This window comes from Pongo abelii, chromosome 18 (assembly GCF_028885655.2).
Source record: "Pongo abelii isolate AG06213 chromosome 18, NHGRI_mPonAbe1-v2.0_pri, whole genome shotgun sequence".
Classification (NCBI taxonomy): Eukaryota; Metazoa; Chordata; class Mammalia; order Primates; family Hominidae; genus Pongo; species Pongo abelii.
In genome coordinates, this window is record NC_072003.2 from 2955215 (window position 1) to 3057924 (window position 102710).

Consider the following 102710-nt stretch of genomic DNA (forward strand, 5'->3'; position numbering starts at 1 on the left):
GGCTCAGAGGTTAGGGTTTTTATGGACAATTTGGTGGGCAGTGGGCTAGGGAATGGGTGCTGCTGATTCGTTGGGGATGCAATCATAGGGGTCCTTGGGTGCTGATCCACCTTTGGGTAGGGCCACAGGATTAGCTGAGCCATGAGTCATGAGTCATGAGTCTGGGTGAGGTCAGTCCAAAAAAAAATCTCAAAAAAACAATCTTAGGTTGTACAATAGTGATGTTATCTATAGAAGCAATTGGGGAAGTCACAAATCTTGTAACCTCTGGCCACATGACTCCCGAGCAGTAAGGCATTACTGAAACTATGCCTACCTCTGAGCAGAGTTCAGGCCCCTCCCATCATCCTATTCTTTTGGCTTTTTATTAGTCTTACAGAGGTGGTTTTTGGTCCCTGGGCAAAAAGGCAGTTAATTTTAGTGGGGACTATTATCATCTTTGCTTTTAAGTTAAACTATAAAGTAAATTCCTCCCAAAGTTTGTTTGGCCTATGCCTAGGAATGACCGAGGACAGCTTGAAGGTCAGAAGAAGACAGAGTTGGCCGTGCGTTGGTGGCTCAAGTCTATAATCCCAGCACTTCGGGACGCCAAGGCGGGTGAACCACCTGAGGTCAGGAGTTTGAGACCAGCCTGACCAACATGGCGCAACCCCGTCTCTACTAAAAAATACAAAAATTAGCTAGGCGCGGTGGCAGGTGCCTGTCATCCCAGCTACTCGGGAGGCTGAGGCAGGAGAATTGCTTGAACCCAGGAGGCGGAGGTTGCAGTGAGTCGAGATTGCACCACTGCACTCCAGCCTGGGAGACAGAGCAAGATTCTGTCTCAAAAAAAAAAAAAAAAAAAAAAAGGAAGACAGAGTCAGCTATGCTATATTTCTCTATCGTAATTTTGCAACAGTGGTTTCAGAATAAAGATAGGCCCTTATCTTATACCATATGCAAAAATCAACTCAAAATGGCTTAAAGACCTAAACGTGAGACCTGAAGCCATAAAATTCCTAGAAGAAAAATTCCTAGAAATTCCCAGGGTGTGAATAAAATTCCTGAAAGAAAACCTAGGGGAAAAGTTCCAAGACATTGGATTGGGCAATGATTTCTTGGATATGACATGAAAAGCACAGGCAACAAAAGCAGAAATAGACAAGTGGGAATACATCAAACAAAAACTTCTGTGCAGCAAAGGAAATGATCCACAGAGTGAAAAGGCAACATATGGAATAGGAAAAAAAAATTGCAAACCATATGTCAGATAAAGGGCTGATAACCAGAATACATAAAGAACTACAGCCCAATAACAAATAAATAGCCCAATTTAGAAGTGGGGAAAGGACTTTACAGACATTTCTCCAAAGAAGATATACAAATGTGCTAACAGGCACATGAAAAGACGCTCAGCATCACTAATTGTCAAAGAATTGCAAATTCAAACGACAACAAAATATTCCCTCACACCCATTAGGATGATCACTATCAAAAAACAGAAAATTGAGAGGCTGAGGCAGGAGAATTGCTTGAACCCGGGTGGGGGGCAGAGGTTGCAGTGAGCTGAGATTGTGCCATTGCACCCCAGCCTGAGCGACAGAGTGCGACTCCATCTCAAAACAACAACAAAAACAAAACAAAACAAAAAATAGAAAATTACAGGTGTCGGTGAGGCTGTGGAAAATTTGGAACACTTGTGTGCTGTTGATGGGATTGTAAATGGCATCAGTATGGCAAACAGTATGGAGGTTCCTCGAAAAATTAAAAATAGAATTACCATATGATCCAGCAGTCCACTTCTGGGTATATATCCTCAGGAACTGAAAACAGGATCTCAGAAAAATATTTGCACACTCATGTTCATTGCAGCATTATTCACAATAGCCAAGATACGAAAACAACCAAAATGTCCATCAACGGATAAATGGATAAAGAAAATGTCGTATACAACAGAATATTATTATTATTGTTATTTTCAGACAGAATCTTGCTCTGTTGCCCAGGCTGGATTGCAGTGGCACAGTCTTAGCTCACTGCAACCTCTGCCTCTCGGGTTCAAGCAATTCTCCTGCCTTAGCCTCCTGAGTAGCTGAGACTACAGGCACATGCCACTACACCTGGCTAAATTTTTGTATTTTTTTTTTTAGTAGAGACAGGGTTTCACCGTGTTAGCCAGAATGGCCTCAGTCTCCTGACCTTGAGATCCACCTGCCTCAGCCTCCCAAAGTGCTGAGATTACAGGCGTGAGCCACCGTGCCCAGCCTATTATTATCATTATTATTATTATGATTTGAGATGGAGTTTCGCTCTTGTCGCCTAGGCTGGACTGCAATGTTACGATCTCGGCTCACTGCAAACTGCACCTCCAGGTTCAAGCGATTCTCCTGCCTCAGCCTCCTGAGTAGCTGGGACTGATGGGCGCCACCATGCCAAGCTAATTTTTGTATTTTTAGTAGAGATGGGGTTTCACCATATTGGCCAGGCTGGTCAGGAACTCCTGACAGAATATTATTTACCCTTAAAAAAGAATGAAATTCTTTCACATGCTACAATGTGGATGGATCTTGAGGACCTTATGCTAAGTGAAATAAGCTAGTTACAGAACGAAAAATACTGCAAAATTCCACTTATATGAGGTATTTAAAGTAACAAACTCATCAAAGCAGCAAGTAAAATGGTGGTCGCCAGGAGCTGGGGGAGAGGGACACACAGAGCTGTTGTTCAAGGAAGAGAGTTTCAGTCAAGCAAGATGAAAATGCTCTAGAGATCTGTTTACAGCAATATGCATATAGTTAACAATACTATACCATCCACTTAAAAATTAAGAAGGTATATTTGTTTATTTTGTGTGTGTGTGTGTGTGTGTGTTTTGAGACGGAGTCTCCCTTTGTTGCCCTGGCTGAAGTGCACTGGCGCGATCTCGGCTCACTGCAACCTCTGCCTCCCGGGTTCAAGCGATTCTCCTGCCTCAGCCTCCCAAGTAGCTGGGATTACAGGCACGTGCCACCACACCTGGCTAATTTTTTGTATTTTTAGTAGAGACAGGGTTTTGCCATGTTGGCCAGGCTGATCTTGAACTCCCGACCTCAGGTGATCCACCTTCCTCAGCCTCCCAAAGTGCTGGGATTACAGGTGTGAGCCACCGCGCCCGGCCAAAATGGTATATTTGTGTTGTGTGTTTTTAACCACTAAAAAAAAAAAAAGAGTGGGGCTGAAGGGGAGGTGAGTCTAGCTGAGGGTCCGTGTCTCAGTTTCTCAACATAGGAGCTGAGACAGGGGTTGGGTCTGGGGGCTCTTTCTCTCCTCTCCCAAAGATCCAATGTCCAATATTTAACCAGTTGCAGACACTCCCCTGAAAAAAGCCCATTTCGCCGTGAGAATCCATTTCTTTAACCCAAGCCCTCAGCTGTCCTCAGATCTCCAACCTCCCCTTCACCCCAAATTGCAACAGGCAGAGACCCAGCTCCCGCTGAACAGGGAGAGACCCAGCTCCTGCTGAACAGGGAGTCCATCCTCCTAGCTGGCTTCCCTCCCAATGCTTGGCCAAGTCCCCCGGGATGGCTGCATATTCTGAGGGACCATTGTCACTCTCATACTGGTCCAGGTCTCCAGCTGCACCCAACCCTGACAGAGAGGGTCACTGCCCACCTGGCCTTGTCCCCACTATGCCCTCTAAGGGCAGCCGACCTGGTGTAACAGAAGATTCTGGAGGCTCAGGGAGGGTGGGAGCGTACCTCTTTTATTCTTGCAGGACTGTCCTAGCATTTGGCATGTGCTGGGCACTGTGCCAAGCTCTGCATGGTTAACCCCGTTAATCTTTACCACAACCTACCAGGTGGATTTTGCAGATAAGGAAAGCAGGGTAGGTGAGGCTTCAACAGCTTTCCCAAGGACTCAAAGCTGGAGACAGGGGTGCCAAAGCCCAGTTGCAGAGAGCTGGTCTTGAGTGTGGTCCTAAAATGCGGACAGCAGAGGTCAGGCCTGAAGGCCACCCTCTGTCCACGTTGCATCCAGATGCTGGGTCTGTGTCCCCACCAGCCCCCTCCTCTGTGTCCCTCAGCCTCATCCCCAGTCTGCTGCCCTGCTCAGCCTTGGCCACTTATTCCCAAATCCTTAGTGCCAGCTCTGTGCTGGGCACTGTCCTGCCCACTGGAGAATGTTATGCACTGAAATGTTTGTGTCGCCTCCAAAATTCATATATCAAAGCCTTACTCACTGGTGTGACTGTATTTGCCCTTATGGAAGTAATTAAGGTTAAATGAGGTCACAAGAGTAGGACCCTGCCGGGCATGGTGGCTCACGCCTGTAATCCCGGCACTTTGGGAGGCCAAGGCGGGTGGATCACCTGAGGTTGGGAGTTCGAGATCAGTCTGACCAACATGGAGAAACCCTGTCTCTACTAAAAGTACAAAATTAGCCGGGCGTGGTGGCGCATGCCTGTAATCCTAGCTACTCGGGAGGCTGAGGCAGAAGAATCACTTGAAACCGGGAGGCGGAGGTTGTGGTGAGCCGAGATTGTGCCACTGCACTCCAGCCTGGGCAACAAGGGCAAAACCCTGTCTTAAAAAAAAAAAAAAAAAAGAGTAGGACCCTAATCCAATAGAATTCGTGTCCTTATGAGACAGGATTTGTTCCCTTGACTGTGAGCCCCTTCGTGGGCAGGAAGTTGAGTGGCTCGTTTCACTCAGCTGTCGTTCGTGGATGGCTAAATATTAACAGTTCAGTGAAGGATCAGGGTGACAGCCTCCTGCACCTGCCCTTTTTGACACCTGAGTTCTTGTCCAGTGGCCAGAAAGAATCAGGTCACACGAGCTATTTGGAGGGTAGTGTATACGGAGGATGTCAATGGGTGATAAAAGTGGCTGTCAGCAGGATGGGGAATTGGAAAGGGCATGGTGTGGAAGGAAGGTGATCTTTCCATGAAGCCGCACCATCTGAAGTTAGCCGCATCTATCCGTAACTGAAGCTCAGCCGCATGTATCCCCAAGGCTCAGCAGCTTGTATCCCTGCTGGTCAGCTGCTTGTGTTGCTGTTTTCTTCCTTTTTTTCTGCCAGCTGGTCTGGTTTTTACCGGTACAGGTTAGGAGGAGGGGTGGACCAAGAAGGCAATCATTTGGGCAGAAAAACAGGGTCAGCTGTTTTCACTTAGGGCTGGGGCTCCAGGCTTGAAGGTGGGGTTCAACTGGGAGCCCAGCCGTTCTGTCACTCATAAGAAGTGACGAGAGTGCAATCTGTCTCTCTCCCTCCCCTCATGCACACAGAGGCCACGGAAGCACACAGCAAGATGCAGGCCACCCAACAAGCCAAGAAAAGTGGCCTTAGAATGAAAACTGTTACCGGCACCTTGATCTTGGAATTCCCAGGCTCTAGAGTCATGAGCAATAAATTTATGTTGTTTAAGCCCCCACGGCCGGGCGCAGTGGCTCACGCCTGTAATCCCAGGACTTTGGGAGGCCGAGGCGGGCGGATCATGAGGTCAGGAGATCAAGACCATCCTGGCCAACACAGTGAAACCCCATCTCCACTAAAAATAAATAAATAAATAAATAAAATTAGCCGGGCGTGGTGGTGCGCACCTGTAATCCCCGGCTCAGGAGGCTGAGGCAGGAGAATTGCTTGAACCCGGGAGGTGGAGGTTGCAGTGAGCCGAGATCATGCCACTGCACTCCAGCCTGGAGACAAAGCAAGACTCTGTCTCAGAAAAGAAAAAAAAAAAAAAAAAAAGCCCCCTTGGCTGTGGTTTTTGTTTATGGCAGCCCAAGCGGACTCCTACAGGGACACAGACCCAGATCCTGATGCTGGAGGAGAGACAAGAGATGTAAATCAAACCTCCTCAAGTCCCTGTCAAAGGACAACTATGGGCCGGCCTCGGTGGCACACGGCTATAACCCCAGCACTTTGGGAGGCTACGGCAAGAGGATCTCTTGAGCCCAGGAGTTCGAGAACAAGCTGGGCATCATTGCAAGACCCCATCCCTAGAAGAAAAAGTTGCTAGGTGCTGTGGCATGCACCTGTGGTTCCGACTGCTTGAGAAGCTGAGGTGGCAGGATCACTTGAGCCCAGAGGTCAAGGATGCAGGGAGTTGTGATTGTACCACTGCACTCTAGCCTGGGTGACAGAGCAAGACCCTGTCTTTCTCTCTCTCTTTTTTTTTTGAGACAGAATCTCACTGTGTCACCCAGGCTGGAGTGCAGTGGCACAATCTCAGCTCACTGCAACTTCCATCTCCCGGGTTCAAGCAATTCCTGTGCCTCAGCCTTCCGAATAGCTGAGATTACAGGCACCTGCCATCAGGCCTGGCTAATTTTTGTATTTTTAGTAGAGACGAGGTTTCACCATGTTGGCCAGGCTGGTCTCAAATCCCTGACCTCAAATGATCCATCCATCTCGGCTTCCCAAAATGCAGGGATTACAGGTGTGAGCCACCATGCTTGGCCAAGACCCTCTCTCTTTAAAAAAAGAAAGAAAGAAAAACAAAAAAAGAGAAAAAAGTACAACTACGGCAGGGCTACAAAGGAGGCAGGAGGAGGTGGCAGAGCAGAAGGCTGAGGGACAAGAGGAGTTGACTATGCAGAGAGGGACTTGAGAGACTTCTAGGCAGCGAGCACTGTGTATGAGCCCAAGAGGGAACTACAAGGCCCTGGACCATCCAGGCCCTGGTCCTCCACGGGCCTTGAGAGAAGGGGAGTTCCTGTCCCCTGACCCCAGCATCTTGCTCTGTCCAGGCCACCCCAAACCAAAGAGTGCACTGGTCCCCAAGGTCAAGTCTCCCCCTGCCTCTGGTCAAGTAAGGAGTGCCACCAACTTTGAACCAGTCCCTTTCCACCTCCAGCTGCTCCAGACCCCAGATCTGGAAGGGGGCTGGCCATGCTGGGGTCTCTAGGTGGAGCTGTCTGGCCAGGCCTGGGGTCTGAGATGGGATTTCTGGACAGAACAATGGAGCGCAGAAGCTCCAGCAAGTTGTGCTCTGCAGGGAGCCCAGGTCAGGTTTGGAGAGAAGTTGCCCGGGATCCTGCAGAGCTTCCCCACCTGATCACAACCCCTCCCAGCACCGGCCCATGCCACTGCTCTCCTCCAGCCCCCAGTTCTAGCACCTTGGCCCAAGGCAGGCTTCCTTTGAGAAACCCATCGGCCCTTTCCTGCCACCTCTAAAGCTCTGCTCAAAGCATCTTTGTTTGAGGCTGGTCCGGTAAAGCCGCAGCCCCGCCTTGGCCCTGCTAATTACTCCTTGGCTGAGCCTCGCTCTCTCCTGGCCTTTTAAGCCCCTAGGCCCTCCCCCAACCCCAGTCAGCAAAGGGCACCAGGCTGTGAGGGTGAGAGCAAGCCAGGGGCTGCGGGGGCTGCAGGGGCAGCCAGTGGGTGAGGATGAGGGAGGGGGGGTGAGGACGAGGAGGGGTGAAGGATGGGGGAGGGGGTGAGGATGAGGGAGGGGGTGAAGATGAGGGAGGGGAGTGAGGAGGAAGTGCGTGAGGATGGAGGAGGAGGTGAGGATAGAGGAAGGGGTGAGGATGAGGGAGGGTGTGAGGATGGGGGGGTGAAGGATGGGGGAGGGGGTGATGAGAGAGGAGTGAGGATGAGGGAGGGGGTGAAGAATGGGGGAGGGGTGAGGATGAGGGAGGGGAGTGAGGAGGAGGGGGGTGAGGATGGAGGAGAGGGTGAGGATAGAGGAGGGGGTGAGGATGAGGGAGGGGTTGAGGATGAGGTAGGGGGTGAGGATGAGGTAGGGGGTGAGGACGAGGAGGGGGTGGAGGATGGGGGAGGGGGTGAGGATGAGAGAGGGGTGAGGATGAGGGAGGGGGTGAAGGATGGGGGAGGGGATGAGGATGAGAGAGGGGTGGGGATGAGGGAGGGGGTGAGGATGAGGGAGGGGAGTGAGGAGGAGGGGGATGAGGATGGAGGAGGGGGTGAGGATGAGAGGGAGTGAGGATGAGAGAGGGGTTAAGATGAGGGAGGGGGTGAAGATGAGGGAGGGGAGTGAGGAGGAAGGGGGGTGAGGATGGAGGAGGGGATGAGGATAGAGGAGGGGGTGAGGATGAGGGAGGGGGTGAGGATGGGAGAGGGGTGAGGATGAGGGAGGGGGTGAAGGATGGGGGAGGGGATGAGGATGAGAGAGGGGTGGGGATGAGGGAGGGGGTGAGGATGAGGGAGGGGGTGAGGATGAGGGATGGGGTGAGGATGAGGGACGGGGTGAGGATGAGGGGGAGGATAAGGGAGGGGGATGAGGATGGTGGAGGGGGATGAGGGAGGGAGTAAGGATGACCGAGGGGGGTTAGGCTCCAGGGCTTCTGTTGAGACCAAGGATGCCCAAATATCTGGGGGGTGGGTGCTGCATACTTGGGGCCTGGGCAGAAGGAAGGGTATACAGCCTGGGCCACCAGGATAAGCCCAGGACCCACTAGGAGCTGAGGACAGACAGAAGGACCACGGAGGCGTGAGGGGCTGGGGTGAGGATTGGTGCCCCTGGGCCAGGACACTCCTGTCTTCTCCCTGCTGGCTCCAGACCAGAGTCCAAGCCCTAGGCAGTGCCACCCTCACCCAGCCCAGCCCTAGGCAGTGCCATCCTCACCCAGCCCAGCACCCTTACCCAGCCCAGCCCTAGGCAGTGCCACCCTTACCCAGCCCGGCCCCCCTTACCCAGCCCGGCCCCCTTACCCAGCCCGGCCCCCTTACCCAGCCCGGCCTTGAAGACAGAATGAGAGGGGTTTCCTGTCTCCAGGTCCTTCTGGTGCTGGGTGAGTGGGGACAGGGACTGGGGGTGAGGGCCGCAGACTCCTTGGCTCCCAGTTCTCCCATCTCACTGCTCCCTGGGCCGGGCTCCCTGGAGCACTCTTGGGCTTTCTAATCTTGATTCCAAGGGCTCAATCCTCTCTGCCACTAACCTTGACCTCACCACACCTCGATGTGCTTGTCGGTGTCATGCTCATACGCCCTTCCCCCTTGCATCTTCACAGTGCTCTGGGGAGGGTTAAATAAGATAACAGACGGCATGAAAGCCTGGCACAAGGTCAGGGCAACATTATGTGTCACCCTCCTTCCTCATCTCTGGCCTCCCCTCCAACCCCGTTATTTGACACCAAATCTATAATCTGGTCCCTTCCCTGCTTCCTCCTCCAGGAGCTGCTGGGACTCAGGGAAGGAAGTCTGCAGGTGAGGAAGCCTCGGAGTCCACCCGAGTCAGCCATTCCTGGACCTCGGCCCCGTGTCTCCCCCCCCAACACCTGCCTCCCAGGCCCCAGGTCCTCGGCCAACCCTCACCGCCCCTGGTCCTTTTGTAGCCTGCGGGCAGCCCCGCGTGTCCAGTCGGATCGTTGGGGGCCGGGATGCCCGGGACGGAGAGTGGCCGTGGCAGGCGAGCATCCAGCATCGTGGGGCACACGTGTGCGGGGGGTCGCTCATCGCCCCCCAGTGGGTGCTGACAGCGGCGCACTGCTTCCCCAGGTCAGCGCTCACCGAGGGCCCAGGCGGGGTGTGCAAGGAAGGCAAGGCCCGCAGAGGACGGGGCGTGGCCTGGCAGAGGCGTTGGGGTCGAGGCGGGCTGGAGGCGGTCGAGGACCCGGTGCTGGAAGTAGCCCCCCGCTCCTGTCCTGCAGGAGGGCACTGCCAGCCGAGTACCGCGTGCGCCTGGGGGCGCTGCGTCTGGGCCCCACCTCGCCCCGCACACTCTCGGTGCCCGTGCTACGGGTGCTGCTGCCCCCAGACTACTCCGAGGACGGGGCCCGCGGCGACCTGGCACTGCTGCAGCTGCGTCGCCCGGTGCCCCTGAGCGCTCGCGTCCAACCCGTCTGCCTGCCCGTGCCCGGCGCCCGCCCGCCGCCCAGCACACCATGCTGGGTCACCGGCTGGGGCAGCCTCCGTCCAGGAGGTAAGACAGGAGGGCGGGGCTCCGAGGCATCGGGGAGCCCCCACCTCCTCCTCCGTCTGACTGGAAATCCCAGCCCCTCACTGCCCCAATCCAGGACCCAGCGCGGCTTCTAGGGAACCAAACCTCCTCTCACTCAGAGCTCAGCTTCTCCCACTGACCCCCGCTCCACGCCTTCCTCTCAGAGGTTCCTCCTCTTCCCCCAGTGCCCCTCCCAGAGTGGCGACCCCTACAAGGAGTAAGGGTGCCGCTGCTGGACTCGCGCACCTGCGACGGCCTCTACCACGAGGGCGCGGACGTGCCCCCGGCTGAGCGCATTGTGCTGCCTGGGAGCCTGTGTGCCGGCTACCCCCAGGGCCACAAGGACGCCTGCCAGGTGTGCACCCCGCCTTCCCAGCCTCTGGAGTCCCATCCCTGTGCCCAGCACTCTCCCTCCCTGAACTCCAGGACCCAGGACATACCAACTCAGGCTCAGGGTCCTGGCCCCCAACCCAGAGGCACCACCCCAGGGGTCTGGAGCCCTGAGAACTGAAGTCCTGGGAGGGCTGGGACCTAGGCTCCTCTTTCTCCTGCAGGGTGATTCTGGGGGACCCCTGACCTGCCTGCAGTCTGGGAGCTGGGTCCTGGTGGGCGTGGTGAGCTGGGGAAAGGGTTGTGCCCTGCCCAACCGTCCAGGTGTCTACACCAATGTGGCCACATATAGCCCCTGGATTCAGGCTCACGTCAGCTTCTAATGCTAGCCGGTGAGGCTGACCTGGAGCCAGCTGCTGGGGTCCCTCAGCCTCCTGGTTCATCCGGGGACCTGCCCATGCCCCATATCCCTTCTGCCTTGAGGCCAAGATGCCTAAAAAAGCTAAAGGCCACCCCACCCCCCACCCACCACCTCCTGCCTCCTCTCCTCTTTGGGGCTCACCAGATCTGACTCCACCAACCCTCATCCAGGGATCTGCCATGAGTCCCAGGGGGTCACACTCCCCACTCCCTTCCTGGCTTGTATTTACTTTTCTCGGCCCTGGCCAGGGCTGGGCACAAGGCATGCAGCGACGGGCAAACCAGTTGCTGCCCATCTGGCCTGTGTGCGCATCTTTTTCTGGAGAAAGTCAGATTCACAGCATGACAGAGATTTGACACCAGGGAGATCCTCCATAGCTGGCTTTGAGAACGAGGGACCACAGCCCATGAGCAGCCTCTAGGAGCTGAGAGCAGCCCCTGCCAACAGCCAGCAGGGAATCGGAACCCTCAGACCCACAGCTGCAAGGCACTGGATTCTGGCAGCACCCTGAAGGAGCTGGGAAGTAAGTTCTTCCCCAGCCTCCAGATAAGAGCCCCGCCAGCCAATCCCTTCATTTCAACCTAAAGAGACCCTAAGCAGAGAACCTAGCTGAGCCACTCCTGACCTACAAAGTTGTGACTTAATAAATGTGTGTTTTAAACTGCTCCATTTGTGCTGACTTGTTATACAGCAATAAAAACTAATATAGATTTTGCCCCACTGTGATGGAGGTGTCCCAGTGGGAAAGGTGGGCTGGCCAGCGTGGCCACCTCCCCACGTACTCCAAGAGGCTGGGCACTTGGCATCAGGCCCTCGGCCCAGGAGGGGTCAGGAGCCCCGGGGCAGGCCCAGATTCTGTTCTCATTGTGTCTGGCCACCATTCACTCCCAGGGTGAGCCTGGGGCCCAGGCCACCCTACTGACACCTGCAACCGGACGCCAACAGCTAGCCCACGTGCAGGTCCTTGCCCGCCCTTGGGGTCCCCTTCCGGCCTGGTGCCTGGCATCCTGTCCCCTCTCTGCCATGTCCTTGTCTCCAGAGCCAGGACCACCCGTTCCAATAGATAGAGGTCAGTTTCCACAGCTGCAGAAGGAAAAGAAACAAAACCTGGAAAATTCAAAACCTACTCTGGAGCTGACAGGGGCTATCGGTAGAAGGGAAGGGAAGACAAGGGAAGGTAAACTTCAAAGGCGCAGCCCCTTTAGGTCCAGGCACAGGCCTGAGCATCACCTCCCTCCCCTTTCCTCCTGGGGAGCCAGGCCAGTGGGCTGTACTAGATGGTCACGGCTGGGCCAGGCCAAGTGGGCAGGGAGGGTGCTCAAGGCTTCTCTGTCCCCCAGGTGGAGAACAGACCACGCTGCAGTACAGCTTGGCCACCGTTGGTGTGGTCATCAGGGACCAGGTGCCCAGGATGACAGGGCATGGCTATGGCAGGCGAGCCTGCAAAAGGCTGCAGGCCCAGCTAAGGAGGCAGAAGGGAGTGGAGCTGGGCAGGGAAGGGAGGATCATTAATGAGAAGAAATCACGCCCTCGTCAAGCCCTCACCAGACACCGTGCAGAGGGAGGGCTTTATTTCATCAGCTCATTGAATTCCCACAAGAGGCTCTGTGAGGTGGCTTGTCCCCACTTGTCAGATGAGAAAAACAAGTCCCAAAAGTCACACCGCCGGCAAGGTTGGTAGACTGGGACTCCAGCCCAGGTGGTCTGATTCTGGGAAAAGCAGAGGTCCTCCACTCTCTCCACTCCCTCCCACCCCAACAGGGCAGCCTCCCCGCACCCGTCCTCTTGGCCCACTCCCGGCATGATGGCCTGTGGGGCCAGACGAGTGGCAGCTCTTGTCAGCCCCGTGCAACTGACCTCCACAGGATGGGGCCTACTTCCGTCTCCGTTACCTGAACCGATAACACCTGCTCTCCCGTGGCTGTTGGGGGTCCACATGTCGGCCAAGGTGGTCGTTATGCCCGCTGAGTATGTGCACTGTGCCAGGCATGTACATGCTCTCAGCAGACCTCAGAGCCCTCGAAGGAGATACTCTTCTCATCTCACAGAAGGGGAAACAGGCCCAGAGAGGTTAGGTAACTTGGCCACAGGCCCACAGCTGGTAAGTAGTAGAGCCAGATTTGAACTCAAATCCCATACTGCTAACAGTTATGTCACATCCCTTATGGGGACAAAAGTAGCTATAAAACACTCTACAAATAAGGCACATTACTAACGTGTGGTCGTGAATAACTAGTACGTATTAACACAAAACCAAAAAAGCAGGCCAGGCACAGTGGTTCGTGCTTGTAATCCCAGTGTTCTGGTAGACCAAGGCAGGGTGATTGCTTGAGGCCAGAAAATCAAGACCAGCCTGGGCAACATAGTGAAACCCCCATCTCTACAAAAAATTCAATTACCCAGTCATGGTGGCCCGTGCCTGTAGTCTCAGTTACTCGGGAGGGTGAGGTGGGATCGCCTGAACCCAGGATTTCAAGACTGCCGTAAAGATCACGCCACTGCACTCCAGCCTGGGCTACAGAGCAAGATCTGTGTGTAGGGAAAATCTCTCTCAAATTGTGTTTTTCCTTTACTCTTGTTGCCAGAAAAGAGGGTACCGATCCAGACCCCAAGAGAGGGTTCCAAGAGAGGGTTCTTGGATCTCACACAGGAAGGAATTCAAGGTGAGACACAGAGCACAGTGAGAGAAGCAAGTTGATTAGAAAGGACTCCGTCACAGAGCAGGCGTGCTCAGAGAGCAGGAGGAAGAACTCACTGTCTTTGGTTAGTGTCTCTGCTTATAACAAATCACAGGCCGGGCTCAGTGGCTCATGCCTGTAATCCCAGCAGTTTGGGAAGCCGAGGTGGGTGGATCACCTGAGGTCAGGAGTTCGAGATCAGCCTGGCCAACATGGTAAAATCCCATTTCTACTAAAAATACAAAAATTAGCCAGGTGTGGTGGCATGCACCTGTAATCCCAGCTACTCAGGAGGCTGAGACAGGAGAATCACTTGAACTCGGGAGGCGGAGGTTGCAGTGAGCCGAGATCACGCCATTGTACTCCAGCCTGGGCAACAGAGTGAGACTTTGTCCCCCCCTCCCCCCAAAAAAAGAGAGAGAAACTACAAGGAGCAGTAAATAAACGTGGAACGTGCAGAGATGTGCTCACTAAAGGTCGGGGCTATTGGTGCCATCGGTGACTGTGCATCCTCTGCTTAGCCTGCTTACTGACACTATCTTAGTAAAGTGGGCTGCATTCTCAGGACGTGTGGACATTCTATGGGCCTTCTGGGAGACGTCCTGTATGGCCATAAACATTTCGTAATCATAATTGGTGGCCAGCTTAAGATGTGGCTATTTTAGGCTGGGTGTGGTGGCTCATGCCTGTAGTCCCAGCACTCTGGGAGGATGAGGCAGGAGGATTGCTTGAGCTGTTTGAGACCAGCCTGGGCAACATGGTGAAACCCCGTCTCTACAAAAACTACAAAAATTAGCCGGATGTGGTGGTGCATGCCTGTAGTCCCAGCTACTCCAGGGGCTGAGGCGGGAGGATTATTTGAGCCAGTATCAGGCTACTGCACTCCGGTCTGGGTGACAGAAGGAGACCCTGTCTCAAAAACAAAAAGAATGTGGCTATTTTCAGACAGCATGAACCTTATAGATGCCTTGTGAGTGCTTAGCTACACATTTTAAGATAGAGTCACTCTGGTTGTTTTATTAAACCAGAGGCCTGGTAAGCAGAGGTCCCTAACACTCTCACACCAAAACCACAATCAACACAGAAGACTCCTGTGACCAACAGTTGTGGGGGTTTCTCCCCCACACACTAAGCACTGGACACCAGCAGGGTGTCCTCAACTCAATTCCAGCACTATCTGCCCAGCGCCAGCCTCAGGTCCCACAGGTGGGGGCTCACAGGACTGCCTCCCCATTCCCCATTCCCCAGTCGCAAGTTTGGGCTCCGGAACTTCTGACTGGCTTCAGGTTGGCGTTCCCGTGACTCTCCTCTTTGGGGTCAATTAACTTGTTAGAGCGACGCACAGAACTCAAGGAAACACCTTCACTGGTTTATTATAAAGGATGTTACAAGGGATCCAGATGAAACGATGTGCAGGTTGAGGTTCTGGGGAGGGGCCTGGAGCTCCCATTCATCCCTGTGGTGTCACCCTCTGGGGACACACACAACTTGAACTAATTCTGTCTCCAAACCCTGTCCTGTACGGTTTTGTCAGCATTCCTTTCCCAGGCAACAGGGCGGGGTCTTCTCTGGGGAGGGTCTTAAGACTCCCAATCAGAAAGGCCCGGGGAAGATTCAAGTCCTGCTTTAGGGCACGAGAAAGGAGGAGACAGATTGTTTCCCAGGTCTAACACACCCAAAAGATACAAGGGCCTTCCCCATCATAACACCACACCCTGTCTGGGGTGGGGAGTGATGGGAATAAAAGGTAGACAGACGCTGGGCATAGTGGCTCACGCCTGTAATCTCAGCATTTTGGGAGGCTGAGGCAGGAGGATCACAAGGTCAGGGGTTCGAGACTAGCCTAGCCAACATGGTGAAACCCCGTCTCTACAAAACATACAAAAAATTAGCCGGGCATGGTGGTGCACGCCTGTAATCCCAGACACTCGGGAGGCTGAGGCAGGAGAATCCGGGAGGGAGAGGCTGCAGTGAGCCAAGATCACGCCATTGCACTCCAGCCTGGGAGACAGGGCAAGACTTCGTCTCAAAAAAAACAAAAGGTAGACGGGAGGGAGCAGAAGACAGGCTGCAAAGCGGATTCTCCGAGTGAAATCTGTGAGGCGGAGAGGTGAAGGCCAGTTGAAGAAAGGAGCCCAGGAGGACATTCCCGTGTGGAGTAGCAGGCGCAGCCAGCCAGCTCCTTTCCACCACTGGACGCTCCCATTCCTTGTAAAGGCCCTTAAGGAGAACCTGGACCCCACAAGACCACACTTCCAAAAGTGGAGACCCCAGGCTAGGCCAGCGAGTGGCCCTGCTCCGGGAAAATCCCTCCTGACCCCATTCCCACCGCAGGAGGTATCGCTGCACTGAATGACATGACGGCCTACCATTTCCTCGTGTAGTTATCCCACAGGGAGGACAGCGTCGTGGGGTGTGTGGAGACCCCCTCTGGGGGCAAGGACTCGTGCTGGATCCAGGTGACCCCTGACAGCAGACAGGCACCATTCACTGCGCCAGCCGGGGAACTGTGCCACTGCTCACTGAGCATCAGCACATGAATGCAATTGTTGTATTTATGAGCTGATGCGCGGTGAGGGCAGGCACACTCCCCAACCTCCCAAGGGCTCCACACTGTGTATCCCCGCTTCACGGACGGGAACACCCAGGTGGAGGCCCCGGGCTTTGCCGGTAGGAGCTGGGGTTTGAACCCAGTGATATGCTCTCTGGAGGACAGGCACCATCCTTAAGAGGATGGTGACTCCTGGTTTCTGGTGGACATCCTGAGCTGGGGCATCAGCTGTGACGGCCCCCACAGGCGAGGTGTCCACCCCTGGTCTCTGCAGATGAAGCCTGGACGGAGTATGGATCCAGGCGTCTCCCTGTGGAGACGGCCGCTCCTCTACCTACACCCCTTGACTTCTGCGTGGGCTGCTGGGCTACCTGAGAACTTCCTGGCCCCCACTGTCCACACTCTTCCTTCCCTCTCCCTCCACAGAAGCACAGGATTTAAAGTTGCCAGTTCTATGTACGTAAAGACACTGGGATTAATTAATTGGAGACAGAGTCTCACTCCGTCGCCAGGCAGTGTGCAGTTGCGCAATCTCGGCTCACTGCAACCTGCGCCTCCGGGTTCAAGCAATCCTCCTGCCTCAGCCTCTCGAGTAGCTGCGACCACAGGCGTGCGCCACCGTGCCCACCTAATTTTGTTTGTATTTTTAGTACAGACAGGGTTTCACCTTGCTGGCCAAGCTGGTCTTGAACTTCTGGGCTCAAGTGATCCACCCCCCTCAGCCTCCCAAAGTGCTGGGATTACAGGCGTGAGCCACCGCGCCCAGCCAGACACTGGGACTGAGAAAGAAATTTTAGCCTGGCCAAGAGCTCTTCCCAGCAATTACCTGTCCAATGCCTCATGACTCAAGTCATTGAGAAGAGACAGGTTCTGCAGGGACTGGGATGCTGAGGACCCTGGGAGCGGGGGTAGGGGCTGCAGTGAACCGCACTGAGGGATGTCACACGAGGGAGGGGACTTTGGAGGACTCCCCAGGGAGGAACCAGATGCCACAAGTCAAAAGTAGCAATAACTAGAATTACAGCTTAGAAAACACAAATGTAGCGCTAAGACTTGCCGAGGTTCTAGGCAGTTCAAAAACTGTTCCTCCCCCATCTAGAACAGGAGGAAACTGGGCTTTGATGAGGTTAACGGCCCATGGCCGCAGTCAGCAGCGGAGCCCAGGGCTGCTCCTTAGCCACTCTAGATGCCGAGGCAGCAATGGCACCTCCACGTTCCACCCACTCTCAACAGCCCTCAAAGCGCAGCTCGGAGGACTGCAGGGCGGTTTGCCGTCCAGGGACACCCTCTGGCTCATCTCTCGAAAGCCGCCTCCGACACCCGCCCAGCACGACCCAGCCTGGGGTGTCTCTCTGCAGGGGAGAGGTCAAGTGGGGGGCCCTCACTCTCGTGTAAATGCAACTTGGGGCGATGCAGGATAGTGTCCAGCATTCAGGAAAGAGGGCCTTGGTGGAAAGAGCGGCCACCCAGGAGAATGAAGTCTCTAGGCCTTTTCAGAGCCGAAATGCTGCCAAGCGGGAAGGCGAACAGGCGCCCAGGGATCCTGGGGCAAGGAGCTGCCCCTTCCCTCCTCCTGCGGAGAGCGGTCGCCAACCGCTCCCATGCCTCCTCTTCTAGCCCAAGGAGTTCGCCCGGGCCATCCCTAAGCCCACCAGCAGCCCCCAGGGCTCCTCACAGGTCATAAAACCCTCTGAGCCGCGACAGTCCTCGCATCCAGCCCGGGCAGGGAGCGGGGGTGACTGTACCCAACACGGCGGCCATAAGGCCCCAAATGCGGAGCCTGCCCAAGATGGCGGCCACGACTACGCCGTGACAAGGCGGCCCCGAGCTCGCTGCGCCCGAGCTTGAAGCCCGCCGGACCGCACCAACACGGGGACCTCCCCTCTGCCACTCCCGAGACAGCGCCACCGCCTCCAACGGCCATCCCCGCCGTCGAGATGGCGGCCGCACGCCCCTCGGTACCGCCCGCTTCCAGATCACTTAAAATGGCGGCGGCTGCGGGGCGGGGCTGCGCTGGGGGAGGCGGGGCGGCGCGGGGCATGCTGGGCCACGCGCGGGCTGCCGGGAACGGGGCGGAGCGCGGCTGCGCCGGCGCGTCGAGGGGAGAGGCAGCCGCCGCGATGGTGAGCGGGCGTGGGGGAGGGGCGGCCGGGCCGAGCCGGGGGCGGCGGGGGGCGGCTGGGCCGCGCGGGGGGCCCGGGCTTCGTGCTCACGCCGGCCCGCCGCCCCCAGGACGTGTTCCTCATGATCCGGCGCCACAAGACCACCATCTTCACGGACGCCAAGGAGTCTAGCACGGTGTTCGAACTGAAGCGCATCGTCGAGGGCATCCTCAAGCGGCCTCCTGACGAGCAGCGGCTGTACAAGGTGGGTCCCGCGGGCGGGCCGAGGGGAGCGGGTACCCGGCGCCGGGCACGGGGCTGACGCCTACGCTGTCCGCGACGTAAACAGTAGCGGCCGGCGACGCCTGCGGGCGCCCGAGCCGCGGGACTGGGACATCCGTTGTGCGGGTGAAGCGCGAGCTGCGCTCGCCGCGGGGATCTCCGGTCCGGGGGCGATGTTTAGACCTCGTGCCGGGCCCCGGGCGCCGAGGGCACCGTGGCATCCAACCCCTGCAACGGTATCGCCCGCGCCGTGCACTTGACGAAATTGAGGTTCGGCTTGGTCGCTTAACTAGCCGAAGGTCATTGGCAGCGCCAGGGTTCGAACCACGACCCCTTAATCCCCACCCTTCTTCGCAGGCCCATCGGAATCACGCTGTCCCCCCGGACACTCCTTGGGGTGGAGGGTGGGGGACTCAGTTAATGCAAAGAAAGTCAGGTCCCACTCGTTCTTCACCAAGCAACCGTTTGTTATTACCTCCCGACCTCCTGCTGATGTACTAGAAGCCCCCCTTAACTCTTGCAAACGAGCTGAGATTATTCAGTCAGAATGGCTTGGAGTTTGGGGTCTGCATTGGGGAATCAGATGCATCAGCCTCTGATTTACGTCTCCCAACATTGTGAGGTTGTCGCCTAAGTGCATTGATCAGATTCTAGAGCTGGAAACTGGGAAACTGACTTTTAGCTCCAGGCTCAGAGCCTCAGCTCTCATGGTCTCTAAAGGCCTTTCCTCACTGATAACTACTGGGACTTAGCGAATACTAAATGACCGTGCCTGTGCCTGTCCCGTGTGCCACATGTCTGCTTAGTGCTTTATGTTTCTTCCTAGCTCATTGAAACCCTCTGGTGGCCCTACGAATTGAGAATTCTGGTAATTCCTAGTTTACAGATAAGGAAACTTTGCATCTAAAGGCTCAACTACCAGCCAGCCGTGGTGGCATGGTCCTGTAGTCCCAGCTACTCTGAAGGCTGAGGCAAGAGAATTGCTTGAGCCCAGGAGTTCCAAGCTGGAGGGGGCTATGATAGTGCTTATGTTGGGTCTGTGCCACTGCATGCCTGGGCAACATAGCGAGACCCTGTCTCTAAAATAAAAAAAATGTTCAGATGCCTAGTCCAGGGTGACAGAGCTGGGATTGAAACCCAGGTCTGCCTATCTCCAGATTAGCTCAGTGGCTCCTCAAATTAGATTTGCCTGGAGAATTTGGATAAAGCCGGATTATAAAGCCCCACCCTGGGAGGTTTTGATTTAGAAGTTCTTGGATATAACCCTGGGATCTGTATTTGACAAGCAGCGTGGTGGTCCTGGGCCACACTGAGGGAACTCTCTCTTCCCTCCTCTGACTTCCCGTGTAGTTGCTGGTCAGAGGTCTTTGGGACTTGCCCCACATGGGGCCTCTCCCAAGATCCTGCTTCTCTCCTCAGGATGACCAACTCTTGGATGATGGCAAGACACTGGGCGAGTGTGGCTTCACCAGTCAAACAGCACGGCCACAGGCCCCAGCCACAGTGGGGCTGGCCTTCCGGGCAGGTGAGAGGCCCACCACCCACTGGGCTGGGTGGTAGCTAAGCAGGTTGGGAACACTGTTCCAAAGAAGGTCTTCAGGGAGCCTGGAGTTGAAGCCTTCAGGGCAGTGTCTTCCTCGAGGCCTAAAGGGCTGGCAATATCCTTTCACAATGTGTTTGTTTCCTCTTTTTTTAAAAAAAAAAAAAAAAAAGGCAACCAAATGAGATGGTTACAGAAACCAAAGCTTATTTCCCAAAGCCAGCTCACATTTACAGGAGGCTGACTGAGTGCCTGGCTCCGTGCTCTGCATGTTACTCTGTGTGTGGCTTCCACTGCCCTGTCTCATCCTCTCAGTAGCCCTGGGAGGTCCACATACCATCATCCATGTTCCGCAGATGAGGACACAGGCTTACTGGCAGTCACGTAGGGAGCCACGGTTAGGATGCTGGCTGCCAGGCCCTTGCTGGAGTCAGACATCATGTCAGGCTCTATGCTGTGTATCACCGAATCCCTCTGCATCTCTGGATTTTGCCAAAACTGGATTTTGCCAGTTTTCAGGTTCAGTAAAGTGAGCCTGGGGAGGTTAGGTCATCTGCTGGGACTGCCACATCTAGGATTCAGATCCAGAGCCTACCCCACCCCTGCCCAAGCTTTAGAAACCTGGGGATTAGGGAGTGGTTTACTACTCGCCAAGATATCTTTTTCCACCCAAGAAAAAGGGAGGGGAAATTTAAAATATTTTGTCTCTGGGAACTTGAAGAGAGGTTATAGAGCTGTGTTTTCACAGCTGTGGACCCAGCAGCTGTGTGGATGGCTGAGAAAACATTGGATAAAGTTGTAAGGAATTATTATTTTTCTGCCTGTAAGGGAACATAGCAAAGGCTGAAGAGGAAGAGTAGAGTCCTAGCTCCATGTTTCTGTTCCATAAGTTCAAGCTAGGCCTCAGTCTCAGCAGCTATATCCTCTGGCAAGCTACCTTGCCCTCCTGGCCCGTGTTCCCTTCTCCTTAAAGGGGTGTGATGAGACTGGCTTCACAGCAAGGTGGTGTGAGTCCTCATGCACCCCAGGTCTGGCCTGCTGCCAGTGCCCAACAGATGGGAAGCTTCAGAGCCTTTCTGTGGGCTCTTTCTGCCCAGATGGTGATGTTAAGAGTAAGGTGCAGGGCTGGCACAGACATACAGGTCGTGCCCTGTACATGGGTGCATTTTTGTTGTTGTTTCTGAGACAGAGTCGCACTCCGTTGCCTAGGCTGGAGTGCAGTGGCGCCATCTCAGCCCACTGCAGCCGCCGCCTCTCGGGTTCAAGCGATTCTCCTGCTTCAGTGGCCTGAGTAGCTGGAATTACAGGCACGTGCCACCACGCCCAGCTAATCTTTGTATTTTTAGTAGAGACGGGGTTTCACCATGTTAGTCAGGCTGGTCTCAAACTCCTGACCTCAGGCGATCCGTCCATCCCAGCCTCCCAAAGTGCTGGGATTACAGGCCTGAGCCTCGGCACCTGGCCCAGGGGTGTCTGTCTGAAGAGAGCAAGTGAGTGCCAAGAGCATATCTGGTCTGCTTCGTGAACCGAAGCTGGGCTGTATTCCCCCAGAAGTGTCCCTTTCTCTAATTTCAACAGTGGTACCCCTAGAGGTTTGCTGTGACTTGGAAGATACTGATAGACCCATTTTGCAGATGAGAAAATCAAGGCTAAGGAAGGTGACTTGTTTTTCTCCCACAACCCCTAGTATGGCGTGGAATGTGGTGGTGACTCTGGAGCCCAGGTCACATCATCCCTCTTGCAGGTGATGGCTGTCTTGATAGGGGGCACAGCGTGGGCTGTCAGCTCTTTGCTTCCCCATGGACTGCTTGCAGAAACACACTTCTGGGTGCAGCTCAACCCGTCATCATGTTGTTCCCAGGCCTTGAATGGGTGCCCCACCCTCCGCCTCTCCCCTCCCCCAAGCTTACCACTCAAGGAGATAAGGTGACAGTGTTTCAAATCAAATGTTAAAGGGCATTGTCCGGGCTCATCACGAATGAGGGAGGTAGTGAAGGCACGAATTGTCACAGGTTTGTGGCTTGGAAGATGCATTAGATTAAGCTGCGTCAGTTTCTGAACCTCAGCACAGTGGGCACATTGGGCTGGATTGCTGTGTGGGTTGCCTTGTGCACCCATAGCACGTGGAGCCGTATCCCAGGCCTCTACCCACTAGATAGTGCTGGAGCACCCCACCTCCCCAGTTGTGACCGCCACAACTGTGATTAGGCATTCCAGCTTTCCCTGGGATGCCTGATCAGTTGAGAACCCTGAGCCAAGCAGAGATGGGTCTCCTAGCTGGAAGAAAGCACAGGAGAAAAGCTGTGGGTTTGTTTGCTGTGTGTTGGGGTGACAGTAGGGACACTGTCTTCCTGGAGCCAGTCAAAAGAGCAGTTTGTCCAGTGGTAAGTGCCCCTACGCCCAGAGTGTCAGGATGTCTTGACTTTTGGGGGTGTGTGGACTGGAGGTTCATCTGAGGAGGTGACCTGAGTTGGACCCTGAAAGTCCAGAAGCAGCCAGCCATTCCGAGTGCTGGGAACAGCAAGTGCGAAGGTCTGAGTTAGGAAAGAACTTACAGAACATAGAGAGCCAGAGCCTGAGAGCGTGGGAGGCAGAGGGAGAGACAGACGGCAAGGACTTGATGGTATTCAGGGTATGATGGGAAGCCACTGGATGGTTTTAAGCAGGTGAGGAATAGTCTAGATAGTCTAGTTTGATTTTTTTTTTTTTTTGAGATGGAGTCTCGCTGTGTCACCCATGTTGGAGTGCAGTGGCGCGATCTCAGTTTACTGCAAGCTCCGCCTCCCGGGTTCACGTCATTCTCCTGCCTCAGCCTCCCGAGAAGCTGGGACTATAGGCGCCCACCACCATGCCCAGCCAATTTTTTTTTTTTTTTTTTTGTATTTTTAGTAGACATGGGGTTTCACTGTGCTAGCCAGGATGGTCTTGATCTCCTGACCTTGTGATCTGCCTCCCAAAGTGTGAAGGGAACAAGGAGATATATTCTGGGTGAAGGGTGATGCTGGCTGCAGATCGTCAGCCCTCAGACTCACTAGTGGACATGGAAGGTGAGGAAAGGGGCCCCAGCATGGTCAGTGGGAAGGTCTGGGGACCTTCAGGTGGGGCCCACAGGAGTAGGAGACATTACTGTGGGGCCACGGGGGTAGCTGGAACAGAGAGGTCTGTGCTGTGGAGACCGGCCGTGTGGATGAGCGTTCGCATGGAGATCCCCAAAGCTGCAGATGATCACACGTGAACATCAAGGCCCCAGCTGGGGCAAGAGTTGGGATACCCCCCTGCAGCTCTGCTCCTTCCCTCACAGATGACACCTTTGAGGCCCTGTGCATCGAGCCGTTTTCCAGCCCACCCGAGCTGCCCGATGTGATGAAGCCCCAGGACTCGGGAAGCAGTGCCAATGAACAAGCCGTGCAGTGATGACCCCCAAGAAGCCCATTTCCCCCAATAAAAGAGATTTGGGAGTCTGCCTGGTTGCTGCCTCTTTTTCCCGCCCCTCCCTGGGATGGGTCCCACTCCCTGTGGGCTCCTTTTGGGGCTTGTGCTTGGCAGTTCCTGTGCTGTCCTGTCTCCCAGACCCTGAGACCCTGGCTGAGAACTTGGCACAGCCTGCTGCTTAAAGGCACCATGGGGACCTGGGTTGCCCTGAGACCCAAGCCATTGTTAGCAGCTAGCCAGCCACACCAACCACACCAGGGGGAGGGGAGGACTGGGAGGGACACAAAGACCTGAGCCAGCCTCAGGAACAAGAGATTCCAGTTTTAGGCCTTTTTCCTTCTAAGTGCCCCCCACCCCCATAGCCTGCATGTCCACTCCCAGGGACCTCTTGTCCTGAGGACGATGGCCAAGAGCAAGAAACACAAGCTGGAGCCAGTGTCCTGGTACAGCATGTTCAATGACGGAACCCCAAGGTGGACCCACACAGGTCCACCCACACTGGGGGCTGTAGTCAGGGAGGGAAGTGGCTGCCCCCTTACCACACCTTCAATAAACAGTCTACAGACCCAGTTCCTGCATTTCTCATTTTTATTTGACAGAAAAAGTTGCTCTTGCTGTACAGATTTTAAAAAACCAAAATGCCTTTAAGAAACGTGAGAAGTTGGGGGGAGGGGTACACAACCTCATGGGGGACAGTAGGGACCAACTAATTCCAACTCCTGCCCCTTCCTTCCAAGAACACCTTACACAACCTCCAGTCCCAACCACCATCACAATCACCCCTGGGAACTTTTGGATACAAGTGGGGCCATGCCTCCCTGGCCCTGACTCCAGGCTGGGGTGTCCTGAACTGTATCCTCCCCTCCCCCAACTCCCATCTGCATTCCCTCCCACCCCAAACCCCCCAGAACACATGAACCAGGAAGAACTCACGGAGATTAACATTTCACAGGAACAAAGAAAAAAAAGGGGAGGGAAAGGGAGCCCTCCATCCAAGGGCTGCCAAGGTTCAAAGGAGAGCAGACAAAGACCCTCCCACGGCTCTGCTGGGGAAGAAGGGACACTCCTGTGGCTCCAAAGCATTGGGTGTGGTGGAATCCCCCAAAGACAATTTATGGAGACCTGCAACAGAAGATACGGGTCAACAGAGTTCCCACCCCAGCCCTCAAGGCCAGTTTCTGGGCCACTCCCAAAATGGGGCCGCCACCCACCACCACCACAACTGGCTCCCGGAAGGGGACCTCAGCCTTCCAGGACACGCACCTGGAGGAGCGGTGTCTCATGGGCCGAGGGCTAGGTGTCTCCCTCCTGCGCTTGTGGCTGGGGGAGCGGCTGTCCCCACGCTGGCCTCTCCGGGAACCCCGCTCACTGCTGCTGCTGCAACACAGGACAGACATCAGGCCACAGGGTGGCACCACCTCAGGCACCACAGAGCCACAAAGCTTTCTTCTTTGCAGAAAGCAGTGGCGGCCAGACAGGGCTGGGTGCTGACACCTGCAGGTGGCCTTACCTCTGCTGGTCCCGTGGCGAGGGCTGAGGCGAGGGACGGCGACGCTCCACAGGCGAGTAGCTGAGGGACCGAGAGTCCCTAAGGGAGTCTATTGGCTTCCGGGGGCTGCGGGACCTGGGGAACACAGTAGGACCCAATAGCACCACACCCTTTCAAGCGCACCGGCCAGCACTCAGGACCACCCGCCCAGGTCCTGACCACCAAACCTCACACCACACAGGGCCAGCCTCAGACCCACCTTTGTCCGCTCACTCACCCATCCGCCCGCACACCATCCACCGAGTGCCCAGTGGGCAGGCACAGGGTGCAGCGGGGGATGCAAAGATAAAGACAGTCCCTGCCCTTGAAGGAGCTCAGTGGTGAAGAAAGGCACGCACGGCCCCGTGTGTGGGAAGCAGGGCTGGATGTGCGTGGCTCTGGGGACCCAAGGGAGGGGGACATGGGGCAGGGCAGGGAAGGGGCAGGGCAGTCTTCTCGAAGGTGCTGTTTTGAGCGGAGTCTTGCAGAACGAGGAGTTCACCAGGCGGACAAGGAAATTCCAGGCAGAAGGAACAGCATGTCCAAAGGCATGGGCTCTCCTTAGACTGCAAGGCGCTGGGTGTGGCTGGAGCACAGGGCATGTGTGGGGGCGGGCAGGAGGAGAACACAGGGCGGGCAAGGCCCGTTGGTGAAGAGCCTCACACGCCACTCCCGCAGAGGTGGGGCTTTGTCCTGCAGGCCACAGGGCGTCCCGAAGGATTTGTGGAGTGGAGGGAAGTAGCCAGATGTGCGTTTTAGAAAGGTCCCTCTGGCTACATGTGGAAGAGAATGGCGTGGAGACGGGGAGACAGGGAGGAGGCTGTGGACAGAGTCGGGAGAAGATGATGGTGGCCAGACCAGAGCCCTGGCAGTAGCAACAGGGAGACAAAGCTAGAACCCTGGGAACAGGCTATGTGTTGAGGGAGGGAGATGAAGAAACCAAGGACCCCCGGTCCTGGCCTGAACGCCGCTGTGGATGGCGCAGCCCTTCGCCAGAACAGGGTGCAACGAGCATGGGGAGAGGAGAGCAAGTGCCTCCTCCCCCACAACCAGATGCCCAAGGCCACGTGAGACACCCAGCGGGGAGCTCACACCCCAGGGCCCCTTCTCTGGACAAGTCACTCCCCCACCCTCCTTCCATCTCAGGCAAGGCAGCACTCACCTCCGCTCGCCAGGGGGTGGCTTCTTGGGGCTTGCAGGTTTGGGCAAGGCCTGAGGGCCAGGCTTAGCAGGGGAAGGGGAGGAAGACGAGGAGGAGGAGGAAGATGAGGAGGAAGAGGAAGAAGAGGAAGAGGAGGAGGAAGAAGAGGAGGAGGAAGAGGAAGAGGAAGATGAAGAGGAGGAGCTGGAACTGGAACTGCTAGAGCGCCTCTTCCGTTTGGCTGGGGTTGGCTCCGGAGGACGTCCCTCTCGAACAGCCTCCTTTGGGGCTGGGGTGGGGCTGGGGACCCTGTGGGAGGAGAGGAGTGTCACAAGGAGACAAGCTGCCCCAGCCCCAACCCTACCTTCCTTGGCCTGGAGGAACGGCAGTGGGGGGAGGGGTGCCTGAGAAAGGCGCTGGGAGCTCTCCAAGCCATGTGAGCCAGCAATTCTCTGGAGAGCAGTGGTTCGAGCTGACCCAACCTCTGCTAACAGAAGCAACAGGCTGGGGCCCGCAGCATAAGGGATCAAGGTTAAACCTCAAGAATGTCCCTGATGGAGGAATAAGGCCTCTGGGCTCAGGTGTGGAAGCTGAAGCTGGGTAGTCTCCTTCCTCGGAGAGCCGCAGCTTGGGGAGGCCCCTGTGAGTGCAGGTTGGCTGGGGAAGGGGCCGTCCTGCCTGGAGGCAGGGAGAGGGATGGGATGACCTCTGAAGATCCTTCCAGCCCAGGGAGTTCCTCTTGAGGTCTAACTGCCATCCCTCCTGCTGTAAAATTAAGTCCATTTCCTCTAGTTCTGTCCTCTGTAGAGACGGAAAACTTATCATTATCCTCTAGAGAATGAACCTTCGGAGACTTTCATCTGTCCCATTCCTCCTCCCTCCGCCCCCTGCCCCAGCATTCTCTTCTACCCCCAGCTTGAGGGTCAAGGTCCCCATTACCTCCTCCAAGAGCCAAGCACCTGTGACATGGTTTCTCCCTCCCCACTCCCCAAACCCATCCCCAATACCTCCCCCACTGAAGATTTCTAGAAGTCAAGCTCCCTCACCTCTTCAGTGCCACCTCAGGTTGCACAGGAAGGCTAGAGCCCTCTGAGTCACTAGAACTGGAGCCAGAGGAGGAGGAGGAGGACGACGACGATGATGATGAAGAGGAGGAGCTAGAGGACGACGATGACGAGGAGGAACTCCGCCGCTCCTTTGCTGGCTGCAGGGCGGCTAATGCAGAAGGCTGCTGGGCCCCAGTAGAGGCAGGTGGCTCCCCCACATCAGAGTGGGGCACCCCAGGGGCAGGGACAGAGAGCATGCCATTGTGATCACCAGCAGAGGACGTGGTCGTTGCCACTACCCCAGAGGAAAGGGACTGAGACCCTGCTACAGGGGTGGTCTGGGCAATCAAACAACGGGATTGGTCTGAAAAAGCAGAAGGCACAGGAGACCTCGGCTGATCCTGTGCTGGAGGGAGAAGAGACTGTGAAGGAGCCTGGCCCATTCTAGAGGAAGGGGAGGGAGCCCGTTCAGAGGTCATCCTAGACTGGCTTGGGGCAGACGGTGGTGTTCTGGACCTAGCTCGGTCAAGGAGCGGCGGTGAGGTTCTGCCACTGACACGCTCGTAGGCAGAAAGGGGCACCCTGGGGCTGGTGAGGTTTGCACCAGACAATGCTGGAGCCATCCTAGCACTGGTGAGGCTCGCGGGGGCCAAGGCTGCAGCGGTTCTGGAGCCAGCAATATTCACAGGAGCTGTGGCATGTGCAGACCGAGGACCCACCAAGTTTGCAGAGGCTGGAGCCTGTGGTGTTCTGGAGCTGGAGGGATAGTTTGCAGCAGTTGGTGGTGTGCCAGAGCCTGTGAGACTCAGAGCTGCCAAGGCAGCTGGGGTCCTGGCCCCTGCTAGGTTCACAGCTGGGGCCGTGGGAGTGCGAGGGTCAGCCAGGTTCACAGCCGAAGGTGCCACCGCTGTTCTGGGGCTGGCCAAGTTCATGGCCGCTGCTGCAGCTGGTGTTCGAGAGTCAGCCAGGTTCACTGCTGTTGGGATGGCAGGTGTCCTGGCGCTGGCTAGGTTCATGGCTGCCGCAGAGGCTGCAGGAATCCTGCTGGCAAGGTTGGCTGCTGGGGCGGTTCTGAGACTCATGAGAGGCACCGGGGCTGGAACCTGGGACATTCTTGCAGCAAGGCCAGCAGCAGACATGGACGGAGGCGGCCGAGCAGTGCCAAGACTGATAGCTGTCAGGGCAAGTGCAATCCTGGACTGAGCATGATTTTCTGGCACAGATGTTCTCTGGTGGTCAGGTATTCGGGGACCTGGACCATCCATCATGGAGCCACCGGCTTGCTGCAGGACAGACATGGGTGTTCTAGAGCTCCCAAGGGGTTCAAGCATTCCAGGTGATCTGCAGCGGTCAAGAGGTGTTGGGGACATGCTAGGACGACTGAAGCAGCTCATTCTGGAGCTGTTGAGTGCTACTGGAGGTGTCCGTGAACCAGAATGATTTCTTGTTGCTGGAGGAGTAGCAGATCGTGAACGATCAGAACTACTTCCAGATGCAGAACGCCTGCGGATGGCTGGAGGAGATCTTGTTAAGGACCGTTTACCCCGAGCTGTTCGTGGAGTACGGGATCTGGAGCGGCGGCGGATAGCAAGTGGTGAGCGACTTCGAGAACGTTTGCGTGGCAACAGTGGCGATCGAGATCTAGAGCGGCGCCGAATAGCTGGAGGTGTCCGGGACCTAGAGCGGCGGCGTGTCACTGGTGAGGTTCGAGAGCGGGACCTTCTTCGAGTTACTGGAGATGTGCGAGATCGAGATCTCCTTCGGGTAACCGGAGATGTTCTGGATCTTGATCTTCTGCGAGTGATAGGCGAAGTTCTGCTTCGAGATCGCCTCCTGGTTACTGGTGGAGTCCTGGATCTGGACCTTCTGCGAGTCACTGGTGGAGTTCTAGAACGGGAGCGGCGGCGTGTTGTTGGCGTTCTGGACCTTGAACGACGGCGGGTTACTGGCGGTGTTCTGGATCTGGATCGCCTTCTGCTCACTGGGGATGCTCTTGACCGGGACCTTCGTCGAGTCACTGAAGTCCTGGACCTTGACCGTCTCCGGCTGACTGGTGAAGTTCGAGACCTGGACCTACGTCGGCTTATCAGGGGGGTTCTGGACCTGGATCGCCGGTGAGTGGCTGGAGAGGCTCGAGATCTAGAGCGTTTCCACGGGGCTGGTGATGTGCGTGAGCGAGAACGCTTCCGACTGGTTGGGGGTGTCCGAGAGCGGCCTCTTCGGCGTCGAGAGGAGGTCCGGGAACTTTCCTGCCGGGCAGGGGACCTTGAGTGATAACCAGAGCCTCCCCTCCGCCGCCGTGTAACCCGTGACCTTGACCGGCTCCGCTGTCTTCGCCGAGAGGTTGACTGAGAAGATCCAGACCTATCTCGACGTCGGGTTGTTCTTGTTTTCTCTCTCCTTGAGCGGGAACGGGACCTCTGGAGTCCACGAGGCTTTGGTGAAGGAGAGCGGCCTCTCCTTGAGGTTGTCTTAGTGCGTGGAGATGAAGCTGAGCGCCGTCGGCGTGAAGACCTCGACTTTTCGGCTGGCTCCGGGGAAGACACTGAGGGACTTCTCCGGTGCCTTGGGGGAGTTCTAGAGCGAGTTTCTGGTGAGGATGAGGCAGAGCGGCTTCTACGGGACAGTCTGGCCTTCCTTGTTAGCTCAGGAGATGATCGAGAGCTGCGACGTCGAGGTGGTGTACGAGACTTGGTCTTGGGCTCTGGTGATGACCTGGAACCTCTGCGAGCAGTTCTGGATTTGGGCAGATGTTCAGGAGAGGACTCGGTACTGCTGCTTCCTTCAGGAGAAGGGCCTCTGCCTTTGCTTGATGAACCTGATCTGCTTCGTCTGGGAAGGGCCCGAGGGGCTGGAGCTTTAGGTTCAGGAGAGGAATCAGAACCACTCTGTGCCCTGGGTGCTGCTCTTGGCTTATCTTTCACTTCAGGGGAGGAACCAGACCTACTGCGCCGAGGGGATGGTCGAGATTTGCTGTCAACCTCTGGAGATGATCCAGAGCGACTCCTCTGCCGAAGTGGGGTTCGTGTCTTGGCTTTAGAATCTGGAGAAGAGTCTGACTCACTTCTTTCCTGAGGGGATGCACTGGGTTTCACATCAAGTTCTTGAGAGGATCCCGAACGACTTCTCTGCCCCAGGGGAGTCCGAGCCACAGTTTTCTGATCAACTGATGATTCTGACCCGCTTCTTTCTCTCTGGGGGGTAAGACACTTGTTGTTGAGCTCTGGGGATGATGGAGAACGACTCCTCGGCCTGGGAGTCTGAGGCAAAGCTTTCGGTTCTGGGGAAGAATCACATTCACTTCTCCCTCTAGATGGTGTTCTAGGTATATCTTTCATTCCAGGAGAGGACCCAGACAGGCTGTGCCTCGAGGGAGTCCCAGACCCATCTCTAAGTCCTGGAGAAGACCCAGACCTGCTTCTCCTCGATGGAGTTCTGGGTAAACCATCTTTCATTTCAGGAGAAGATGCAGAACTACTTCTTTCTCTCGAGGGTGTTCTGGGTACAGCATCAAGCACAGGTGAAGAGACACTCTGATTTGAAGACATCCCTGCCTTTTCCACTGCATCTGGGGATAGCTCAGAACTGCTGCGTCTAGAGGATCTTGTCGATTGTTCTTTCATGTCTAGAGATGGATCTGTTTCCAGCTGATTAAGAAAAGGTCCATTCAAATCTTCTTTAACCTCAGAAGAAAATCCAGTATTCATTTCTGTACCAAGTGGGCCTGAGTTTCTAAATTCTAAAGGTGATCCAAAGCTGTTCTCCCTGAGTGGGGAGTTAGACAGTTCTTTATGTTCTGGAGAAAAATGTGGCCCACCCCAAGATGAGGCCATTGAAGGGACTTCTACTGCTTCCAAAGAAGCCTGTGACTGGCTCTGATCAAGAGTCAAAGACACAGCAGGCCTTTCTTCTACTTCAGGAGATGATTCAAAATTACTTGCGGACATTTCTTTAAGTTCTGAAGACAAATGAGACAAGATTTGGCTTGCGGGTTCTTCAGACTTCTCTACCACCTCCATTAACTCTTCATCTTGGCTTGACGTAGGCAATGCACTATTTTGCTCTTTTGTTTCTGGAGATGACCCAGCACCACTTCTTTCCCTTGGCGGGGTTCTAGGTGTGTCTCTGAATACCAGTGAAGACTCAGGCCTATCCTGTACTGGAAAGGGACTAAATTTGTCTTTCTGTCTAGGAGGTGATGCAGTAGCATCCTCCTGAGGAGGTAACGCCATTTTCTCTTTTGATTCAGCAGTCTCCAATCTACTCTGCCCCAAGGAAGAATTCGAGTCCACTGTAGGATGTGAAGAAGAGTCAGACTGGAACCTGCTCTGCTCGGGAGACATTCCAGATTTCAACATAGGACTCGCTGACAACTCACCTCTATCTTGTTTTACTGGAGATCTGGATGCCAGCTCAGTGATTGGAGATGAAGACCTGGACCGACCTCCCTTAGGTGACGTTTGAGATTTGCTCTGCAGAGATGGTGAGTCTGAGTGACTCTGTCTCACTTCGGGACTTGAAGTATCAGATCTGTGGTCTGGTGAACTTTGAGATTGTCCTTTCAGTTGCAGAGATGAGAGACCAAAATAGCTCTCGCCTGGTGGTGTGCTAGATTTTACTCCTGCACACAGAGAGAGGGATCCAGGGCAACTCTGAACTAGTGAGTCTTTAGACTTCTCTTGGGGACATGGTGACTTTGATCCAGAAAGACTTGGCCCCGGTGGAGTTTGGGCCTTTACTTTGGAGTATGGTGAAATAGACCCTGAGTGACTTTGTCTTGGCGGTGTTTCAGGTTTCACTTTGGTATCTGGTGAGGAGGACCCAGAATGACTGTATCTTGGCAACAATCTGGATTCCACATTGGAGCAGGGAGATACTGATCTGCTTTGCCGTGGAGTTGTTCTCGATGTCACCCTACTAGGACTTGGAGAAGAGGAGCCAGAATGGCTTCTTTGTCTTGGTGATATTATCGCCTTCACTTTGGGTTGTGGAGATGACGACCTAGATGGGCTCTGTCTGGGAGGTGTGCTAGATTTCACTCTAGGAGGAGAGGACCCTGAGCAGCTATGTCTAGAAGGGGTCCTAGATTTCAACTCAGGGTCAGGTGATGATTCAAAACAGCTCCGTCTTTGTGGCGTTACAGATTGCTCATTGGCCTGGGGACTTGTTATGGACCCTTGCCTCGGTGGTGTTCCAGATTTCACTTTAGGATGAGGAGATGAACTGGAATGACTTTGTCTTGATGGTGTCTTAGATTTCTGTTTAGGCGGTGGAGAAGAACTAGAGCGACTGCGTCTGGGTGGCGTTCTAGATTTAGCGTTAGGTTGGGAGGATCCAGAGCGACTGCGCCTGGGTGGTGTCTGTGACTTTTGTTTAGGGCATGGGGAAGACCCTGAAAGGCTGCGCCTCAAAGACAAGCGAGATTTTGCTTTGGACCGTGGTGAAGAGAGAGACCTGCTCCGCCTTGAAGAAATGCGAGATTTCTTCATTTCTGGGCTTGAATTGGACCGGCTTCTTCTCTGAGATGTTCTGCATTTGTTCTTCCGCTCTGAAGATGAGCCAGATCTGCCTCTTCTTTGAGGTGTTCTAGAGTGAGATCTTCCACGTCTAACTAAGCTTCTACTGCGGGATCTTCCTCGTCTTGGTGTCCTAGACCGAGACCTCCCTCTCCTGGCTGGTGTTCTGGACCGTGAGCGACCACTGCGTCTAGCTGGGGTTCTAGAGCGTGAGCGGCCACGTCTGGCTGGGGTTCTGGAGCGTGAGCGGCCACGTCTAGCTGGGGTTCTAGAGCGTGACCTGCCACTTCTCCTGGCTGGTGACCTACTACGAGACCTACGCCGTACTGGTGATCGGGTCCTAGATCTGCGCCTAGCAGGTGTTCTAGACCGAGACCTGCCCCTCCGGGCTGGTGTTCTAGACCGAGACCTACGCCTGGTGGGTGTTCTGGATCGTGATCTCCGCCTGGCAGGTGTTCTAGAGCGGGACCTGCCCCGGCGGGCTGGTGTTCTAGAACGAGATCTGCCCCTAGTGGCTGGGGATCTAGAGTGGGACCTCCCTCGCCTTGCTGACCTAGACCTGCCTCTTCTCTGGGTATTTCTGCTCCTAGACCAGCCTGGTCGCTGAGGAGACCTAGAGCGGCCACGTCGCTGGGGGCTTCTAGATCTTCCCCACCTCTGTGCAGACCTGGACCTACGCCACTGGGGAGATCGGGATCGAGAATGACCTCTCTTGGTAGGGGTTCGAGACCGAGATCGTCCTCTCTTAGCAGTGGCAGGGCTACGGGACCTCCCCATCCTACGGGAGGGAGTATGAGAATGTGATTTATCCCGTTTTGCTCGGCCATGTGAGCGATTCTTGGATGTGGGAGAAGAAGAAATCTCTCGGTGGGACCCCAGAGCTGGAGCAGGTTTAGGACTTTCTGGGGAAGAGCTGGCATGCCGAGAAACTTTGGTAGGTTGAGGGGATGGCGGGCTGCTCTCTGAGGAAGAAGACTGGGGAAGTTTCTCAGGAGACTTAGGTGGTGAACGGCCCCGAGTTGGAGAGGCCTCAGATGGGGGGTTCACTGGCTCCTGGCTTAAGGGGGTTGCTGCAAGGGGTTGTGGGGAGCCGCCATGTCGCTCAGCAAGGAGCGGAGTGGGAGCAGGTGGTTCTGGGGCTGTGCTGCTCCTTTCCGGAGAGGGGCTAGGTCGAGTTGCAGATTTCTAAGAGTGGAAGAGAGAGTAGGGATAGGGATTCATAAACGCCAAAACTTCACATCACCCCAAGATCCCAGCACCCTTTCCAATGATAACTTTTCCTTTACACACCCTCTGACCACAAGCGATCACTTTCATTCAATAACAAGGAATCATATAAAGCACAGTGGTGAAAACATATGAAGATATGAATAGTCAGAATCATAAAACTGAAAGAAACACAAAATGCACATAACTAATGCACTACTACATTTAACAAATACCACTACAAAATGTTATAAGAACGGAAAAAAACTATTTTTAAATGGAAAAATAAGCAGTTTCCTAAAGTGAATGGCAACTTCACCTTTGAAGAATAACTTCATTAAAGGAAAACAAACAGCATGAATAAAGATGTGAGAACGTGATTTGTGTGAAGAGTAAAAAAGCAGCCCAGGATGGGTAGAGTACAGGAAATGAGAAAAAGACCAGATTATTAAAAGCCTTAAATATAATTCAAAAGTAATAGGGAAGTAGTTAAGTTTCTGAGGTCAACCAACTTGTAATTTGGAAAGGTAACCCTGGATGACATGGCAAATTGATGATAGAGGCCAAGAATTCACACTGTAATCACTAAAGCAAGAAGAAATGATTAATGCTTAAAATTAGAACAGAAGACTACTGAAGACTATTTCAGTGTTTCATTCAAACTATTGGTGAAAACCCAATGGATTAAAAAGTTTTGGTGAGACATGACCAGCATTTAATGAAAAAAGAGAAGAAACTAAAGGCATCATACGGAGCACACAGATAAAATACAACTTTTGTTCCAGTTCTATCTATGTATAAACAAGACACAATATAAAACCTAATATCCAGTGAGATTTGATTCTAAAGAGTTCACAATTCAGTCTAGTAACAACACTAAAAGTTCTGCAGATGCAATAACAGAACTGGGAGAGGAATGCAGAAAAAAAACTGAATTTATTTATTTTAATAAGTTATTACTTCTCCCTTTCGCATCACATGTCTATCCTAAATCTATACATTTCAATTCAATGAACATCACCAACTCAGGAACATACCTCCTTCTTGTCTTTATCTTTGTCTTCATAAGGGCTGCTAGGCTGTTTCGTAGCAGGCTCCGGGCTACTAGGCCGTTGTGTGCTGGTAGTACCTGGTTCGCTGAAAGGCGCATCTCCCTCCCCTCGTCGCCCTGAAGCAGGAGAAGGACTTCGCCCAGTCAAGGCAGTTGTATGAGTTTTAGCTGCAGCACTTCGAGACCTGCAGGAGTTAATTGAGGACGCGGGAGAGGAAGGAAATCAGCTCAAAGGGAGAACAGAAAACCCCCTCCCCAACTCCCATCCACCTTTCCTAACCGTACAACCCTCTTCCAAAAAGCCTTCTTAGTCGCAAAACTCAAACCATTCACTGAAATACAAGTACAGTCCACTTTGGTTCTTCTCTTCCCAACACAATCCCAAAGAGCGTTCTCCCTTCTACCCCTTTACTCACCTCCCCCAAACATCCCCAAACCATCCACCCAGCCCACTCCCTACCCGCTTCATTCACAACTCACCTCTGAGCCCACCTCCTTCAGGAAGCCTTCCCCGATTAAGGAAGCCAGGGTAAGGATTCCTTCCTCCCCCAGACACCACGAACAAACCACCACCCCCCCTATTCTGGCAGTCCATATACATCAGAACGAAACAAAAATAACAAATAAACAAAAACAAAAAAAAAAGAGAAGGGGAAATGTATATGTCTGTCCATCCTGTTGCTTTAGCCTGTCAGCTCCTAGAGGGCAGGGACCGTGTCTTCCGAATGGTCTGTGCAGCGCCTAGCACACCGTGGGCGCTCAATAAATATTAAATTAATTAACCCATCATTCCCTCTCTCCCTCCCTTCCTCCTGGACTACCCCTTACCGACTGCGGGAAGTATCGGAGGAGGAAGCAGAGTCCGCAGAAGTTGAACGGTGGGCCCGGCGACTCTTGGGGGCTGGTGTTGTACTTCGAGACCTGAAGGAAGACCGCCACCACAGCTCAGGGTACTGCTGTACCTGCCCTGGATTCTCCTCACCTATCCCTCAACCCTTTACCAGTCAGGGACGTAACTCATTCAACCCCCTCCCACTAAGGTGGTGTTCACTTACTTCCTAAGCAAATTCCCCACAAATTCACTCACCGCTTTCGCTTTTTGTCCTTAGATTTACGTTTGCTCTTTGGAGTGGGAGACCTGGGAAATAAGGAAAGACTGTTAAAAGTAACTTCTTTAAAAAAGGAAATAAAACCAAAAGTGACATGGAAAAAGGGAGTGTTGACACAACAAAGATCAAGGAATTGAGCTTCACTCCAAGAAAAAGAAATCACCCCACTCCACGTGCCACTGCGCCCCCTATGAGTTAAAGAGCTCTTACCTATGCTTACGTTTCTTGGACTCAGATTCTGACCTGTTGGAAAAAAAAGAAAAAACATAAGAAACACCTCTGCCTGAATTCAGCAAACCTTCTCCAATCATTCAAGTAGTCCCACCTCGTACCTGTGCTTCTTCTTCTTTGAGCTTTTCTTTCTCTCTCGTCGAGGAGAGCTGCTCTCTGACCTGCTGAAGATGGATTCAAAAGCAAGATCATTCTGCTTGGCTTCTTTCCTGGCCCTCCCACTTACAATCTCTCCCCTAAAAAGGTTTCTGAAACACTTGAACGTCCTAATAGCACTAATGCCCCAGACCTAAGCCCAGGACTTTTTTATTCCTTCTCCAACAAGTACAAGTAACTCCTTAAGTCAACAAACCTCAAAATGAAAAAGAAAATTCCAGAATCCAAAATGCTGCTGGCCAATCTTAATTAGCAGAACTGCAAACTCAACACTTCCCCACTGAGAAACTCAGATATTTCTTCTAGCTGAGGCCTCAATGGTAACTCCCTCCTCCCTGACAACTTTCTCCGGCTTTGTGGAAGCCAGAACTGTCCACTTCCAGAGAGAAAGTACACCACAGGATTGGTACTCTGGCTATCAGAGTAACTTTCCAACTAACTTACCGTCCTCTATCTTTCTTCTTTTTCTTCTTCTTCTGCTTTGGGGTTGGTGAGCGAGAACTGCTAGACTCCCGAACAAGGCTGGGGAAAAATGAAAAGTAGCAGAGATGGGTGGTAGAACAAAACATTCCTTTATTTTCTTTAAAAGACAGAGTCTGAAAAAAATAGTAATAAAAATAAAAAAATAAAAGTGTCTCGCCCTGTTGCCTCAGCTGGGGTACAGTGGCAGCATCACAGCTCACACCGTGACCTCCAACTCGTGGGCTCAAGAGACCCTCCCGCCTCCACCTCTCCAAGCAGCCTGGACTACAGGCATGTGCCACCACCCAGCTTTTTTTCTTTTTGTAGAGATGGGGGTCTCACCATATCGCCCAGGCTGGTCTCAAACTCCTGGCCTCAAGTGATCTCCTGCCTGAGCTTCCCAAAATGCTGGGATTACAGGCATGACCCACTGTGACTAACCCTTGGACAAATTTTCTTGGACACCTCAACTTCACAAGAACAAAATCCGAAGAGTTTGGGAAGAAACCAGCCCACAAAAGGAAAAAAACAAGAGCAAGAAGCTTACAATCAAGAAAAGAAGCTGAAAGTGGTTTCTTGGCCTTGTATACCTGTAAGGTTTGGGAGGCTCAGGAGCTGGTTGTTTAGCTTCTCGGGCACGACGCTGAGGATCAAAAGAGCTGCCATCTACATAAGAATCACTGATGCCAAAGGCAGCACGGAGTCTTTCATTCTTCTTCTCATTCAATTCTGCCAACTGGTGAGTCTCCGTGACCCTAGACAAAAGAAAGGCAAAAGGCTAAAGGAAATATAAAGGACAGAGCCATATTCGGAACACAAGTATAAGCAGGAGCCAAATAAGGCATGGGAAAGGCAGACGAAAGCAGGGAGGAAGTCCCACGTAAGGAAAAGGACAGCAGCAGCAGCAGCAGCAGCCAGCAGCCAGAGTAGAGTCCAGAGTCATCGAGGGAGAGCGCAACACTCACGCTGGCCTCTGCCCTGGGGTCTCCTCCTTGCCCCCAGGGTTCACATCCTTCTCCAGCAACATGAGTCGAAAGGTCGCCACTTTTTCCTGAATTTGCTGTTCCTCGTACCTGAAGAACAAATCCCTTCAGCGTTAAGCTCGACAGGACACTTTCCCCAGTCCCAGGTTTCCATTTCCCTCCTTCCCAAAAGGGGCCCCTCCCTCTCCATGCACACACAGAACTTTTCGCTCACCCAAAAGTCCCTTCTCTCCTGTCTGATCTTTTCCCATCATCTTTCTTCCCTCTACTTACTACTCCCTCTAGAACAGTGGATTTTAAATATGCTACACTTCAGGGACCAAAAGAAAAAAGTTAAGCAAGCAGGGTTCCAAGTGCTCCTCCCCAACTTCAACAAGAACGTGCCTTTTATTTCCTGGGATTACAAAGTGAGGGATACTGTATAAAAGGGTCACCATTGCTGAAGTTTAAAACCACTGCTCTAAAAGAGTTTTCTGCCTTAATGTGCTCCTTTTCCAAAATTTCCCTTCCCAGCCCATGATTCCCTCTTCTTCAAGTATTCTTCTAACTCCTCTTTTCCTGCCTATGCTACTTTCGAAGGCCTCAATCCTTACATCCATTTATCTTCTTCTTTTCTACCAATGACAACACCAATCAGCCTACCTAGCTCCTCTACCTGGTCTCTGCTTTCCCATCTCTTCCTTAAAACACATTTTTGTTCCTCAATGGCCCCTCCCTTCTCCCATGTGCCTCCATTTAGTCCCTCAGGCTCCCATCTATGCCCCAGACACAGCCTTCTCATTTCCCACTCTGCACTGTCCCTTAACTGTTTTCAATTCTCTAGAGCTCATTTGCCTCCTCCCCTACCACAACTCCTTGCCAGGCCTCTTTCAACCACCCTAAGCTCCCTACATCCCACCTAACACCCCCAGCTCTGCACTCATTCAGTACTTGACTCTCCCCCAGCTCTCCCTCACCCCTGCTCTTCCATCATCTCCTCCAGCTCGAGGCATCGCAGCTCGACGCGCCGCTTGCGCTCGTGGTCCAGGATGTCAGGATTAGGCCGCTTCACCAGGGCAGCCTCCAGGCGCCGCAGTTCCTCCTCTCCCTTGTAGTCAGGCCGCTCACCCCGGCGGCCCCGCACCAGGGACAGGTTGCGCTGGACGTAGCCGTTGGTGCCGCTGCCCCGGGGCGTCGGCAGCCCGATCCCGTTGTACATGGCCCCGTGCCCGGGGGGGGCACCACCGCTCCTGAGGGGGAGCGGGCAGACACGGGTCAGGCCCCTGGCCCCAAACTAACCACTTACCGCCCCACACCCAAGTCCCTGCTCTCCTTCCATCCCTAATTCAACATTTATCTTCACACTAAGTCTTCGCTGCATAATGCTCCACCATCCTCCTGGTCTCCCAAGAAAACCACTTCTTTGTCCTTCCAAATTTCCTTTCTACCAAATTACAGCCCAGTTCTTACAACCTTTCTCTCAATGCCCTTGCACAGAATTCTAAATAATCCCTCCCTGCACCTAAATTTTCTTCTTTTTCCACCCTAGGCAAACAAGGATCTTGTTCCTCTAAAATCTCTCCACACTATCCCTTTTTGTTCTCCTTTGGCCCCAAAATGTACAAGTGGTGTCTTTACCAACTACTCTGATTCCTAACCTCTGGTAACCAACCAAGGCCTCCTGGTCACAACAAATACCAGACATAGATCTGTGGCACCCAACGGCCTCTAGTCCATGTCCAAAGACTCTCCCAAAAACTTACCTAAGGATTTCAGACCACCCTATATGAATACGAAATAAACTACACAGCCCCTAGGTATCTGAACACCAAACTAGTTGGTTCAGAATGTGCAGCCTCACACCCCAACTAAAGGCCAGCATGCACATCACAAACACACATGAACTTGGATAATCGTCATATACTTCACCTCCCAGGTAAGGGCCATTTCCTTGATTCCAAATATTTAAAGATCCTATCAACTATCCTGATATTTTATTCCTTCAATTTCCTTCCTCTCAATAGGATTTACCACAATTTGCAGCTCCTCCAAGTCTTGCCAGCTGTCAAATATTACCTGTTTTCAACTCTGCTCTATTTAAACACATCAAACCAGTCTCCTCTGTTCCAACCGTTCCCATACCTTCTCCATATACCTTGCCCTAAATCTATCTAGAAACCCTCTCTACACCCCACTTTCATTAATGTCCAACCGTTGGCCTTCCTCACCAATCCCCTGGATAGCACTTCCTAGTTTTTATCTCCCAGCCCTGCCTCTTTTTTCTCTCCTGTGTTAACCCCATGCCTCCTCCCAGGTTCTAGCCTTTCAACTTGTCCCAACCCTAACGTGATTCTGAAAAATTCTCAAGTCCCAGCTTTTCTGGTTAAATTCCTTGGCTACACATACTCTATTCCTTTCTCCTATTACATATACTCTCTTTCTCATGCTCATCCTCTCCAAGACAGTTTCCTAGAACATGCATATATGAGGAAAAACTACTGAGAAAAAACCCTACGGAATAGGCAAAGTGGAGAGAGTAATCAAAGATATAAAAGAACTGGAGAGAAGGGAAGGATGCATTTAGAAAATTCCAGAATGAAGAAGCATCATACAAATGTTTGGAAAAATACACTAGCACATGCACGCACACACAGTGTGCGTGCCTAGCCTAAAGATGGGTCCCTACCCAAGCCCAGTAGCAGACCCAATATTGAAAGCAGAAGGTGACAGAAGAGGCTAAACCTGGACAAAGCAAGCAGAAATTCAGGAAAAAATGAAAAATTTTATGGCTCAAAACATCAATTTTCTACACCCCAATCCTCATTTTCATCTTCTAGTACCAATCCTCCTCACAGTTTAAAACTAGGTCCTTCTTCGCCTCTCCCCTACCCCACCTAATTTCTGCTTCCCCTGCAGCACGTTTTTGACCTGCAATTAATTCTTCAGCTTAACCATTCACCCACATTTCCATACCACCTCACACAAAAATCCTCCCACTCCTTAAGAAGGGAGAACCAGGCCGGTACGGTGGCTCACGCCTGTAATACCAGCACTTTGGGAGGCCGAGGTGGGCGGATCACCAGGTCAGGAGATTGACACCAGCCTGGCCAACACGGTGAAACTCCGTCTCTACCAAAAATACAAAAATTAGCTGGGCGGCGGCGATTGCCTGTAATCTCAGCAACTCCGGAGGCTGAAGCAGGAGAATCGCTTGAACCCAGGAGGCGGAAGGTTGCAGTGAGCCGAGATCGCGCCACCGCACTCCAGCCTGGCAACAGAGCTAGACTCCGTCTCGGAAAAAAAAAAAAAAAAAAAAAAAACCAGTAGGTGCTAAGCAAAGGATATTAGGTCACAATGCTTCGGAGAACTTTTAGGGAATGAGCCACCCCTACCCCACAAAAAAAACGACCCCACAGCATCTAAGGGGGTTAAGACACAGAAAGTAGGAAGATCACCGCCACACCCAAATCACCAAACGATATTATAAAACTCTTAAAGTGGGGGCCATAGACAGTGGATATGCAAAAGTTACCCAACTTAAAAGCAGAAAATAAAAGGTACAAAGGAAAACAAAAAGACCCTTTTCTGTTGGGAAATTTTCTGACTGGTAAGCTAACAATGAAGTAGAAAGATGAATTTAAATTCAACATTAAAATACGCAAAAAAGAAAACGGTACCAAAAGGGGAGACAAGGGTTGTCCAAGAAAATGGACATCAGTAAGCACAGCCAGCTCAGCACCGGGGCGCTCCAGCGCGGCTGAGTGGACACAAAGAACCCAGAAAGCGAAAATAGTAGCTTTAGAAGAGCCCTAAGCCCACGCACTTAGAATGAAAGGCAACATAACACTGAAAATTCTGATCCAGATTCGTCCTAACTGAAGCCGAGTGAAAACCAAGCTTCAGAAGAGCTGTGTGCCAAATAACGCCTGAAACCAATCAGAAAACTTATATATGAGTCCGGCGTTTTCTTCCCAACGAAGGTCTCCAAAAGCCTCCTTAGTTTTAACACGAATTCTCGGGAGACGTTGAAAAAGTGTAAAAAGGGAACGCACGGTCTACCTTACAAATGTAAACTGAACACGTTTTCTTCAGTTTTTAAGATTTGGGGTTTCTCCCCGCTACTAACAACTCAAAGTCTGATAGCCAGGAATCCAAAACCATTTAAATCCGGCCCATGGAGTTCAAGGCCCTCCCCGCAGCGCCGGGGGCCTATTTTCGGCCTTGCGGAATGGGGGAGGGGGCTGCGCGGCGTCCCGCAGTCTGGGAGGCCCCCGGCACGGGCAGCCCAACGCCCAAGAGAAGCCCGAGGAAAGGAGATCTGGAACCGGGGGCAAGGGTCCAGGAGCAGGCCCCCCGCCGCCGCCCCTTCCCCGCCACTTAAGGGCCGAAAGCGGCAGCTGCGGGAAGGCCACCTCGGCCGCACGTGTGGGGGGGAGGAGTGAAGCCGAGGCGCGCGCGCTCCCCCCTCGCCAAGGGCGCTCGCGAACCCGAGTACAGGCGGCTGCGAACGCCGTTGCCATGGGGGAGGGGCGGGGGGGTCGAAGCCCGCGCGCGACAGGAACGGCGGGAAGGGGGAAGGGAGGCGAAGGCGTCCGCGCCAGCGAAGGGCGGCAAGCGCGCGTGCGCGCGGAGGAGCTCGGCGGCCTGGGCCGTTCTCCGCGCGCTATGGCCTCGCGCCGGGGCCGCCACCCCTCCCCCACCCGGCTCGCTGGCTCCCTCACCCTCTCACCCGCCGCCTCCGCCCGCCGCCTCCGAGGGGGAGAGGTCTTGCCGCCGCCGCTGCTCGAGCTCCCGAGTCCCTCGGGCCTGGGGCCGCCGCCTCGCCTCGCAGGTCCGCCCGCCTCAGCCGACGCCGACGCCTCCTCGCTTCCTCAGGGGCCGCAGCGGGCTCCGACTGCGCCACTCGCACCCCGCCTGGGCCGCGCTGCACGTCAGCACGACTAACTGCGTGCGTCAGCACGCAAACGGGCCTCGCGGGGCTTACCGGGAACTGGAGTGCGCCCCGAGGCCTTTTGCGCAGGCGCCGAAGCCCCACTGTGAAGTACCGTTTTTTCAGGCACAAGAAAGGTTTCACCCCGTTGCCAAAAGACTAAGCGTCCCGTTGGCCAGTGCAACGAAGAACAGAGGAAGCGACGTAAGACACCGCGTATTCGTAGGCCTTCCGCTGTGGGGAGGAGCACTGGGCCTAGTGGCAGTTAAGCGGCGCCCGAGCGCGTCTCGTCTCCCGCTGTCGATGCAGAGCATTCTGGGAGTTGTGGTTCGGGCGTGTCGCGGAGCCCGGATGTAATTTCGGCTCGGGGCGCGGCGGCCATTTTGTCTCCCCATGTTGGGAGACGATAGCCCAGGCGCGGTGGTGCTGCCGCTTTCGTGTGACTGTGGGTTTCCGGAGCGAGCCGGCGGCTGCACAGCAGTCCGCCTTCCCGTACCCGACAGAAGCCGCCTCAGACCCCAGCCAGTGGGCACCCCCGGACGCCCCGAGCCTGGCTGCAGGCCCTAAACCTGCACCAGGGGCCCAACTAGCTACCCGTGGCATGGGCCACGCTCTCCCGCTGTAGACCGGGGTGAGGCCCGACGGCTGCCCCTGGGGGAGGAGTTCTCTTAGCTTCCGGTAGGGCAGCCAGGCCGGGGTCCCACCGGTGAAGCGGCACATACAGGAACAAGGCAGGAGGAAAATAATAAGCACCTTAAAGTTTCCACTTTTCGGTACCGTACTTCCTGTTAATGTTTCTAAGCTCGTGATTCTGGGCCTGATAATCAGCCAGTCTTCCTCACAGCAGAGTTGTAAGACGCTGGGCTGCTCAGGCACAAGTTCCTATTTAGCCCCACCGCTGGCGAGCAGCCCTGGACGTCCCGCTTAGCTGTCCTAACCAACTCAGATGGCCTTGATCCGCAACAGGACGCGGTACCACGTAATGAACTGTCCATTTGAGTGCAAGGACTTATATTTGATATTACGATTTGGGGATGTTTTTAAGAGGCAGGGTCTTGCCCAGGCTGTTCTCGAATTTGGGGCTCAAGCGATCCTCCGACCTCAGCCTCCCAAGTAGCTGGGACTACCCGTGCATGACACTCTATCTGGCCCTTGTTTTTTTTTTGTTTTTTTTTTTTGACGTGGTTTCACTCTTGTCACCCAGGATGGAGTGCAATGGCGTGATGTCGGCTCACTGCAACCTGTCTCTCAGGTTGAAGTGATTCTCCTGTCTCAGTCTCCCGAGTAGCTGGGATTACAGGGGTGTGCCACCACGCCTAGCTAATTTTTGTATTTTTAGTAAAGACGGAGTTTCACTATATTGGTCAGGCTGGTCTCGATTTCCTGACCTCAGGTGATCTCCCCACCTCAGCCTCGCAAAATGCTGGTATTACAGGCGAGAGCCACCACGCCCGGCCCGCATCTGGCTTTAAGATTTGTTTTTCACTTGCCCGTGGGAGGATGTACTCATCTCAGATGCTAAAGTCGGGAGACGCTCCCCCCGCACCCCCGTCTCCTGCAGGAACTCTGATCGCAGGTTTGAGTGTCTGAACTCTGCATCTGTAGACGGTGCTTCTGTAAGCCGGACGCAACTCTGGAGTGGCATAACAAAGTGGCAAAGGCTTTGCTTTTCTGGTTAAAGACCCCAGCACCTCCAATGAGACCCTTTCCTGTACCCCCACTGATATTCTTTATGGAATGTTTTGTGCGTGAGTCAGCGCATTTAATGCCCGTGAATAGTGACAAAACATGGTTTGTAGTACCCTAATGACTGATGATGCTGAGAATCTTTTCATGTGCTTGTTGGCCATTTGTACATCATCTTTGGAAAAATTTCTCTTCTTGTCTTTTGTCTATTTTATTTTTTTGGGACAGAGTCTCATTCCTAACCCCGGGCTGGAGTGCAGTGGCACGATCTCCGCGCACTACAATTCTTGTGCCTCAGCCTCCCGAGTAGCTGGGATTACAGGCGCACACCACCACCCAGCTCATTTTTGTATTTTTAGTAGAGCTGGAGTTTTTTGTAGAGATTGTGTCTGTCTCCCTGTGTTGCCCAGGCTGGTCTTGAACTCCTGGGCTCAAACTATCCTCCTGCCTTAACCTCCCAAAGTGCTGGGATTACAGGTGCGAGCCATGGCACCCAGCCCTAGAATGATTTTTTAATTTCCCTTTAAACTTTATTTCTATTATTTATTGTAATGTAGTGAACGGTGGTGCCCCAAAACTTAACAACCACCTAGACATTCAGAAGGTGACCTTATTTGGAATAAGAGATTTTGCAGATATAATTGAGTTAAAGATCTGAAGATGAAATCATCATGAATTTAGGGTAGGCCATAAATCCAATGACTGACATTCTTACAAGAAGACAAGAGGACACAGGCACCCGGGGGAAGAGGCCGTAGGAGACCCAGGCAGAGATTGGAGCGGTGCCCATGCCAGGGATCTCCAGGAGGAGCCAGAAGCTGGAAGAAGCCCTGCAGATCCTCTCCCAGAGCGTTTGGAGGGGGCACAACTCTGTCCACACCTTGGTCTCCACCTTCTGGCCTCCAGAGCTGTAGGGGAACCCACTTTTGTGGTTTGAAGCCACCAAGTTCATGGTGACTTATGGCAGCCCTAGGAAAGTGACATGCACAGGTAAACCACATTCACTGCAGAAAACATACAGATCAGCAAAAAGAAAAAAAGCACACAGGGGCACCACCCCCAGAGACAGCCATCGCTGACATCCTAGCAGCTGTCACCTCGGAGTGATGTTCCTAAAATGCAAACTTCTGAACTGCTTAAAACTCTTCCAGACACCCTCAGGTTGACATCACAACTCCTTTGTTGGGCCTTCCAGGGCTGGTTCTTCCCGTGGCCTCTTTTCGCTCCGCTCTGTGACAATCCATGATGGGCACACTTGCCTATGCTTGTTCTCCCAGGCAGTGGCCTTGTGTGGGCCTTCAGCTTCCAGTTCCATGGCCTGGTGGAGGACCCTGTGGTGCAAGTCTTCCTCCAGACCTGCCTGGCCTGGGGCCCAAGACTGGGAAGCCTTTGGTGAGTGGAGCCCCTCCCATTTGCACACTGGCTTCCTGGAGCTTACATTACGAATAACTAGACAATTACCAGCCAGGACAGGTGCTAGGGAGGGTGGGAACAGGGTAGGGGGGTGAGGACGATGTCTGCAAAAGCATCCTGCCCTCCAGAGGGAGACCAGACCTTCAGGAAGGACAGTCCCCGGGGTTAATGCCGTAGCCTCCCACCTCCCAGCTGCCTGGGAGGGTTTCTCGAATTACCTTTTTATCTGGAGACCCCAGCCCCCATCCAACCCCTCCCACAGGGCTGCAAGGAGGGTCTCTTGAGAGGCCTTCTGGCTTCCAGGCCCCATGTGTGCTCCCTGCCCTCTGGGCAGGATGGATTGAGGCTGGTCCTCAGCGCAGGCATGTTGGGGCACACGGCAAGCAGAACAAGTGCCTGGGCCCTCTCTGTGCAGTACCCAGACCTCAAAAGTACTTGGCTCTGAACCTCTGAAACATGCCCTGGTTCCTGTACCCAGGACAAGCAGATGTGAAACACTGGAAGTGAGTACTGCGAGGAATGGCCTTCCACGTGCAGCTGGCGTGGCCCGTGTCCAAGCCACTTCAGTGGCTCTTTCTGGCCTTGGTGGAGCACACCTGGTGAGGTCGATACCGTCCAGCCACCCCTTTCTTTTCTGCAGGGGGTGGAGGGATATTCTTTGTGATGTAAGGGTTTAGAGAGCTTTTGAAGCACTAATTGGGGCCAGGTGTGGTGGCTCAAGCCTGTAATCCCAGCACTTTGGGATGCTTGAGGCCCAGGAGTTCAAGACCAGCCCTGGGCAAGATAGTGAGACTCCCCCCACCACCCCCCATCTCTAAAAAACAAACACAGAAAAGCACTCATTTTATTTTCTTTCTTTTTTTCTTTTTTTTTTTTTTTGAGACGGAGTCTCGCTCCTTCGCCCAGGCTGGAGTGCAGTGGCGTGATCTCGGCTCACTGCCAGCTCCGCCTTCCAGGTTCACACCATTCTCCTGCCTCAGCCTTCTGAGTAGCTGGGACTACAGGCGCGCCACCATGCCCGGCTAATTTTTTGTATTTTTAGTAGAGAGGGGGTTTCACCGTGTTAGCCAGGATGGTCTCGATCTCCTGACATCGTGATCCGCCCGCCTCAGCCTCCCAAAGTGCTGGGATTACAGGCGTGAGCCATCGCGCCCGGCCAAGCATCATTTTATTTTCTTAAGATTCCCAGTCTCTTTGAAAGAGGTTACAGTCATAAATTTACGAAATTTCTTTTTTTGTTGTTTTTTTGTTTTTTGGGAAGGAGTCTCGCTCTGTCACCCAGGCTGGAGTACAGTGGCGCTATCTTGGCTCACTGCAAGCTCCGCCTCCCAGGTTCACATCATTCTCCTGCCTCAGCCTCCCAAGTAGCTGGGACTACAGGCGCCCGCCACCACGCCGGGCTAATTTTTTGTATTTTTTTAGTAGAGACGGGGTTTCACCATGTTAGCCAGGATGGTCTCCATCTCCTGACCTCATGATCCACCCGCCTTGGCCTCCCAAAGTGAAATTTACAAAATTACAAAGCCTAGCACAATGGCACACCTGTGATCCCAGCTGCTTGGGAGGCTGAGGCTGGAGAATCACTTGATTGAGTCCATGAGTTCGAGACCAGCCTAGACAACATAGCAAAACCCCATCACTATGAAAATCCAATTGAATTATGACTGCCAAGTTTGACGCTTTTGTATTTAAAACTACTTCTTTAAAAAAAACAAAATATGCATCAGACAAACTCATCACTTAATAATTATAAAGTAATGAATATATAAAGACATGCTTCCTCAACTGCCTGACGTCTCAGCCCACTCTGCAGAGCGCCCGGAGCCGTAACAGGAGCCCCTCCAGTGCAGCCTCCACAGAGTGTCCCTGCAGGACTGGAGCCACTCAGAGACGTCCGTGTTCATGCACTATTGGCACAACTTCATCAGATTTTAAAAATGCAGGCTGGGCACGGTGGCTCACGCCAGTAATCACAGTACTTTGGGAGGCCAAGGCGGGCGGATCACCTAAGGTTGGGAGTTCGATACCAGCCTGACCAACATGGAGAAACCCTATCTCTACTAAAAATACAGAATTAGCCTGGCATGGTGGTGCATGCCTGTAATCCCAGCTACTCAGGAGGCTGAGGCAGGAGAATCGCTTGAACCCGGGAGGTTGCAGTGAGTCGAAATCATGCTATTACACTCCAGTCTGGGCAACAAGAGCAAAACTCTGTCTTAAAAAAAATGCAGCCTGGCCTACATGGCAAAACCCTGTCTCTGCTAAAAATACAAAAGTTACTTGAGCATGGTGGTATGCACCTGTAGTCCCAGCTACTCGGGAGGCTGAGGCAGAAAGATCACCTGAGCCTTGCGCGGTTGAGGCTACAGTGAGCGGTGATCATGCTGCTGCACTCCAGCCTGGGTGACAGAGTGAGACTCTGTCCTCTCCCCCCAAAAAAAGCCTAAATGCCCATCTACAGGAAATGAGTTAAGTTCATTTGAAATTCATTCATTATGAAATTGGGCCCACCTGGTTGATGACATGATTAATTTAACTCATGAATCACAGAATAAAGAGGAGCTCTACGGCCTGGCATGGTGGCTCATGCCTGTAATCCGAGCACTTTGGGAGGCCAAGGCGGGTGGATCACCTGAGGTCAGGAGTTGGAGACCAGCCTGACCAACATGGTGAAACCCCATCTCTACTAAAAATACAAAAATTATCTGGGTATGGTGGCGGGCGCCTGTAATCCCAGCTACTCTGAAGGCTGAGGCAGAAGAATCTCTTGAACCCTGGAGATGGAGATTGCAACGAACCAAGATCATGCCACTGCCCTCCAGCCTGGATGACAGAGCGAGACTCTGTCTCAAAGAAAAAAAAAAATGGAGCTCTGCATTCTCCTGGTGCTCAAGGCACCATGTCAGGCAACATTGTCATCAGGCTGGTAGGTGGGTGCAGAGATCCAGGGGCAGGTGGGTGGCAGACAAATCCAGGCAGCACCCAGGAGCCCTAACGGCTTCCCTGCTCCAGCTTGGTGACCGCAGCCAGATGCCCCCACCCCTCAGTGCTGCACCGGGAGCCTGTGGAAACCTTTGTGACCCAGGTTCGGCTCATGGGCCAGGATACGATGCACTTCCCCTCAGCAGGGACAGTGCTCAGCACAGTGCCTGCAGCCTTCACACAGCTCAGCTCTTCTTTCTAGGAGCTAGGAAGCTGTCAGCTTAGCTCTCTGTGAGTGGGGTTTTTAAAATTCTGTTTGCAGTCAGAGCTTATGGTCCCAACACACAAATCCCCACCTATGGGCCTATCGAGGAGGCACAGGGCCCACGCCCATCCCTCCAGGTGCCCTTCTGCAAGTGACAAGCACCCACAGCCTCAGGGGAGTCCTCACTCCCCCAGCTCAGCGTGTTGCTCTGCAGGGTTGGGTGCCCGAGGTGCCTAAACCAGGGAGGAAGATCGTCTAGTGGGCTGCATGCCCAGCACCACTCAAGGCCGTAGGTGCAAATGTGGATTCCAGTCCTCGGGGGCCCTGGAGAGGGGACCTTTCCATACCTGGGGTGTAGGAGCAGTGGGAGGCAGGTGTGGGGAGAGGAGAGCTTGCACAGCCAGGCAGGGGCAGGAAGTAGGGGGCTGAGACACTAAGGGAGGCCAAGATGCAGTCCCTCTCCTGCAGGGGTCTCATCGACCCCTGTACAGTAAAGACTCCGTCTCCACCTGTGCTGTGCGGGGTTTGCTAGGTAAGGTCTCCAGTGCCTGAAGCCCTGTGTGCCAGGGCTGGGTCTACCCCAGAGCCCCACGCACCTTCCAGGTCAGCCCCAGTGGTCAGTTCTCCTGTCCTCTGTGATATACAGCTGCCATTCCTGCCTCCCCTAGCCCCAGCTTCCCTCCAGGCCAGTGTGGCTGATTTTGCCCACCCAGGAATGCCCTGTGCAGAGGCCCCTCCAGGCAGGTACCTGCAGGGCTGAGGAGGGCTTGTGAGCTCCTGAGTGGCCCAATCTGCCCCCAGAGAAGGCTGGCTCCAATACCGTTATTTGATGGCAGACCAGTCCCTGTGTTTTGAGCAGAAAATGTTCCAATACGGAGCTACTCCAAATAGTTCAAAAATAAAAAGCGTGTTGGGAGGAGTCTGGCTTGCTGCCCTTCCTCCCTTACCTGTCCCACCCCAGTAGATCAGCCTGGGGTTGGTTTCTCCCATGCCTCGTGTATCTTTGGACAAACCCCTCTGTGGTTGTCTGCCTTCCTCGTGGCACAGGCCAAGCTGTGTCGGGAGCATGCTGCGCTGCCCTGGCTGGGAGGGACATCTCTGTCACAGCATAAATGCATCTGTGACCTGGTCAGTGGGGTCACTCTGCCCTCCGCAGCCAGGTGCTAATTGTTCCCCACCTGTAGTGCCCAGATGCCTGTTCAACAAAACTTTGCCGCCAGAGCGTGTTGCTTTTTTTTTGTTTTTGAGATTGAGTCTCACCCTGTTGCCCAGGCTGGAGTGCAGTGGCACGATCTTGGCTCACTGCAACCTCTGCTTCCCGGGTTCAAGCAATTCTCATGCCTCAGCCTCCTGAGTAGCTGGGATTACAGCCACATGCTACCACACCCGGCTAATTTTTGTATTTTTAATAGAGACGGGGTTTCACCATACTGGCCAGGCTGGCCTCGAACTCCTGACCTCAAGTGATCCACCTGCCTCGGCCTCCCAAAATGCTAGGATTACAGGCGTGAGCCACTGTGTCTGGTCCAGGGTGTGTTGCTTTTTGCCTCTCTCCCCAAGAAGTTTGCGTTTCCCTGTTATGAGACTGAGGATCTTCTGTACATGAGAGGTCATTTTAATTTCCTTTCCTGTGAACTGTGTGTGCAGACCCCACGTGAGGTTCATGTAGTTGCCGCAGCCAGTTCGCACAAACCAAGTGGCTATAAACAACTCCAATGTCGGACCTGACAGTTCTGGGGCTAGAAGTCCAACAGGGGTCTCACTGGCTGGAACGCATGTGCCCCAGGACTGCGTTGCTTCCTGGAGGCTCTCAGTGAGAATCCATCTCCTTGCCTTCAGCTTCAAATGCTGCCTGAGACCCTTATCTCACAGCTGCCTCCATCCCCAAAGCCAGTACTGGCGGACACAGCTTTCCCCCATTGCCTCTCCATGTTCTGAGGCTCCTGCCTGACCTTGCACATTTCAAGATCCTTGTGATCACACTTGGCCCCAGATCCTCACGACACTCTCCCCATCTGAAAATCAGCAGTGGCATCCTCCGTTCTACCTCGATTCCCCTTCATCACGGGGTAGTGGTGTTCACAAGCGAATCACAGGTCCCTTCACTCTGTTTCTTTGGGGTCTTTGGCCTTCCTCTTCTCTTTTTCCAAGAGGCCTACAAATATCCAGGAAACTGGGTCTGTTTGTCATGTGACTTGCCAAATGTTTCTTTCCAGTTGACAGCATCCGTTTACACTTTACCAATGATGTTTGTTATTTTTGTTGCAGAAGATTTCAGTTCCTAAGTAGTGAGAGCAATGATCTTGGCTTTGCGTGATGTTTAGGAAGCCTTCCCCACTCCCAAACCAGAAGGGAATCCATCCAGATTTTCCTCCACTGTCTGGGTGGCCGCTCTGTGGATGTTTCCATCTCTATCCATTGCCGGCACCTGGTGAGGTATGAGGACTGGGGCCCGGCTTTCCAAACACTCCCCAGATGCCCCACCCCCTGGATGGCTTCTGGCTGCCCATAGGGACACCGTGGACCTTAATGGTGGAGGAGCCAGGGTGAGGTGACTTGGGATGAAGTCCCGTGACACGGTCACAGGGTCGTACAGGAGGGAGCAGATTTCAGACTATCAGGGTGGGAGCCCTGTGGGGGGCCTGTGAGGAGCAGATCCCAGTCCAGACACCCACAAAGGGCTGGGGTGGGGATATCCTGGCCAAGGGGGTAAGGCCAGCAGCACTTCCCCTGCTCTGTGCACCCTGGGCCTCCATTCTGCGAAGGCCTGGGGTTGTGCTGGTGGCAGAACCACGCGCCTCAGGAGAAGGCCCGCCGTCCTGTCGGGCATTGCCACATCTTTGCCTGGAGAAGCACGACCTCCCCCAGCGTCCAGCTGGCTGGCAAGTTTTCGAGGACGGTTTATACTTTTCCTAAATAAGCTGCACACTTACAGTGAAATCATCTCCTCCCTCCTAACACAGCCACCCCATACCCTAGTATTGGCTGCAGCACAGCTCTAGAGTGAGGGATGATCTCCAACACAGACAACGCAAAGCCTCCCTTCCACTCCCACGAGAAAGGTCTCTGTGGACCCCTCAGGCTCCATCCCCGGGCTGGTATCCCAGGCCCAGCAGGAGCAGTGCTGGGGGACTTTACGGGACCTTGTACCCCAGAGCCTAGAACCCCCCGTGCGGCGTGCCTGGCCCTCACCGTGAGGCCTACGCCGGCCATTTCTGCTCTGAGAGCCTTCGTGTGTCCCCCTGGCTCCTCCCACCAGCCCAGGGGTAGAGGGTGGGGTCCCAAGGCCTCTGGGAGACAGAACTCAGAGGGACAAAGTCCCTGCCCGGAGGCCACCAGCAGGTCCCTGCAAAGGGCAGAGTCGGCAGTGTCTGGTGTGGAGCCTGTACTCAGTGGGACGGGGCCATCGTGAGGGTCCAGGCCAGCCTGTCTGAGACCTCTGCTCACTGCTCCAGTCCGTACAGGCCCTGGGTCTCCTGGCCCCCACTCCAGTGGCATCTTTGTGAAGATTAGTTTATGGTGCCCTCCCCCGACCCCAGGTGTCCCAGCCCTCTACCAAGGCCCATGACCCAGCCCTTTAGAGTCTGGTTTGGACATGGCACCTGCTAAGCCCAGGCCAGCAGCCCCATGGGATGGACTCCCCGCTGCCGGTGTCTGCCTCCTGGGTCTGAGGAATTTTTTTTTTTTTTTTTTTTTTTTTGAGGCAGCGTCTCACTGTGTTGCCCAGGCAGGAGTGCAGTGGTGTGATCTCAGCTCACTGCAACCTCTACCTCCCGGGCTCAAGCAATTCTCCTGCCTCAGCCTCCCGAGTAGCTGGAACTACAGGTGCGCCACCAACCCAGCTAATTTTTTTTTTTTTTTTTTTTTTTTTTTGAGACGGAGTCTCACTCTGTCGCCAGGCTGGAGTGCAGTGGTGCAATCTCAGCTCACTGCAACCTCAGCCTCCCAAGTAGCTGGGATTACAGGCACATACCACCACACCCAGCTAATTTTTGTATTTTTAGTAGAGATGGGGTTTCACCATGTTGGCCAGGATGGTCTCGATCTCCTGACCTCGTGATCTGCCCACCTTGGCCTCCCAAAGTACTGGGATTACAGGTGTGAGCCACCGCACCCAGCCCTAATTTTTGTGTTTTTAGTAGAGATGGGGTTTCACCATGTTGGCCAGGCAGGTCTGAGAATTCTACAGCTTCATTTTGTGCCTAGGGCCAGGACAGTGGAGGTCGTGGGCCACACAGCATTCCCAGGTAGCTGAAGCTTCTCTGTTGATGGAACAGCCCCCAGCACGTGGCTTGGCTTGTGGTGTGAGGGGTGGCCATTGGGTCCATTGCTGTGGTGTCACTGTTTACTTCTCCGCACCAAGAGACTCCACTTGGACCCGCCTGCTAGGGGCTAGCGTCACGGTTAAGTTAGGGAGGAGATGGCTTCATCTGAGCTCCAGGACATTGGCTGACAGCTTCTTTTGCTTTTCTGTCATGGTGTGGTCCCCAGTCCTTGGGACAAACTCACCTGAGTTCCTGAGGTTTCCCCCTCCTGCTGCCCCTGGCCTGCAAGGGGGCAGAGGACCTCGTCCTGAGCTCTGAGAAGCCTGACCCCAACCCTCCCAGAGCTTCCCTCGAGGGGCCCTTCCAGGCTGTGCTGTGTTCACTACCCTCCCAGGTCCAAGTCTCGCCTCCTCCAGAAAGCCTCCCAGGACTGCTGGCCGCAAACACAGAACTCCCAAGGGAAGGCTCTTCCACCAAAAGTCACGGCTGCGGTGATAATGATGAGTTTGGAGAGGGCTGCAGACCCTGAGGCAGGGGTTGGTGCAGGGGCTGGACCTGAAACTGGGTTCACACAACAAGCTCAGGCTCCTCTTAACACTCCTGATTGGTGACATTATGGGGTCTTGGATGCCTCCTCCTCTCTGTGCCTCGTACTGCCCCTGCCACCTGGGACTCCACCAAGTTCCTTCTTCACCAGCCATGAGGAAAGCCTGCCCGGGGGCCAGCACTCTCTTCCTGAGCCTTAGAACCCGGAGCATTCTCACTGCTTCTATGTCACAGTAAGTAAAAAATACATAAAATGAAATGAAATATCATGATCACCTGAGAAGAAAGTTCGGCGTAGGCCCGTATCATGCGTTTCCAGAGAAGCCACAGCTTCCCTATGAAGCCATTGCTGACATGACGTAGGGAAGGGTGGGGCCAGGAAACAGCCGATATCCAGCCCCTCCAGGCTGACTCAAGCCAGAGTGTGCGGGGGCCAGCCATGGAACAGAGGGAGCCTCCTGCCCAGGGCAAGCGTGGGGAGACCACCAGGGGCCCCAGGCGGGTGAGCTGCTCCGGCAGGGACAGCACAGGTGGTGCGTGGTCAGGGCTGGACATCGGGGTTAGTCGGCAAGGATGAGGAGTCTCTGGGGTTGGAGGCCGAGGCTTGGGGTTCTCAGGCAACGGCAGGCCTAGGTGCAGCAGGGAATTATTTGGAGGGAGGAAATCAAGCTTCCCTTCTAGAAAGGGCCACGGGGACCAAAGGAAGAGGGCAGGGACAGCCCCTGGAAAGGGCAGGTGAGGAAGGTGAGGCTGGAGGGGACCCGAGAAGGGATCCTGGGGAGGCACTGGCCAAGAGCAGGGTGAGGGCCAGGCTGCAGCTTTCCCTGCACCCAGCTCTCCCTGGGGTGGCCCTGGCCCTGCTCCGCTGTCCCCTGCAGGACAGGCGCCTCAGGCTTGTCCCAGCTTGTCCTACAGCAGGTCCTCAGCACCCACAGGTCCTGCCTTGGGCTCTGCAGAAGCAGGGAGTGATGAGGTCAGGACCTTGGGCCACAGAAGAAATGGGCTGGGGGACAAGGACGGGGGCTGGGGGACTGACAGCTGTTTTCTGAAGGCCCGGGGAGTGGAGGAGAGGGGTGAGGGGCCAAGGCTTGAGGCTCAGTATGGGGGCAGCTGCAGGGGGTGAGGGGGACAGCGGGGGCAGTGAAGAGGGCCTAGGGTCTGGTATCTGCAGCAGGCACTCACAGAGGACAGACTGCTTGCAAGGTAGGTCAGGTGACAGGGAGCCAGGAGGGCTGAGGAGGCTCAGGGCCTGACTCCAGGGAGAGCAGTTGCCATCCCCCAGGTCCATAGTGGCCCTGGGAAGAGTCCAGGCAGGGCTGAAGCTGGAAGAAGTAAGAGGGGCTGGCACTCAAGGACTGCAGCCACTGGCCAGGTGGGGGTCGGACTGGCTGCCTTCCCCTGGTCTCAGCCCCAGCCTTCTATGGCTGCCTCCCCCACCGGAGCCATCAGAAAGCAGGATGTGGGAGGGGCAGGTGAAGGACAGCCTCTGTGATGGTCCCTGGTGTGCTGCAGCCTGGGGTGAGGAGCCTTGGGGATGGGAAGGTGGCCTGGGAAGGGCTGGGAGCTGGGAGACGATGGCCCCCAGCACTTGGTCCTGAGGGACCTTGGAGCAGCTTCCCCCAGGCCTGCAGAGGCAACTTCTGACACTCGGGGAGCTGAGGCCAAGGGAAGGCTCCCCAGACACAAGGAGAAGGGGCTGGGGGCAGCCAGAAGGCTTTGGGCTACCCTCCCTGGAGGCTCAGGTCCCAGGTGACCCCTCCAGCTGTGTTCCTTGCAAGATTGGGACCTGCAAAGATTGCAGATGTGAGGAAAGGAAGGTGTCTTGGGCTTTCTTCCCAGTGTGGCTGAACTGTGCCTGTAAGGACATGCAGACACTCAGAGGACCTGTCCTCAGGGGCCCTAGGGTGAAGGTCAAGATCGTATCTTACAACCAGCCGGGTCCTGACTACTTCCAGCCACCAGGACCCCGGAACAGGAGCAGGACGGTGGTTATTTGCCCAGTGGACAGGGGGCCTCCATGGCACATAAGAATAACATGCCCTGTGACAAGGCGTGGGGATGAAAATGCTTCCCCCTGGACTGAGATTCCAGGAGACCTGAGATGGGGGGACCCCGGCTACATGCTTAGAGCTCTCAGGGAACCTGGAGGGCCCTTCAGCCTCTGTTCCTCTGCTGGGGAGAACAGAGGCCTGGTGGGAGCAATTTCAGGGAACTCAGAGAAACACTGTTCCCCAGACCTTGGAGCTCCCTCTGTGCCTGGCTCTCATTGTGAGGCCCCCACCAGCTGGTCCTGCTCTGGGAGCCTCCACATGTCCCTCTGGTTCCTCCGGCCAGCCTAGGCATGGAGGGTGCAGTCCCCATGGCCTGTAGGAAGTAGAGCTCAGAGGGGCAAAGTCACCGCTCTAAAGTCACCAGGAGGTCCCGGCAGAGGGGGTTGGGGCCTGGCTCAGGGCCTGTTCTCCCTGCTGAGCTCAGTGGGATGGGGCCATCTCAAGGGTCCCACTGTTTTTCTCTGGTCTCTGCCCCAGCATGTGGTGGGACCTTGATTTCCATACTTTCATGTCACCCGTCTGTGGGGGGGGGCAGAGGTCATGGGGTCACTGACATCACCTGGCTCATTCCTCCCCCATCCAGGCTGTCCCATGAGCATGTCTAATCTGTGTGTCATCAGAGTCAATGTGTTTTGCTATTGCTCTGGTTCCAGGGATATTGCTCAGCCAAAGGGCCAGCATCCCAATGAAGAAGATCAGAAAGAGGCTTCCGGCCACCAGGAGACTCCTGAGGAGGGCCTAGGCTGGGAGTGGGACAGGGGTGGGGTTGGGTGGAAGAGTACCAGGTGGGCCTAGGATGGATGGAGGAGGCTGCGTCCCCAGCTACAGGCCTGGAGCTGTTATGGGACCCAACAGGCCCCCCAGCCTCCATCCCCGTGCTGGGTTCTCAGGTTTAGTTGGGGCAGTGCCTGGAGACTCAGAGGGACACTGACCCCAGAGTTTGGAGACCCCTCTGCAGCGTGCCTGGCTCTCACTGTGAGGCCCGCACCAGCCAGTCCTGCTCTGAGAGCCTCCTCGTGTCCCCCTGGCTCCTTCTGCCAGCCTGGGGGTGGAGGGTGTGGTCCCCATGGCTTGTGGGAGGGAGGGCCCAGAGGGGCAAAGTCACCACCCTGAGGCCACCAGGAGATCCCTGCAGAGGGCATAGTGGATTGGGGCCTGCCTCAGGGCCTGTTCCCCTTGAGCTCGGTGGGACAGGGCCATCTCGAGGGTCCCAGTGTTTTTTTCTGGTCCCTGCCCCAGTGTCTAATGGGACACAGCCCTTCACATCCCCATTCTGTCGGGGGCAGAGGTCATGGATCTCTGACATCCCCTGGCTCATTCCTCCCCCATTCACCCAACAGACCCCTTATCCTCCATCCCCCTGCCGGGACTGGGGATTGGCTCAGGGCCTGTTCTCCCCACTGAATTTGGTGGGATGGGGCCATCTTGAGGGTCTGGGTGTTTTTCTCAGGTGGGACCTGGATCCCCACAGTCCCTCACGTGCCCAATCTGTGAGGGTGGGCATGGGGTCACCAAGGTCACCTGGTTCATTCTTCCGCTATCCAGATTCCGTCTCCAGAGCCTTTGAGGTCACTCCTGATGCTGACATGGCTGTGAAGAGCTGGGTGCCAGGCATTACTGCCTCCAAGGTTGCTTTGCGAGGAATAGGTGGGGCATCAGGAAGAAGCCAGCTGCAGGTCAGGAGAGAGCACTGCCTCACCTGGGGAGGGCCTGGCTGAGGGTCCCTAGGGCAGTGCAGGGCCTGAGAGTTAGGAGGCCCAGGATGGGTGTGGGAGGCTGGGTGAGGGGCGTCAAGACTAGGACTGGAGCTCGGCTCTCTAAGACCCTGAGGCCCCCTCCCTCCTTTTGTTGCCTTTTGTTGCCCTCCTGCAGGCAAGGCCTCTGCTGATGCTGCTTTTTTCTCCTCTAGCCATGCATGGGAGGGAGCTGTGAGACGGCCTGCCAGAACCCACTCTCGGACCCCACAGAATGAGAGGCTCACCCTGCCCAGGAACATCCTGGGGCAGCAGGCTCAGCACATTTTAAATTTTGAGTATGAACAAAGTAAACTTCAGGGTTAAAAAAAACCACAAAAATTCGTTGAGCACACAATGATTGAGTGCCTCTGGTATACCTGACGCTTTGCCATAACCAGGCTTCAAATCTCAGGGTTCTGGGTCCTTTGAGGCCCAGCTCCAACTCCACCTCACCCAAGCACCCTCCACCCCTACCACGTACCCCTACCAGGGCTGCCCAGCTTGGGCCATCTCAGACCACTTGGGCCCCGCAGGCCTCACGCCCTGAGCCCCTCAGCCTGGAAACCAGCCTGGACACTATGGGGGCCCCTGAGGTTTCTACCTCCTGCTGCCCTTGGCCTGAAAGGGGTCAGTGGGACCCTGCCCTGTGCCTCTGGGAGGCTGTACCCTTGCTTCTGCCTCATCCTGTTCTCCAGGGCCCTGTCCCCTTCTTGCTGGGCCCTCCCAGGATGGCCCCCAGTCACTGTCCTCACTGGCCTAAGTCTCGCCTCCTCCAGGAAGCCTTCCAGACTGATGGCTCCCAGGCACTGAGCATTCCCCAACCTTGCTGTGAATGGTGGATGCCCACCATGGGCCCTTGGAAGCCGGAGAAGCCTGGGTCTCCCTGCAGGGGCCGCCACACAGTTTTTCAGCCACTGCGATTCCACCCAGGTCAATCCCTTTCCTGCTTGTGTTTCCCAAGAATAACTGTGGAACGTGCTGGAAATGCAACATCCTGAGATGGGGAGAACGGCCTGAAGCAGCCGGGCCTAGTTCCTGTGCTCTGAGAGAAGGGAACGTCATGAGTTAGGGAGTGACCCCCCCGAAGAAGAAAGCGAAGCAAAAATCCCTGTAAGTAGAGCTCACCTGGCCCAAGGTGAAGACAGCCAGCGGGGAGACTCAGAATTGGAATATGAGCTCCGTTCAGCCTTTGTAACAGGCTTTTTTTTTTTTTTCTTTTTGAGCTGGAGTCTCCCTCTGTCTCCTAGGCTGGAGTGCAGTGGTGGGATCTGGGCTCACAGCAATCTCCGCCTCCCGGGTTCAAGCGATTCTCCTGCCTCAGCCCCCCGAGTAGCTGGGATTATAGGCGCCCACCACCACGCCTGACTAATTTTTTTGTATTTTTAGTAGAGATGGGGTTTCACCATGTTGGCCAGGCTGGTCTGGAACTCCCGACTTCAAGTAATCTGCTTCCCTCGGCCTCCCAAAGTGCTAGGATTACAGGCGTGAGCCACCGTGCCTGGCCACAAGCAGGCTTTTAAAGGCAAACGGGCTGGGTGCGGTGGTTCATGTCTGTAATCCCAGCATTTCAGGAGGCTGAGGCAGGTGGATCATCTGAGCTCAGGAGTTTGAGACCAGCCTGGCCAACATGGTGAAACCCCATCTCTACCAAAAATACAAAAAATTAGCTGGGCATGGTGGTGCGTGCCTGTAGACCCAGCTACTGAGGAGGATGAGGCAGGAGGATCACTTGAGCCTGGGAGGTGGAGGTTGCAGTGAGCCAAGATCACACCACTGCACTCCAGCCGGACAAAAGAGCAAGACTCTGTCTCAAAAAAAAAAAAAAAAAAAAAAAAAAAAAAGTTTATTTGAAAAAATTTAAAAAATAAGAAAGTTTATTTGAGGCCAGGTGTGGTGGCACAGACCTGTAATCCTAGCACTTTGGAAGGCTGAGGTGGGAGGATCACTTGAGTTTCAGAGTTTGGGACCAGCCTGGGCAACATAGTGAGACCTCATCTCTATTGAAAATTTTAAAAAAAGAAAAAAAGTTTATTAGAGCATGTATTGCTCAATGAACCCTCCTATCACAAGACTGTGGGTGACTAGCACTCCCAGGGAGAGCCAGGGGGACACTTATCAAGCATTTGCAGAAGCAAACCCAGGAAAACAACTCGACGGTTAGAGTGGAAAGTCTCTCGTTAGGGATGGTGGTTTCAGGCTGGCGCCATTTCTGGATTAACTGTGTGGTTCCCATAGGGCATGGCTTCTTCATGGAGAAATTGAAGGACTGGAGCCACCCCAGCCCAATGACTTCCCAAAGAAAATTTTTACAAACAACGTTGTCCTTCCAGTCAGCCTATCCATGATGAGAGATTGGCCAAAACGTAGGCATGAGCACCACTCTGTCACCATCGTGGACGGGTGGTGGTTGTCTCATTCAGGGACTTGAGGTCACAGCGTGAGGCTCTTTGAGGAGAGATTTCTTTTATTGTTCATCTCATTGTGGTTTCTTTTTCTTTCTTTCTTTTTTTTTGAGATGGAGTTTTGCTCTTGATGCCCAGGCTGGAGTGCAATGGCGTGATCTCAGCTCACCGCAACCTCTGCCTCATGGGTTCAAGCGATTCTCCTGCCTCAGCCTCCTGAGTAGCTGGGATTACAGGCGTGCGCCACCACGCCCAGCTAATTTTTGTATTTTTAGTAGAGACGAGGTTTCACAATGTTGGTCAGGCTGGTCTCGAACTCCTCACCTCATGATCTGCCCACCTCAGCCTCCCAAAGTGCGTGATTACAGGCGTGAGCCACCGCACCCGGCCTCACTGTGGTTCTAATGACACGATCTTGGCTTACTGCAACCTCTGCCTCCTGGGTTCCAGCAATTCTCCTGCCCCAGACTCCTGAGTAGCTGGGATTACAGGCACGTGCCACCAAGCCTGGCTGGTTTCTGTATTTTTAGTAGAGACAGGGTTTCTCTGTGTTGGCCAGGATGGTCTCGAACTCCTGACCTCGGGTGACCCGCCCACCTCGGCCTCCCAAAGTCCTGGGATTACAGGCGTGAGTCACTGCACCCAGCCAAGAAACAACTTTTGAATGTAGATATCAACTGCTTTTAGAAAACGATCCAAACACGGCCAGATGTGGTAATCTCAGCACTTCGGGAGGCTGAGGTGGGTGCATCACCTGAGGTCAGGAGTTCAAGACCAGCCTGGCCAACATGGCAAAATCCTGTCTCTACTAAAAATACAAAAATTAGCCAGGCGTGGTGGCAGGTGCCTGTAATCTCAGCTACTCGGGAGGCTGAGGCACAAGAATCACTTTAACCCAGGAGGTGGAGATTGCGGTGAGTTGAGATTGCACCACTGCACTCCATCTAGCCTAGGCAACAGAGTAAGATATTGCCTCAAAAATAAATAAATAGGGCTGGCATGGTGGCTCACACCTGTAATCCCAGCACTTTGGGAGGCTGAGGCAGTGGATGTTGAGATCAGGAATTCAAGACCAGCCTGGCCAAGATGGTGAAACCCTGTCTCTAATAAAAATACAAAAATTAGCCAGGCGTGGTGGTAGGCGCCTGTAATCCCAGCTACTCAGGAGGCTGAGGTAGAGAATTGCTTGAACCCGGGAGACGGGGGTTGCAGTGAGCTGAGATCTGGCCACTGCACTCCAGCCTGGGCAACAGAGTGAGACTCCGTCTCATAAATAAATAAATAAATAAATAAATGGAAGAAAACCAACTTGTAGTTTTATACCAATGTACTTTTGACGTTAGGGCTCTTCTATAAAACCCTTATAATAAATTCGTTCAATTGTAGCCAGTTTGATAACACATGAAGCTCCTCCTTTAAATTTATTCTTTCACGACCTTCTACAATTTTTTTTTTTTTTTTTTTGAGACAGAGTCTTGCTCTGTTGCTCAGGCTGGAGTGCAGTGGCTCAATCTCGGCTCACCACAACTTCCACCTCCCGGGTTCAAGCAATTCTCCTGCCTCAGCCTCCCGAGTAGCTGGGATTACAGGCATCTGCCACCACGCCCAGGTATTTTTTGTGTTTTTAGTAGAGACGGGGTTTCACTATGTTAGCCAGGCTGGTCTTGAACTCCTGACCTCCTGATCTGCCTGCATCGGCCTCCCGAAGTGCTGGGATTACAGGCGTGAGCCACCGCACCCAGCCATATGAAGTGTTTTATATTAGCTTTTTGCAGATGAACTCCAACTCATAATAGAATTTTTCATCTCTTTCATTACCAGGGCCAAATATATTTAGCTTTGCTAAACTCTATAAAAACAAGACACCAGAGTATATATGTTTTAAATTTATGTTCAGCAATTAGTGCTTCAGTAACTTGACTTACTCTGAAATGACTCAGACATTTAATGAATACCTATTATTTAACTTAATGTAACATACCTTTAAGATTTCAATTTGGCCGGGCGCAGTGGCTCACGCCTGTAATCCCAGCACTTTGGGAGGCCCAGGCGGGCAGATCACGTGAGGTCAGGAGTTTGAGACCAGACTCAACATGGAGAAACTCCCCCTCTACTAAAAATACAAAATTATCCCGGCATGGTGGTGCATGCCTGTAATCCCAGTTACTTGGGAGGCTGAGGCAGGAGACGTGCTTGAACCTGGGAGGCGGAGGTTGCAGTGAGCCAAGATCACGCCATTGCGCTCCAGCCTGGGCAACAAGCGAAACTCCGTCTCAAAAAAGAAAAAGAAAAAAAAAGTTTTCAATTTACCAAAAACTGTTTTGTTTTTATTTTATTTATTTATTTATTTTTAAGACGAAGTCTCACTCTGTCACCCAGGCTGGAGTGCAGTTGAGCAACCAAAACCTCTGCCTCCTGGGTTCAGATTCTCCTGTCTCAGCCTCCCAGTAGCTGAGACTACAGGTATGTGCTACCACGTGCGGCTAATTTTTGTATTTTTAGTAGAGACGGGGTTTCGCCATGTTGGCCAGGCTGGTCTCAAACTCCTGACCTCAGGTGATCCACCCGCCTCGGCCTCCCAAAGTGTTGGGATTACAGGTGTGAGTCACTGCGCCTGGCAAAAATGTTTTTAAACTACTTTTATGTAGACATATTTTGTAAAATATAACTATTTTGAAAAGTGTATTAATAAAGTCTTTTTTTTTGAGACAGGGTCTTCCTCTGTCACCCAGGCTGGAGTGCAGTGGCACAATCATGGCTCACTGCCACTTCAACCTTCCGGGTTCAAGCAGTCCTCACACCTCAGCCTCCCAAGTAGCTGGGACACAGATGCATGCCACCACACCCAACTAATTTTATTATTTGCAGAGACTGGATCTTGCTATGTTGCCCAGGCTAGTCTTGAACTCCTGGGCTCAGGCGATCCTCCTGCCTCAGCCTCTGAAAGTGCTGGGATTACAGGCATGAACCACCACAACTGGCCCTATTTATAAACCTTTATTTCATTTACATTTACCTAATTCACTTGTTCTTCATAATTGTGCATGGATTGCCCATGAAAAATTTCATGAGACATTAACCAAAGGTAGCCATTGATGGATTTCAGGAAATGCCACCCCATATCACCCAAAGATATGATGCTTTGGTACACTGATCATTTCTTGCTAAAAGCACTTGGAAAAATAACAAATGCAGAGGGAGGCTTTCTCTGCCTAAAAACACATCCTCCATAGGAACTCAGTCCCCTGCCCGACACCATCAACTAACGCTATTTTATTTTTGTTGATACATCAGGCAAGTTTCAAAAATATCACAGAAGCAAAGTAATTTAAAAGTTACCCATGATTCTTTCCAAGGTGTTTTTGGCTTACCTTCCATGACTCATGCACCAAATGATTCCTTTTACTGCTTTTTTTTTGAGACGAAGTCTCACTCTTTTGCCCAGGCTGGAGTGCAGTGGCGTGATCTCAGCTCACTGCAACCTCTGCCGCCCGGGTTCAAGCAATTCTCTTGCCTCAGCCTCCCGAGTAGCTGGGATTACAGGTGCCTGCCACCGCCCCTGGCTAATTTTTGTAGTCTTAGTAGAGACAGGGTCTCACCATCTTGGCTAGGCTGGTCTTGAACTCCTGACCTCGTCATCCACCTGCCTCAGCCTCCCAAAGTGTTGGGATTACAGGTGTGAGCCACCACACCTGGCCTTTACTGCTCATTTTTTTACTCTTAGGTTGGATTTATGGTTGAATGGTCATAAGCATCTAGCAGAGACAGCACAAACCTGTCTCACCCCAACCCAGGAAAAACAAGCAATTCTGAAAACTTTCCTATTTTTATTTCACTAACAATTTAAAACTATATTTACCAAAGATCTCCTTCATGTGAACTTAGAAAAAACTCCACATTTGGGATTAGTTTCAACATTTCTGTGCATTTTCAGAGTAACTTATAAGAGTGCTCATTTACCCCCAAGCCAATTTGAATACAAGTCCCTTAAAGGATTGTATAAATTGGTTTAGTAACGCCATCCAAAAATATCATATAAATTAATATACAAAAATAAATACACTCACAGAAAGACGCTCAAACATGCAGACGTAAGCTGACAAACGCTGATTTAAGAGTTACTTCTTAGGAGAAATCCAAAGGTCATTCTAGGCTGTTGGTTGCCCTGACATTGCTGTCACTGCAAGACTGTTCATTTAGAAGCATTTTTGTTGTGTATCTTGTGCTAAGGTCCTTTGAAAATGTTCAGCTAACATAGATGAGTCTGTAGCTTCCCTCCCTATCTTTTTTCTCTTTCTTTTATGTGTCTACTAATGTGCAGGTAGAATTCATTTGCCAAGAGAGCAGCGAGGGCTGACTGAATTGACTCAAATGCTGGAAGAAAAATGAAACCTCCAAGAGGGCTTTGACATCGGTTACGGGTTCATCCTTGTTTCATCTGCAGGTCTGGTTCACTGACCAGTCAGCACAGGTAGGAAACAGTAGAAATGGCTTTCAAAAGTTTGCCATTTTTGGCCAGGCGTGGTGGCTTACACCTGTAATCCCAGCACTTTGGGAGGCGGAAGCGGGCAGATTACTTGAGGTCAGGAGTTTGAGAGCAGCCTGGACAACATGATGAAACCCCATCTCTACTAAAAATACAAAATTAGTGGGACGTGGTGGCTGGTGCCTGTAATCCCAGCTACTTGAGAGACTGAGGCAGGAGAATCACTTGAACGCGGGAGGCGGAGGTTGCAGTGAGCCCAGATCACGCCATTGCACTCCAGCCTGGGCGATAGAGTGAGACTCTGTCTCAAAAAAAAAAAAAAAAAAAAAAAGTTTGCCATTTTTGGGGCTTTTTTCTGGTCTATAAATTGACCATATGGTGTCTCATGACTACAGATATTATCTTCAGAAGTGATACTATTCTGCCTCGTACATCCATCTTGGAGCATCTCCAGATTCTATCAACATGTGTTTATATTACTAAATTCAGGATATAACCCATTAACAAATAGGGCAGATGAAGCATTTCCTATGCCATGCAGGATACCTTTCGTTATGGCTGTGACCTCAAGATTTTGACCAAGGCACAGGGTGTTTAAAAAGCCCACTTTGGCCAGGCGTCATGGCTCATGCTGTTAATCCCAGCTTTGGGAGGCCAAGGCAGGAGGATTGCTTCAGACTAGGAGTTCAGGACCACCCTGGACAACATAGTGAGACCTCATCTCTACCAAAAAATCAAAAAATTAGCTGGATGTGGTAGTGCATGCCTGTAGTCTCAGCTACTGAGGAGGCTGGGAGATTGAGGCTGCAGTGAGCCGTGATTTTGCTGCGCACTCAAGCCTGGGTGACAGAGCAAGACACTGTCTCAGTCAATCAATCAATAGCAGACCTGATTGATCTGAAGGCCTAACTTTTATAAAAACTAAGAGCAGGTGCTGTGGCTCATGTTTGTAATCCCAGGACTTTGGGAGGCCGAGGCAGGAGAATCACTTAAACCCAGGAGTTCCAGATCAGCCCGGGCAACATAGGGAGACCTGTCTCTACAAAAAATTTAAAAATTACCCAGGCATGGTGGCAGATGTTTATAGTTCCAGCTACTTGGGAAGCTGAGGCAAAAGATTCTCTCGAACCCAGGAGTTTGAGGCTGCAGTGAGCTCTGATCATGAGACTGCACTCCACCATAAGCAACAAAGTAAAACCCCAACAAAACTTACCTAGTTATTTCTTCCCTCAGTGTGGGCCAGTAAGCAAGCAAAAAAGTCAGGAGATTCAGAGTAAGCAATGAAGGAAAGATGATTAGAATCCCCTACCTGCTAATCAAAACTACAGCCCTTTGTTTCTGAAGTGTTTGGGATCACTTTTTGTGTGTGTGTCCCATCAATGAGCAATTTTGTTTGAGTTAAAACATCCCCATTTTGGTCACCGAGTGCTGAGACCAGCTCGGTCAGGGAGACCCTAACCCAACGGCACTAGAGGAATTAAAGACACACACACAGAAATATAGAGGTGTGAAGTGGGAAATCAGGGGTCTCACAGCCTTCAGAGCTGAGAGCCCCGAACAGAGATTTACCCTCATATTTAGTAACAGCAAGCCAATCATTAGCATTGTTTCTATAGATATTAGATTAACTATAAGTATCCCTTATGGGAAACAAAGGGATGGGCCAAAATAAAGGGATGGGTTTGGCTAGTTAACTGCAGCAGGAGCATGTCCTTAAGGCACAGATCACTCAGGCTATTGTTTGTGGTTTAAGAACGCCTTTAAGCAGTTTTCCGCCCTGGGTGGGCCAGGTGTTCCTTGCTCTCATTCCGGTAAACCCACAACCTTCCAGCGAGGGCGTCGTGGCCATCATGAACATGTCACAGTGCTGCAGAGATTTTGTTTATAGCCAGTTTTGGGGCCAGTTTATGGCCAGATTTTGGGGGGCCTGTTCCCAACAACCAAGATTCTAAATTATTTCTGGTAAGATTTACTCATTCCACTAGAAAGAGTCAGTTTCCATGATGGAGACCCAGACTCTCTGGATTGATTGATTGGTTGGTTGATTGATTTTTTTGAAACAGAGACTCACTTGGTCACACAGGCTGGAGTGCAGTGGTGCAATCACAGCTCACTGCAACCTCGACCTCCCCAGGCTCAAGCATTCCTCCCACCTCAGCCTCCTGGGTTGCTGGGACTATAGATGCACACCACCATACCCAACTAATTTTTTTTTTTTTTTTTTTGAGAAGGAGTTTTGCTCTAGTTGCCCAGGCCAGAGTGCAATGGCGCGATCTCCGGTCACTGCAACCTCTGCCTCCGGGGTTCAAGCAATTCTCCTGACTCAGCCTCCCAAGTAACTGGGATTTCAGGCATGTGCCACCACACTCAGCTAATTTTGTATTTTTAGTAGAGACGGGGTTTCACCATGTTGGTCAAGCTGGTCTTGAACTCCTGACCTCAGGTGATCTGCCTGTCTTGGCCTCCCAAAGTGCTGGGATTACAGGCGTGAGCCACTGCGCTGGGCCTCTTTTTCTGTTTTTCTTTTTTTTTTTTTTTTTTGAGACAGTTTCACTCATCACCCAGGCTGGAATGCAATGGCACGATCTCGGCTCACTGCAACGTCAACCTCCCAGGTTCAAGAGATTCTCCTGCCTCAGCCTTCCAAGTAGCTGGGATTAGAGGCATGTGCCACCACGCCTGGCTAATTTTGTACTTTTAATAGAGATGGGGTTTCACGATGTTGGTCAGGCTGGTCTTGAACTCCTGACCTCTGGTGATCTGCCGACCTCAGCCTCCCAAAGTGCTGGGATTACAGGTGTGAGCCACTGCACCTGGCCTCTTTTTCTGTTTTTTGTTTTTGTTTTTTGAAATAGAGTTTCACTTGTCACCCAGGCTGGAGTGCAATGGCGCGATCTTGGCTCACTGAAACCTGCGCCTCCCAGGTTCAAGCAATTCTGCCTCAGCCTCCAGAGTAGCTAGGATTACAGGCGCCCACCACCACTACTGGCTAATTTTTGTATTTTTAGTAGAGACGGGTTTTCACCATGTTGGCCAGGCTGGTCTCAAACTCCTGACTTCAAGTGATCCGCCCACCTTGGCCTCCCGAAGTGCTGGGATTACAGGTTTGAGTTACTACGTCCCCAGCCTCCTGGAAACTTTTTAACCAAAGGTCTTTAACTAAACCCAGTTAAGTTTTTGTACACCTCAGTCAGAAACAAGAAACCTTTCTACAGGACAGAGTCTCATTTATGTCATGATTTTCAAACCCAGTCCAGGTTTTAAAATGTTTAAATAAACCCAGAGATATCAACACAAATTTTGAAGTTCATGTATCTAAGTGGGCTTTCCCGTGGTGGCCTCCAAATACATCGTGAGCAGCAGTGAACACAAAGGACTCAGTGAGGTATCTGCACGTGTTTGTTCATTGCTCCTGGAAGCTGTTATTGGGTGCTCTCCTGTGGCTCCCACTTCTGATACCAGACCTGATAAAAGAAAACCTTACAAGTTTGGCAGGCACAGTGGTGCTCACCTGTAGTCTCAGCTATTCAGGAGGCAGAGGCAAGAGGATCATTTGAGCTCAGGAGTTTGAGTTTAGCCTTGGTAATGTAGTAAGACCATATCTCTAAAAAGAAAGAAAGAGGCCGGGCATGGTGGCTGATGCCTGTAATCCCAGCACTTCGGCAGGCAGATCACGAGGTCAAGAGATCAAGACCATCCAGGCCAATATGATGAAACTCCATCTCTACTAAAAATACAAAAAATTAGCCGGGGGGGTGGTGTGTGCCTGTAGTCCCAGCTACTCAGGAGTCTGAGGCAGGAGAGTTGCTTGAACCCGGGAGGCAGGGGTGGCAGTGAGCCAAGATCACACCACTGCACTCTAGCCTGGCGACAGAGCAAGACTCCATTAAAAAGGAAAGAAAGAAAGAAGAGAGAAAGAAAAAAGATAGACTTAGGCACATTTATATTTTCAAGAGTTTATTTCATGGTGAGACCCTGTCTCTACTAAAAATGTAAAAATTAGCTGGGCACAGTGGCGTGCACCTGTAGTCCCAGCTACTCAGGAGGCTGAGGCAGGAGAATGACTTGAACCTGGTAGGCAGAGGTTGCAGTGAGCTCAAATTATGCCACTGCACTCCAGCCTGGGCAACTCAAAAAAAAAAAAAAAAAAAGAGTATTTGAGCACTCAGTGATTCATGACTCAGGGTAGCACCACAACTTAAGTGGCTAGCACTTCTCTGGGAGGGCAAAGAAGGAACACTTGTATTAAGTATTTATGGAAGCAAAACAGAACAATTTGATTGGCTGAAGTGAATATTCCTTAGTTAAGAGGTTGACTAGGGCAGTTTCTAGGTTCAACTTACTGTTTATATTGGGCTTTGGTTTGTTCATGAAGCAATTTAAAGTGCCAGGGCCACCCAAGTCGAATGACCTCACAATGAGATTTTTCTAAACAAGGTCGTATGTTTTAAACACCTTTTTTCCTTTTTTTAGTATTAAGCAACATTAACTGCCTCTGAAAAATCAGAGCATGATCAGGACATTTCAGCATTTCTTGTGTTAATTTCTCTCTCTCTCTCTTTTTTTTTTTTTTTTTTTTTGACAAGAGTCTCACTCTGTCGCCAGGCTGGAGTGCAGTGGTGCAATCTCGGCTCACTGCAGCGGCGCAATCTCGGCTCACTGCAGCCTCCGCCTGCCAGGTTCAAGCAATTCTCCTGCCTTGGCCTCTCCAGTAGCTGGGATTATAGGCACCCGCCACCACACCTGGCTAATTTTTGTATTTTTTAGTAGAGGTGGGATTTTGCCATCCTGGCCAGGCTGGTGTTGGGGTTTCACCATGTTGCCCAGGCTTGTCTTGAACTCCTAACCTTGGGTAATCCACCCACCTCGGCCTCCCAAAGTGCTGGGATTACAGGCATGAGCCACCGCGCCCGGCCTTGGCTTCCATTTCTGATGCTTTAAGTCAACAACAGTCACCCTGTAGACCAGGAAACAGAACAGGCCTTGGCTTCTGGGGCCTTCTGCTCTAGCAGTGTTCCTCACTCGCTGACCCTGTCTTCTCCAACTCTGTGGACCTCTCTTCTTCCTCCTGTGAAAATAGTCAGAATCAAAATGGAGTCACTAATGTTAAGAAAACCCTGGGAAATAGAGCCAAGTGGGCCATGAAGAGTGTATGCTTGATAACAAGAACCATCACAAATGGGCATCGCGACCTTACACAAGAATACTTCCACCAGGACATCTGCCTAGCAACTGCCTGTCCAACCTTGGACTGGCGACACCCTTGTTCTTGACCTTTGTAGCCAGAGATAATTATTCCAAACAATTATCTAATCCTCCTTTTTTCCTTTAAAATCATATGCCTACTGGGCACCGTGGCTCACGCCTGTAATCCCAACACTTTGGGAGGCCAAGGCGGGTGGAACACCTGAAGTCAGGAGTTCGAGACCAGTCTGGACAACATGATGAAACCCCGTCTCTACTAAAAATACAAAAAGTAGCCAGGTATGGCCGGGCGCGGTGGCTCACGCCTGTAATCCCGGCACTTTGAGAGGCCGAGGCAGGTGGATCACAAGGTCAGGAGTTCAAGAGCAGCCTGGCCAAGATAGTGAAACCCCGTCTCTACTAAAAGCAAAATTACAGTGCGCCTGTAATCCCAGCTGCTCGGGAGGCTGAGGCAGGAGAATCGCTTGAACCTGGAGGGCGGAGGTTGCAGTGAGCCAAGATCGCTCTACTGCACCCTAGCCTGGGTGACAGAGCAAGACTCTGTATCAAAAAATAAATAAATAAATAAATAATTAGCCAGGTATGGTGGTGCAGGCTTGTAATCCTAGCTGCTCAGGAGGCTGAGGCAGGAGAATCGATTGAACCCAGGAGACGGAGGTTGCAGTGAGCAGAGATCACACCATTGTACTCCAGCCTGAGTGACAAAAACGAAACTCCGTCTCAAAAAAAAACCAAAAAAACAAAAAGCCTATGCCTTCCTTTACCTCCCTGAATATGCACATAGCTTACCATGACAAGTGAATTCCCATTGCAATGCTCTGTTCCCAAATATCTTTTCTTTTAGGGAGCCTCTCTCTGTTTGTTGTTTAGGTTGACACCCCCATCTCATAAATGGGGGCAGGCCACAGGACCCACTCCTCCCGCTTCCCTAGGGGCCCATCAGCTCCAACATGGCCACAGCTCCGTCGCCAGCCCAGACTGCCTTTACCCTCATACCCACTTGCCCTTCTGCCCTGGGAGTCTCCACTTCAACATCCCATACAGCCATCCAACTCGGGCATCGAGCGTGAGCTCACTCCTCCCACACCCCACTGCACAGCCGAACTCCCCTTGCCCGTTGATATGGTTTAGATGTTCATCCCCTCCAAATCTCATGTTGAAATGAGATCCCCAGTGGTGGAAGTGGGGGGCTGGTGGGAGGTGTTTGGGTCATGGGGGAGGATCCCTCATGAATGGCTGGCTTGGTGTCCTCCTTGCGGTAATGAGTGAGTTCTCGCTCTGAGTTCATGTGACATCTGGTTGTTTAAAAGAGTGTGGGCCAGGTGCAGTGGCTCACGCCTGAAATTCCAGCACTATGGGAGGCTGAGGCGGGTAGATCACCTGAAGTCAGGAGTTCGAGACCAGCCTGGCCAACATGGTGAAAGCCTCTCTCTACTAAAAATACAAAAATTAGCTATGTGTGGTGGCGGGCACCTGTAATCCCAGCTACTCAGGATGCTGAGGCAGGAGAATTCATGAACCTGGGAGGCGGAGGTTGCAGTAAGTCGAGATCATGCCACTGCATTCTAGCCTGGGTGACGGAGTAAGACTCTGTCTCAAAAATAAATAAAAAAGGCCGGGCGCGGTGGCTCACGCCTGTAATCCCTGCACTTTGGGAGGCTGAGGCAGGTGGATCATGAGGTCAAGAGATCGAGACCATCCTGGCTAACATGGTGAAACCCTGTCTCTACGAAAAATACAAAAAAAAAAAAAAAATTAGCGGGGCGTGGTGGCAGGCACGTGTAGTTCCAGCTACTCGGGAGGCTGAGGCAGGAGAATGGCCTGAACCTAGGAGGCGGAGCTTGCAGTGAGCTGAGATCGCGCCACTGCACTCCAGCCAGGGCGACAGAGCGAGACTCCATCTCAAAAAATAAATAAATAAATAAATAAATAAATAAATAAAAGAGTGTGGCACTCTCTCCTCTCTCTCTTGTTCCTGCTTTTGGCGTGTGAGAGGCTGGCTGCCCCTTTCCCTCCCACCATGAATGGAAGCTTCCTGAGGTCTCACCAGGAGCAGATGCCAGCGCCATGTTTCCTGTACAGCCTGCAGAACCATGAGCCAAGGTAAACCTCTTTATGAATTACCCAGCCTCAGGTGTTCCTTTATAGTAATGCAAGAGTGGACTAAGACAGCAGTGAAAGGGCACCATTATCCCCGATCCCCACTCCACTTTTTTGTTGTTGCTTGTTTGTTTGCAACAGACTTGCTCTGTCGCCCAGGCTGGAGTGGCGCAATCTCAGCTCACTGCAACCTCCGCCTCCTGGATTCAAGTGATTCTCGTGCCTCAGCCTCCTGAGTAGCTGAGATTACAGGCACCTGCCACCACACCTGGCTAATTTTGGTATTTTTAGTAGAGACGGGTTTTTGCCATGTTGGCCAGGCTGGTCTCGAACTCCTGACCTCAAGTGATCCACCTACTTCGGCCTCCCAAAGTGCTGAGATTACAGGTGTGAGCCACCGTGCCCGGCCCCCACTCCAATGTGGCTTCACCCTGAACTCTCTGAACCCTCTTGCTCTGGCTCTGACACAGCATCCTGCCCTCCTCACACTCTGTCCCCCTCGGCAGGGACACGGCTACCACTACCCTCACTGGGACCTCTTTTCCAGCCTTCACTACCTACCTTCATTTTCCACTCTTCTGTCTGAAGATCTAAAGAGGCTACTTCAGTTCTAAAGACCACCAGTGACTCTCTACTAGCCTCAGAATAAAATCTGTCCTCCTTTTGGGGACAGACACAGCGAATCCAGCAGGGCCTTCCAGGCTAGTGACTTCCAGCCCCAGACCTCCTGAGCTCTCCTCAGGTTCTGTTCTCTCTACCCAGCTCGCCCCCGCCCCACTCTGGCCCCCATCGCCAGGCCCACTTGCACTAACCCTTTATTTATTTATTTAAAGACGGAGTCTCGCTCTGTCACCCAGGCTGGAGTGCGATGGCATGATCTCAGCTCACTGCAGCCCCTGCCTCCCAGGTTCAAGCGATTCTCCTGTCTTAGCCTCCCAAGTAGCTGGAATTACAGGCGCCCACCACCATGCCCAGCTCATTTTTGTATTTTTAGCAGAGACAGGGTTTTACTATGCTGGCCATGGCTGGTCTCAAATTTTTGACCTCAGGTGATCCACCTTATCTCAGCCTCCCAAAGGGCTAGGATTTCAGGCGTAAGCCACTGCTCCCAGCTGCACTAACCTTTTAGATTCCAGTTTTGTCCCTCCTCTCTGGAAAGCACCTCAGGATGAGTAACTGCCCTGTCTCCTGGGAGTGTAAATACACAGGCCCACCCAAATGAAAACAAGCACTAACTGTTTATTCAGGGCTTGCTGTAGCAACTTGTGCTTATTGCTATAGCAATAAGTATAGCACCAATACTTGAATTCCGCAGAACTCTAAGGCGGGCAGAGAAGAAAGAAGCTTCACAGAGGAAAAAAGGGAGGGCTCAGCTCTACCCTGAGGCCACAGCTCCCTAGAAGCGGGGTTCCCTATGTGATTGGTTTGGGGAACACATTTGGCTTTCTCTGGTTGGTCTCAAGTTGGAAATGGAGAGAAAAATAGGGAAGCTAGCTGGGCACAGTGGCCCACACCTGTAATCCCAGCAGTTTGGGAAGCCTAGCGGGGTGGATCGCTTGAGCTCAGGAGTTTGAGACCAGCCTGGGCAACACAGTGAAACCCCATCTCTACCAAAAATACAAAAAATTAGCCGGGCATGGTGGTGTGTGCCTATGGTCCCAGCTACTTGGGATGCCAAGGTAGGAGGATCACTTGAGCCCAGGGAGGCAGAGGCTGCAGTGAGCCGAGATGGTGCCACACTCTAACCTGGGTGACAGAATGAGACTGCATCTCATTTACAAAAAAAAAAAAAAAAAGGCCGGGCGCGGTAGCTCACACCTGTAATCCCAGCACTTTAGGAGGTGGAGGTGGGCAGATCACAAAGTCAGGAGATCGAGACCATCCTGGCCAACATGGTGAAGCCCCATCTCTACTAAAAATACAAAAATTAGCTGGGCATGGTGGTGCGCGCCTGTAGTCCTAGCTACTGGAGAGGCTGAAGCAGGAGAATCACTTGAACCCGGGAGGCAGAGATTGCAGTGAGCCGAAATCGCGCCACTGCACTCCAGCCTGGCAACAGAGCTAGACTCCGTCTCAAAAAAAAAAAAAGAGAATAAAAGAAAAGGCCAAGCATGGTGGCTCACACCTGTAATCTCAGCACTTTGGGAGGCTGAGGTGGGTGGATCACCTGAGGTCAGAAGTTCAAGACCAGCCTGGTCAACATGGTGAAACCCTGCCTCTACTAAATACACAAAAATTAGCTGGGCGTGGTGGCGGGTGCCTGTAATCCCAGCTACTCAGGAAGCTGAGGCAGGAGAACCACTTGAACCCGGGAGGCAGAGGTTGCAGTGAGCCAAGATCGCACCATTGCGCTCCAGCCTGGGCAACAAGAGCGAAACTTCGTTCCAAAGAGAAAAGAAAAATAGGGATGCAACAGTCATCCACCGACTCCTGACTTCCTGACTGTTCTGAGCCGGTAGCTGCAGAGGCTGGGGTTCGGCTGCCCAGGCTGATTGTCCCAGAAATTGAGTCAGAATTATCTTGCAGGCCAGGCATGGTGCCTCACGCCTGTATCCATTTTGGGAGGTTACTGGGGAAGGACCACTTGAGCCCAGGAGTTTGAGACCAGCCTGGCTAACATAGTGAGACTGTCTCTCTTTTTTTTTTTTTTTAGGCAGAGTCTCACTTCCTTCACCCAGGCTCGTGTGCAGTGGTGCCATCAAGGCTCGCTGCAGGCCCAGCTTCCTGGGCTCAGGTGATCCTCCTTCCACCTCAGCCTCCTGCGTAACTGGGACTACAGGCCACTATGCCTGGCTAATTTTTTGTATTTTTAGTGGAGACAGAGTTTCACCATGTTGCCCAGGTTGGAAGACTGTCTCTTAGAAGAAAAAAAAAATCGGGTGGTCTGACCACTGTCCATTTATAGATTTGGTCTCTTCCAGACAAGAGCCCTCCTTGTTCCCTCGCCTTACGTCCCATCCAATCATAACAGTGGACATTAAACTGGCGTCTTGATGTCCAAGCCCCTTCCCTTGCCTGCTGCCGTCTGCCCGGTGGCCAGGACAGGCCCAGGCACATGGTAGGGCTCATGGGGACTGGTGGGTAAAGGAGGAACCAGATCACCTCCAAGGAGAGATGGCTGCTAACTCACCTCCAGGCTCTGCCCAAACAGCCAGGGCCGCCTGGCTTTCTAGAACACTTGACTCTCCAGCAGCAATCATCTGAAAGCCTGAAAAGGAGAAGAAACATGGCCAGGCGCTGTGGCTCACGCCTGTAATTTCTGCACTTTGGGAGGCCAAGGCGGAAGGATCGCTTGAGCTCAGGAGTTCGAGACCGAGACCGGCCTGGGCAACATAGGGAGACCCTGTCTCTACAGAAAATTTAAAAATTAGCCAGGCATGGTGGTGCAGGCCTGTAGTCCCAGCTACTCCAGAGACTGAGGTGGGAGGACTGCTTGAGCCTGGGAGGTTGAGGCTACAGTGAGCCATGATGGTGCCACTGCACTCCAGCCTGGGTGACAGAGCAAGACCCTATCTCAATAAAAAAGAAAGGGCTGGGCGCGGTGGCTCACGCCTGTAATCCCAGCACTCTTGGGAGGCTGAGGTGGGTGGATCACGAGGTCAGGAGACCATCCTGGTTAACACAGTAAAACCCCGTCTCTACTAAAAAATACAAAAAATTAGCTGGGCGTAGTGGCGGGCGCCTGTAGTCCCAGCTACTCGGGAGGCTGAGGCAGGAGAATGGCGTGAACCAGGGAGGCGGAGCTTGCAGTGAGCCGAGATTGCACCACTGCACTGTAGCCAGGGCGACAAAGCGAGACTCCGTCTCAAAAAAAAAAAAAAAAAAAGAAGGAAAGAAAGAAGGGAAGAGAAGGGAAGGGGAAGGAAGGTTATGTTCAAGCTATATTTATCCCACGATTGAAACCAAATACTTTAGGAATGAGTGTGGATGTGTGTGCCTAGGCTTTGCACATTGATAATTTGATTCTGAGCTGACATCCACTGAAATAAACATTCCTTCCTCACCCATAAAGGCCAGGATTTTTTCAACACTCAAAACATCTGATTGAAAAAAGACAATGGAACCACAGAATGAGGAAAGTATCGATATAAAATGTATCAGTGAATGTTTTCAACAATGTAACAATTAGCTTAACAATTGACATGCAGTTTAAACAAGTAGTAATTTTAGTGTAAAAAGGTTATGAAAATACGCAGAAAATACACGTCTAAAGTCAAGAAGCAAAAGATATTTTAAGGCCAGGCACTGTGGCTCATACTTGTAATCCCAGCACTTTGGGAGGCCGAGGCGGGTGGATCACCTGAGGTCATGGTGAAACCCTGTCTCTACTAAAAATACAAAAATTAGCCAGGCGTGGTGGCACATGACCGTAATCCCAGCTACTTGAGAGGCTGAGGCAGGAGAATCACTTGAACCCCGGGAGGTGGAGGTTACAGTGAGCCGAGATCACACCACTGCACTCCAGTCTAGGCGACAGAGTGAGACTCCGTCTCAAAAAAAAAAAAAAAAAAAAGACATTTTAGTTTTACTTTCTGGTATTTAAGATGAATTATGTGGAAAAAGTGAAATTACTGATGTTCAAACCATTTTTGAGGGGCAATTTTAATAGATCTGCCACTTTGTTGACCATTCCTTTCTTCTTTTTAAATTGAGATTTAATTCACATGCCATAAAATTGACCATTTTATTTTATTTTGAGATAGGGTCTCATTCTGTTACCCAGGCTGGAGTACAATCGTGCGATCTCAGCTCACTGCAGCCTCAACCTCTCTGGCTCAAGCGATCCTCCTGCCTCAGTCTCCTGAGTAGCTGGGACCACAGGCACACACCACCACACCCACTCTGTTTTTAGTAGAGATGAGGTCTTCCTGTGTTGCCCAGGATAGTCTCGAACTCCTGATCTCAAGTGATCCTCCTACCTCAAGCCTTTCAAAGTGCTGGGATTATAGGCATGGGCCACTGAGCCCGGCCAGAAAATTGACCATTTTAAAGTGTACAGTGCCGTGGCTTTTGGTCTATTCACAAAGTTGTGCATCGATAATCATTAATTCCAAAATTATTTCATCACCCCCAAAAAGAAAACTAGTACCCAGTAGCAGTCACTCCCAAGCCCCTGGCAACCAGTAGTCCACTTTCTGTCTCTGAATTTGCCTGTTCCAGACATTTCACATAAGTGAACTCATGTAGCCTCTTGTGTGTGGCTTTTCTCACTTGGCATCATGTTTCAAGGTTCATGCACGTCGTAGCATGTATTGTATTTCCATTGCAGGGATAGACCACATTTCATTTAATTGTTAATCATTTAAATGATTAAATGGACATTTGTATCACTTCATATTTGTTTCACTGTCATAAATAATTCAAAAATCCGTGTGGCTAAATCCCTGTCACTTGTGGACAGTCCAAAGCAGTCAAATTGCCATGAAACCACCAAGTTGAAGGGATCAACAGGACCCCTACCCACCGCGTGGGTGCCTTCAGCAGCCTGCACCCCGGCAAAGCTGAGGTGTTTGGATTAAGAAATGGGGGAAGGGCAGGGCATGGTGTCTCACACCTGTAATCCCAGCACTTTGGGAGGCCGAAGAGGGCGGACTCTTTGAGGTCAGGAATTCAAAAACAGCCTGGCCAACATGCTGAAATCCCATCTCTGCTAAAAATCCAAAAAAATCAGCGGCACGGGATGGTATACACCAGTAATCGGGAGGCTACTCAGGAGGCTGAGGCAGGAGAATCGCTTGAACCCAGGAGGTAGAGGTTGCAGTGAGCCGAGATCACGCCACGGCACTCCAGCCTGGGCGACAGAGACTCCATCTGGGAAAAAAAAAAAAAAAAGAAAAGAAAAAAGGGAGAGGGGTGTACAGACGAACAAAAGGCTCCTCTCTCGTGCGTGCAATCTCTGCATTTTTCCTTGGGCTGCATAGAGCGCTGGGCAGGGCCTCATCCGGGTCAGAGCCGGAACCTGGGGACATTCTGGCCGATGCTCTTGGCGGCCAGGAGAGGGCGCGCGCGGACTCAGCGGCCACCCGACGGCCTCACCAGGACCTAGGCGGTGCCGGCCGCCAGAAGGGCGGTCCTGCCCCACAGCCTCAGTCCCTTCTCAGGATGGGGAGAACTTGCTGATAATTTTTTTTAACACAAAAGACCATTATCAACGGTATAAACAAACACACTTATGATGATCTGTGTCCCCCAATATTCATGTATTGAAACTTTTTTTTTTTTTGAGACGGAGTCTCGCGGAGGCCAGCGGATCACTTGAGGTCAGGAGTTCAAGACGAGCCTGGCCAACAGGGTGAAACCCCGTGTCTACCAAAAATACAAAAATTAGTTCAGGCGCGGTGGCTCACGCCTGTAATCCCAACACTTTGGGAGGCCGAGGCGGGTGGATCACGTGAGGTCAGGAGTTCGAGACCAGCCTGCCCAACATGGTGAAACCCAGTCTCTACTAAAAATACAAAAATTAGCTGGGCATGGTGGCGGGTGCCTGTAATCCCAGCCACTCGGGAGGCTGAGGCAGGAGAATCGCTTGAATCCAGGAGGCAGAGGTTGCAGTGAGCCGAGATCGCATCATTGCACTCCAGCCTGGGCGACAGAGAGTGACTCCGTCTCAATTAAAAGGGTGACAGAGCAAGACTCCGTCTTAATTAAAAAAAAAACAATTTAGCCAGGCGTGGTGGTGGGCACCTGTAGCCCCAGCTACTCAGGAGGCTAAGGCAGGATAATCACTTGAACCTGGGAGGTGGAGGTTGCAGTTAGCCGAAATTTCACCATTGCACTCCAGCCTGGGCAACAAGAGTGAAAATCAAAAAAAGAAAGGAAGGGAGGGAGGGAGGAAGGAAGGGGAGGGAAAGAAAAAAGTCCTTAATGAAGCAACACAGAATTGTTCATTAATTCCTAGCCATTGAGTACACGTCTTTTTAGTATTTTGTTAGTTGAAATAGGAAAGAGGAAATACACATACAGCACCTCTGGGCATACAATTGTCTCTAGCAGAACGATGTGTGCAACTATTTGAATTGTGCTATTATCTATTTTTTTTGTGGAATACTTTTTATTTGATAGAACCACTGACAAACTGTGGTTATTCAGATGTGGGTATTTGGCAGCCATCTTCTCAAAAATGAGAAAAGTGAGGGCCAGGTGCAGTGGCTCATGCATGTAATCCCAGCAGTTTGAGAGGATGAGGTGGGTAGATCACTTGAGTCTAGGAGTTCGAGACCAGCCTAGCCAATATGTCGAAACCCCAGCTCTACTAAAAATACAAAAATTAGCTGGGTGCGGTGGCACATGCTTGTAATTCCAGCTACACAGGAGGCTAAGGCACAAGAATCACTTGAACCCAGGAGGCGAAGGTTGCAGTGAGCTGATATCACGCCACTGCACTCCAGCCTGGGTGATGGAGTGAAACCCTGTCTGAAAAAAAAAAAAAAAAGAGAGAAAAGTGAGAAGTGAGTCTGTCACTTGAAGGAAAACAACTGACAGTATTTGTTGCCAAGGATAAAATTTTAAATTCTAACTTTTGGCTGGGCACAGTGGCTCACACCTGTAATCCCAGCACTTTGGGAGGCCAAGGTGGGTGGATCACCTGAGGTCAAGAGTTCAAGACCAGCCTGACCAATATGGTGAAACCTCTACTAAAAATACAAAAATTAGCCAAGCGTGGTGGTGTGCCCCTGTAGTCCCACCTGCTCGGGAGGCTGAGACAGGAGAATTGCTTGAACGCGGGAAGCAGGGGTTGCAGTGAGCCGAGATCGTGCCACTGCTCTCCAGCCTGGGCAACAGAGCAAGACTCCACCTCAAAAAAAATAATAATAATTCTAACGTTCAAGCAAAAATTAAAATGTTGGGGCCAGACACGGTGGCTCACGCCTGTAATCCCAGCACTTTGGGAGGCCGAGGCGGGTGGATCACCTGAGGTCAGGAGTTCAAGACCAGCCTGGCCAACATGGCGAAACCCCATCTCTACTAAAAATACAAAAAATTAGCCGGGCATGGTGGCGGGCACCTGTAATCCCGGCTACTCAAGAGGCTGAGGCAGGAGAATTGCTTGAACCCGGGAAGCGGAGGTTGCAGTGAGCGGAGATCACACCATTGCGTTACAGCCTGGGCAACAGAGTGAGATTCTGTCTCAAAAAAAAAAAAAAAAAAAAGTTAGAAAACTTGTATTTGACACCATTCATTTCACAACCTCCCAGTACTTCAAGACTTTTTCAATGAGATTGGTGGCAATGAAAATGAATGTTATATTTTTATATTATATAATAAAATATGTCAACATTTCATAAGATGTGCATTATTCAATTAACCAATATTTTCTAAAAAGCCAATGCATGGTGTTATGAGACCACACATGGGTACAGGATCCCTCCAAAGTGCTAAAAGACCAGTGGATTATTATTATTATTTTGAGACAGGGTCTCACTTTGTCACCCAGGCTGGAGTGCAGGGCGCAATGTCGGCTCACTGCTGCCTCAAACTCCTGCGCTCAAGGGATCCTCCCACCTCAGCCTCCTAAGTAGCTGGGACTACAGGCGTGTACCACCACAGCCGACTAATTTTTTTTTTTTTTTTTTTGAGATGGAGTGTCGTTCTGTGGCCCAGGCTGGAATGCAATGGCATGATCTTGGCTCACTGCAAAGTCTGCCTTCCGGGTTGAAGTGATTCTCATGCCTCAGCCTCCTGACTAGCTGGGTAGTTTTTGTATTTTTAGTAGAAATGGGGTTTCACCATGTTGGTCAGGCTGGTCTTGAACTCCTGACCTCGTGATCTGCCCACCTCAGCCTCCCAAAGTGCTGGGATTACAGGTGTGAGCCACCGCGCCGGGCCAGTGATTTTTATGATTTATTTATTTATTTGAGACGGAGTCTTGCTCTGTCACCTAGGCTGGAGTGCAGTGGCGCGATCTCGGCTCACTGCAACCTCCGCCTCCTGGGCTCAAGCAATTCTCATGCCTCGGGTTTCCGGGTAGCTGGGATTACAGGTGCATGCCGCCACGTCCAGCTAATTTTTGTATTTTTGATAGAGACAGGGTTTCACCATGGTGGCCAGGCTAGTCTCAAACTCCTGACCTTGGCCAGGCGTGGTGGCTCACGCCTGTAATCCCAGCACTTTGGGAGGCCGAGGCGGGTGGATCACAAGGTCAGGAGATCGAGACCATCCTGGCTAACACGGTGAAACTCCGTCTCTACTAAAAATACAAAAAATTCTCCGGGCATGGTGGCGGGCGCCTGTAGTCCCAGCTACTCTGGAGGCTGAGGCAGGAGAATGGCATGAGCCTGGGAGGCGGAGCTGGCAGTGAGCTGAGATCGCGCCACTGCACTCCAGCCTGGGCGACAGAGCGAGACTCCATCTCAAAAAAAAAACAACAAAAAACAAAAACTCCTGACCTCAGGTGATCCATCTGCCTTGGCCTCCTAAAATGCTTGGATTACAGGCGTGAGCCACCGCTCCCAGCCACTAAAGTGATTTTTAAAAGTGTAAACACTGCCACTGACTGATTCCTTTGGTTTGAAGATAGAGTTATGCAGTGGGTTAATTACTGCTATTTTTAATAAATCTGTTTTTAAATTTATCAGTTTAAGTTTTTTTTTTCCAAGACGGAGTCTTGCTCTGTCACCCAGGCTGAAGTGCAGTAGCACGATCTTGGCTTACTGCAACCTCCCACCGCCACCCGCGGCTCTGGTTTAAGCAATTCTGCCTCAGCCTCTGGAATAGCTGGGATTACAGGTACACGCCACCACACATGGCTAATTTTTTTGTATTTTTAGTAGAGATGGGGTTTCACCATGTTGGCCAGGCTAGTCTCGAACTCCTGACCTCATGATCTGCCTGCTTCAGCCTCCCAAACTGCTGGGATTACAGGCGTGAGCCACTGTACCCAGCCATCTTTTTTTTTTTTTCACTCTGTTGCCCAGGCTGGAGTGCAGTAGCATGATTTTGTCTCACTGCAACCTCTGCCTCCTGGGTTCAAGCCTCCCAGGTAGCTGGGATTACAGTCGCCAATGACCATGCCCTGCTAATTTTTGTATTTTTAGTAGAAACCGGGTTTCACCATGTTGGCCAGGCTGGTCTCCAGCTCCTGACCTCAGGTGATCCACCTACCTTGGCCTACCTTGGTGGGATTACAGGCGTGAGCCACTGCGCCCAGCCTAAATTTCTATATAGTAAATATTGATAGATGTAACCCACATAACTAAAATCTCTCTGAGCTCCTCGATAACTAACAGTGTAAATGATGGCGGCAGGAGGCAGACAAATCCCCAGGCAGACAGAGACAGATCCCATCCCTGGTGAAACTGGCCTTCAAACCAAAGATATTTTAAAGCCTGAAAACCAAGCTACAAGTCTCTGATAAATTCACAGAACATACTGAGAACCTCTCTTCCCGTGTGGCCCACTTTCCTCTGACTGATCCCCACCCTTCACCTATTTTACATACACCTACCCTTCCCTAACTGGTTTTTCACACTGTCATGCCCAATTTTGAGTGCCTTTTAAGCCTTTTTTGCATACTCAGAAACCAATCAGCATGCACTCCCCCATTCTGAGCCAATAAAAACCTCGGACTCAGCCACACTTGGGGTCTACACACCATGGTGGGGGGAACTACCCGACTTTGAGAGGGTCCCCTCTCCACTGAGAGCTGTTTGTTAGCTCAATAAAACTCTTCACCCTGTTCACCCACCGGCTGTCAGCATAACCTCATTCTTCTTGGATGTGGGACAAGAACTCTGGAGGGCCTACCACTGGTAGGAAAAAGGCTGTAACACTGTAGCCCTTCACCCACACCCAGAACCCACCCAGGCAAGAAGAAATAGCACTGGGCTGGGCCAGCCCTGAAGCTGAGGACCCGAGGGGGGCAGCAGGATTGAAAGAGCTGTAACGTAACACAAATGGCAGAATGGGTGGGGTGTCTCCTGCACCGAGCCCAGGCCAAGGGAGGCCTGAGCAGGGGTGCTGCTGGCCATGGAGGTCTCTGGCTGACTAAGCGGCACTGAAAAATCCTGTGTCATAAGGGGTTCTGAGACCAAAAAGTTTGAGAATTACTGGACTAAGGAATATAAATTTTAAAACCAAGACTCACCAGGCACAGTGGCTCATGCCTGTAATCCCAACACTTTGGGAGGCCAAGATGGGTGGATGACAAGGTCAGGTGTTCAAGACCAGCCTGGACAACATAGTGAAACCCCGTCTCTACTAAAAATACAAAAAAAATTAGCCAGGTTTAGTGGCAGGCACCTGTAATCCCAGCTTCTTGGGAGGCTGAGGCAGGAAAATCACTTGAACCCGGGAGGCGGAGGTTGCAGTGAGCCGAGATCACACCACTGCACTCCAGCCTGGGCAACAAGAGTGAAACTGTGTTTCAAACAAAAACAAAAAACAACCAAGACTCTTATCAGCCCACATGACAATACTCTGTGAATTCTCACAATGGCTCTAGGAGGTGGGTACCTTATCACCCCCATTTACCAGGTGAAGACACTGAGGCACAGAGAGGGGATGTAATTGCTCATTCACACAGCTGGCAATCGACACAGCAGGGACTTGAACCCAAGCATGTAACCTCAAACTTGTGCACTTCTTTGGGGACAATTTGGCTACATGTTTAAAAAGCTTTCAAAAATATTTGCCTCCTTTGACCTCTTTTCAGACTTTCAAGAACTCTTTGACTGGGTGCGGTGGCTCACACCTGTAATCCCAGCACTGTGGGAGGCTGAGGCGGGTGGATCACGAGGTCAGGAGTTCAAGACCAGCCCGGCCAAGATGGTGAAACCTCGTCTCTACTAAAAATACAAAAAAATTAGCTGGGCGCGGTGGCAGGCACCTGTAATCCCAGCTACTCAGGAGGCTGAGGCAGGAGAACCACTTGAACCCAGGAGGCGGAGGTTGCAGTGAGCTGAGATCGTGCCACTGCACTCCAGTCTTGGCAACAGAGTGAGACTCTGTCTCAAAAAAAAAAAAAAAAAAAAGTCTTTAACATCTCACCAGGCAAGGTGGCTCACATCTCTAATCCCAGCACTTTTGGAGGCCGAGGTGGGCGGATCACCTGAGGTAAGGAGTTTGATACCAGCCTGGCCAACATGGTGAAATCCCATCTCTACAAAAATATAAAAATTAAGCATGATTACCGGTGCCTGTAATCTCAGCTACTCGGGAGGCTGAGGCGGGAAAATCGCTTGAACCCGGGAGGTGGACGTTGCAATAAGCAGAGATCACGCCACTGCACTCCAGCCTGGGCGACAGAGCGAGACTCCATCTCAAAAAAAAAAAAAAAAAACCTTTGACATCAGAGATTCATATACAAAGATATTTATAACATCATCAAGTTAAAAAACAACCAGTAGTCTGTGAATGATTAATAGATAACAGCAAATAAATGCGCAAAGGTGGCTGGGCGCGGTGGCTTACGCTTGTAACCCCAGCACTTTAGGAAGCCGAGGAGGGTGGATCACCTGAGTTCAGAAGTTCCATACCAGCCTGGCCAACATGGCGAAACCCGTCTCTACTAAAAGTACAAAAATTAGCCGGGCGTGGTGGCGGGCGCCCGTAATCCCGGCTACTCAGTAGGCTGAGGCATGAGAATTGCTTGAACCCGGGAGGCAGAGGTTGCAGTGAGCAGAGATCACGCCACTGCACTCCAGCCTGAGCGACAGAGCGCAATTCCCGTTTCTAAAAAAAAAAAAAAAGGCACAAAGGCCTTGAATGACACCAGACAATGCCTGGGGATATAGGATGGTGCGATGGTGGCAGCGGGAGCCTTGGTAGAGGAGTCCAGGGTGGGATTCAGAGACCTGCAGAGCCAGGGCCGGGAGGGGCAGCGCAAAGGAAGGGCGTGCAGCGACGCTGGCCCTCGGACATGAAAAGGCGGAAGGTGCGGGAGGCCCCAGAGGATCTCGACCTGGACCCTGGAGCCCTGGGGCGGTGGCACATTCAGCGGCCGCTTTAGAGCGGGGAGGGGGCGGGACGCGGAGCCAGGCTTGGGGGGACCAAGGTGGCGGGCGGAGTGGGGGCGACCCCGCGGGGCTGGGAGGGCCGCGGTGAGCCTAGAGGGCTGTGCCGGGGCCGCTCTGGACGCTGCAGCCAAGTGTCCCAGGAAAGCAGCGCCCAGGGCCCCGCAGGTCCCTGTGCCCGGAGCCAGCCCAGTCCCCCTGCACTGGGTGGCTGGAGGATGGCGAGTGTCCCGGGCACCCCTTGGGCCGGGTGAACGTGGTTGGGCACGGAGAGGGCGGGACCCGTGGGCACGGGTGTGCCCAGTGGGCCAGGGCTGGACCAATAACGAGAAAGGATGAATGGACAGGGGCTGAACTGCAGAGCGAGGGCGGGACTAATGGGCGAGGGCTGGACCAATGGGCAGGGACTAAACTAATAGACGAGGGCTGGACCAATGGCGCGGATGAGGCCGCTGTGTCGTCAAGGATGCAGAGCTGAAAGCAAGGCAGTGGCTTCCATGAGCCTAAATACCTTCCCTCCGCACGCTCGGTATCGCGACGGGGGAGAGCAAAACCTTTAAACAAATGCCTCAGTTTTCCCCGCAGATAGCCGGAGTCAAAGCCGTGAGGAAGCCCGGGGGTCGCAGTGAAGCCCAACCCACTGGCGCTGAGAGAACCTCGCCCGGGACCCGGATCCAGGCCGCATGTCCCGCGAGGCTCCGCCCCTGACGGCGACACCCAATCCCGGGTGTACCCACCCCCTTACTGAATTTTGGCCCCGCCTCCGCCCTCCGATTGGCCGGACGCCAGCTCTACGCCGCACTGGCAAGACGCGGAGGAGCGGCCCCCGCCAGAAGACAGGGCACCCGCGGCCTTGCTGCGCATGCTCGCGCTGTGACCCCGGCTTGAGGTAACGGCGCGAGCTGAGGCGGGGGCCCTTGGTGTGGAGGCTGAGGGACCCGCCGCGGCGCTGTCGCCGGAGAGGGAGGGCACCGCTGCCGTCGGTGAGGACGGGCCCCGGCGGGCGGGGAGGGTCCTGCGTCCTCGGCATGGACGCGTCCCCGGCCCGGCTCTCCCGGGGGTCCCGAGGGCTGCGGGTGCTGAGGAGGGGTCCGCGTCTTGGTGCTCAGGCCGCCTCATGTGGGGTCTCCCGCGATTCCCTCTTTGCCTCTCGCCCCTCCTTCCCCACCCCCTCCAATCCCCTGTCCAAAGCCTCAACACCCCCACATGAAGGAGCTCCGTACTCGCCCGCCGGCCCCTGGCGGTGTCCGCCGCGCCCAGCGCTGCCTTCCCGGCACCCCCAACCCCCGCCGGCCCCGTCCCACCGTTGCAGCTCGGGAGGTCCCTGCAGGGACGGCAGCGAGTTGGAGGCGTGAGATACTGGGGCGGGGGAGATACTCGGGGCCTCAGGGTGTGGGTATTCTTGGGAGAGGAGAGAGCCGGGGAGCTGGGACCATTTGGGCGCAGCCCAGCCCGCGTTTGATGCCAATTGCATTGGGTAAAGGAGTGAAATAAAGATTCTGAGCCCTGGTGATTAGGGGAAGGAGCTGCCATGACTGAAATTCCCATCGTGGGGAAGCTCCACGCTGCACGCCTTAGACTAGCAGTTCTTGGCTTTCTTGGGGCGGGGGTCACTGCCGGTTTTTTAAATCTCCACGTAAGGACGTGTATTGCACACCTTAGTGTCCCGTCATCCTGTCGGGGTCAATCACAGCCCTGCTGTGGACTGCGTGGAGCAGTAATTATTGAGGAGCAGCTGTCCATATCGCCTGGGAACTTTTGCAATGACTTCACCCTTGCCTGTCAGCTATTAACATCCCTTGATAAATTCACCACTATTTCCATTACGCAGATGAAACCTGCTGGGAGGGTAAGGGATTTGTCCTCGTGGCTGAGGATGCCGGTGCTGGTGGACATTAATGATGTTTCTCTTCCGTGCTTATGAAGATGATTCTGTGGGTCCACCATGAGGCACCAGGCAGGGGTCCTCTCTTCCAGAACCTCGTCAGTAAGGAACTGAACCTTGTTTCAGGGTTTCCCAAACCCTGAAACCCAAACCTAGTTTCAATGTTTCAGCAACATTGAAACTAATGTTTCCTGATGCTGTCCTAACAAATAAAGTGGCTTAAAGCAACACAGGCCGGGCGCGGTGGCTCACGCCTGTAATCCCAGCACTTTGGGAGGCCGAGGCGGATAGATCACAAGGTCAGGAGATAGAGACCATTCTGACTAACATGGTTAAACCCCGTCTCTACTTAAAAAAAAAATACAAAAATTAGTCGGGGCCGGGCGTGGTGGCTCACGCCTGTAATCCCAGCACTTTGGGAGGCCAAGGAGGGTGGATCACCTGAGGTCGGGAGTTCGAGACCAGCCTGACCAACATGGAGAGACCCCGTCTCTACTAAAAATACAAAATTAGCCGGGTGTGGTGGTGCATGCCTCTAATCCCAGCTACTTGGGAGGCTGAGACAGGAGAATGGCTTGAACCCGGGAGGCAGAGGTTGCAGTGACCCAAGGTCGCGCCACTGCACTCCAGCCTGGGCGATAAGAGCAACACTCCGACTAAAAAAAACAAACAAACAAACTCCGGGTGATTCTTAGGGATAGTGACATCATTGGGGAACTGCTATTCATATGTTCATAGACTCATTTTACCTTTTTCTGAATATTTAACAACTTTATTGAGATAATTCACATACCGTGCAATTTACCCATTTAAAGTGTACATTTCGGCCGGGCGCGGTGGCTCACGCCTGTTATCCCAGCACTTTGGGAGGCCAAGGCGGGCGGATCACGAGGTCAGGAGATCGAGACCATCCTGGCTAACATGGTGGAACCCCGTCTCTACTAAAAATACAAAAAAATTAGCCAGGCGTGGTGGCGGGCGCCTATAATCCCAGCTACTCGGGAGGCTGAGGCAGGAGAATGGCGTGAACCCGGGAGGCGGAGCTTGCAGTGAGATCACGCCACTGCACTCTAGCCTGGGCGACAGAGCGACACTCCGTCTCAAAAAAAAAAAAAAAAAAAAAACCAAACAAACAAAAATATATATATACACAGTTCAGTGGCTTTAGTGTGCTCACAAAGTTGTGCAACCCTCATGAAAATTCCTTTTAGGACATTTTCATCACCCCAGAAAGCACATACCCACTAGTAGTCACTCCTCATTCTCCCCTTCCCCACCCCAATCTGGAGATAACCACAAAATCTACGTTCTGCCCCCATAGATTTTCTTACTCTGTAGATTCTCTAGACTCTAAGTAATTTCATGGAAATGGAATCATATAATACATGGTCTTTTGGGTCTGGCTTCTTTTACCGAGCATAATTTCTTCAAGGTTCATTCATGTTGTAGCATAGATTTTTTTTACTGCCAAATAATATTCCATTTTATACATGCACCATATTGTATTTATTCATTCATCCATTGATGGATATTTGGGCTGTTTCCACGTTTTGGCTTTCGTGAATAATGCAACTATGAACATTCATGTACACATTTTTGTGTGGACATGTGTTTTCATTTCTTCGGGGCATGTATCTAGTAGTGGAATTGCTGGGTCATAGGGTAACTCTACATTTAACCTTTTGAGGAACTGCCAGGCTGGTTTCCAAAAATGGCTGCACCATTTTACATTCCCCTCAGTAGTGTATGAGGGTTCCAGTTTCTCCTCATCCTCACCAACACTTGCTATTGTCTTTTTTGTTTGTTTGTTTGTTTTATTATGTCCATCCTAGTGGTGTGAAGTGGTATCTCATTGTGGTTTTGATTTGCATTTCCCTGGTGACTAATGATGGTGAGCATCTTCTCATATATTAGCCATTTGTATATCTTCTTTGGAGAAAAGCCTATTTGGAGCCTTTGCCCATTATTATTATTATTATTATTTTTGAGACGGAGTATCACTTTGTTCCCCAGGCTGCAGTGCAGTGCAGTGCAGTGCAGTGGCGCCATCTTGGCTCACTGAAACCTCCACCTCCCGGGTTCAAGCAATTCTCATGCTGCGCAGCCTCCTGAGTAGCTGGGATTACAGGCATGTGCCACCATGCCCAGCTAATTTTTGTATTTTTAGTAGAGACAGGGTTTCACTATGTTGTCTAGGCTGATCTCGAACTCCTGACCTCAGGTGATCCTCCTGCCTCAGCCTCCCTAAGTGCTGGGATTACAGGCATGAGCCACCATGCCCTGCCCCTTTGCCTTTTTTTTTTTTTTTTTGAGGCGGATTTTGCTCTTATTGTCCAGGCTGGAGTGCAATGGCGCAATCTCAGCTTACCGCAACCTCCGCCTCTTGGGTTCAAGCAATTCTCCTGTCTCAGCCTCCTGAGTAGCTGGGATTACAGGCATGTGCCACCACGCCTGGCTAATTTTGTATTTTTAGTAGAGACAGGGTTTCTCCATGTTGGTCAGGCTGGTCTCAAACTCCCAACAAGTGATCCACCCGCCTCGGCCTCCCAAAGTGCTGGGATTACAGATGTGAGCCACCATGCCCGGCCGCCCATTTTTAAATTGTTTGTTTGTTTGCTTGTTTATTACTGAGTTGTAAGAGTTCTTTATAAATTCCAGATACAAGTCCCTTATCAGATATATGATTTGCAAACATTTTTTCCCATTCTATGGGTTATCTCTTAACTTGCAAAAGTTTTATGGCTGAAACACAAAACTCTTAAACTTTGTTGAAGTCCAGTTTATTTCTTCATAGGTTGTTTGTGCCTTTCATTGTATTGAAGAAAGCTTTGCCTAATCTAAGGTTATGAGAATTTAGTTTTTCTTTTAAAAAAAGTTTTCTTACTGTAGCTCTTGTAATAAACTATAATTTTTTGTTTTTTCATTGTTTTGAGACAGGATCTCACTGTCACCCAAGCTGGAGTGCAGTGGTGCAATCTCGGCTCACTGCAACCTCTGCCCCACTGGCTTAAGTAATCCTTCCACCTCAGCTTCCCGAGTAGCTGGGACCACAGGTGGATACCACCATGCCCAGCATTTTTGTTTTGTTTTGTTTTGTATTTTTAGTAGAGATGAGGTCTCGCCATGTTGCCCAGGCTAGACTTGAACTCCTGAGCTGAAGAGATCTGCCCACCTCAGCCTCTCAAAGTGCTAGGCTTATAGGTATGAGCCACCATGCCTAGCCATATAATTTATTTAGAGTTAATTTTTGTATATGCTGTGAGGAAAGCATACAACTTCATTCTTTTGTATTGGATATTCAGTGGTCCTAGCATTTAATGTTTGTTTTTATTATTATTATTATTATTTTTTTTTTTTTTGAGACAGAGTCTTGGTCTGTCACCCAGGCTGGAGTACAGCAGCACAATCACAGCTTACTGCAGCCTTGACCTCCCAGGCTCAAGCAACCCTCCCACCTCATCCTCCCAAGTTGCTGGAACTACATACATGCCCCACCACCCTGGTTAATGATATTTTTTGTAGAGACGGGATCTCACTATGTTGCCTAGGCTGGTCTGGAACTCCTGGGCTCAAGCGATCCTCCTACATCACCCTCCCAAAGTACTGCAATTACAAGCATGAGTGACCACGCCTGGCCCAACATTTGTCGTTAAGACTATTTTCCCTCCACAGAACTGTCTTGTCACCTTTGCGGAAAATCAGTTCACTGTATATGTAAGAGTGTATTTCTGGACTCTCAGTTCTATTCTGTTGGTCTTTGTGTCTGTGTTTTATTTGTTTGTTTGTTTTTTAAGAGGTGGAGTCTCGCTCTGTTGCCCAGGCTGGAGTGTAGTGGTGCGATCTTGGCTCACTGCAACCTCCGACTCCCGGGTTCTAGCAATTCTCCTGCCTCAGCCTCCCGAGTAGCTGAGACTATAGTTGCATGCCGCCACACTCGGCTAATTTTTTGTATTTTTAGTAGAAACGGGGTTTCACCGTGTTGCCCAGGCTGGTCTCGAACTCCTGAGCTCAGGCAATCCACCCACCTCGGCCTCCCAAAGTGCTGGGATTACAGGCATGAGCCACTGTGCCCGGCCTGTGTTGGTCTTTATGCCAGTACCACATTGTATTGATTACTGTAGCTTTGTGATAATATATTTTGAAATAGAGATGTGTCAGTCCTGCAAGTTTTTTTTTTTTCGAGATTGTTTTTCCTATTCTGGGTTCCTTGAGTTTTCATATGAATTTTAGGACCAGCTTGTCAGTTTCTCCAAAAAAAAAAAAAAAAAAGCCAGCTGGAATTAGGGATCTATAGATCAATGTCAGAAGTATTGTCATCTTAACAATATGAAGTCTTCCAATCCATGAACATGGGATGTCTTTCGATTTGTTTAGGGCTTCTTTAATTTCTTTCAACAATGTCATGATCTTCTTGGGGAACCTGAAGCCCAGTAGGTGCTCCAGTGCTGTGGGCTGACCAGCTTGACCAGCTAAGCCTCTTATCCTGGAGGAAGTCCCAGGACTGGCTTCTTCTTGGCTACCTTGTCCTCCAAATGGAGAGTAGGAGGAGATCTTCATAACCTTCACTTCTCTGACATTCTGTGGAACTATTTCTCTGCAGCTTCATGAGCTAGAGCAAATATCATGGTTTTTAAGAGCAGAAGTAACTTTTTAAGTTAAAAAGTCATTGAAGCAAATTTACTATTGCACTACTTAGGAGGTGTGCATGGGACTAATTGTAGAAAACAAATATTTGTCATTTTTGAAAATGAGGTATTAAACACTATGATTAACTGAAATTTGATATTCAGAAAAGTATCACTTGTGTTTTTCCAGAACACATGAAAATGATTCATAAAACACGGTCCCTACCAGGCAACCTTTGTCAGGGCCATTTTGCTCAAAATTTGGTGGTTTTTTTTTGTTGTTGTTGTTGTTGTTTGTGTGTGAGTGTATACACGTGTATACAGTCATTTTTCAATCTGTCCTAACCTTTACTTTTTTTTTTTTGAGACAGAGTCTCGCTCTGTCACACAGGTTGGAATGCAGTGGCCTGATCTCGGCTCACTGCAAGCTCCGCCTCCTGGGTTCACGCCATTCTCCTGCCTCAGCCTCCCGAGTAGCTGGGACTACAGGTGCCTGCCACCATGCTCGGCTAATTTTTTGTATTTTTAGTAGAGATGGGGTTTCACCATGTTAGCCAGGATGGTCTCGATCTCCTGACCCTGTGATCCACCTGCTTCAGCCTCCCAAAGTGCTGGGATTACAGGCGTGAGCCACTGCGCCCAGCCAACCTTTACTTTTAAAGAAAAAGCACTAGAAAAGACTATATTTTAAAAAAAAAAGCCTGAAAAAGAGTAAAGGTGCTTACGCTGGGTTTTCTGTGATAAAATAGTTAATGTTTTGGGTCATATTAATGCAGCTAGCTACTTACCTTTAAAAAAAAACTTTTTATTTTGGAATTATTTTAGCTTTATAGAAAAGTCCCAGAGGCAGTACAGAGTCCCCATAGATCCTCCCCACCCCCAGCTTCCCCTCATGTTAACATCTCATAATAAATTATTGTTGGTACAGAACTACAGAACTGGGCACAGTGGCTCACACCTGTAATCCAGAACTTTGGGAGGCCAAGGCAAGCAAATCACTTGAGGTCAGGAGTTCGAGACCAGTCTGGCCAACATGATGAAACCCTGTCTCTATTAAAAATACGATAATTAGCCAGGCGTGGTGGTGCCTGCCTGTAGTCCCAGCTACTTGGGAAGCTGAGGTGGGAGGATCACTTTGAGCCCATGAATGTGAGGTTACAGTGAGCCATGGTTGTATCACTGCACTCCAAGCAATATACCAAGACCCTGCCTCCCAAAAAAAGAAAAAAGAAAACTAACCTATAGACTTTATTTGGATTTCATCAGTGTTTTCACTAATGCCCTTTTTGTGTTCGGGAGTGTAATCTGAGATCTGATCCCACATTCATTTTTGTGTGCGTGTGTGTGTGTGTGTTTTTCTGTTTTTGTTGTTGTTGTTGTTTGTTTTTTTTGAGTTGGAGTCTCGCTCTGTTGCCCAGGCTGGAGTGCAGTGGCGAGATCTTGGCTCACTGCAACCTCTGCCTCCCAGGTTAAAGCAGTTCTTCTGTGTCCGCCTCCTGAGTAGCTGGGATTACTAGGTGCGCAGCACCATGCCTGACTAATTTTTTTTTTTTGGGGGGGACAATGTTTTGCTCTTGTTGCCCAGGCTGGAGTGCAGTGGCGCTATCTCGGCTCACTGCAATCTCCACCTTCTGATTTCAAGTGATTCTCCTGCGTCAGCCTCCCGAGTAGCTGGGATTACAGGTACCTGCCACCATGCCCGGCCAATTTTTTTTTTGTATTTTTAGTAGAGAAGAGGTTTCACCATGTTGGCCAGGTTGTCTCGAACTCCTGACCTTGTGATCCACCCACCTCAGCCTCCCAAAGTGCTGGGATTGCAGGCATGAGCCACCACGCCCAGCCACGCCAGACTAATTTTTATATTTTTACTGGAGACAGAGTTTTGCCATGTTAGCCAGGCTGATCTTGACCTCTTGACCTCAAGTAATTGACCCACCTCAACCCCCCAGAGTTCTGGAATTACAAACGTCAGCCACCTCGCTCGCCCAGCCCAGATTGTCATCTTTGGAAATGAGGCACTAAGCCCAGCCGACAGTCAAGGGAGGGGACTTAAGCTCCACTTCCTGGAGGGGGAAGTGTCCGCACATACTGTTTAGAATTCCTCTTAAGGAAGATTTTTCCCTTCTCCAACATTTATTTATTTAGTTATTTATATCAGCTTGGACTCATGGATATTTATTTTATTATCTGGGTTATAATCCCGACCACTGGCTTCCAAGGCAGGACCTCAGCTCTGAGGATCAGTTTTCTCTGTAACTGGCATTTCTGACTTCAAGCATCTGCTGCCCAAGGCCATTGGCTCTGGACCAGGCCTCCATTTCCCCAGGGACAGAGTGGAGTGATGGGGACACTGGGAAGGGAGGTTGCTGGGTGGCAGTAATAGAGGTCAGGATTGACATAATAGGACTTTTTTTCCTGACTCAGGTCAAGGACCAAGGACGTGGCTCTGGGCAGGTCACTTCTGTGCCAGGTGCAGGCAGGAGGACCAGAGTGGCAGGCTTCTCTCTCTGTCTCTTTTATTTTATTTTATTTTATTTTTTGAGACAGAGTCTCGCCCTGTCACCCAGGCTAGAGTGCAGTGGTGCGATCTCGGCTCACTGCAAGTTCCGCCGCCCGGATTCATGCCATTCTCCTGCCTCAGCCTCCCGAGTAGCTGGGACTACAGGCACCCGCCACCACGCCCGGCTAATTTTTTTGTATTTTTAGTAGAGATGGGGTTTCACCGTGTTAGCCAGGATGGTCTCGATCTCCTGACCTCGTGATCCACCCACCTCGGCCTCCCAAAGTGCTGGGATTATAGGCGTGAGCCACCGCGCCTGGCCTCTCTCTTTTATTTTATTTAAATAATTTATTTTTTATAGTGATGAGGTCTCACTATGTTGCCCAGGCTGGTCTCGAACTCCTGGGCTTAAGTGATCCTCCCGCCTTGTTCATGCTTCTGACCGGCCAGCTGCAATCTCAGGTTGCTATGACCCTTCCTTGGGTTAAATCATTTGCTAGAGCGGCCCAAAGAACTCAAGGAAACAATGCCAGGCACCGGGGCTCATGCCTGTAATCCTAGCACTTTGGGAGGTTGAGGCAGGTGGATCACTTGAGGTTGGGATTTCAAGACCAGCCTGGCCAACACGGTGAAACCCCGTCTCAACTGAAAATACAAAGATTAGCTGGGCATAGTGGCCGGCGCTTGTAATCCCAGCTACTCGGGAGGCTGAGACAGGAGAATTGCTCGAACCTGGGAGGTGGAGGTTGCAGTGAGCTGAGATTGCAACATTGCACTCCAGCCTGGGTGACAAGAGCGAGACTCCGTCTCAAAAAAACAAACAATTTACAGGCCAGGTGTGGTAGCTCATGCCTGTAATCCCAGCACTCTGGGAAGCTGAGGCGGGTGGATCACCTGAGGTCAGGAGTTCGAGACCAGCTTGGCCAACATGGTGAAACCCCATCTCTACTAAAAATACAAAAAATTAGCTGGGCATGGTGGTGCGCACCAGTAATCCCAGCTACTTGTGAGGCTGAGAGAGGAGAATATCTTGAACCCAGGAGGCAGAAGTTGCAGTGAGCCAAGATCACACCACTGCACTCCAGCCTGGGAGACAGAGCGAGACTCCATCTCAAAAAAAAAAAAAAAACTTATTTACATTTACCATTTTATTATAAAGGACACAGATGAAAATATAAATGCAGCCGGGCATAGTGGCTCATGCCTATAATCCCAGCACTTTAGGAGGCTGAGGTGGGTGGATCATGAGCTCAACAGATCGAGACCATCCTGGCCAACATGGTGAAACCCCGTATCTACTAAAAATATAAAAATTAGGAGGGCATGGTGGCACGTGCCTGTAGGCTGAGGCAGGAGGATCACTTGAACCCAGGAGGTGGAGGTTGCAGTGATCTGAGATTGCACCACTGCACTCCAGCCTGGCGACAAAGCGAGATTCTGTCTCAAAAAATAAAATAACTGAAATATATATATTTTAAATATATATCATATATAATGTATATATTATATATGTCATATATAATATATGTCTTATATATGTCATATATAATATATTATATATGTCATATATATAATATATATGACATATATAATATATTATATATGTCATATATATAATATATATGACATATATAATATATATGTCATATATAATATATATTATGTATGTCATATATAATATATATTATATATGTCATATACCATATATAATATATGTATATATGTCATATATGCATATATATGTCACATATGTACATATATTTTATTTATATATATGTATATACACATATACACACATATATAAATGCAGCAGCACGTGTGGGAGGGGCTCAGTTTCCATTCCCACCCCACTCCCAACTCCCACACACCCCTCCAAGGACTCCATGTGTTCCTGGAAGCTCTCGGAACCCTCTCCTTTTGGGTTTTTATGGAGGCTTCATTACATAGGCATGATTGATTGAACCATAGGCCATTGGTGATCAACTTAACCTTCAGGCCCTCTCCCTTTCCTGGAGTTTGGAGGTGGGGCTGAAAGTCCCAACCCTCTAACCCTGCCTTGGTCTTTCTGGTGACCAGCCCCACTGAAGCAGCCCAGGGGCTGCCAGCCATCAGTCAGTGCCTAAGCATACAAAAAGACATCATTTTGGAGATTCCAGGAATTTTAGGAATTATATACTGGGAGAGAGGGTCAAAGACCAAATATATATTTCACAATATGAAAGAGCCCAATTTACGTATTTCAGGATTCCCTTCTTGTTACAGCGTAACGAGATTTTTTTATTTTCCTGACTTTTCGCTTTGGAGAATTAGTCAATAGTTTAGGTCTGTCTTGTTCCTTTACTATGGGGTTTGAATTTGAGATGGGGCTGACGTCACTTTGGGGCCCTTTTCTTTTCTTCTTTTTTTTTTTTTTTTTGAGATGGAGTCTCGCTCTGTCGCCCAGGCTGGAGTGCAGTGGCACGATCTCGGCTTACTGCACTGCAAGCTCCGCCTCCTGGGTTCACGCCATTCTCCTGCCTGAGCCTCCCGAGTAGCTGGGATTACAGGCGCCCGCCACCACGCCGGGCTAATTTTTTGTATTTTTAGTAGAGACGGGGTTTCAACATGTTAGCCAGGATGGTCTCGATCTCCTGACCTTGTGATCCGCCCGCCTCGGGCTCCCAAAGTGCTGGGATTACAGGCGTGAGCTACTGCGCCCGGCCCCTTTGGGGCTCTTTTCTACAGCTCAGAGTTGGCCTGGCTGCAGGGCTGGGACTATGGAATGGCAAGGAGGTGCCTCAGGTGCCAAATATTAGGTTGGTGAAAATTAATTGCGGTTTTGTTATTGAAAGCAATGGCAAAACCGCAATTACTTTTGCACTAACCTAATCTAAGGAGGCGTGCAGTCTGGGGGTCAGAGTGAGTGTGGAGGTCTCAGGGAATGGCCGCTGGCCTGGAGGAGGCTGCTCGGTCTGGGTCCCTGCGAGCCTTGTGGGGACCAACTGCTGTATCTTGCAGGAATTTGCAAGCTGGGTATGCAAGAGGCTGCATCTTTTTTGGAGTCTGGGAGCGCCGCGGTGGCAGAACCGACACGGCGGGAGGCGCTAGAGGACCCGGGGTAGACTCGGACGTGGGGTCAGGAAACCTAGCATTTATTCCTGCCCGGACCGCCCATTCACGCTGCGGAGTGTGGGAGGCGTGGGGAGATCGGCCGCCAGAGGGACGTGCGCCGGAGCCAATCAGCGTGTAAAGCAGGGCGCTATGTGGTTGGGGCCTCCCGTAACCCTTTTCCGCCCCAGAGTGGCCGGCGGGGTCTTCGCCACCGCAGGTTCCCAGGGCTCCCCAGGTCTCCGGCATCCCCACATCGCCCTGTGAGGCAGATGAGCAGAGTCGGAAGGGCTGCACAGGAGGAACGGGTTGGCTTGTCCGGAGGCGGACGGATAACGCGACCCCGATCCCTGCGGTACTCTGCAGTCATGTGACTCGCCGCCTGGCGCATTTCTTCGAGTGCCCGCCCCCTCGAGAAGGTGCCCCTGGGGTGGGGCCTTCACATCTGCTTTTGTTTAGTGGTCAGAGGACTACAGAGGGGAGCTCTCAGGACAAGGCCCCCAACCCCGTACTCCAGCCCTGCATCCTTAGGCCCCTTTCATGGACAATAGGGTCTTAGAAAAATCGCCAGGGTGCTGGGCATGGACCCCTCAGGCCAGACGCATTGGGAGGGGTCCAAGGAAACTATGAGAACCTCAAGACCAGGTTGGGGGATCGGCCCCGAGGGAAAAGTGGACATCTCTGGGCCTTGTCCTGCCTGGGTCCTGGACAGGGGGCTAGGTGGCTACCCAGGCTGCAGTCTTGGGTCTAGGCTAAAACTGTAAGCTGGGAAAGACCCCATCGTCTGCCCACCACCCAGTCTCCCCCTCAAAAGACAGAAAGGCCACCCCACACTGGTGCTGCAGCACGTCAGGACTGGGTCTCCAGGCCAGCCAGAGCCCGGCACTTGCCCCTACAGGGTTATAACCCATCCTTTCTGCTTCTCCAGGCTAGAAGCCAAGGAGCCTTTAGTGACCGTGGGATCCACGACATCTCCACATCGCTGTCGCCACCCAGCCAGGGCAGCGCCAGCACCAGCTCAGACGCAAGGTTGGTGTGAGAACCAGCGGGCGTGGCCGGGCGCGGTGGCTCACGCTTGTAATCCCAGCAATTTGGGAGGCCGAGGCGGGCGGATCACGAGGTCAGGAGATGGAGACCACGGTGAAACCCCGTCTCTACTAAAAATACAAAAAATTAGCCAGGCGTGGTGGCAGGCGCCTGTAGGCCCAGCTACTCGGAGAGGCTGAGACAGGAGAATGGCTTGAACCCAGGAGGCGGAGCTTGCAGTGAGCCGAGATCGCGCCACTGCACTCCAGCCTGGGCGACAGAGCGAGACACCGTCTCCAAAACAAAACAAACAAAAAGAACCAACGGGCGGAGGAGCCTGTGGGCCTCCAGACGGGGATGCGGCTGGATCTGGTTGTCCCACCTGCCAGGGCCAGCTGCAGTGCTGTGGTCTGCAAAGTGCTGGCAGGTGCCTGGCCCATGCTCCCTGTGACAACACAAACTGAGCTAATGGCCCCAGAGTGTTTAGCTCTGATGCTTGGTGCCCAGGGACACCGGTGTCTGTTAACATGGACAAAGTACACCAGATGCTGTGTGGTCATGGGCTCTGTGTCCACTCCATCTCTGCCACTCTGTGGCTGTGTGGATCACCCTGGCATGTCTCAGTGTCCTCAACTGTGACTGGGTCCATAAGAACGGCCTGCTGTCATAACAGGGGTGGGAGGGGGGCTGGAAACAGTCCTCAGGGTGGAAACCCTTCGTCCGTGCTCAGCACGTGAGATGCCCGTTGGTAGTGGCTGAGCTCTTAGTCCATTAGTCACTCTGATGGCCCCTTGTGGAGGGTGTTTATTGTGCACATTTTCCAGATGGGGAAAGTGAGGTTGGATGGGGGTGACGTACCCAAGGCTGCCAGGAGAGGAACTGGCAGAGCAGAAGCCTAGTTCCATCAGGCCCCCCGCCAGCCTTGGCCCCAGCGACCAGTGAGGCAGCCCCATCTGTCCCACCTCCCTCCCAGATCCATGTCTAGAGCCCCCCAAGGGCTTCCTCCACTGACGGGATTTTGCTTCCTTCCTTAGGACGGAACTGCTGGACTCCAGGTTCCTTGCCTGGGAGTAGAAGAAATCCACCTGCTGGGGGCTGAGTGTGGCCTGAGGGACAGGCCCTGGGTCCCGGGATGCCCCTGCCCGAGCCCAGCGAGCAGGAGGGTGAGAGTGTGAAGGCCGGCCAGGAGCCATCCTCCAAGCCAGGCACAGAAGTCGTCCCGGCAGCCCCCAGGAAGCCCAGAAAGTTCTCCAAACTGGTCCTGCTCACAGCCTCCAAAGACAGCACCAAGGTGGCAGGGGCCAAGCGCAAGGGCGTGCACTGTGTCATGTCCCTGGGGGTGCCAGGCCCTGCCACCCTTGCCAAGGCCCTCCTGCAGACCCACCCCGAGGCCCAGCGGGCCATTGAGGCAGCCCCTCAGGAGCCTGAGCAGAAACGGAGCAGGCAGGACCCAGGTGAGGCTCCACAGTGGCCCCCCAGGACAGCTCGGCACCTCCCAGGGTGGTCCCCACAGCCGCGCTGGCTCCATCAGGCCCTTCTCCCTGTCACGCGGGTCCTCGTTCCCTGACTTTGACCACGTGGGGAGAGCAGTGGCATAGGGGTTAGGGCACAGGCCTGGGCATCCCCCGACCTCCAACCCTGCCTCTGAGCGGCCTTGCCTCTCTGCGTCTGTTCCCCACTCTGGAATGCACTGCCCACTGGCTCCTTCACAAGGGAGTGTCTGAGGGTACGGTGGGGCCCACAGGCAGCTGCCATCAGCTTCAAGGTCTTGGCTCGCAGCTGCTCAATGAGGGTCTCTAAGGCCAGGGGCTTGATGGGTCACCTTTTCATATGTTCTAGAAAGCTCCTTTTGTCTCGCTCACCATTCAGTCACTTAGTAACATCCACTGAACAGCAGCTGTGTGCAGGCTGGGCTCTGGAAACTTGAGGCACGAAGGATGAGACTCCCAGCAGACTAAGGCAGTGACCTCAGCCTGGCTCTCCGGGACTGCCCCTGCTCTCCCTACCTCCTCTGTGCAAGCAATCACCTCCCACCAACCTCCAGGGAGATACAGCTCGGGGCTAACAGGTCCCATGGGGGAGTGGGGCTGGGGGTGTGGCCCTAGCTACTGCGGGCTGGCTGGAGGTGATGGGGCAGGTTCATTCCCTGTGCTTTATTGTGGGAGTGATGGGATGGATGGAGGCACTGAGCGTCTTCAGTCCCCCGCTCCCACTCCCCAGGGCCCTTGGCTCTGCCCCTGCTGTGTATTAGACCTTTCAGCTAGACTTGGGGGACACAGCCAGGTGGGGCATGGTAGCAGAGATGGGATGAGAGCAGGGCTTCCCCTTTCCCTGCACCCACCTCTCCCTGAGGTGGCCCAGGCCCTGCCCTGCTGTCCTCTACAGGAGGACAGGTCCCCTCCTGGCCCCACAGCAGGTCCTGCCTCTGGACTCTACCAGGGCAGGCAGCAGTGGGGGCAGGGCCCTAGGCAGCAGAGGAAATGGGCTGGGTACACCTTTTGAACTGGAAGTTCCAGAGAGATGGGGCAGGGGGCTGCCCAGTGGGTGGGAAGAAGATGAGTTGGGGTTTCTTCCCAACTGGGAGTGGGCTCTGCCATGCCCTGAGAAGAAGAAAAGTCGTAGCAGGTGGCCTTGGCTTGTGATCTCTGAACAGGGGGCCCCTGGGGTCAGCCAGGGTACTCAGCCTGGCAGCCCATTGTAAGAAAAGGGGGTGCTCTTAGGGTTCCTTCAGTTTGCTGGCAGTGCAGGGACCCTGCCTCACTGATGGAAATTGAGGGGTGAGTGGCCTGAGGTCACAGAGGGTCACAGCCCCACAGTCTCCCCGGGGCTGAGACCCCAGAATGCCTGAGATGGTGGTGTCTGCAGCCACAGGCTTGGAGCTTTCAAGGAACCTGATGGACCCCTTGGCCTCCATCCCTCTGCTAGAGTCTCAGGCCTGGTGTGAGCAGTGCTCCGGGACTCAGAGGGACCCCGTCCTCCCAGAGCCGGTGGGAGTGCCTGGCTCTCACTGCAAAGCCCCCACCATCCAGTCCTGCTCTGAGAGCCTCTGCATGTCCCCCTGGCTTCTCCTGCCAACCTTGGGCAGAGGGTGCAGTCCCCATGGCCTGTGGGAGGCAGGGCTCAGAGGAGTGAAGTCGCCACCCTGAGGCCAACAGGAGGTCCCTGCAGAGGGCAGAGAGGGTTGGAGTCTGGCTCAGGGTCTGTTACACCTGAGCTCTGTGGAATGAGACCATCTCAAGGTCCTCCTAGCCCCTTTGAGACTCCTGCTCACTGCTGGGATCCATCTAGGCCTGGGACCATGGTGCCTTTGTGAGAATTGGAGCGCAGCCATCTTCGCCAGATGAAAGGCAGAGCAGGGCTCCATCAGGCGCCAGGGATCCCACAGGCAGTCATCCTCAGGCATCGACCACCCCCACCTGCCAACTCCTCTGTCCTTCCATCCCCACCCCAGGTCCAGCAGAGGCGATGGCTGTGGCTTCCCAGTGCTCAGCACAAACTTGGCCTCAAGTTTCCTGGAAATGACTTTAGCAGCTTTTGTGGCCCTGGCCTGGTGGCCTTGGGAGCAGCGTCCCTAAGTGGCAGTCACTTCTCAGTCAGGCAGAGGCTTCTGGCCCTGGAACATCCGCTGGCTGGGGTGAGAGTGAGGCCTGGTAGACCCCCAACAGCCAACCTGAGCCCTCCCTTCTCCATTGACACCAGCCTGATCCACCCTCTTCTCTTGTAGGCGCAGACAGAACAGAAGACAGTGGATTAGCAGCGGGGCCTCCTGAGGCTGCCGGGGAGAACTCTGCCCCCTGCTCTGTGGCGCCTGGCAAGTCCCTGTAACCTTGACAACAGGTGCATCCTCCCAGGCCACCAAGCCAGCCATAGGCTTTTCTCTGTCCACAGGGCTTCTGGGGCCCAATCGGTGAATCTTTGCTTTCAACATTGTGTAATTGCTTTCTTCTTTTTTTTTTTTTTTTTTTAGATCAAGTATAAGTTACTTTTGTAAGCAGAAAAATACTTTCAAACAAGAATAAAAGAAGCTGTTCGCTAGACCCCATAATGGGCAGGTTTTAAACATTCCAGGCTTCTGGGTCCTTTGAGGCTCAGCTCTGATGCCACCACCCCTGGGTCTCCCCACCCCCCCACCCCAGCCCTTACTGGGCCCTTCCAAAGTACCCCTTAGTCACTGCCGTCGCTGACCCAAGTCTTGCTTCCTCCATGAAGCCTCCCAGACTGACAGCTCCCAGGCACTAAGGGAGCTCAGGCTTGCTAAGAATGGTAGCTCCAGGATTCTGCTGAGGGAGAGGTAGGCCTGCAGCTCATGGGTGGGTTCAGGGAGGAACCTGACAAAAGCACATGCGGCCTGCCTGTCACGTTCTTTCCAGGAGGTTTGTGGGTTGAGGGAACCTGAGTTCCTGCCCTGGCCCCCTGGGTGTGCCCCCTGCTGGAGGGGAGATGAAGGAAGCACAGCTACCCTACTTGAGCTCCCAAGTCAGCGAGCCTCCAAGAGGCTTCCCATGAGTCCTCATTCTTTGAAAACTGCCTCTGGGCTCAAGGCAATGTTAGGGTTTTGTTTGTTTGTTTGTTTGTTTTGAGGCGGAGTTTCACTCTTGTCGCACAGGCTGGAGTGCAGTGGCACGATCTGGACTCACTGCAACCACCGCCTCCTGGGTTCAAGCGATTCTCTTGACTCAGCCTCCTGAGTAGCTGGGATTACAGGCGCCCGCCACCATGCCCGGCTAATTTTTATATATTTAGTAGAGATGGGGTTTCATCATGTTGGCCAGGCTGGTCTGGAACTCTGGAACTCAGGTGATCTGCCTGCCTCGGCCTCCCAAAGTGCTGGGATTACAGGTGTGAGCCACTGCTCCAGGCTTGTTCCCAAGTACTCTTGGCTATCTGTTCTTGTCAGATGTTAAGGACACCTGAGGATGTCAGGGCAGGACGTTTCGGGTGCAAACTCAAGAAGTGGGAGTGAGGACAAGGAGGCCGGGGTGGGTCAGAGGGCAGGGTCACTGTGGGGCGCCTCTGCCCTGTAC

At 52.4% G+C, this 102710-nt stretch overlaps 4 protein-coding genes, 1 long non-coding RNA gene and 1 pseudogene across 23 annotated transcripts; 5 read left to right on the forward strand and 1 right to left on the reverse strand.

The window, feature by feature from the left end:
* On the forward strand, nt 8675-10575 carry PRSS33P (serine protease 33 pseudogene; annotated as a pseudogene).
* Nucleotides 17744-23229, forward strand: ELOB (elongin B). The gene is made up of 4 exons (XM_002826016.5): nt 17744-17965; nt 18075-18209; nt 19646-19751; nt 23068-23229. The coding sequence occupies exons 1-4, from the start codon at nt 17780-17782 to the stop codon at nt 23178-23180; spliced, it is 540 nt and encodes a 179-aa protein (XP_002826062.4). The 5' UTR covers nt 17744-17779; the 3' UTR covers nt 23181-23229.
* Nucleotides 23230-23768: 539 nt separating this feature from the next.
* On the reverse strand, nt 23769-42499 carry SRRM2 (serine/arginine repetitive matrix 2). 11 transcript variants are annotated; one of them, XM_063717520.1, is made up of 15 exons: nt 42336-42473; nt 38584-38856; nt 37610-37717; nt 37235-37399; nt 36627-36704; nt 36128-36190; nt 36006-36038; nt 35774-35824; nt 35515-35607; nt 34673-34871; nt 26914-33614; nt 25889-26176; nt 24709-24822; nt 24462-24572; nt 23769-24320 (listed from the first exon to the last, which is right to left on the reverse strand). In XM_063717520.1, the coding sequence occupies exons 2-15, from the start codon at nt 38823-38825 to the stop codon at nt 24311-24313; spliced, it is 8256 nt and encodes a 2751-aa protein (XP_063573590.1). In that variant the 5' UTR covers nt 38826-38856; nt 42336-42473; the 3' UTR covers nt 23769-24310. The 11 variants fall into 11 exon arrangements, with proteins under 11 accessions (XP_063573590.1, XP_009248632.3, XP_054390603.1 ...); XM_009250357.4 differs by having other exon boundaries at nt 24462-24575; XM_054534628.2 differs by lacking the exon at nt 23769-24320 and adding an exon at nt 24947-25546 and having other exon boundaries at nt 24460-24575; nt 42328-42499.
* Nucleotides 41314-54271, forward strand: LOC129047442 (dapper homolog 3-like). The gene is made up of 4 exons (XM_054535081.1): nt 41314-41323; nt 41989-42740; nt 45500-45614; nt 53785-54271. Exons 1-4 carry the CDS (start codon nt 41314-41316, stop codon nt 53868-53870), a joined length of 963 nt encoding a protein of 320 aa, XP_054391056.1. The 3' UTR covers nt 53871-54271.
* A 508-nt stretch (nt 54272-54779) lies between these two features.
* LOC100458357 (uncharacterized) lies at nt 54780-77198 on the forward strand. Of its 3 annotated transcripts, none has more exons than XR_008514788.1 (5): nt 54780-57360; nt 57557-58530; nt 61294-61431; nt 64144-71616; nt 72120-77198. It is a non-coding gene; the product is annotated as an uncharacterized LOC100458357 (long non-coding RNA). The 3 variants fall into 3 exon arrangements; XR_008514787.1 differs by having other exon boundaries at nt 57594-58530; XR_008514786.1 differs by lacking the exon at nt 61294-61431 and having other exon boundaries at nt 57594-57716; nt 58382-58530.
* A 7786-nt stretch (nt 77199-84984) lies between these two features.
* Nucleotides 84985-101750, forward strand: FLYWCH2 (FLYWCH family member 2). Of its 7 annotated transcripts, none has more exons than XM_054533081.2 (4): nt 84985-85452; nt 97589-97689; nt 98721-99140; nt 101411-101750. In XM_054533081.2, the coding sequence occupies exons 3-4, from the start codon at nt 98819-98821 to the stop codon at nt 101509-101511; spliced, it is 423 nt and encodes a 140-aa protein (XP_054389056.1). In that variant the 5' UTR covers nt 84985-85452; nt 97589-97689; nt 98721-98818; the 3' UTR covers nt 101512-101750.
* Nucleotides 101751-102710: the final 960 nt, after the last annotated feature.

Excerpts from the sequence above, each read along its gene's own strand:
- ELOB (XM_002826016.5), top strand. The coding sequence starts at position 17,780 with ATGGCGGCCGCACGCCCCTCGGTACCGCCCGCTTCCAGATCACTTAAA. Across the intron at positions 17,966-18,074 it reads GAGAGGCAGCCGCCGCGATG|GACGTGTTCCTCATGATCCG; the intron begins GTGAGCGGGCGT and ends CGCCGCCCCCAG. Across the intron at positions 19,752-23,067 it reads GGGGCTGGCCTTCCGGGCAG|ATGACACCTTTGAGGCCCTG; the intron begins GTGAGAGGCCCA and ends CTTCCCTCACAG.
- SRRM2 (XM_054534628.2), bottom strand. The coding sequence starts at position 38,825 with ATGTACAACGGGATCGGGCTGCCGACGCCCCGGGGCAGCGGCACCAAC. Across the intron at positions 36,039-36,127 it reads TCAAAGAAGAAGAAGCACAG|GTCAGAATCTGAGTCCAAGA; the intron begins GTACGAGGTGGG and ends TTTTTCCAACAG. Across the intron at positions 35,608-35,773 it reads AAGGACAAAAAGCGAAAGCG|GTCTCGAAGTACAACACCAG; the intron begins GTGAGTGAATTT and ends GTCTTCCTTCAG.
- LOC129047442 (XM_054535081.1), top strand. Across the intron at positions 42,741-45,499 it reads CGAAGAACAGAGGAAGCGAC|GCAGTGGCCTTGTGTGGGCC; the intron begins GTAAGACACCGC and ends TTGTTCTCCCAG. Across the intron at positions 45,615-53,784 it reads CCAAGACTGGGAAGCCTTTG|CCATGAGGAAAGCCTGCCCG; the intron begins GTGAGTGGAGCC and ends CTTCTTCACCAG.
- FLYWCH2 (XM_063717067.1), top strand. The coding sequence starts at position 96,494 with ATGGCCGCTGGCCTGGAGGAGGCTGCTCGGTCTGGGTCCCTGCGAGCC. Across the intron at positions 96,799-97,588 it reads GCGCCGGAGCCAATCAGCGT|GCTAGAAGCCAAGGAGCCTT; the intron begins GTAAAGCAGGGC and ends CTGCTTCTCCAG. Across the intron at positions 97,690-98,720 it reads AGCACCAGCTCAGACGCAAG|GACGGAACTGCTGGACTCCA; the intron begins GTTGGTGTGAGA and ends TTCCTTCCTTAG.